The 109127-nt window shown below is 39.0% G+C and overlaps 3 protein-coding genes and 1 pseudogene across 12 annotated transcripts; 3 read left to right on the top strand and 1 right to left on the bottom strand.

Annotated features, from left to right (window-relative positions):
• Positions 1 to 15800: 15800 nt before the first annotated feature.
• Positions 15801 to 17676, bottom strand: LOC120792145 (annotated as a pseudogene).
• Positions 17677 to 26847: 9171 nt separating this feature from the next.
• On the top strand, positions 26848 to 38482 carry usf1 (upstream transcription factor 1). Of its 5 annotated transcripts, none has more exons than XM_040130185.1 (11): positions 26848 to 26866; positions 27989 to 28050; positions 28195 to 28244; positions 28718 to 28830; positions 29697 to 29810; positions 33379 to 33532; positions 33917 to 34004; positions 34137 to 34195; positions 34309 to 34403; positions 34604 to 34732; positions 37681 to 38482. In XM_040130185.1, the coding sequence occupies exons 2-11, from the start codon at positions 28043 to 28045 to the stop codon at positions 37768 to 37770; spliced, it is 900 nt and encodes a 299-aa protein (XP_039986119.1). In that variant the 5' UTR covers positions 26848 to 26866; positions 27989 to 28042; the 3' UTR covers positions 37771 to 38482. The 5 variants fall into 5 exon arrangements, with proteins under 5 accessions (XP_039986119.1, XP_039986117.1, XP_039986118.1 ...); XM_040130183.1 differs by lacking the exon at positions 26848 to 26866 and adding an exon at positions 27253 to 27318; XM_040130184.1 differs by lacking the exon at positions 26848 to 26866 and adding an exon at positions 27335 to 27451.
• Positions 38483 to 38588: 106 nt separating this feature from the next.
• LOC120791653 (glucuronokinase with putative uridyl pyrophosphorylase) lies at positions 38589 to 49809 on the top strand. Of its 5 annotated transcripts, XM_040130180.1 has the most exons (24): positions 38899 to 39253; positions 39345 to 39451; positions 40062 to 40168; positions 40253 to 40297; positions 40435 to 40588; positions 40721 to 40792; positions 41041 to 41129; positions 41280 to 41436; positions 42004 to 42081; positions 42902 to 42993; positions 43181 to 43286; positions 43415 to 43494; positions 43586 to 43654; positions 44631 to 44691; positions 44842 to 44858; positions 45257 to 45314; positions 45922 to 46014; positions 46138 to 46198; positions 46284 to 46397; positions 47687 to 47744; positions 48102 to 48170; positions 48247 to 48310; positions 48465 to 48536; positions 49245 to 49809. In XM_040130180.1, the coding sequence occupies exons 2-24, from the start codon at positions 39449 to 39451 to the stop codon at positions 49338 to 49340; spliced, it is 1815 nt and encodes a 604-aa protein (XP_039986114.1). In that variant the 5' UTR covers positions 38899 to 39253; positions 39345 to 39448; the 3' UTR covers positions 49341 to 49809. The 5 variants fall into 5 exon arrangements, 3 of the variants coding, with proteins under 3 accessions (XP_039986113.1, XP_039986115.1, XP_039986114.1); XR_005707712.1 differs by lacking the exons at positions 38899 to 39253; positions 39345 to 39451 and adding an exon at positions 38589 to 38868 and having other exon boundaries at positions 48445 to 48536; positions 49202 to 49348; XR_005707711.1 differs by lacking the exons at positions 38899 to 39253; positions 39345 to 39451 and adding an exon at positions 38589 to 38868 and having other exon boundaries at positions 48445 to 48536; positions 49245 to 49345.
• Positions 49810 to 50070: 261 nt separating this feature from the next.
• Positions 50071 to 100038, top strand: LOC120791652 (ubiquitin-associated and SH3 domain-containing protein B-like). 2 transcript variants are annotated; one of them, XM_040130178.1, is made up of 14 exons: positions 50071 to 50326; positions 86216 to 86269; positions 87848 to 88034; positions 89016 to 89214; positions 91946 to 92115; positions 92259 to 92467; positions 93138 to 93282; positions 93429 to 93552; positions 93797 to 93916; positions 94035 to 94127; positions 94314 to 94458; positions 95701 to 95807; positions 95952 to 96061; positions 98276 to 100038. In XM_040130178.1, exons 1-14 carry the CDS (start codon positions 50199 to 50201, stop codon positions 98411 to 98413), a joined length of 1929 nt encoding a protein of 642 aa, XP_039986112.1. In that variant the 5' UTR covers positions 50071 to 50198; the 3' UTR covers positions 98414 to 100038. The 2 variants fall into 2 exon arrangements, with proteins under 2 accessions (XP_039986112.1, XP_039986111.1); XM_040130177.1 differs by having other exon boundaries at positions 50073 to 50326; positions 93426 to 93552.
• Positions 100039 to 109127: the final 9089 nt, after the last annotated feature.

Below are 109127 nucleotides of genomic sequence, written 5' to 3'. Positions count from 1 at the left end.
AGGAAAACAACTGTGAATGTAATATTGCCAGTAGACACTCCTAAAATCTTAATTTTTTTTGTTTGTTATGAGATCAATTCTAAGGAGGCCGTCTTTAGAGGCATATTCGTTTTCCTATGTATATAACCCTGAAAGATTTTTTTCAAATAAAAATTCTGTTCTACTGTTTTTGTTCAGAGTGTTTAGATGACTAATTATGATAGATGAAAGTGAAGGGGAGACTTCTCCAGCAGCTACTATTACTGACCTGCTTAAACCACGGAGCCATCTAAACGGTTTGCTCTGCTGTGGTGAACTCACTCTAATGACTCAGTAACAGAGGGAAGGAGCTTTAGGAGGCTAACCCTCCCCAACACGTTACTCTTTGGAAGTGTTCCATCCAAATATAGGCTTCCTGTTGTTGATTCACTAGTTGACCAAACTAACATTGGCCTGTAGTTTCTGATAATTAGTTTTAAATTCTCATCATTTTATATACTGAGATGTAGCAAATACATTAGGCATTGTTGATGATGACATTAGAAGAAAGACATAAATGATCATTTGAAAAGGATTTGTATGGAACATTTCTGCAGACCATCTTAAAACTGCTTTCCTTCTTTTAATGTCTTTAATAAAATACTTTTAAAATTAGTTTTATTTTTAAGAAAGCACACAGGGAAAAAGTGTTGGAATGCTTACCATTACTTATGTGCGTTTTTCAATATTCTTTTATTTTCGTTTTAAATGAACTTTTTATATGAAATGTAGAAAGAAATGAAAGAGCTGGAAGAGCCATCATTTCTTATGTATATTCTAATGCTTTTGTAGATAGGTTATCATTATTCAGTGAATAACAGAAGCAAAGAGCCCTAGGAGGGTCCAACCCTCCCTAACTCTAACCATTTCACAATGTTGCATCCATACCTGGTTCTTATTGATCAGACAACATTTTATTAAGCCAACTTCTAACTTCTAAGTCCTGAACTAGCCATTGCTTTTCTGGCAACAAGTTTAAACTGCCCTCAACTATCATTAATAAAGACACTGATAGAAAGACATGAATATTAATGAAAAAGGATTTGAACATTGCCAAAAGACCCTCTTGAAGCCCGTTCCTTCTGTTACACTCTTTGTTTTATATTTTAAAGGATGAGGCCTGTGATATTATATATTTTTATTGTTTCAACAAATTTCATGACAATAACAAAACTAAAAATGCATTACCATGGAATTGGTTGATATTAATAAAATTGTATAAAATCACCAGACATGTCCTTTGTCAGTTTTTTGAAAGAAAGTAGAAAGTAGTGGAAGCAATTGTGATTTAGAGGACTACTTATGGACAGTGTATCTATCCCGAGATTTTTGTAGAATTTGAAATATTTTTTTCATATTAACTTTTAAGAGAAAAGGAAAGCGCTTAAGGAGGGTCTAACCCTGTCTAACCCTAACCCACTGGAAATGTTCCATCCAAATATAAGAAACCAATAATAATTATATAAAACTAGTTTATAAATTCTTACTATTATTATCAACTTCTCATCAGTTCATGAAAAATGAGACGTAACCAAATAGACACTATAAATAATGTTTATGGAACTGGACTTTTTGTCCAGTAATTAAAAAGCAGCAATAAAGCCCCTGTTTCTACATCTAAATCAGCTGCATATGTGTTTTTATCCTTGTACAACTTTAAAAACACTTCAAACTACATTAGAAATGTGGCTGCTGTAAAACAGACACTCCACTCCACTATACCTTTTCATCAATCAATCAAATTCAAATTTAAAAACTTTTAAAAACAAACCCAGTCTTGTCTCAAAATGATGAACCGCAAAACTAACTGTGATGGAAGCAGAGAAAGGTGATGGGGACGTGTCTGCTGACTGACAGTCAAGTCGGCTCAAATACTTCTGAACCAGACGCTGATACAAGCTCCTCTACCTCCATCCAGTGTGGCCAATTGTTCGGCTAACAGCGCTGTTAGCGGCCGCCGTACGCTAGGATTTTAGGAAAATAAATATTCAGTCACTTATTTTACACCGTTATTTTCGTCTTAATAAAAATTCATTTTATTGTCATTTACGCTAAAGTTGTAGTTACTCACAATAAATGTGTGAATTAAAGCTTTTTAGCTTCAAAAGAATAACAAGGCCTTAATAAGACTTTCGAATTATTTGAAATGATTACTTTTGTCTTTGGATTGTAAAATTAATTATTTACTAAAACCGATAAATATTTACACTAAATTCATGAACTGCAACTTTCCACTCTCAGCCTTAAACTAAGGCTAAGCTAGTTAACAAGCTATTTAAGCTAGCTAAAAAGCTAATTAAGTTAGCTAACAAGCTAATAACCCAAACAGCAGAGGAGGCAACATTTTAAAAAAGTTAAAAAGAAATTAAAATGATTTTAAAAGATTAATATTCTCACCTTATCCATCTTAAGGCGTAACAACTAAACTGAGGTCTGTTGCTGGCCCGGTGTTCCTCTTCCATCTGTGGTTTATCAATGAAGGGTTGGGGATGGGGTATGGGCCAAGGAAGAACCCCTTCAATATTGGGGCAGATCCGGATCATTTACTATGAATTAGAATTTTTTTCTCTGAAGTCTGGTGTATGGCGTTTGGCATTGGCCTTGGTGGAGGTATGCACCCTTCTAAATGCCATTCTAGTTACCTCTACCAAGAATTATATTTTCACCCGTGTCTGCGTGTTCGTTTTTTTGTTTGTTTATCAGAAGTATTACCCACAAAATACTGAACCCATTTGCACCAAAACTTGTTGGAGAGACATTTTGGTGTGGATCCGGTCAAAGGAATTACATTTTTTAAAATCATTTATCAGCAAACATTTCCACGGAAAAAAGTGGAAACAATGTCTAAACCTAGACATCGCCAGGGGGTTGAAATATATAGCCAAAATGGAAATTGAAACGAAATCAGGTCGCAATGTTGACATCATCTCAAAATGCAGTCTTCATTGTCTCCACAATGTCAGGTCACAACATTGTCTCAACGTGCAGATATCAACTTTTAATAATCATTAGATTGCTGTATCCTGACATGTTTTGTGAAAAACTTACTAGCAAGAATTTTTACCAATGTTTATGTTCACATCAGGGCTAAGCCCAATAACTCAATATTCAAGAATTCCTGTGCACAACATCTGTTCAGATTCATTTTTTAATGAATTATTTAATTACTCCTGCTTTGGTTGTTGTCCTGGACTAAGTCCAAGAATAAGCTGAAAAAAATATGAAATTAAATCAATAAAGTCAATTAAAAAAAAAAAAAAAGGTTCAAGTGCAAAACAATTATTAAGGGGCAGTTTATACATAAACCATTCATTAACTGTCATAATGCGTTACATTGTATTTGTAACCACCGAAGGTGTCAATAATAGTTGGAAATATCTTACTGGAATAACCTTACATTTTATACAGATGAGCGAACATGGAAGTATAACTTAAATGCATTTTTTGAACACATCACAGTAGCTTGAAATGAATACTTCCTGGATTTGGATTAGGATTTTGTATGGACTATCATTCTATAACGTTTAATATAGAAAGACAACTTCCAGGTTGCATTAATTATAAAAGTAAATATAATCCAAACGCTCCATTGAAGGAATTCAGGAGTTAGAAACCTGTTTGTTAGAAAAGACTGAGCAAAGTTGGAAAATGCAAGACATGTCCAGTAGATTGAAATCCGCACTTCAGAGAGACAATCAATCTATGTAACTTTATATCACTCATAATGTAAACATAACTTTCAGGATTCCTATGAAAGTACTCTATAACACTGTTAAGGTATGAATTTATACTTATATTTCCATTTTTTGTAGGTCTGGTTGTTTCGTGGTTTAGCACGTCGAAAACCCATTTCACGCGAGAGGTTGTGCCATAGGCCTGCCGTCGACTCCCGGGTCATTCAGTGGCTTATTTTAATTTTACAGTGCAGGTTCAGCAACAATTTAATGGTCTCTGTCAGCCAGTTTAGTCACATAGGTTGTCTCTTTTAACCTGGAGTTCAGCATGTAAACACAATTCCAGTCAACACAGATACTTTATCTGTAATAATAAGGATATATCATACAAAAACAGAAAGCCCTTTTGAAATTTTCTTCTTTCATCAACCGCTAAACAAAAATGTTGTGTTATTGTCATATTCAGAATTCTTTCAGAAATGCGGTGTTACATTTCCCACAGCAAAATTCTCTTGCTCTTCTTCTCTGGGGGATATGTAGTAAAAAAAGCTAGCTGGATCCAACATACAGTAAATACTCCATTGGTAATAAAGACTAAATAAATATCCTTCAAGGTCGGACTTCACATTTACCAAGTAAAAGAAGTGCTGGAAAAAACTTTGGATAAATATAGATTATCTTATGATTTTTGAAAATCACGTAGAGAAATGCTTTTTCATTAGTTTTTTAACCGTTTGTCAAATCACAAGTTTAAATACCCAGCCTTACCTGAAAGCACCACACCTGACTCTGCACTGCATAGCTTTTCACCCTGCTAGCTACACCCAGGAAGTTATAAAACCCCTTTTTTTTGGCCTGCGAAGGCCTTTTTTCCCTTCAAACCACTGTGACCAGACTAAGTTAAAGAATGGACTTTCTGACCTCATCTGTTATTGTTATTTGGTTAACATTTCATGGATATTATTGTTCCATGGCTTTTTTGAATGTTTATTACTAGTATGACATTAACATTACATTAGATTCCAATGTTTAATGCCCTGAAGACAATGGAAATGCCAAGACAGATGCATAAATGGAGTAAGCGGAAGTAATGTCAGCCAAATTTACTTTATTTATCAACCTTTTGTTAGTGCTGACATTTAAATTTGATATGTAAATGTATTTTTTTTTCTCTATTTTGCTATCTCCATGGATGTATTTATCTCCATGTTCCATGTATAGACAAAATCACCCATCCATCCATTCATCCATCTACCTAACCGTCTTCAGGTGTAACAAAATGTTGGAACGGCTTTCTAGATCCTGTGTTTAAATGTGCACTTCACATCAGATGTTCAGTGAGCCCCAACCCCAACACCTTCGCTGTAGTTTTTTCACGGTCCTTCGAGCCGGAGTGATCATGTACGGTGGAAAATGGATTCACAAGCCCCTCCCCCAGCAGATGATGGGCATCAGATGGAAAAGGCCTCAGCGAGAGAGGATACCTCTCGCATGTTAATGCCAGGTATGAGCAGGGCCTAAGGCTGCGTTCAGACCGACTTTAGCTCTGTGGGAAAAAACACAGCCCTCTCATTCCTTTGAATGGAGCCAGTCTGGCAACACAGCAGGGGTGCGCTGGCCAATCAAAAGTGTGCATCGCTGGAGGATGATTTAGTAACATGAACGGCCTATTTTTTTTTTTACCTCTCGCTGAAAGATAAAATGATTGCCTTTGTGATAACTTTACAGGGTAGTAAAATCGAGTCCCATGGTATTATACACCACAGTGCTTTGGCGTCTGATAGGGCTCCAAATGAATGGATGTGTGATTTCAACTGGACTTCTAGATTGTATTTCATGTCTTACCAGTAACTGAAGGAACATGCTCGCACCAACACAGCCTCATGTTCTTTTATTGCAGGTCCACTTTCAGTCTGAATGCCCACCAAAGCTCACTAATTAACGTGTTATATCTCATTTGTTTATCTGTAAAAATAAAAATAAAAACAATAGAATAGAAATTCACCATTTTAGAGGAAGTTAAATGTTGGACTATTTCTTGGCTGGAAGCAGTAACTTCCTGGAGTCCTCCTGGAGAATGCAGGCAAGTGCATTTTCTGAAATGTCGACCGATTCCTTTGAGAAACATAGTATATGGGGCCTTGAAAAAAAAAATGCTTATGTTCTTGTCTTCAGTAGCAACTAACAGATAAAAAGATTTTAAAAAACATGGGATGTAATGTCAGTTATCACAAAAGCAGGTTAACCCCGACTTTTAAGTAACACTCAAAAAAGAAAGAAAAAGAACCCGCACACCAACCAATGAGTGGCTGTAAGATCTACCTATCCATGAAAACACACAATACAGAACGAAATAAAGCACTGTTACAGGAATATTTTTGCATAGGTCTGATACATGACTGTCATAAATATCTCCAGATATCTGTGTTTTTGGCCACCACTCTGGTATTTTAGTTTTTGTTTGTTTGTTTTTGGTATCAACTGTGTTAGCAGGTACATAGTCTGATAATTTAATGAAATGATGTCTTGCAGTTATTTCAGAGAAGCGTCTCCTTACAATCTAGCATCCCTTTCCACTTTTCAAGGCGTGGCTGTTTTTTAATTTGTCTCTGGGGGGGGATCCAGGAAATGAAAACATAATCTATCCCATATCCATTAGTCCTAATGCACTAATGACTAGAAAACACACTTAATTTCCGTTTCCAAGGTTGAGAAAAACACGCTGTTGCACTAGCAAAGGACAGGTTGGTACGATGGCTGCTATATAGATGTTGTTAAATCAGATTTACTATTAAAAGGCTCAGTTTTAAGATGCATACTGAATAAAAATAAAGAAAATAATAAAATGAGTAAGTAGATTGTTCGATCTAGTAGACTGGTTCTTACACAGTAGCAAAATCAGCAGAGGGAATCAAGTATTGTGCTGCTAAAAAGCAGATTTGAAGCATTCTGCAGAGTAAATGTTTTTAACTCGCACATCTCACAGGCTTATCAGCATAATCATCTACTAACCCAACTTCCCCTGTTGGCTGTGTAGCTGTTAGAGCAGTAGCGGAATAGATATTCACATGAGAGATGAGTAATTGACTGTGTGGGTATAAGAAAAGAGGTGGTCTTATATTTGCATGTGACACGTCAGGAGAACGAGGCACTAGAAACAGTGTCACACTGAACCTTCAACCGGAGCAGTTACAGGAAAAGGGCAGGCCCTCCTGGACCCAGGCCCTTCACTGTTGTTTTGTTGTGTTAGTATCCGCTCTGCATTATTTGCATTTGTTTATCTGAAACGACAGTAGCATGCACTGGTTCACATATAGAAGCTGTCTACTTACACTGCACACTGACGGCTGCAGAAACTTCCTTCTTTTGTGTTATAACTTATTTGACTTAAATATCTGAAAAAGTGAAGTGAAATGTTTATTCGTTTTTAAGATAAGAGAGAAAACATCAAGCAACATTGTAAATAAATAATGAGGCACAGTGTTTGACAACCAAGTAAAGTGGGGTGCCAAGTGTGGCTAGAGTATACCTACTTTGTCGGTTCAGTTACTAACACAGGACGCGCTTCAGACATGTTGTCCAGTCAACTGTTTCACGTGTGTGTTTAAATGAATACGTTTCAAATCAGCCGCTTATGCTTTATGAAAGGTTTCTCCCTCAGTACATCAGCCATCTGAAGGCACCAGGACAGATTCGTTGATAAATCTGAAGTCTCTGACTTGACATTGTTCCTCATGGGATTTGAGCCTCAGGCTGCATGTAGCCATCACCTATAGTATTGTGGATGGAAAATACATTGCAGTTTTGTCATAACTGTATGATTGATGTAACCTGAGACTAATGGGAAAAAAAACTGATAATATCAACATCACTGTGCACTAATTATGTTGCAGCAGAGTCCTGCACATATCTTTCCAGCCCACACTTTATGTTTTTATCTCCCCTGGGGAACAACACTGTGTTTTTCAGTCTATTGTGGGTTATGACAAACAGAAAATAACGGGGCCAACTCCTGGCAGTCTGGAACAGCAGGAAGGGTGCAGGCAGTGGCCCCAGGGTAGACACGGAGGAAGAAATAATTGCTGCTTTATTTCAAGAGGGAAGTTTGTGGCCACTAACACAGCATTAAACAGACCTGTCAGTCCACACAGGTGTGTTAAAATTGGCCGTCTGTTAAAGTTGAAGTTAGGTGGAGCTATGCTGAGAATTTGCTGAAGCCTTTTTCACAGCTGATATTTTGTCGTATAAGAAAATAAAATTCACAGTTGTTACTAATAGCATCCACAATGGCTCCTTTCTATTCAAGAGTTCCAGTTAGCCATGAAAGTGTACATTGCCGGGACCCTGAAACTGAAGCAGCTAAATGGAATTCAGCCATTGCTAATTTTTAATATTTCCACCTGTGCTTTTCCTACTATGACATGTCGGAAGTCTTCCATGAAAAAGGCCTATAGCCCCGTGTTTATTATGTAGGGAAACGTGAACGAGTAAATGATGAGTGATTTTCAAACGCAGCTCCATACAGTCCTGAACAGAAGTCTAATTAGTTACACCAACCAAAAACACCTGCTCATTTATGCGGTGGATCTGCAGGGGCATGAGGCATATGCACAGAAAGGCTCAGCCTAACGTGTGAAAGTGAACTAGCGTGAATTATTAGTTCTATTATTATTCACTCTGTTGCTACTATGTGCCTTCGATTATTTTGCTCATATGCCTGTGGGATTCATGTAGCTGAAGAATGCGAAGACGTCATGTTAAATGTAACCAGAAGCTCCGTGTTTTCATAACAAGAAGGTGTCCGGTGCAGGCGTTTAGTTTATGTTAGCGCGTGAACAGCTCATGGCTTCTGGTCATCTGGATGCTTGGGTGTTGAGATTGGATTCTTGTTGGGTGGCGATCCAATCACATTTTACTTCTTTGTTCTTAGAAACACTATAAAAGTGACTTTTATTTTTCCTTCGAGGAGACTTTTCCTTCGGATTTTTGGTGATAAGGTTTGTCTCCCACTGTATATTGTATACGATATATTCTAATCTTCAACCTGACAGTGTTTTGTGGGTTTATTTTATGTGTTCTGAGTGTTATGCAGGCAATTTCCACCACACATGACGCACACAACTTTCCATAAGCATAGTTAATCATAGGTAATAAATGGGATTTTCAAATCTAACATAAACAGAACACCAATAAAATTAGTACATCTGGTAATGTGAGGTTCAGACTACACGATATCAACCCAGAACGAAAATGGGTATTGGGTGCAACAACTGATCGTTTTATCCCGTATAGTGTATCATAGTGGAAGTCGTGAGACAAAATATCTCGGGTGCCTCATGACGTCCCGTCAAAAAGACTAGCGTGTCAAAATTTTTTGGCCTTTTTTGACCTTCTTCATGACGCATTCCGTGAGATTGACCAATAAGAGCAACCGATTGGTCTTCCGCACAGATACCAACGTGTAGTCTGTCACATCTCATGGAGGAGTCACGACAAGAATTTATGACTCTATAATCGCCTAAACTGACACAATAGGTACTTTAACATGGTGCCTAATAATCCGATTATAATTGGTCCAATGAGACAGCAACTGGCAACACAGAAAAGTACATTTACTGTCTGTGAACAGTAGGGTTCGACAGAAGTGCTTGTCAGATGATTGAACAGTGTCTGAAATCCATCCCGCCAAACCGACATTTTTCTGCAACCACCAATCCTACAAAGTACACCCACTTTACACAGCAACTTTTGGCCAGCAAGGACAGAATCATGGGGAATGAAATGAGAACCACACCTGCTCAGCTGTCAAAAAAAGAAAGAGCTCGCAGTTTCTGTGTTTGGCACGCGAAGAGTCAAGACTGAAGAGGGCCATGTCTAGGAGTTCAGTTTTTGACTGCTCACGTCCCTTTGATTTAGCAAATGCTGGCCATCCCAATTTGGATGTAACGTTAGATGTTAACGTTATACCCGTGGAGTCTAACGTTAGCTAGCGTAATTGTTACCAAATGGCCAATTTAACGTTAACGATAGCCCCTGATGGTTCCATTTTCTTTATGCTAAGATGATATTAGCTTTGGATTTGTTTTGTGTCATCGGACTATTTCCTGGGACAACGGTGTAGACATTTAGCTAAAATGGACCCACATTGCTTATGATGTAGTTAAAGGGAACACTTGTTACAGTAGCCAAATTATGTCGCTTGAGAAGGGGACAATTGCCAAGCTCACTGAAAACATCAGAAGTTGAATTGAAATCACCTTGTTATGGTTTTTCTTTTAGTTATAGTGGTTCTTTTAAGTGACTAAACAGCAGTTGCCATAACTGTGAAGAGCAAAAATCACATACATTTTTAGTAGCTAATCCCCGCACTAAACTATGCACATACTAAACTGTATGCTAAAAACACTGAACAAAATTTGAGCGAAATTTATAACTTAAAGCTTGCAAGTAACAGCTCAAAAATAAGACGTTTTTTCACTGTCTGCATCAGCTGTCACCCAAATGAACTGGGACAATATGTACTGTAAAGTACAGCAGCACTTTAAGGCGGTCTTCCACCCAACCCTCCCACCCAGCTCCTCTCCAGCTGCTTCCCTCATAATGCCCTGCCCAGCCCATTACACCGAATCTATGATTTCTGTCCTCAGCCGTGGACACGGAAGAGAAAAGAACTAAAGCAGCTCAACGGTAAGACATTGAAATACATTTAAATTTCACACTCTTTTTAACATACAGTACAGTATATTCACTTGAAACAGTAAAGGAGACCTGTTGGAGCACAACAAAGCTATATGCACGTTACATGTAGCATGACATTAGGGTTAGAAATAGGTTACTGATCCCATAAAAGTGAAATATAAGTCTAATGTTTGTTGTCATTTAATGGTTTAATGGTTTTTACAACCTAATGAAACTGTTCTTTTTGCACTGCTGCTAGACAGAGGATCAATTAGGATATTAAACATGGCATTTGTATTAACATAGATTCACCTGACCTCATGTGCACTTTATTCTTTATATACAAGCATTCAGTCCCACAGTTCAACATCCAGAGCTGATGAAGACAGCCCATAAATGTGTTACTTCTGTCGTGATTGAAAGACATGCAACATTTGGCTCAAGTTTTTCCCTCAGTGAACATACCATGTTTTGTTTTCTGTCAAATGTCTCAGTTGGATCAGGAAAATGTACATCTCTTTGTCTCTTCTCCTCTTCTTCATGGGTAAGCTCACTTCAAATAATAGAGAGGGGATTTTATTTTACACGAATATCACAGTTAAGAATTTTAATAATCTATTTAGATGTAACATCGTATAAAATGTATGACAGGGATGGATATGCGCAGCAGTGGGTGGTTGTGTATCTAGCTTAAGGAAGAGGCTAACAGCATCTTATTGGTTACTGCTGGTTCTGTTACAAGCTCATCAATCAACAGAACCTACCTTAATCAGATTTGAGAGATTGGATTATATCACTGCTACCCCATGGCCCTCTTTCACTCTCTGTCCTTACACTATTGAGTTGTTTTTGTTCTTTTTTCTTTGCTCTTTGTTTTTTCTTGCTGTTGTTGCTTTGTGATTGATTGAAGTGAATTTGGTCAAAATTGTAATTGGATTCTTCTGAACATGATGCCATCCAGCTCTGCAACACTGGCCCCCTAGAAATAATGTTTCCATACATCTAAGCTGCAACAGCAAAAATGTTTAGTAGGAAACATAATTGCTGCCTGGACAAAGTTCAGAGGCAAAGTATTTTTTGAACGAATGAATTACTACATTTGTTAACAGCAGTGGCCTCGTCAGGAGGGGGCTGGGCTGGACTGCGGGCGTACGCATGACTGTCACACCAGAGACCAGGGTTTGCAGAGTCCTGTCTGTGGTTAGGTTTAGGCAACATATGCTATTTGGTTGGAGAAAGATGGCGGGTTTTGTTGAATGTAAATAAACACACTGTGTCTGAAGTCACTGTGAACTTTTTTCTGTAATTAACCAGACCACAATCTTTCCCTGACCTTAACCAAATGCTGTGAGAGACTAAACAGAACCATGAAAAAGTTTAATAATGCTGTAGTCACTACAAGTGGATATTGTCTGTGAACATTTTACTGCTATGTTCAGTATCAACATGTTTGTGATTTGCCAAATACATAAATTACCAGCATAATTTCATCACATTAATAAAAAAAGTAGTCCAGTCACAGTTACATTTCCTACGAAACGTATTTGCTGTTGCAGTTTAGTTGCATAGAAACTTAATTTCTAGGAGACAGGATTGACCTCTGACATAATTAAGGTTCTTCATGGAGTTGAGTCTCATTTGTTTAATCGGTACAAAACAGAAATCTTAACACTCAAATTTTGAGGTTTAGGAGTTAGAGTAGTTATGTGTTCTAACTATACAGTTTATCCATCCATTCAGTATTTCTGTGCAGCACCTCCACAGACTGCCTTACAACCTTACTGTGACGACAAGCCTCTAGGAAGTCGCTGCCCCAGGGTGTCGTTCTCTAAAAAATCGTTAAAGCGTGTAACTTACCCTAAAACCATAAACAGTCATTTTTACATATCCGTTTGTTTTCATTTGTGAGCTTTAAAGCTGTTAGTAGGTGTATTTTTTTTAACAATAGAGTTAATCAGGCATGCTGTTTTTTCCCTGCTACCAGTCTTTATGCTAGGTGGCGCTAATCTTGGTTCCTCTTGGTTCTAGCTCCATACTTGGTGTGCAGGTATGAGAGTGGAATAAACCGTCTCATCTAACTCTTGGAAAAAAAGCGAATAATTTCCTAAAATTCAGAACTACCGTTTAGTGACTGTTGTTAATTATACAATAATTTATGACTTTAACAAGAATCAAAGTAGAGATTGCAATTAATTGAATGTACCACAGGTGGACTCCAATCAAGGTGTAGAAACATTTCAAAGATGATCAAGAGAAATGGGAGGCACCTGAGCTGTCATAGCAAAAGTTCTGAATAATAACATCAATGTCATATTTCAGTTTTTCCTTCTTTATAAATGTGCAAACATTTTCTAAAATTCTGTCTTCACTTTGTAATTATGGGGTATTGAGTGTAGATTGATAAGACAAAATTTTTTAGAATAAGGCTGTATGACTGTATACAGTATGACATGGTTTATAAAAACAACATGCCATCTGATTGCAGGTTCAACTGCCAAAAAGCAAGGGGATTTCGGCATTTTTACTGCTTGCATCACCAAGAATGCTAGGCTCAGGTTCAGTCATCCAGTCTACTCATTAATGACACACAGACTTCTCATACTTGTCATATTCATTGCACTCATTTGGAATACATTTGTTGTAGGTTTTGGCATTAAATGATGAAGTGCATCACCAAAAAATTAACCATAACTTTCTGATCCATTGAAGGCTGGACTGCAATTATGCAAGCTGTCCAAAATCTCCATCTTTCAACTGTAAATTTATGACATCGAACGGGGTCGTGATGGCTCAGGCGTCTGACGAGCTGTGCAAGTTTATTCTCCCAGACCAGGGTCAGCTGTACTCCAACAAAACCACGAACTACACCTGCATCCTGACGCGAAAGAACAGGAAGGAAGAGAAGCAAATCACCATAGACCACAGTAGACGTAAAGGAAAAAGTTAGTATTATTTTCCATTCTTAAATAAAAATTGAAGGTATTAAATGTGTTGCTGAGTGTTCACGCTGTCATTATCACTGAGAGCCCAGCAGCCTATTTTTGCCCCTGGGCTCCCAAGCGGGTTAATCCAGTTCTGATATGGACACTGAGCATTGGCCAGTTTATCGACAGAAGGTCATGGGACAAAGTTTTCAGCGTCTGAAAATGTCCGAAAATGTCTGCACTATTTTATGTTGAAGTGGTAGAGATCTGGAAAAAGTAAAATGCCAGTATTAAACTTCCTTTTCATCTTGCGCTCGTTGCAATCCTGTTTGTCCCGTTTAAAGAGAAACAAGGAAGTGATGAAATCTAGGGCTGGTTTGAAAGTTAACAACTCAATTGAGCATTTACCTCAGCTCTTTGGTCTCTCATCTCTAGAGTAAATTAATGAACCTCTGATGACATCACATATATGTTGCTTGCAGTGTGAACGCACAGTCAGAATCTTATGAGTCATTGATTTAGGATCAACGATCAACTCTCTTCTTGCATTATTGCAGCAGTTTTCTTGAAGTCAGAAGCACTTGTTGACACATTTCTACCAGGTGAGAATACTATAGGTCAAACTGAGGGGGACATTAAACAACTGCACTACCAAGAGAAAATGTGGAGAACATAATCCAAGGAAACGACTGCAAATGCACGATGAGAGAACTGATCCCAGCAAAGAGCAGAAAACTATGATGGTACATTAGGGCCATGGAACAACTTCACCTGGTAAGTGTCAGTTGGAGTAGGGGCGGGTGTTGAATAATACTCCATCACATCAGCTCCTTTCATTCCCTTAAGAAAACAGCAAGCCGTCTCCCAACGGGCTGGAGAAAACGTTTCTACTTTAAAAGAGGGAGAGTCTCAAAGCACAAATATACTGTAAAGCAACCTTAATATTCCCGTCCTAACTTAATTATGTACACAATGTAATTTTAGGAGACAATGATATCTCTGCAGTTAGACCACAACTAATAATTGTGGCACTACAGTAAAATGTGTTTACACTTTCTGATCACTTTTTCTGGTCTGTTGCCCATATTTTTTTTAATTAAATATTTTTAAAAGTTTGCATTTAATTATACATACTGCTTCTTGTAATGTTTATATGTTCACAATATTGCCACTTGTGTAATTGCTGTTAAAAAAGCAATAGTCTGGCCATTTAAATGAATGCAAGAACTCAGATTTCCACATGGTATTTTTCATAAGGAAAGGGTGAAGATTTGGCAGAAGTGATTTTTAAGAAAACAAACTGTCGGTGTGATCACTGCTAAGAGTCCATATAATCCTATATTGGTTTTACATAATTTAATAACTTTCAATTTACTGTACATTTCCCTCAGAATAAATGTTTTGAAGGTGGTACCACTTAAAACTGTAAATATCCCTGCTGCTTTAAAAATGTGAAATAGCTGAACTAAAGTTGAATAGTTAGTTCAAAGCCATCTCATGGGTTATGAAAATGTAAAACTAACATGGGTAAGTTCACTGAACATGAGTGAACACGTTCAATAAACTTGAGGGATTTAGTTGAATCAACCATGTTTCTCTTCTCTGTCTCTCTCCCCAGAGCCTATCAAGTCTTGTCCTGACACCACAGGCTTACGTCTGCATCGACCTCCAGCCTTACTGTGGCCCGTGGTGATTCTGTCTCTGTGGAGGGTCCTTGTTACAGACAGCCAGACAACATGAGGGACTGGCTGTCTCCATACACAAGCGTTTTGCATTTGCACTTTTTTAAACAAGTTGCCTTCAGTATTCAGATAAATGTGTGATTTTTTAATTTTGCGTACAAAAAAACATACAGATTTCAGCAGATCCCTTATGACAAGTGAAACGACAAGTGTCTGGGATTTCAATGTGGTACATGTGATGTCACTATATAATACAGTCCACAATTTACAGTGTAATTTTGTTGTACAGTATGAATCAGGTACCAATAAAATACTCACTGGTTCCTGCTGGTACTTAAATAAAGATGCAGTGGAAGAAATAATAGAAATAATAGGTATATATATATGATAATACAATTACTAGGTGCCTACAGGGTGCCGTACTGGGAAAGAAAAGTGAAGTTTGGGAAAAATGGTGTCAACAATCCTGCTTATATTGTGTACGCAGCAGATGGAATGAATTACAGAGGATTTTAAAACCTGAATGTGATGTCTGTGATTGTCCCTGAGCTGAATGTGCTTTTGTTATCTCTGGCTATGTTCTTTATGTACAGTATTTAAGCATTGTTGTGCCTGGTTACGTTTGTTTTTCTTTCTAGAAAAAAAGAAAGATAGCAATCTACAAAACATGACCCATTCCCACTAATTGTAGACTAGGAACTTAGAAGACAGAACACTGGAGTCGGAGCGATGCTTTATTGCTGAAACATATGAGGTCATTAATTGATTTTTTCAGTGGTTAGCTGCTGGTTAGGGGTTGTGGCTGATTTCCCAGGCCCGAATAGTTACTGACCCACCCCAAGGAGTGATGGGAGGTGTCTGGGGATGGGTGTGGTGTGTGGGGGATGGATAGTGAACCTTATGAAGCAGGGGTGCAGCTGCATCTGTCCCAGTGTGGCGCTTTCCTTAGGGTTTGGAGCCAAACACATCTTCAACAAATCCTGGCAGTCTGAGAAGAGAGAGGATAGAGAACAAAGAAAGGATTAGGCTGGAAGCTGCAGTGATCTATTAAAACATGGAAGGAACACTTTTACTGCACACTGCATACTTATTAGCACCAACACTCAGATGCTGCATTTACACCAGCATTGTCTTAACCTTGGGACAGCTCACTGTTGATTGTTATACTCTTGCAGAGGAACTTGCAGGTGCTAAACTGTCGATTACTGGACCCAACTGCCAGACTGTGGTGGGGCTGGCTTCGTATGTCCCCCTCATGTAAAACTCTGGAGGAGCATAGGAGAAGGTTCCTACAATACGCAAGATAGATGGAGAGAGAAAGAAACAGAGGATAGGGAGGAGGCTAAAATTTAAAGGAAAGTCATCACTCTAGAGATCAACAGATGAATGAAAAGCAGGAGTAGAAGCGAAGTGTCAAACCAAAGAAGGAGTGGTAAGGTCCCTTCTTCAAAATGCAGCCACATCCAAAGTCTATGATCTGCACTTGAGGGCCATCAGAGCTGGTTTTGATAAGAATGTTTTCTGATTTTATGTCACGTTGGAAGACTCCATCTGAGTGTAATTTTATGGTTGCCTCCACCAGTTGCTTCATGATGTTCTGAAACAGTGACAAAGAGACACAGATGAGTTAGAGTGGTGAAGAACAGACCCTTAGGTGGTACTGATTTTTATAATTGTAGCAGCTTTCCAACAAACAAGGTTTAAGAAGTCGCCCTTCTGGAGCTTTCGATCACAGCCCAGAACAGCTACTAAATGGACTTAGTGTTGAAATTGTTTTCTAAACTTCTCAACCAATAATAAAACCATTAGTTACAACTTAAAAACCCTTTACAGAGAGAAGATTACTAGAAACTGGTGCCCAGATAAGTAACAAATACAAATTCTTAGGTTTGGTTGGAATCAAATGAAATGTAGGTGTGACAGCAGCCTAAAACTCACCACTGAAACTGAAAAAATTCAAAATGATTACATTTTCAAAAGTAGTCTGGGGCAACTTGAATACTCCAACTCCACCTGGAAAACCGTTTACACACAGAAACATGCTCCACCAGTTTCATTACCTTAGCCATCTCCTCCTCCAGGGGACCAGAGTTGTCACATACGTACATCAACAGGTCCACGGAGGGGACTGGTGTCTCCATGACCAGAAGAACCTCCCTGTCCAGAAAAATACCAGTCTAAAAATGACACAGCCGCAGATTTGTCCACTGACTCTGGTCCACCTGCCGCTTTCAGCATGAGGAGCGCCTCCGTGGGGATCAAGCATCTCCTCCCATTTAAGACCTAAAGGGAAAAAAAAATGCAATACAAAGTTGGTGTTTTATTATATGTGGTTGCGTTTGTTTGTTTTCCTCATCAACAACAAACTAACAAGTAAAACAGAAAATTTCAGCAATGATTTCAATAGTTGGTGCCGAGACATCAGATCAAATCACTCACCATTGGTCGACACGTCACATCTGCTTTAGCAATGTGTTTGATCGCCACCCACAGGTCACAATCAGGAGTACTTGGGTTAGTGAAGGGAATGGTTGTGTATGTGTGATGTGAGAGTACGTACATTATACTTACTGGTAAATGATCAGATTTTCTTTTGCCAGCATAAACAGATCTGAAGCTTCCTCCGCGAAGATGGTCAAGCTGCAGGTACTTGGCCTTGAAGTCGGCTACACAGACAAACACAAACGTAGATATGGGCATTACTTTAGTTGTCAAAAGCATCTGCCGATCACATCACTGCCTCTAACTGTAACCCCTGTTTAAACTAAGGTGGGGCGCTATGGTTCAGGATATTATTATTATATATATATTTATATATGATGCAAGGTCCATTTATTAGTATTTTTTAAAGATTTCAATCACCACCCCAAGGTATGGAGTCTGCTCAGAGGCCATGGAAATAGCTCAGTTGTGAAAAACTGTCAGATAGTTCCATGACACCTAAGCAAAATCCACCCAATGGGGAGCACTATGTCATGCAGCTAAAAGTTCTGAAAAAGCTAAGTGGACCCTTGAGTTATTTTTGTTATTTTTATTTATCTAAATATTTGTTTTATTTGATGTGTTTTTATGGGGGGGGGGGGCAATAAATAGTCTGGCACACAACTCCCCATAAAACCAACACCTCTTTTTTCACACTTCAGTTTTAGCGTTGGTATCAATAGTTTCATCTAATTTTCAGCAGGAGAATGAATAATCATATTTCCCAAAATGTTGAATTATTCCTTTAATTTGGTTAAGACAATTTCTTAAAACAATATGATTGAATCATCACAATAAGAATTCACTGAAAGTTGATATACAGGAATATTGAAATATCGCCCATAGTCTACACTAATTCTAATTTTAACCTTAATACCGAATTCAAAGTCTAACCATAAAGGAATTTTTTAATAGTGGGGTCTGCCACTGATGTTATTGCATACAGAATGTATTGGGTTCCACCAAAGACATGAAATTCCTTTTCAGTCAAACAATGTAAATCCTTCACTACACAGTAACCCTAGAAGAACTGACCATGTGAAATATGGTATATAATCTCTGTGTATACTTAAAGGAACATGTTAAAGCTGCATTAATTGATCTTTTTGGAGTCCACTAAGTCCACTATGCTCCACTATGTTCACCATCTAGTCGCTGCTTGGTGCTGTGTAGAGCGGGTTTATCGGAGCCTTTTTTTTCACCCCAAGTTATGATAATGTTCATAGTTGAGATGAGTTTCTGATGCTGAAAAGTAGTGTTTTCTTTTTGCCAAATGTAATGTTTTTTTTTTCACTGAAAACAGCTGTCTCCTGCAGCCGAAAACAGGATTGGGCAAAGTTTGCAGAACTTTAAACCAAAACAATGAGCTACAAGAGGCAAAAAACTCAGTAGAGCGGAAGGGAAATGCTGTCAAAACACACATAGTAATTTTATCCATTGTTAATAATACCAAGTTGATCAAACCCGCATTCATTTATTGGCCACTTGGGAACAGCTCAAAAAGCCGTAAACACAGCATAAACATAACATCTTAAGTTCATATGGTAATGTGTTAACAAACATTGGTTTATTTCCACATCCAGCAGTTACAAACCAGAACATTTATTTGGAGTTGTGTTTCTGTCCACCTGATAAATGTCCAAAAGTCACTCTTTTTTCGCTCTGTTTTGGCCTTGACCAAATCCTGTCTCTTTAGCTGCTAAATGTTCCACTATGTTCATCAGTTAGTTACTGTCTGTCTGCTGTTTGGTGCTGGGCCGGTAGAGTGGTGCTAGAAAGTTTGTGAACCTTTTAAAGGGTTTTAGATTTCTGACCTAAAATGTGACCAGATCCTCAAGTCCTAAAACTAGATAAAGCGAAACCAATTAAACAAATAATGCAAAAAACATAATACTTTTTCATTTAATTATTGAGCAGAATGTTCAAACATTAAATATTTTTATTGGAAAAAGTATGCAAACCTTTGCTTTCAGCAAACGGTGTGACCCCCCCCTCAACCAAACATTTCTGGTATCTGTTGATCAGTCTTGTACTTGGAGTTGGAGGAATTTTTGCCCATTCCTCCTTAAAAAACAGTTTCAACTCTGATTTTGTTGGCTTCCTCAAATGAACTGCTCACTTCAAGTCCTTCCACAGCATGTCTGTTGGGTTAAGGTCTGGACTTTGACTCAGCCATTCCAAAACGTGAATTTTGTTCAGATTGACCATTCTTTGGTAGACCGGCTTGTGTGTTTAGGGTCGTTGTCTTGCTGCAAAAACCAATTTCTGTTGAGCTACTTTTCACGGACGTAAACCCTGACATTTTCCTGTAGCATTTGGTGGTACAATGTCAAATTCATCATTTCATTAACGAAGGCATGCCGTCATGGTTCACAGGCAGCAAAGCAGCAATGTTCCTCGTGGAGAGGGCTTCCTCCTTGCTATCCTGCCATATACACCATATTCTGTTTGTCTGATGGTGGACTCATGAACAGGATCATTTTGCTCAAGAAATAAATGAAAAAGGATTATGTTTTTTGTGTAATTTGGTCTTGCTGACATATTGCAGTACCAAGTAGGCCTAGAGAGTATCAACCACAAAACTATTACTGTAACAGGGCAGGAAATATTATTAGATGACGACCAGTGAGAGACAATCACCAGGGAGAGAATCAAACTGGGGTCTTTAAGCCAAAGAACTGATTGTGATGCATCTGAACTGGTTCTTGTCGTTTTACTTTTCTTGCATCCATGCATTTTATTACCAAAGTAAAGCATTAATGTACAGGAAAATGAAGGGGTCAAAGATGCTCATTGATAATGATCCCCACAAACTTCTTTTTACACCCTGATTTGTCTCATCTTTTTCCCTTTCCTGAATGATATCCAAAAACTATTTTTTTTTTTTTTATTTATCAATAATACCATTCTGATCCCTGAGATCCTCTCTCTTCAACTTGGCAGATACTGTAAATAGGCTAATGAACCAAGGAGCGCTTCTTTCAACATGACTGTGAATTTCATTTTAACACCTCTTAATTCAGATAATACCAGCTAATATTCATATTTGGGCTACTTGATAAATGACTCGTAGTCGGTTGATTGATTTTGAAATGAATGATTGATTCATTTTCTGTTGATCTGCTAGTAATGAACTGATTAACTGTTTCAGCACTACCACAGGGTCTTAAGCAAATTTACAAAAAACACCCCACTGGAAACTTTTACTATGGACTTTTGTAATCACATGTTTCACTTGCCCCTTGAATGACATCAACAACCAATTAGCATCCGTTACACTTTCCTGAATCCTTCCCACTCTCAAATTCAGCAAAGGTTGAATTTAGGGAGGACAAAAAATAACATAATCATCAATAAATAGAGACATAAATTCTAGAATAAATATTCAAATAAATAAATAAAGCATTTAATAAACAAATTTTAAATAGTACAGAAATGCTTACAAAAGAATAAACAATTAAATGTTTTTTTAACAAATACAGGGTAATTAATTGAGACATAAATAAATACAAGTCTTCCATTCATTTCTATAAATTTCTGCTTTTATTTATATCTGTATTTCTGTGTCTGATAATGACGTAGGTGGTGCAACCTCACTCTAAAGCACATACATGAACAAGTGGTGGTAATTAAGTACCTTGCAGATTCAGATTAATAATACAAAATAAAATCAACAAATAAATCATGATATATTTTTATAGATTAAGATAAGTCCTTATTGATTCTGCGGGACAATTCACAGGCTATGCCGCTTATATAAAGTTATTATAATTGGCCCCACCTTTATCAGCAGCAACATTAAAGTGATGATTACACTGATACACAAATATTATTCTGAAATACTTTTGTTCTTTTACTGAAGTAAAATTTTGAATGCAGGACTTTTACTTTTAACCGAGTATTTCAACACTGAGGCAATGCTTCTATTACTTGAGTAAAAGGTCTGACTACTTTTTTCCACCACAGTAGACACACACCTACAATTATGTGGATTTGTTGAAATGTCGGAATACATTAAGTGTGTTTATTTACCATGCATTTAATCACTCATTAATATATTAGATTCCGTTTTTATTTCTGAATTCTTTTATTTATTTTTGGTTCTATTTCAGCATTTACATATTTATTTTTCCATCCGTACATTTATTTTTCCATCAGTATGTAATTTTTCCTCTCTTTATATTTTTTAAAACCTTGACCTTCACCGGCTGCAACATTAAAGTGATGTCCATGGATTATAATGTATCATTATAATCCAATAATATAATGTACATTATTCTGGGCCATTCTGCATAGTAACTACTTTACTTTTAGTACTTTACGAATGTTTTGATGCCAAATGCTTTTGTGTTTTTACTTAAGTAAAGTTCTGAATACACTTTTGTTTTTTTTAACCTGTAACGGAGTATTTAGCCATTCTGGTATTGCTACTTTGCCTTAAGTAAAAGAACTGATTACTTCTTCCACCACTGTTGATAAAACATCAGCCCAAGCACAAATCATTATTTTAAAGTGGCTTCAACAGGAAATGTAGCTATCTGGTTAATCAATTTCAGATTGAAGAATTCAGAATAAATTAACCACTGAATCCCTTGGTTAATTTATTCTGTTTCCTTAAAAGAATGTAACATTCCAGTACCACCAAGGAAATGCAGTGCGTTTTCTGATGCAGTCCCATCTGGTGTTATACTGTATGATCCTTCTTAGGAACACAGCAGATATTCATACATCCTTGTTATCACTACAACTTATCGTTACTTATGTTAGTCAACTCTGTTACTCTTCACAGGAATCCATACCATTCATCACATGTGAGATAAGTCTGGCTATTTGAATTGATCTCTACAGGAACTAAGGTGTAAGGGGTTTTCCAATTCTGGGGACTGTTTGCAATTGAAGACTAGGTGAAAATTTTTGAAAATACCCATCAGTGTCACAATACACCTACACATCCAGACACTGTTGAAATCCTATCTGGTTTAGGTCTTAGAATCCTTGGGGGTTAAATACTTGATAAATTCATACATGTGATCAAATGTCACCACATCACCCTAACATGTCACCTCCACAAAAATCATCAGCATTAAATCTCTAATAAAGATCCTTCAAAGAAACTGACTGATGCTGAGTTCAGGTGACAGGAACACAGTATTAGCAAAAAACGTCATTTAAAATCATGGGCGTAGATTTGGGTGTGGACAGTGGGGACATGTCCCCATCAATGTATTTACCCATCTCTAGCGATCTCCCCTCTGAGATACCGGTAAGATATATGCAGCAACTATGAGTTGCCAGATTAGTTTTTTTTTCTTTTGCAAAATGATGGTTATTATGGAGTAAGTGAAAGACCATTCAGACAGAAGGAAAGTCAATGTCGTTTTCAGAGTTATAGAAATACACTGAAAATAAGACATTAAGAAGACATTAAAATTGTAATTTATTTGAAAGCAGCAGCAAACAATAACATTTTGAGCCCTGATTGAAATGAACTTTCATTTTCAGCAGATCTCAGATATTCAGGAAGCTTGTTCCACAGGCGGGGAGCATAGAAACTAAAAGCTGCTTCACCTTGTTTGGTTTTGATTCTGGGAACACTGAGTAAACCTGTCTCAGATGACCTGAGGGGTCTGGATGCTTTGTAACATACAAGTTAATCAGAGATGTACAGTCCTTGTTGAAATTATTCGCACCCCTGAATTTTAAGTACTGAATTTAGAATAACTTCAAGAATAAAAGCAAATTAACCAATATGGTATAATTAGAATATTTAATAAAAGGTCCAAGGTTACTGAACAAAAGAAAATAAAAAAAACAAAACTGGCATTATAGTGAAATAATACAAACACAAAATGTACCTCAGACACAATTATTGATACCCTTCACTTATATTTACTTGCAGAACCACTGGCAACAATGAAAACCTCTAAACATTTCTTGTAGCCATCTAGAAGCTTCTTGCACCTGTCTGCTGGTGGTTTCTGCCACTCTTCCATTGCTCTGCGTCAGGACTCATAGCTGGCCATTTTAACACAGTTCATATTTTCCTTTTCAACCATTCTTTTGTGCTGCTGGGTGTGTGCTGGATGTCTAAAATGCCTTGGCAATCTTCTGATTTCATCATTCCCACGATACATTCAATGCCACCAGTACCAGAGACAGTAAAAGCAGCCCCACAGCATGATAGAACCTCCACCATGTTTTACTCTTTTCCTTATGGGCTTCATTAGTCGCCTATAAACAAACTGATGCACTGCATTCCAACAGAGCTCTACTTTGGTTTCGTCTGTCCATAGAACATTATCCCAGAAGGACTGCAACTTATCTATGAAAGTTTTTGCAAACATAAGTCTTGCCTTTTTCTGCCTTCCTTTCAATTGTGGCATCCTCCTTGGCCTTCACCCATGGAGCCCTACATGGTTCAGTGTGTGGTGGTTTTTTTCACAATCCGCATCGACCTTCACAGACTTCTCTCAGTGAGTTTCTTCTGAGCCCCACGTCCTGGAAGCATGTTAACAGTTTTCTGACTGTGAAACTTCTTGATAACATTACCAACTGTTGAAATTGGGATGTCAGGATCTTTGGTGATTCCCTTGTAGCCTTTGGAGCATTTCTGATGTTCTCAGACAGCTTCCTTGTCTTCACCATTGTGTAAAAGAAACGGGAAAACAATCAGCTTCTTTTTATGCAGTAAAACTACCATTCATTGGTTAATTCAGGTCATGTGAACGCTGAAAATTAAGCAGAGGTCTTACATGTTTTTTATTTGGTTTGAGGAAGTAATTTTAAATTCATCAAAGGGATGCCAATAATTGTGTCAAGCGTACATTTTATGTCTGTATTTATTATTTCACTACATGAAAGCATTTTTTTTGTTCAATAACCTTGGACATTTTAATAAATATTCTGATTATACAAAACTGGTTAATTTGCATTAATTTCTGAAGATTTTCTAAATTCTGTACCTAAAATTCAGGGGTGCCAATAATTTCGACCAGGACTATATTTAGGCCTGAGACCATTTAGTGTTTTATAGACAATTAATAGGATTTTAAAATCTATCCTTTACACAAAGGGAGCCTGTGGAGTGATTTAAGGACTGTTGTAACGTGCTCCACTTTCTTGGTGTTAGTCACGACTCTGGCAGCAGCATTCTGGATGAGCTGCAGCTGTTTGGTTGATTTTTATGCCTCCATGCAGGCAGCATCCATGGCCGTAGGCATCATGTTTTCAGGTTGTCCGGCCGTCCATCCATCAGTTTGTCTGTCCGCCCCACTCTTTTGAACGTGATATCTCAGGAACACCTTCAGGGAAGCTAATTATGATAAAAAAATACTTCATACCTTGTATTGAATTCCGTCAAAGTCTTCACTACATGTATTGTATGAGTCTGGACCGACGTGGATATAAACAGAAACTTGACTGGCCAGAGGAGGCATAAAACCGCGAGGCAGTAATTCTAGTTCGATAGAACTTGGGTTGTAACCCCAAAGGCCTAGAACCCTATTATATTTGTGTTGGTTTATCATTATTTAATTATTTATTTATGTATTTTGTCAAATCGGCTAAATTTCAGCTGGAATGAGCTAGGAACATGAAACTTGGCTAAATAACTGGAAATGATGTGCAAGTGCTTCCCATGAAACATGAGCCCCATCAGCCAGATGGTGGTGCTGTTATTAAGGCCCAAAAATGTAATATATATATAATTATATATAATATTTTTATAATTATATATAATATTTTAATATATTATTATAATAATATATATAATTATAATTATAATTATATATTATAATAATATATAATATTATAATATTATAGTATGATATATAAAATAAATATATAATATTTATTAAAGTATTATATATTATTTTTATAATATTTTAAAGATGAGATTGAGCATTGCTGTGACTCTAAGAAGGACAGAACTAGAGAATCGTGGGTGAGATTTGAAAATGGCTCACAGCAGATAGTTGGTTCAAATAGAGTAGCACACAACCTACAGGGTTTTATACATTTATTTTCTTGTAACATTTTCTTGAAAATCTATCACGTCAAGCTTTCTATTAATTTAATTTTTTTTAAATAATATCTGTTTAAAATAAGAGGAAAAATCACGATACAAGTCCAGTTTCAGGCAAGTTACAGCAAACACATAGTCAGTTCAGGTAAATTTCTGCAGAGTCAGGCTCTGTAAAATACATGATTAAGGTAACAGTTACATAATGGACAGAGAAGACATTTGATTTGAATGAGCGAAATGTCAACTGTCTTTGAACAGATAAAAGGGTGAGGGCATTTGTCTGCCACTGACACTCCTATCTTGATACCCCTGAATCCCCATGCATTTTCATACCAATTCACACTGAAATTCATTTGAATCTGGCAACTGTCAAGTGACCTTTTGGCGTCACATTTGTCATCAGCGACCCTAACGTGTCATCGGGCTGAATGACCCAAAGAGGGTTAAATGTCTGGGACTCCCTACCAGCCTCATGTATATGATATTATATCCTGACCCAGGATCTTCCTAAATACAATCCCACGTAAAGTAGACTCTAGATGTGTGCGAAGGTTCTCAGTCATCCAGGTCATGGTATTCTGTAAGACCTGCCTGACGTTGTTGAAGACGTTTCGGCTTCTTCGGGTCTGACTAGTGGGGAGTTCCAGGTAAATATCCTCCGGTGAGATCAGCAACAAAAGTGACTCTTCGAGGTCACACGAGTCGTTAACCCTCTCTATAGACTCTATACTTGCACGGATGGCTCCATTAATAAAGTTATTAAATCTACTTACTGCTGACAGAGGAGGAACTGGCTGGATTATCACGAACGCAAATCCCTCTCTGTACTGTAGATAGTATACACCACGGAGCAGACTCCGCAACGCTCACAGGCTCGTCTTTATAAAGCCAGATTCCGGCGTCGCTCCTCGCACTGGTATAGCTCAGTGGTTACTTCGAACAATTCTATCCTGAATTTCGCTCTCTATCCCGCCCTGGGATCGAACCACGGGCGCTGTCCAGTGTGTTTTCTTTCCCTCTGCCCTGACCTGCTGTCTTCCATTCTGTCAAATACTTTCATATGCATCACATTTAATAGTCACACTGAGCAAAGCTGTCCCAGTTTGGCGAATTAAAGTGTAAACGCTCGTTTCCGCGAATCAGTGGAACAGAACTCGGAAAATACTAAGGGTCGTGCTGATTTTGTTGCCGTTAATGTTGTTGAATTCCCTCTGGTGTTTTATGGTAACAGTTACCTAAATGCCAAAGCTAATAAATGAAATTTGTAAGAAATAATGCCGTCACACTCCCAGCTAATACCCGCCTCAATAGTGAACCCCCTCGGCTACGGTGGTGTGCATGTCTGTAATTTTACCTGCGTCAAGGTAGCAAGACCTACGTCTTCAGGTTGTAACTCATGTAAAAAAACAAAAAAACAAAAACGTATTTCTGACATTTTAATATGACAGGAAATACTGCATATACAGTATTTTGTGCAATACATCTAAGAGGCAATATGTCACGAAATTGTAACATACTTTCTGTGCAACGTGTAACGATATCGTCAGGCTTTAAACCTTTCCCGAAATTAGCCGTCGCCCAACACAACTTAGGTTGTCACCCCGCCGTAACCCAGTATTTCAGAGACCTAATAGTTCCTAAATGGCTCTCTGTCCACTGAGAGTGGGGCAGTATCACAAACAACCCACGCATTATATATTAATATTGCTTTGTTTTGTAAAATTCATATTTAAGGGTTATCCACCGAATCTAGGTGACTTAATTTCCTGTGGCGCATGCGTACAGCCAACACCGAGGCAGGTCTGTTGACAAAATATCGGGGGAGGGTCCACTGCGGCGTAAGTAGATCTTTGTTCAGACTGGAATATATTGAACATAATCGAGCGTTGTGTGCACAATGTAGCCCACTGGATGTAATTTTACATCGTCATTAGCTACTGCGGGCACTGCTTCCGGGAAGCTGGCACGAAGGAAAGTGTTATATTAAACATCTGTAAAAACCGCTGGGGCCGAGTGGTAATGTAGCAGAGCGGTAGGATCCCTGTCGAGTTAGCCACAATGAAACACTGGGTTTCCGGTGAAATTCAAAAATCGGAATATCTGTTTACACGCATATTGAAAGTCCACTGTGTAATGAGGCATAAAATTTAAGATACGGACCACTAGTTGACAGTATTTTTTTAAGTAAGCGAAAACGCGCTTCTAATATACCGGTGTTCATCGCACACGTGAAAGGCCACGCATTTTTTGCTTGGTGAGCTCTTAAGTTTACGCTTTAATTGTGAAAGCAAAAACGGCCAGTTTCCGTTCTCAACCATAGTAACACTCGCCCTGACTCAGCTCGCACAGCCTGAAGCTAGCTACTACCAACCCTCTCCTAACATCCTTTCGGGTTTAAACTTGTGCTTTAGGGTCATTGTCGTTAAAAGTCATCCTAATAGTCAATATACTGTAGTTTGGAGCAAGTTTCTTCCGCCTTTTTGTCAAACTTATGAACTTGTTTTATAGCCTGGCTGTGGGAACGAGTGAAGGCGGTCTCCTCGTTCAAAACTGTCGGCAGAAATGAAGAGGTGAGTGGGACGGTAACAAGCGCCATTGTCAACTATTAAGAGCAACCAATATATCGATACGATAGGCTAGTGTGTTCATTAAGGATTTATTCAGCTAATTTAACCACAACATGACCTTTCTGCTGTATTTGTATATGTTTGCAGCCAACAGAAAAGCCCTGAACCTGATGGGAGTGTTACCATCAACGAAGAAGGTAAAAGGAATATAAAATATGACCATTGCTAATTAAATGTATGTCACTGTTTTTATTGTGTTGTGAAAAGGTATTTAAAGTTATTAAATATGTACCGAGAGAATGTTGTATTAGTATGTGCTTTCATGAGCCGGACACCCCAAGTTTAGTCACACTTGATAGGTGAGGGTTAATACTTTCTGCCGATATCATATGTTGTATATGTATCTTAAGTTTCTTAGTCCAATCCAGTGAAACCCTTTAAAGCCACTATGAGTGCCTATACATAAACATTTTAAGCGTAAAAACAGACTGTGTTTCCGTCCAGCGTATATCATTTCCTTACCCTACCTTGTAAGAGCACACAGGGTTGTGTGAGGATACCTGTAGAACTAGTAATATGGTGTTAAGTTGTCTTAAGACTGTTCTTTCCCAGACCTATTTCTTACAACAATAAAGCCGACTTAATTTTATGTGGCTTTGTGCTCCTACAGGGTCCGTAGCCACTGCAGAGGATCCAGCAGCTATTGCCACCATTCAATCTGCAGCCACCTTTACTGACCAACCCATCAAATATCTCTTCAAGACAGAAGGAGCAGGCGGGCAGGTAGGAGGGGGTGTTGACAGAAACATCTGGGAAGCAAAACCTGACCTCTAACCTGTGAGGTTGTATCTCACATCTGGAAAGGCATTCTGTGACTTTTAATTTCCACCAAAAGGCACTTAAGCCGACATATTCACTGTGATATATTACATATAACTGCAAATACACACATGTACTATAAGTTGGCAGGGGGGAAATGGAAATCATTGGAAATCTTTCTGGAGATGTTACATACAGACAGGAGTCAGACAGACCTCAGCATGACAACAAAATGAAAATAGATTTTTGATTAATATTGTTGATACAGAACTAAAATGTAAGGACAACACAGAAAAAAAGTGTGATTTAGATTGTCTCTACAGTCGGGTTGAAACTAACTACAGCAGCTTCAGAGAGTATTTAGACCCCTTCACTTTTTGCAGACTTTATTGTGTTGTGGATTTAATTTAAATTTGGTTTTTAATAAACTTGCAAAAATTTCTAAAATCATGTTCTCACTTTGTCCTTATTGGTTACTGATAGATTGCTGGGCAAAAATGGAAGTTTTATCCATTTAAAATTAAATCTATAACTCAATAGTGTGCCCAAAAGTGATGGGGTCTGAATACTGTCTGAAGCGACTGTAAGTAGTTTCCTAAATGTCGCTACGGACATCCACGGCTTAATCCACTCTTCTCTGTGACTTCACCTTTCTTGATAATTGTGCTGGTCATAATCCTGGTCTCCGTACCTGTGACCTACTTGACTTAATGGAGATCTAAAAGTCAAAGTTAGATCTAGATTCTGTATCTGTATGCATTACAGTAGTGTATGTTTCACCTCAGTTGGAATGAGATATTCACCACTCAGTGTAATGGGTTGTGTTACAGGTGACATACAGAGTGATCCAGGTGTCAGATGGCCAGTTGGAGGCTCAGACAGATGGAGCTGCGGCAGTCAGCCTGGTCGCCGGTTTCCCTGCAACTAGTCAGACCGTCACACAGGTGAGAACCACACTGGCTAACTATAGGAGCATGAATTTCCAAACTTTTATTTTTATTTTTATCTTTACCAAAATACAGTGGAAAGGAAAATTAAGTGGACCTTTTGGAATTACATGTATTTATGTACAAATTTATCTTAAAATATGGTCGGATCCTCTTCGAAAGTTGCAATTACGAGCAAACACATTCCATTTTAAGTAATTACACACAAATCAATTTCTTGTTATTTTTCATTTTAATTCCTCATTCAAACATTGACAGTGTTGGTTGTATGTGAACCCCTCTGCTGGTGACATCAACAAAATCTAATTGGAGTCAAGAATTAGCAAACCAGGAGTTGAGTCAATGAAACAAGATTGGAGGTGTGTGTTAGAGCTACTTACAACGCAGAAGTCTGACGATGAAGAATTTTTGATTTGCACAAAGCTGGAAAGTGTTACATAGTAATGTCAGAGAGTTTACATAATGATCAGTCCACAGACAAACTGTCTATAAATTGAGATGTATTAGTTCTGTGGCCACTCTCACTAGGAGTGGGTGCCGAGCAGAGGACTCCAAAGGCACAACACAGAATGCTCAATGAAGTAACAAAGTACAGCAAAGTACCCCAGAGTGACAGCTAAAGGCTTTAGAAAAAAACATCACTGGCCACCTGCAGTTTGCCAAAAAGCACCACGACACCAGGGGTGGGAATCGAGAACTGGTTCCAGTTGAGAACTGGTTCCAAATTGTCCTAAACATCGGAATCGTATGCCTCTGAGCTTATCAATTCCTTTTATCGATGCCAGCATGTTTTTCTGACAGTTGTGCATTGCAAAACAATAACATCAAACTCATATTCACTTTTGATATATTACACATAACAATATACAACAAATACACACGTACTATAAGTCGGCAGGCGGAGAAATGTCATTCAAAGGAAAACTTTCTGGAGATGTTACATACAGACAGCAGTCAGACAGACCTCAGAATGACAGCAAATTGAATATAGGTTTTGGATTAATATTGTAGATGCAGCACTGAAATGCGTCTACACTGCTAGAAACATGCAACAAGAACGAGTCAACAGTCCAAAGCATGGTTTCATTTCATGAAGAAAGATAACGCAAGTGCTAGTTGTAATGCAGCATTTCCCATACATAGGATCTACTTGGATTGCCTGCCCAGGTAGATAAAACCAGTCAGTTTTAACCTAACACCTTATTTCACTCTTTTCAAACTAATTAATTTTTGGCAATCTGAGTTGCATGTGCTGCAGTAACTAAGTGGCGACCAGAGGATTTTCTATGCACAGCCACCTAGCTAGCGTTCACGGATAATCTGCATGTGAGGCGTTTAGGGAACGTTGGTAAATTGTAGCATTTAAGCAGCTCGTCCATTACTGAGGGTAAATATCTTATGTTATAATATCATTAGTGCCATGCAGGCAGGCTTAGCATATTTTTCTTTGACAAAGAAGCACAGATGGAAACAAATACCGCACAAGTACTGTGTCGTTTCATCCATGTTGGATTAGTGTTGCACAGTATACTGATACTAGAACGGTATTGCAATACCCTGCCGTTAAAAACAGTACTATACCCCATTTTTTTAGTACTGATACTTTAAGAATGACAGTGTTTTAAGAGCTGTATTTCCTGATTTCTGTTGATGTGTGGCAACGGAGCAGTGTGTGTATGTGAAGTGCTCTGCTTCCACTCACCATGAAATCAACAAAACAAGAGGCATGGCTGCAAATACAAGTTCTCCTGCTGACTGTCCATAGCTTGTTGACAAAACTGATACACAAAGCGAAATATGTCATTATTTTGCAGACATAGCAGACAGTCCGAGCAAGCCCACGGACACAACAAAGCCAGTCTATAAATTTTTTTTTAAATCTACGCAGACCAAGGGAGCCAGCACGTCCAACGTGGCAGAGCACAGACATGCTGACCTGTTCAAAGAATCCACAGAGCTCCAGTTTACCGAATGTGATAGATAACATAATTATATTATGCCCATGCCCTCAAATATAAGTCCACTGAGTGTGATTTATTGTGTGACAAACTTTTTTCACCATTGGATTTTGACAAGGCAATGAAGGACAATGACAACTGTTTAATTTGGCTTTATAATTTTACCTAATTTACCGATGTGGCAAACATGTCTATATGCAAACGCAACCTTCACACTGGTAACTTTAACTGTACCATAACTTGCAAGCCGCTGAAAATCAGGCATTCACAAGTATGCAGATCAACAACACCAGTTATAAATTATCAATTTATTCTCTGTTAGTACTGGTAATGGTAATCATGGCATGTGCATTTTTGTCAGTAATTATTTCTGTTACTAGAAATTGTGCTCAGCATAGCGCAGACCTCTGCCGAGGAGGTGTGTTGAGTTTTATTGAACGCTGTTTAATAAGTGATATCTGGTTGCATAATAAAGTTAAGTATCAAAGTAATCACATAAACTCAAGTGTAGGGGACATCAGCTTACTGCATACCGTGTAGAAACTTTAAGAACACTATGACCTTGATCTCATTATTTACAGTAATCCAATTATTGATGTCATAGATGTAGTAATTCATTGTCAAAACCACACCACAATGTATGAAAAAAGAAAAAAGAAAACACTTAACAGCAAATAAACTACAAAAATTTGAGCATGAAAATTATACACATAAATGAGAGTAACTGCAAATCTGGTACTTGATAGTGATGAAGCTCAAACCCAGGATTATTAGCCTGCACACCGACTCAAATGACTCAATACACCTCCTTTGTGGAGATCTGTGCTCCACTGAGCACATTTTCTAGTTTTTTATTTAGTCAAATTACATTTAAAAATGACAATTAATGAGAACAGGCTTGTTTTATTGTTTCAGTATTGGTAACGAGATATTTAGGCAGGTATCGTATCAAAGTCATAGGGTTGTCATGATACAAAAATTATTTTAGAAGAGGACAGACGGACTGTTACTACGACTAGCTGAAAACCTACATAGGCCTATTTTTTTGCCACACAGAAAATTGAACAGGAATCAATAAGGTAATCGATTACAGAATGGGAGTGATAAGCAGAATCGATAATGACATTGGTATCAATTCCCATCCCTACCGATGAAACTAAGGTTGAATTGATTATGAAGAACAAGCAGCACAGTGTATGGTATAAAAAGTGCACCGCATACCGACGTGAAAACATCATCCCAGAGATGAAGTGCAGTAGAGGGAGCATCATGATTTGGGGCTGCTTTACTGCTTTTGGATCTGAACAGCTCGCCCTCATCCAGGGGAAAATAAATGAAAAAGTTTATCAAGGTGTCTTAAAGGATAATGTCAGTGCGACTGTCTGCCACCTGAAGCTCAGTAGAAGCTTCAAAGTTCAAGTTACAAATTTGCAGGTGGTAATATTTAATGGTGGTTACTTTCTTTTTCTGTCTATCCACACCAGTAACAGCCTCGACAGAAGTGTGCAGATTTACATTCCTGATAGATTTGATCTCTCATTTCTTTATTAGCAGCTAAACAATGTAACGCAAGGCTAACAATGGAGTTAATGTCTCTTTTACTTCAGGCTGTGTTCTCCCAGTCAGAGGGTTTGGAGGGAGACGGCAGCACTGAGACACAGTACACGTACTACCCCGCCACCATCGCAGACGCCACAACTGGCACCATGGTGACCACAGTGCAGGCCTCTGACACACTGCTGGGCCAGACCACACCCACAGGTAATTACCGCACATACTCTATACAAGTCCTGGCACATATCTATGACAAAGCATTTATATGCTAAAGCTTATATTGTTATCTTCTTGCTCAAAAAATACAGTACAACACCTTGTTCATTTGACACTGACTTTGTAAAATCTAAATAGCAATAGTGATAATGAACTTAAAATAAAATATATAATAATTAAGTTAAATGACTGAAAGGCAACTTTTTAAACCGTTAACCAAAAGCAACTTTTACAACTATTTTAGTAGGAGAATTTTTTTTTTTTTTTTTTTTTACAGCTTTATGGTGCACGACATTGTAAAGATTTTCACTATAAGGAGCTCTTTGTCTACTTATACTGATTCTTTTCAGCTGAAAGCAATGTTCTATTTTACAGGGCAGCTCTATGTGATGATGTCACCCCAGGAAGTTTTGACAGGATCCAATCAAAGGACAATCGCACCTCGTACTCAGCCATACATAGCGTAATTACATCATAATTTAACAGAATTACAGCACTGTTGCGTCTGATTAAAAATAATCCATTTCCACTAAACGTAGAAAATCCTCTACATCCAGTAAGTCGAGCCAATTTAATATCTTTGTTCTAATTCTAGAAAGCAAGAGGCTCCTCGGGCTTCCAGAGATGAGAAACGGCGAGCCCAGCACAACGAAGGTTAGAGCTCACATCTAATGTGAGAAGTTGAAGATAAAATGGTATTTTGCTGCAAATACCTGAGCAGATATGAATGATAAAAGTATAAATCTTCAATTTAAATGTTCTAACAGTTGAGCGCCGGCGGAGGGACAAAATCAACAACTGGATTGTGCAGCTGTCGAAGGCCATCCCAGACTGTAATGTTGACTATACCAAGACAGGACAGGTGAGTTCAGCTTTCAGGGGACTGACGACTCAGACTCGGCTCTGTATTTCATAGTGTCAATAAAGATGAACCCAGTGAGTTGATGAGCAGTTTGTACCCAAAAGGACAAACTTCATCCTTCAGAAGATGTCTAAGCATTGTTACATTAGAGTACTGAAACGAAACTAAGGGCAATTTTTTTTTTTTCTCTTTTGTTTCAGAGTAAAGGGGGAATCTTGTCCAAAGCCTGTGAGTACATCAAGGAACTCAGGCAGAGCAACCTGAAGCTGGGTGAAGACATCAGCACTCTTGATCGTCTCAGGATTGACAACCAGCTACTCAGACAGGAGGTATGTCAGCATGTGTTTTATGGTACATACCAGCAAACTGACTGAGGTATTTTTGGGACTAAAGCTGTGAAGTGTTATTACTTTTTGCCACATTACAAAATTTGTAATGTTGACCAATTACATCATTCTCAGTCGCGTAGAAAGAATTTCTGTGCGAATGTGGATGTTAATTCATCCCAAAACCACGAGTTTGAAATGGGTTAAGACACGGGTCTTGGGAGATGGGGAATAAAGTTTTTGTCCGACCTCCACAGTATTGGTGACAAACTGCTTTTTTATTGGGATTACTTCCTAGTTTATGATTAGAAATCATCAAACATTAAATCTATGATCTCTGCATTGTAGTGAGACAAAATACATTACTGATAAAAATCTGAAACACATGAAATTTTAAAAGTGGATATTAAGCCAAGAAACATACACAGTGAGTACCCAATCCAGATATCAAGAGATCAGTGTCACCACTGGCAGACAACAGCCTTTGGTGGTGCCTAAAGTGGTCTGAGGATTGAAGGGGGGTGAATTAAAATGTAATTGATTGTTTTCATCATCGGTTACCCTTCTTGATAAATCTATTAATTGTTTTGTCTATAAAATGTCAGAAAACTGAAAAAATGTCAATAAAGATATTTAGTTTGCTATAGTGTACGAGAAGGAAAAGCAGCAAATACCTCAAATATGAGAAGTTAGAGCCCTCAGATGTTTGAACTTTTTGGTTGAAAATTGACTTAAACAATCAATCATTAAAATAGTTGCAAATCAGTTTTCTTTTGATCAACTGATTAATTGATTGATTGTTGCAGTTGTAATGTAATTGATTTCATGGAGAAAAGCCGTGTAGATCTTGGTTTCTGTTTATTTTTTTGTTTGTTTGGTTTTTTTTTGCCGAAGTTGAACTTAATTGTCTGAGCAGTTGATACGATGATTTGCAGGTGAAAAAAGTTTAGCCGTCTGTTACAAATTGTAGTTTATAGATCATAAACTTTATTTCAGTGACGTTGGTTGTATATGTTCTAAACATGTAGTATTTTAAAGTAGATACATTTCTTGTCAAAATTTGTTAAAGGGTAACATTGTTTTACATACAGTTAGGAGTACAGCAACAAAATTATCGCAATTTTGCCTTTGTACACAACCACAGTGTACTTGAAACGAAGCCATCAAGATGTGAGTGTAGACTTTCAGCTTTAATTCAAGGGGCTTGACAAAAATATCGCATTAACCGTTTAGGATTTACAGCCATTTTTATACATAGTCCATCATTTTCAGAGGCTCAAATTAATTGGACAAACCAACATGATTATAAATATAATGAATTTTTTTAATACTTGAATGAAAATCCTTTTGCAGCCAATGGCTGCCTGAAGTCTGGAACCCATGGACATTACCAAATGCTGAGTTTCCTCCCTTGAGATGCTTTGCCATGTCTTTACTGCAAGTGAAAAGCTCAGTTGGGTTAGGGTCAGGGGCCTGACTTGGCCATTGTTGAATATTCCATTTCACTGCCTTGAGAAGCTCTTGGGTTGCTTTCATAGTTTGTTTTGGGTCATTATCAATATTTATTGTGAAGCACCATCCTATCAGTTTTGCAGCATTTGCCTGAATCTGAACAGATAGTATAACCCAGAATTCATCCTGCTACTTCCAATAGCAGTCACATCATCAATAAACACCAGTGACCCAGTTCCACTGGCAGCCATACATGTCCATGCCACAACACTACCTCCACCATGTTTGACAGATGATATGGTTTGCTTTGGATGAAGAGCTGTTCCTTTCCTTCTCAATACTCTTCTCTTCCCATCATTCTGGTACAAGTTAATCTTGGTTTCATCTGTCCAAAGAATCTTGTTCCAGCACTGGGCAGGCTTTTTTAGATGTTTTCTGGCAAAGTCTAATCTGGCCTTTCTGTTCTTGAGTGCTACCAGTGGGTTGCACCTTATGGTAAACGCTCTGTATTTACATTCATCACGGCGTCTCCTGATTGTGGCTTCTGACAATGATAGGCCTACCTCCTTGAGAATGTTCTTGACCTGGCTAGATGTATTGAAAGGTTTTTTCTTCACCAAGTAAAGAGTTCTGTGATCATCCACTTTATTTGTCTTCCATGGTCTTCCATGGTCTTCCATGGTCTTTTGATGTGGCTGAGCTCGCCAGTGCATTTCTTCTTTTTAAGAATCAACCAACTTATTGCTTTGGCCGATCCTAAAGTTTCTACCATCTGACTGCTAGGTTTGTTTTGTTTTTTCAGCCTATTGATAGCCTCCTTCATTTGCAGCTACACCTCTCTGGACCACATATTGAGAGTTCCGATGAACAGCCACCAAACACTCGCGATCAACTCCAGACCTTTTATCTGCTTAATTTGTCATGAAATAACAGACGACACCTGGCCATGAAACTGATGGTCAGTCAACTATCTAATTACTTTTGAGCCTCTCAAAATGAGGGACTATGTATAAAAATGGCTGTAAATCCTAAACGGTAAATGCGATATTTTTGTTAAACCCCTTGGATTAAAGCTGAAAGTCTAAACTTCAATCACATTTTGATGGCTTTGTTTGAGATCCATTGTGGTCGTGTACAGAGGCAAAATTACGAAAATTGTGTCACTGTCCAAATACTTATGGACCTGACTGTAGATTACGGTGTTATTGCACTGGTTTACCCGCAACATGCTACTTCAATAATGGCGACTTGTTTACTTTTGCCTTCAACTTGGTTTGTGCTATTGAAAGCCAGGAAACTACTTATCAAGCATGTAGCTGATGACTGCATTTTAATAATAGACTTATCAGTCCAGTGTAGTAATAAAAACCTATTTCCACAGTTAAACATGACTTAGTTAGTCATATTCATTGAATCTCTGATAGATAGAAAGTCATAAGTTAGCTGATGAGTCAGTGTTACTACATTAGTACTGTATTATATGTGTTGCTGTTGCTCAGGTGGAAGACTGGAAGTCCAAGAATCAGATCCTGAGGAACCTGCTGCGACAGCATGGTATTGTGGGATCATCCAGCACAGACCCCCAGTGAGAAGCCTGTTGCCAACGGGTGTTTGAAGACAACCACATATGGGCCAAAAGAGTACTTGAAACACTTGGAGATACTTAATTTGTGATTGTGTGTGCATGTAATAGGGGAAAATGATTGAATATTGTCATTAATATTCAAATCCAGCTTCTTTGCAAAATGACAACCTTAAATATTATCTTTGAAGCTTTTTACAAAATTGAAATCCTTTGCCTGGTGAATTCAACCCAATTGTAAAAACACAGTGTATCTGAAAAGAGAGGAAAAAAAATCAACATCGCCTTCAGTTTGAGAATATCAGTTTAGCAAAGCCCTCATTGGATGCCTTCCTCTACAAACATTGATTGTTCGTTAACCTCCAGTACAGTAAGCTCTAAAACATGACCAACTTCTAATGTTGTTTTCTTTTTCTTAATCTCTGCAGTACTGCACTTCTCTGTATCAAATGCACTCATGTTAATTTCTCCGAAAAACATTGTATTCATGCTTTGACTTGTGTTCTTCTTTTATCAATATCACTCTGACCAGTTGATACCAAGTTTTCATTTTCAGTTTATAGTTAAGTTCTTTTTGCTCTGTATTTTTGTATGTTGTTTCATGAAACCTCACTGGGGACAATAATTACATTGCAACAATGTAACTAAGTAAATAAACAGGGGTTGTAAGCATTGGTAGGTTATGTATGTCTTTCTAATAAAAAAAAAATCAAATAATATACTGTATGTCATAAACCACTTCCAGTTGTCTTTATTAAAGCTGGTAAATTAGTTAAAAAGATGTAGTACTGATTTTTCTATGTTGCATCTGAGTTATGGGTATAGACTGTGTGTACATACACTATTTATCTTGACGTCTGTAGCTTGAAGTTGAACCTTTTTACGTCATCGCGAGTAAATGTCTTATTTTGAAGGTTCTTTCCGGAAGTAAATCTCTTCACTGACGCTGGGAGAATTTAGCTCTCGCAGAATCTGTAGATATTTCTCAACCCTTGCACTCTGTTTTTGTTGATTCAAAGGAAGATCGAGACTAACTAAAGTTTCACAAATGATCTGTATACTGCTGGTAGCCGGTCACGGCACCGTTTTAGAGACGCAAATTAAGGTAAGTAGTTTGAATGTTGTGGCAGTATGGGTGCAAAGTTCGCTTTAGTCGCAGAATGTTCATACTGCACCTGAGTGTACGCCGAACTGCCTCAAAGAATCAGCCACTTTCCTACTGTTGTTACTTGTCGGCTAACTTGTGTACTCAGACGTGTCACTCGGGCCATTTACGGAATTGTAAAGATGCATTGTTGCATCCGGTTTATAAGTGACCTAACGATAATCCGCCAATCTTCGAAAAATAACATTTTTATCAGTGGTCTTCATCACCCCCTACCGAGCGCTGAGGTGGAATAAGATTGTGTTGAAAACATTGAATTTGGAGGGGAACATTTCTTGAAAGATGAGGTTTTGTGGAAACTAATGTTAGCTACGAATTATCGACGGTAATATAATATTTAATGTTACGCATTATTGATAAGTGTGCGTCTTTACCAAGAAAGAAACAACATAACTGAGCTAGCTTCTGTCATTAAGTGTGGCATTACGTTGTCCACTCCACAATACAACGGGACATGGAGAACACCTGAGAGTCCTCATACACCGATCAGCCACGACAGTCAAACCAGTTATGGATTTTAATGGTATGAATGGTATATATCTGGTATAATAGGGTGTGCTTGTATGTTTATGAATGTATTTCTGTGTATATGTATATATATATGTATATATAAATATATAAATATATATATATATATAAATATATATATATATATATATATATATATATATATATATATATATATATATATATAGTAGTCTTCACAGTCCCCAGATCTCAACCCAACTGAACCCTTATGGGAGATTTTGGACTGACGTGTTAGACAGTGCTCTCCACCACCATCAAACACCAAATGAGGGAATATCTTTTAGAAGAATGGTGACCATCCCTTCGGTAGAGTCTTAGAGACTTGTAGAATCAATGCCAAGGTACGGTGAAGTTGTTCTGGAGTCTCGTGGTGGCCCAACACACCACACTGAGACATTTTATGCTTGTTTTTCCTTTAATTTGTCGCCTGTCTGTACATTGTTGGCGTGTAGCAAAAAAACCTGTTAGATCTAAAGCCAAAATCCTGCTCTAGAGCAGCACGTTTAATCGTGTTGCCTGTACTGACATGGTTGTAGTTCGTTAGAATGGTGATGTGCAACCTGTATAGCTGGATTTTTTTTCCCACCTCTCCTCTTTTCTCCCAGAACGATGACACAGGCTTATACAGCTACCTGGCTGGGGTACCGAAGGCCTTGCTCCCTGGCATTGGAGGAAAGAAGATCCTTGACTTCTGGTGGGAGACTGTCAACATGTGCGTAACAGCGAAAAGTGACCCTTTACCATCCAAAGTCCACAAAGGTGGACTACTGCTAATCACATCTCTGATTTTCTGCAGGCGGCAGTTATTCACAGAAGTGTATCTGGTCACGAATGCAGACAAGTGAGTCCAGAAAGAGCGTAAACCAGTTTATTTTAAAGTCTTGTCTCTTTCAAGACCCCACTTAATATAATTTGACCATTACTTTTGTTGCTAAAGCGCTTGTATTTCGCTCTGCTCTGTTATGTTACACCGACCAGGTATAAGCATTATGAGCGCTGGGCCACAGCTAATGACTTCCCGGTGGAAAACGTGGTAAATGATGGCAGCACTACGTTGGAGGACCGCCTCGGGGCCGTGGCCGACCTGGAGCTGGCCATACGCGGTCGCAAGCTGAAGGACGACATCATGGTGGTATGATAAATGCTGGAGAACATCCATTCACTAACCTGTTCGGCTGCATTTCATTGTGTCGAGCGGGTGTATTCCACTGGAACTGTAACCAGTGTCTGTCATACAATGAGGATTTCCTTTCTGTGTGAGCAGATTGCAGGTGACATGCTGTGTGCAGACCAGAACTTTGATATCGCTCAAGTTATCCGCTTCTTCAGATCAAAGGTGAGGTTCGCTACAAGTGTGCACCAACACATAGCGCTTATTGTATAATCACATACACAGAATCATTTTAGTGGCCACAAAGCCACACAGTCTAATGTGTGCACAGGATATGTAGCAAAAAATGTCCTCCACCACCTGCGGTAACAGCAAGCAGACGGCAGAGCTTAGCTTAGCTCTGAAACAGCGAGCTGTAGGGAGGTCATGGGCAACTTGCAGTAGCCCTTAGACTGTTTGTGTCTGCGCCGCAGCCTGGAGAGCTAATCATTTACTACGAGCTGGAAGAAAGTGAGAAAAGCAGCTCCAGGGGCATCGTGGAGGTCTGCCCTGACACCCATAGGTGAGAACAAAAAAGTTGTTTCCGTTGGTTCCTAATGCAACACTAAGGTATTTTTCTTTGTGTTGTGTTCCTGGCATTCATTGACATTAGTTTGATGCTCGGCAGCATTTGGCAGATTTGATTTTAATCTATCGTGGTTTGATGAATCAGGGTGACTCGCTTCTTGGAGAAGCCTCATGATGGGCTGACAGCATCCCGGCTGGCCAGCGTGGTGTTTTACTGCATTCAGAGAGACACACTGTCCTACCTGTCTGACTTCCTCAACCTGCAGCCTCAGGCCACAGACCGGAGCTTCGGACGATTCTGGGTTCGTAAGTGACAGTAAAGCATCCCCTCTTTTTCAGCTCATACAGGCAAAGTCGTACAGGAAGGCTTTTTGATTTATAGTTAACTCAATAAGCGTTATTTCAGCAACAATGATTACCTTTTGGTCTTGTTATATCATGCAAGACTGAATTACACCAGTATTACTTTACTCCTCAATTTCACTGAGCCGTAAGTTTTTAGTGAGGTTCCAGTGTGTTACATGTGTCATCCTTCTTTCATAATTAAACTCAACTTTCTTGTACAAACTAAATCAACTATTGATTTGCTTTATAACGTCTTAGACAATTGTTAGATAGACTATTGTGAGGATTGAATCTTATCACTGCCCTCGTGTGATTTCTTTTTCATCTGTATGTGATTTACAAATAACTCTGTGGTTATTTATGCTTTGTCTTTTCTTTTCATTATGGTGATAAAACCCTAAGATCAAAATTTGACTCACTTACATTATACTTAGTCCTACTTCACTAAACCCAAATGACATCGATGCATTATCATGAATTAATAAACTAATACCCAGCCACTTTACTGGCTCCTCTGTCTTCAGGAGTGGATCATCAATGAGAAGCAACTCGAGGTGTTTGGGATGAAGCTTCCTACTGGCTTCCAGCTTATTGGACAAGTGGTCTGTATCCCCACCGTAGTCCATCAGTCATGTCTTATGTTCTTGTTTTTAACACAACATTGCCTTCTGCAAATTCATAGATAATAAGCGAAAAAGTCGGAGGTGAAGGCCCGAAAATCACAGTTATCATTTTTACTTTACTTTGCCAAGTTTACTATTTTTATCTTCTTTCACATTTTTTACCGTCATACTTTGGCCTTAACTTGCAAAGCAGCGCGTATTGCAGTGTGTTAAAGCTGCACTAGGCAATTTTTCAAGTGGCAGGAAGAGAAAATGCTCCAGTGTTTTAAAGTTTGAAAGCTGCCATTACCCTGAAATCATGCAATGTGACATCTGCAGCAAACTGGCCACTTAGTGGTTAATGTCTTCTACGTCTACTCAAAATGTCTGCTGTCTATTCAGAGAACCGTCCGGCAGATTAGAAGCATTTACTGGGAGAGTAAGTTTCCCATTAAACCCAAAGAATACAGTTTTTTTTTTTTTTTTTAGATAGACTTAATGTCCCTGAAACTGTGTAAAGCAGCTTCAGTACATGTGTTGTTACTGCCTGCTGGGGTGGATATGATGAAGATCTTCCTTTTTACTTTTGAATATTGCACCAACATAAAAACCACAGCTACTACTTGGGGCCTAGAGGGTGATCTAAACAGTCTTCAAATAGGAGTAAGATGTTGTTCCCTATTACAGCTGATAAACAAACACAGTACATACAGTATGTAAAACTAGGTTCACAGCAGACTTTAGTGATTCTTTTTTTTTGGGGGGGGGCATTTTTTTAGTTAAACTTCTTCATACAACTTGCTTCGTCTCGACATCTCAGGGCCTGTCTGACTACACCAAGTGGCTCACCCACTACTCAACCAAGCAACAAGACAATCCTGCTAAACCAATCGCATGCAGGTCGTACGCCAGGTAAGAAAACACCAACGCAAATTACTCACTCTGCTGGCTTGCATTTAGTTCAGATCAGTCTTGTCTTTCCGGGGTTCGTAGAAAGAAGTCTCCTTCTCCGTCCCAGTTCACAGCAAAAGCTCTTTAATTTTAAAACGCAACCTGACAGACACTGCGAGGATTGATCCAAATATATGATCACCGGCAGGGTTGGATTAATGGGGAATCCCTCAGACGGCTTCAATGGGAAAACCATCGCCATGACCATCTCTAACTTCTGGGCCGAGGTCATTCTAGTGGAGAGCCAAGCTTTGGTAACGCACACACACACACACACACACACACACACACACACACACACACACAGCTCCATGCACGTATAAGACAGCTTCATCAGGAATATGTTGTTTAAATGTCATGTGCATTTTCTGGGACTTTGCAGGTTTTAGTCCCTCATCCACTCAATGATCCCACAGAGTTTGGAAGCTTGCAAGATCTGTTCTGTATCAGCAGGAAGGAAGGGTGTGTACACAGCCAGCTTAATGAGCTGAAGTCCATCACAGTACTGGTCCTGTTCAGGCTCTCAAATCTTTGTGTTCATCATTCACCCTAGGTATCTGGGAGGTCTCCGGCTGCTGCAGGCCACCTGTAAGAAGTTCTACCAGTTCTGCTCCAAACAAGGGTGAGATTAGTGCCTGAGATAACACGAAGCGAAGATATTAATCATTGACACAAGTGACAAAAGATTGTGTGCATTTTGAATCAGAAGTAGATATCTCTCTGTAGCGCTGTGCAGAATCAAATAGAATCTGGGGGAAAAACTTAACTACATTCAAACAGAGCAAATCTGGGTGTTAGCATGTCCTCTCTACCTCCAACTGTGCAGTGCTGACACACTTTTTTTCATCGAAGGCCTTTATCATATTCATCCCGAGGGATACTGCTATAACTCCTCCCCCATCATCCCAGTGCATCTTTTCCAGTTGAAGATAGTCGATAGAATTTTCTGTTTAAACCAATGGAATTTTTTTGTACATGGGTGCCACGCTCATATCTGCAGGGCAAACATGAAGCTAGAGCCAGGAGACAGCCAGGTGAGCTTATCATTAAGGCTGGAAGGAGGGTAAAGTCATTGCGTCTGGCCAATAAATAGTCCGGCACATAACCACTTTCATAATGACCACTGGGAAACATAGTAGCCCAGTAATAAGCTGCGATCATATTTTGCAGCCGCGACGGCGCCAGCGCACGACGCGGTTGCTTGCTGTGGACAGTGCCGGTTAGATGTGCTAGTAGGTGGATTTTGTTGCCTTGGACAGAGCCAGGCTAGTTGTTTCCCCTTGTTTCCAGTCTTTATGCTAAGCTGCACTAACTGGTTGCTGGCTGTAGTGTCATACTTAATGCGCAGACATGAGAGCGGTATCAAGGTTCTCATCTAACTCTCTAACTCTCGGAGAGAAAGTGAATAAGAGTATTTCCCATACTGTGAAACTATTGCTTTAAAGCAGACACCGACAATCGAGCACAGAAGTTGAGTAAATGTACTTAGTTACTTTTTCATTTAGTTTTTTACTTGTATAAGGACACTCGCTGTTATAAGGACAGTCTCTTTCACTGCTCATGTTCATTTAGCGTCTGCTGTTTATTCTTTACTGTAGTATTGCTCTGACAAAGCAGAACTTCACACTGAAGTACGACACCAACATTCCTCGGCAGGTGGTAAGCATTCATGCAATACACATGTTTTCTAAGCACCCCAAGTCACAGCATGCGTGTGGAGTGTTTCAGTGTAAAAGCATATAATGTGTGAGCATAATCACCCTTCACATGAAACGCTCGACTGATGAGATTCTTTGTCTTTGTTTTAAGGGCCTTGCTGGAAGCAGGTAAATAGTTCTGTTGGTGGGCCTCTTAGCTCTGTCTTCCAATGCATTTACCAATTTTCTTAGTGATAGAAATTTTATTGACATTCAGACATAATTTACAAAAAAAAAAATTGACACAAATTCATCTGTTCATATATACACTTAGATATAGGTGTGTCTGGGAGAATACTGTATAGTGTGCTTACTCACACAGGTAAACCTAGGCCACTAGCTCCATTTCAGAGTTAGAAGTATGTAGCTTAAACATCACAGTGTTGCATCTCAGCCACCAGATGTAACAGTATAAAAAACCATGAGAAAATCAGGAAACCAATCAATTCCAATCATGCAATTCAAATGTATTATTACCCACTTTTCATTACATAATTTTCTTGTTTACAATCTTCATTTTTGTGCAGTGCCATTGTCTCAGCTACCCTGAAGTGTCTTATGAAATTCTACAACATCACAGACAATGTAAGGATGTTAGTTATGTACCACGTACGATGATGTTTCTAACTCTTAGAAGTGATTTCTCCATCTGTCTGTAACTCCTTCTCTAACCTGCTATTATTAAAATCTCTTCAAAAATGATTCTGTCATGGACAAACACCTGGCCTGTATCAGAAATCAATTAGATTTCCGTCTAAATCCACTGAGGTCACACACACACACACACACACACACACACACACACACACAGTAAAAACACCAGTGTTGAGGCTGCAGGAAACTGACGGTCTTATCACTGACAATCTTGTTTGCATTCAACCGCTATACTCATGTCTCAGTATCCACATATTGATTTTGGTATGATACACGCAGCAGATGTAAACAAAGATATGTGTGTTATTAAAAGCTTTAACATAATGTTTGTAGCTTTCTACTGAAGAACACATTAAACCATGCGACTAAATTTGAAAGCCTTTTTAAAAACTGACAGCGGAAAGGGAGGGAACATTCACAAGGCAAAAGAGGCCCAAAGTAATAAATATAAAAGTCCTGCCTCAAGAAAAACAAGACATTAAAAATGACACACACAAAATCAACAACTGTGAATTAACATTTGCGTTTTACACTCCAGGATCTCCCAAAACCAGTCCGAGCCAACTTCATCCTCAACGTGGAGACTGATGAACTTTTCATTACTGCTGGCTTGCAGGACAGAGTTGTTCAGGTCAGTGACATAATCAGCGCTACACACTGTACAGACTGTTCGCTCCGTCACCACCACACAACAGTTTCTTCTTACACCGTCAGCAGTGGTACATTGTAACTGCTTGTCCCTTTGCCTTGGCAGGTCTATGAAGGTTTAGTCTACATGGATTTCAGCAAGAAGCTCATGGAGGAGCAGGGCTATGGTACTGATGTCGCTGTCAGTAGATACTATGTCGATGATACAAATGCATTCTTTTTTTTTAAAGGGTGTCTGCTTTCCATTCTCAGGGGATTATGTTTCCATGGAGATGAGTAACCTTCCACTGTTCTGGCTGGCCTACCTGAGTGACCCCAGCGACTCTGGACGCATCCACAGCAACGTCCGACAGCGCTGGCTCAGCGGTACCCCTTCATATGAAGCATTACAGTGGCGGTTTTTGAAAGGAGATGATGATATTAGTCATATTTTTGATGGCCTAGTTGGCCTGTGGGGCCACCACTTTGGTCCAGAGTGAAATATGTCAGCTAATGTATGGATTGCCTCGAAATCATTCATGGGTCCCAGAGGGTGAGTCCGGCTGACTTTAGTGGTCTCCCGACTTTTGTCATGAAATTCATTTCACCTGGATAATCTACTCAGTATCAGTACTGCTTTCCAGGGAGTCTTGGGTACATTCATGAATGACATTCATGTTCCCCACCGGATGAACTGTAACAGTTTTGGCGATCTGTTGACTTTTGTTCCACCGCCATCATCTGGTCAGATTTCATCTTCAATTTGTCCAATAGTCAAGCCAAGTCAATTCAAGTCAACTTTATTTATACAGCCAAACATCACAAACTTGTGTTGTGGGGCTTTACTGTCTTTACAGCAAACGACACCCTCTGTCCCTAGATCCTCGATTCCGAAAAGGGAAAGAAGAAACTCCAAAAAACAACATTAATGAGAAAAAATGGAAGAAAACCTCAGCAAGAGAAACAGAAGAAGGATCCCTTTGTCAGGATGGACAGACATGCAATAGAGTCTACAGAATAGACCAAATTAGCAAAATTACAATAAGGAAAATCAGGATAACAAAATAATAGATAGATTGTAAGCATAAATGAAGAAATATAGATCCAGGAGGACGTCAAGTAACTTCCAGATGATTCCAAACAGGACCTGAGCCACTTGACCTTCTCTCCACCAGAGGCCAATACTACTGTTGCTTTATTCCACATACCCACAAAACTAATGACATTCCCATCAGTCTCGGCTGTACTTTGTGTGTAGTGCTATTTAGCATGTGTTAGCATGGTAACGCGCTAAACTGAAACGGTGAACGTGGTAAAAATACCTGCTAAACATCAGCATCTTAACATTGCCATTATGAGTATGTTAGCATGTTAATGTTGGCATTTAGCACAGTTGTCTCCAAGTACAGCCTCACGGAGCCGCTACTGCGGCTTCAGTGTCATTTTTTAGGCCACAAAGTATTGCTGGGCAGAGAAGCTGCTAATATGGAGAGCAACAAATTTTGTTCCTTTAAAGAGATTAAAAAAAAGTCATTCAGTCCTTTTTTAAAACAATATGTTAGCTGATATGTGTATGTCCATCTTTCTGTTCCTTTAAAATATAAAAAAAAAAAAAAAAATGGAAACACATTGGTTGGTTTGTTGATCTACCATCTGGTTTCTCTGTCTTTCCACAGGGGAGCCTCTGGTCGTTGAGGCCATGAAGACTTTCGCCGAGCTAACTGATCAAGCGAGGTCAGTTTGTTAGGAGTAGATTGTTGATCAAGAATCTATATAATAAATGGCAGTGGAGGTTTTGTCAAATAAGGGCAAAGGCTGGATGCAATTAATCATCCGATTGATTGTGTCTAGCCTTTGCACAACAGTCTCAAAGTGGCTTTGAGCTTTCTGAATTGTTGTGTAAAATGTCGATGCACAGTGAGTTCCAGATACCGCATGCAAAGTGTTTATTTACTGCAACTCCGCCAACAAAACTGTAGTTGCTGTTTGTCTGGAGTCCACTGTTTGTCTTAGTCTGCTGTTTCACAGGTTCAGAACCTTAGAGGTGGGACTTTCTCATCTAAGCACTGATTGAAAATGTTTTCCCTTCAGGACAGCTCTACGGGACAGAGACTGGAGCCATCTGGCACAACTGATGGACCAAAACTTTGAGCTGAGGAGGTGCACTGTATATTTTGAGTCGAGGCATTCATATTAAGGTTACATTCACAGTTTTAAGTAACAGCATATCCCACAGGTCTGTCTACACTGATGACTGTCTGGGTCCTGGGAATCTCAAGATGGTTGAGCTGGCGAGGCAGGTAGGTGCTGCAAGTTTCCATTACCCGCTAAGAGCAGTTTTATTGAACAGTGTGGACTTTTTTCTCCATCTCTGTCTGTGTTTGCGTGCCGGAGTTTTTTTTTTTTTTTTTTTTCCTCTTTATTCATTCATAAGGTTTCTGCTGTTTACTGCAGTTTGGCTCAGCAGTGAAGTTACCAGGCAGTGGGGGAGCTGTGGTGGGTCTCTGTCTGAACCAGGAGAGGCTGGTAAGACGGCTTTACGTGGAAGATGTCATCTTTGACTGACATTCCCTATCTATGCCCGATGTGAGGCCATGGGTTTGGAGCTGATCATTCATTTCCCTTTTTTTCTCTCCTAATGGAGAGCCTACAGACATGAGTGATCTGTGGGATTTTAAAATCTACTTCAAGTAAAATTTAAAAACATTAAATCCACAGAAATACATTAGATTTTTGTAGTAAACAGCAGACATGTTCTACGATGTGATGAATTAGAAAGTGAGGTGTAGTCAGAGCACATTTCTACTCTTCTGAAACCGTGAGTCTAGTTGATTGTGTAATCAGGGGAAACCATGTCCAGTTTCTCTGCTCAATCATCGACTGACTTTGTCATTTGGACTTTTGTTTCCTTGCAGGGATAACCGATGTTGGCTTTATTACCCCCAAAATGTAATTAATGGTCTCTTTCAAAGATATTCCACCTGATACTTTGGATAAATGTTTCCATCCCCAAAACCTGACCCTCACAAATTAGTTCTCTTTCCAAACAAATGAGCATTTCCTTGTCATTTTTTACTGATCTACTTTTTCTTGATCTACGTCTTAAGGTCTTCGCTATATTAATAACTCGCCTGTTCTGAGTTGTTAATTCTGTGGTAGTATACAGTGTATCGTATTTGTGCACCTGACAGGACCGGCCCGCCGACTGATGCAAGCCTGTGTTTGGCCCACTAGGTGGAGATGAGGCAAGCCTTCCAGGAGGCGGGCTGTGTCTTCTGTGTCATCGCACCATACGACCCATCTGCCAGCACCGTGGGTGGCCAGCACTAACCGCGTATCTATCTACCCGCGAACCCGGTCAGGCCACTCCAGGCCAACTCGCTGCCATCGGCTGGATGCGGCACAGTGCGGCCCTCAGTGGCCCCCAACGGCGTCCCACTGTCATTTTCGTCATGGAAATTGCCAGATGCCACATGAAAATCTTCTGAAGGCCGTTTAAAAAAAAAAGAAAAGGAAAAAAAGTCAGGGTTACTGTCAGGATCTCCAGCCTTTGCTGATAGTTTGGGCATGAATCTACCCAACTGATCAAATATCTTTTTCAAAGTTTTGTCGCAACTTACTGTTTGGTGTGGTGACTTCCCTCCTGTCAAATCTGTTATCCACCACAATGTAAAAAAATGTTGTCATTATTATTTTTCTACGGGCGATACAATTGTACAGACTTCATCCCATGATCATCGTATATTGACTGTAATTTGTGTCCACAGATTAAAAGCAACTTTTAGACCACTCGGTGTTTTGTAGTGTATCTATCGTGGCCTTTGTGGAACAGTCACGTATCGCTATTAAAAGGCATAATCCATCGGTATCACACACGCGTTACGGCATAGTTGCGGGGTCAACCTGCCAACACGTAAATCCGACTGAATCAGCCTTTTCCTCCGTATTCCATACGTTGTGATCCGTTCTATTCTGGTATCTGCCCAGTGAGCAGATCTCATTTGCTGTTCCTTCCAGTGGGCGGAGTAGCAGGGCTCTGGCTGGCCGCAGCGCGCTGCGCTCTGCCCCGCTCAGTGTTGATGCCGCTACCTCGCCGCTCGTGCGGGCTCCGCTGAATCTGATGGACTAGCCGGAGGTCTGCCGGTGGACTGTATCGGGCTTGTAGCGGACTGGGTGACCCGCCGGACCATGGCTGCCAAAGAGGAACTCTACAGCAAAATCCTCCCTCGGAGGCTCCGGCAGAACCGGCCGGGCTCGGTGAAATGTGGCTCCAACCTTGATGTGCTGTTATCCATGGGCTTCCCCAGACCAAGGGCGTAAGTACCCCGACCTAAACACCGTGTGTTTGTGTTTGTGTGTGTGTGTGTGTGTGTGTGTGGGCTGGAAGATAACACGCCTGTCATAGGTCGTACGGAGACCCGAAGGAGACACGGCCGGCGTCTGAGCAGAGAGTAACGGGTTTGTTACGGGAGTGACGTTCGCGGACCGTCCAACGCAGCATCACTCCACACGCGCCGTTTCCCCGTAACGGTCCGCACGGTGCGCAGCTAGCTGGCATCGCCCGTCCCCGGCCGTATGCGACGGAAGAGCGGGACCGTGGAGTGGGACAGAGCGGAATTGGACACACTGAAGCGGCAGAATAAAGTCGGCTTTGACCGAGTGGAGCCCGCAAGCGAAGAGACGAGAGGAGCTAAACGCAATTAGCAAGATTGGAACAATAAAAGTTAACAGAAGCTTAACAACTGCATCCAGTAGAAGAGAATTTCATTATATTTGACTTTTTCACTCTTTACCTTTGTTTAAGTTGTAGCTCTCACAAAAAAACTTTATTAGAAAATGCTATTTATTCAGAAAAATGTTTTATTTGCTTGCTCGTGTTACTCAAATCTAGCAGAAGTAGGAAACTTATGTCATATTTCTGCCATGTTCGTGAGGAGCTATCATACGTGAACCGTTCAGAAAACCGGAGTCAGGAGTGTGTGTGCGTGTGTGTGTGTGTGTGTGTGTGTGTGTGTGCTGGGGGTGGGGGGGGGGTGTCAGCCTGTGTCCTCTGCTGTTGCTGAATGGAGGGACTGTCTTTGACTTGGTCAGATCAGTGAGTTCATATCTGTCCTGTCGGCTACAGGCCCTCACTGTAAAACACAACACCACTGTTCACTGTATATCACCCGGCCAGAAAAGCAGCACTTCACACTCAATTCCTAGGCAGTACCACAGTCCAACTGGCAGGGCTGGTCATCTTTATGGCAGGCTTTTCTTTGGTGATGTGTTCACAGATTGTCCTTGCTGTGGCTTATCAATCAGAGGAGGGAGGGAGAATATTGGTGAAATCACATCTGTTAACAGAGCACCGGCTACGCAGACCCGTCTGTCAGTATCCACAGTGAAAGGGACCCCTGGCACTGATTATAGGTTACTGAATGAACAGACACCGAGTCAGTGAAGCAAGACATGATTCTGGGGAAGCACATGATAATTATAGTAAAACAGCAGCAACACTGGATAATTTCTGTAACGTACTGAGATGCAGTGCTTGTAATTTTGTGTTTAAAGCGCATCGGTTGTCAGCTAACTACTCATGTTTACTACCTAGCTGGCACTGAGGCTGTTTTAAAGCTGAAGTGACCAAGTTTTTTTGGGATCAGCAGAACAAGTTGAAAACACAACACTGACAATGTTATGTCCTCATACGGTTGATACTGCAAAACGTGTAAGGAAACAATTGCACATCCAGCAAATACAGAGCAACAATAACATTTATTCAGAGTGATGACGTGTAAGATTCTTTTTGCTCTTTTTGTCCTGAGGGGAATATCTGGCTCTTTAGCTGCTAACAGCTCCACTGTGTTCACTGGCTAACCGCTAACTTGGTCTGCCGTTTGATGCAGGGCAGGTACTGTACAAAGAGTTTATTGGAGGTTTTAGCTGTATACAGGCACCTAATGTGTCCAGAAAAGGTGAGAGCAGAGTATGTGGGCTAAAAAAACCAATACAATGATCTGAAATAGACTCAAACCTTGTGGAGCTGAGCTGAACTGCAGAGTTGGGTTATGATTCTCTGTGTAATCGTAACTTTGAGCGACCCCTTTCACATTATACGTATTTACTCAATGGATTTGTTATTTTGTCTACAAAACGTCAGAAATTAGTGAAAAGTCCCACAACCCAAGGTGATGTCTCCAACCAACCAACCAACAGTCCAAAACCAAAAAGACATTCTGTTTACTATCATGGATGATAAAGAAAAGTATCACATCTTGACTATTCGAAAACTGGAACCAGTGGCTTTTTTGCTTAAGAAATTACTAAAATGATTATTCAGTTTTTAAAAATAGTTGCGATTCATTTTCTGGCGAGCAACTAATCGATTATTCGACTAATTGCTGTAGCTTTGATAATGACGTACAGATGACAAGGGCCATTCTGCCTGAAAGACTTGTACTTTTACTTTTGATTTTTTAACTACATTATTCTGACTATGTTTTTTCATAAAGATCCCTTACTTTTGGTTGTTAAAGAAATGTGATCAACATACAGTGTGCACTGGGCGGTACATTTTACAATTGAAGACCTTAAGCTTTTAAGTCCTCTGTGACGGTCAAACTATGTATTTAATGGTGAGCTGTGTCTAAATTACCACAGATATATCTTTGGCTTTTTTGTACTGCAATTTCTTCTCGCAGATTGCCTGAGATGTACATCAATATTGATATTTCTACAATAAGCTAATATTAGCAAGCCCATTTATCGGTCGGACTTTAATAAGTATTCTGTCCATGTGTTTTGCAGTGCAGTTTTCAGTAGAGCCTGACCAATACTGGATTTTTGGGGCCGGTGCCAATTTTAGGGAGTAAAAAAAATCCGATATTGATATATCAGCCAATATTATATCTACCTATCTATACACACATACATACATATAAGACATGGGTAGGTTGGTGATCCATTTGTAGTGGAGATGAAAGGTTTTGCTTTGCCTTTTTTACTGTTCACCTGCGCAGGGACTACAAATGGAAGTTAGGTAGTCGCTAAATTTGGTACAAAGCATCTTTTCTGTTGGTTTGAGATTAACCTATTTATGTGTTTTCACAATTTCTGTATCACCACATGCATCTCTTTTCTGCATTATGTTCTGTAAAAAAAAGTTTTCATATGACTGCATATTGGACAACACGTATGCCATTAACTATATATCTGTTAGAGGCCAATATCGGCTGACCAATATATCGGTCGTGCTCTGATTCTCAGAGATCATTTGTTTGTAAAGTACTGTGGCCACTATTTTCCAGGTATGATGGCAGTCACTAATCACCCAGATCCTCTACTTTTTTCTTTTTCTTATTGTTATGTTTTTACCTCTTCTTCTTATTGTAAACAAACCTTACATGTAAAAAACACCACTTCCTGTGTACCAGAGGATTTTCCAAGGAATGACCTCTCTGACTCGAGCTGGTCAAAACAGCAGATGGAAAAGCTTTCATAACCCGTCTACGGTAGAATCAGTATTGTTTCATATTAATTAGCAAAACTATCCAAACCTATTTTTGTCCATATTATTTGAAGTCAGGGGGAATTCTCGCAGGACTTCTCTTTTTCTCAGTTCATAAAGTCAGCATTGGGAGTCTTTCCACCCCTTTCACCCAGACAGATGTCACACATCAAGAGTGTTTGTGTAAGTGTTTGCGAGTGTGTATGTCCAAGGAAGTGTGCTGAGGCTTGCTGAACGGACACAGCAGATGATGACAGGCCCCCAGGCAGGCCATTGCTGGCCTGGAACACACTCCCTCAGGGAAGCCACAACTTCTATTATATCAGCCCACAACTGCTTGGCCTGGACACGGCCACTTATTAATTCCCTCTCTCTGAATGTCTTTCTCTCTCCCTGTTTTTTTTGTATATAGGTTGACCCACTAAATTTCCTGACCAGTTTCAGGTGTCCTGGTTCTGTTGTAAAAGGATTATTTATGTGTAGAAAGATTAAATGAAATCTGTTGCTGTTAGTCAGGCCATTGTTTTGGTTTGGTGGCATCCCCCACATGGCTACCAGCGTTCACACAATAGAGGGGAGATACCCACTGGCTTTATATAATAGAGTTTGGTGATAGCAGTACAGGATGATACGATTAACACTGCAATTGTGGCAGAAATACAAACAGCTGTTTGTACTTTGGCAAATTTAGAGCTTGGGGTGTTAGGAAAATATTGATACGACTAGGACTGGGTATTCAAGCTGAATACTTGGATTGACCAAAATGTTTGTGTAGTATAACTGTTGAAATTGGCATTGAATGCTTGGGTGTTTTTTTTTAACTTATTTTTGATCTGATGTTTCCTGATCAAAGTGAGGGAACTTTTCTAACTATATTTTATCAAGGCAAAGTTCTTAACACTCATGCTTCTTAATATTAACATTTTCTCCAAGTGGAAGAGCAAGCATCATGTTTTGCCAATTCTGCACAAGGCGTGTGTGATGAATACACATGTAATTCAGAAGACAGTACAGTACAGAGGCTATCATACACAGTAGGACTGTCGTGTTTTAAAAAATCAAGTTCAAACAAATTTGAACTAACTTGTACTTAGTTCACAATAATTATAAAACAAACCGTGTAGCCTAATCCTAAACAACTCAGTAGAGTTGACTTTCCATTCATTCATGGTGCTTTCGCTGCTACACTTCATGATTCAAGATTCAATTTAATTATCATTAAGCAGCACAAGATTGAAAAACAAAATTACAGATGTAGTCTGTTTATGCTACTCACAAAAAACAAAAGTTATATAAATGAAGGAATAAAAGATGAAGTCACACAAATAGAACCCTTTTCGTGGTGCAGTACGGAGGGTGAATTCAGTGGTCTCACAGCCTGAGAAAAGACACTGCTCTGAAGTCTGGTGGTACGGCAGCGGATACTTCTGTTATGGCTTGCCAGACGGCAGCAGGGTGAACAGGCTGCGGCCTGGCTGAGTAATGTCTTTTAATATCCTTTGGGCTCTGCACAGGCACCCGACCTCACCGATATCACCTTTGCTCAGTAGATGGGTACCAATGACGATCTGAGTGTCAAGCCAATGTTAAGGCAGTTGCATTTTTACAAAGTCACCAAACAGCCTCGTCTTTAGTTACAATTTTTCCATCTATGTTGTAGAATCCAAAATGTCACCATGATGGTTTGATGTCATGATTATCTGTCTAGCATGGCCTGCTAGTTTCCTCCAGTTAGCCCAGTTAGGTAGCAAAGAGAACTAAAGTTAATATACCATTTCTTCCTAAAAATACACTTAAATAAGGTAGCACATAGAGAAAAATTACAAAAATGCATTCCAAAAATCCAACATAAATTTCAAATTGAAATAAACAAGGCTACCTTGTAAAAAAAAAAAAAGATTTTAACAACATAACAAATTGACAACTTAACATTGAAGATACAGACCAATAAATATTTATATAATTTTGATGACTCTCAAAAGCAGCATTGCTACGTGTTAATATTCCCATATCTAAGAACTCTAAAAAGTATTGTTTTTGTGTTGAAACGAAAACCAATTGCAATGCTGATATGATACATATTGGCACCTATGTCAAAAATTTTAAAATGACACCAAGCTCTAGATTGGACCAATATATCAAACTATCACTGGCCAGGTATTAGGGAAGTTCTAAACTAAAAAGATTTAAATTGAACATCGTGTTTGGTGCCCGCAAAGTGCAGGGGTTAAGCTCCTCACCATGATGATTTTTTTAATCCTTCTTAGTGACAAGGAATTCTGTTGTGCCATTTAAGAAGACTGTCCGTTCAGACAAGAATAGATCAATTCTAAAGAAGACTGAACAAATGTATCTGTCTTCAATGGAAATTTAAATTTTGTTTCACTTGAAATGTCTCTTAATTAGTTAAATGTAAAATTCACAAAAGAATCTTATCAAATCCACAATCTTATGTCAAAGGAACAGTCTCCAGTCAGTTATTGTCGATAATACAGATTTAAAAAATCCATCTCGCCATTATTAACAGTTGACATTTTCCATCATCTTGGAACCAGGAAATGACTTTAGGTCCACTGTATATTAACTCCAGGTTAAATCATTCTGAAACCAAATTCGATTGCAAACGTTATTCTTCTGTCCCGAGAGAAAAAGCTTCCAGCAAGTCACAAGATGCATCTCTCTGACTTTGTAAATGACAGCATTGTGCATGTCAGCTAACTCTTAATGTAATGATGAATTATACATGAAGCAAAACACAGTCATGCTTGTTTTTACAAGAGTAGCCTGACCAGGCTGCTCAAACACCTCTGCGTGTTGGCACAGAATGATGAGAGAGAGTCTATCATTGGACCTAAAACGATACAGTGGCTCAGTTAGTATCAGATCCAAGATCAAGAGTTGTTTGCTCAGGAAGACATGAGCATGAGCAATCAGAACTTGCTCAAACATATTCTCGCTCCATGCATAAAAGTCCTGGCTAAAGGATGTCAACGCTCTCCCTTTTTGTGTTCATAAACTCTCGTGTGTTTTGGCAAGTTGATTTGGTTTAAGCTTTCACTCTTAAAGACGATGAAAAAATGCTTTCTCAGTCAGCCTCTTACCATGAGGGTTGGGATCCTCCATGAGCACGCTGTTTTCTTCCAAAATAAGAACAGTTTTGCTAGTTTCACCTGAGAAGTCCAAGATGTACTTCCATTGTGGTCTTTGTCGAAGAGAAGAGACATGTACTTGTAGATGACCATAATGTTATGAAGATAGAAACATAGTGACTGTGAACTTCTCACACTAGTGTAAGCAGCACATTAGCAGCGCAGCACCAGCAGCTCTGATGCTCCATCTGCATCTACACAAGAGGTGTTCAGGTACAGTATTGAGGTGTATGTAACCTGCGTTACGGAGGCACTCAGAGCCCAATACAAAGTCTCTGTAGGTACATATGTAAAACACAGGAAAACAGCTGTGGAGTGTAAAGATACGCTTCAGATCAGGTTTATGGGAATAAATTGCAAGTAAAATGCGAGCCGTTACAGAGCCTGTTCAGACAAGTGGACTGATAAAAATAGGAGCAGGAGGATAGTACTTGTTCCGTCACGTGCGTGAGGCGGACGACTGAAAAACGTGGCTGAAACACTTTCTGTTTAGACACGCCGCACGTTTCGTTAGTGTTAAGAGTTTATAAAGTGATCCAAGAGCAGTATGCAGTAGAGAATATGGATGTTTAGCATTACATGCACTTGCTGGTGTAGCTTTTATGATAAAAGTTAGGTTCAGCTACGTAGCTAGCTGAAGAGGCCCGAGCTCCATGTCTTTAGCCGCCAGTGTTTTCAGGTAAGCTAGCTATCCACACAACTGTCTAGTTGCTTCGCTAATGTTGATCATTTAATGTTTTCCAAGAGTTAAAAAAATAAAAAAGGAAAACTAAGTAAGTAATGAGCTGAAAAATAAAATGAATTATTGAAAGATAAGTGAAAGAGTAAACGAAATTAAAATGAAAATAAATTGTCAACCGCTTGGAGGTTAAAGGAAACCTATCAAGCTTTATATTTTTTTCCTTTCCATTTGACGTATTGAACTGACAGAATAATTTATTGATGGATTCAGTTATCTTTCTGATAAACTTGTAATACATTTTGTCAGTTTTAGCGCTTTCTGGGTTCCAATGGCAGAATTACACGCACTGAAAAGAAATAGACAAATAAGAAGTAATGGCTTTTTATTGTCTTCCCACACTGTCTCCACTCTGCACTCATTGTACCCATAGCTTTCTTATTAGTATGATTGGATCAGTATTTTGAGATATAAAGTTTTATTTTAATAATTAATCAATCATTCGTTAGTTCTCTGTTTGAGAACTAACGAATGAGTCCACTGTGTCATATATAGATATAGTGCAATATTTATATTAATTTAATGTTGTGGCTGATCAGCCTATGTGAAAATGTTTATGTAGTCAATAAAGAAGTAAGATTTAATTTCTTAAGTTTCCTTTAGTTGGACACCCACTCACTTCCTGTGTAGATAATGAGATAATGTGTTTTTTCACGATTGCCATACTGGTCATAACATTGTATACTGTCACACTGAGAGCTGCAATGGACAACTTATGGATCTTCTGGGCCTCGGAGGTGCATTCGAAGACAGTGTTACAGAAGAACACCCAACCTATTTGTATTTACTGTGGCGTATTTGCACTACGCCTTCTCAGTCCTGATTTGATGTATTTTCTACCATTTCACAACCACTGTCAACATCGGAAATGTATTTTCTGTATAGCTCAGCTCAAGGTTTGCACATTTGCTGATTTGAAGGAGGAAGGGAGAATGTCTACGTAGAGTTTGAGGGTTCAAGTCTGCTACATCTTTGAGAGCTGAATAAAGTATATCCCAGCTATGGGAACTCTAAAGTGCTGTGGAGTTGGTAACTCTCATGAATTATTGAGTCACTGCCTCGCTTTTTTATCTTAGTATCTTTGAAATGCAGATTAATATGATCTTATTCTGAAGATTTCCATTCTGCCTCACAAATTGGTTTCAGCTGTTTTGGACTATTTGAAGAGGATTGTAAAATCAAAACGGTATACATATTACTACATTTGATTTGTCATCATTATATGTCTGCCTCAGTGGGGAGCCTCTAAGAAGGTCATATAAATGTCATTAGTCTCCTTCCTGAAATAGGAGATGTGCATCAGTGTCTGGATATATCTGCTGTCGTATACTAGTGCACTTCCACTTCAGCTCGGTGATCATATCAAGGTTCAGCTGAAGCCCTGTCCGGAAGCGGGGAAACAGACAGCGCTATCAGATTATGGGGCCATTGTCTCTACTTAAATATCTCATCGTGGTGGTACGAAATTCAAGGTAGTGCAACTGCAGGGGCTCAGGCAGGTTTGCGTTACAAATTACCCACAAACAAATATCATTCCTAAAAAAAAAAGAGAAGAGCCTCCACTAATTACATCTTTTTTTACAGCTTCTTCTACAGCCTATTAGTTTATTGGCAGGTTCTTGTTTGTGGTATTTTGTGCATGATTTCTGTCAGTCTTAGAGGTTTTTAGTGATCCACAGCATTCATCTTGCTCTTGTTCTCAGATAATTTCATTCTGAATTTGACTCCTGAAACCAGAGGCTCTGTGTCAATATCAACTTGTAGCCGAAGGCTCTGAGTGATAGTACATGAGTAGCAAAGTAGCAAGTATCCTAGTCAGTTAGCATCAAGGTTTGAGCAATATACTGTAGATTTTTGAAGGTTGATATTAATAAGGTCAGTAGGTTGCTAATATAATTTGTTTTGAAGCTAATGATTTCCAGTATTTTTCTGCCGGTGTTTAGTATCTTGACATCTTGCAATTTAATGACCTAATTACCTAATATAAAAGTCATTAGTAATTTTTGTATCTCTGTATTTATAAATAATTATATATGAAACCGCTTTTAATAATTTTATGCATGTAAGGGTAGCAAGCCTTCTGAAACAGCATTTTAACAATACTGGTATAGTTAAATGCTTCATATTAATGTTTTTTTTTAGCTTCTCAGGGCAGTGTGAGGTAGCTACTAATATTGAAACTGTTATTTAGAGTTAAAAGTCAGATGAACTTCATGTAAAAATTTGTCAAAACTGATTAGAATGGTTATTAACCCAGCCTTCTTTTGATCAACACGTACGCCTTTTGTCCAAATGTAGTCCCAGTGTTTTACCCACTTTTCAGAAAATCGGCAGATGAAAATGCAAATTACTGTGCAATTCCACCGACTAAGGTTATATAAATACTTGGAGTTGGATGCATCAAGATAAAGTGTTGGTGGTGTTAACTCTCTAGTTGGGTGCTATTAAACTGCAGAAGACGATGTAATTAAAAGAGGGTTCAGTCAAACCTCAGTTGATTGAAAACAATGTGGAAAAATATGATGGAAATCTGATATTTCTGTTCATTTCATGTATTAATGTGAAGAAGGTCTCCTCATCAATCTAAGAAGATTGAATGATTTTGTCTGCCACTATTTTCTGTCTCTTCAGTGAAGTGGAGGCTTCACTAGACGCTTAAGTCATAAGCTTGTACGCCACGATTAATTCACTAAGTCCATTGCACTTTGTTGCACTTTGATTTTATCAATACAGCAACCTTTCCACCTCAGCCAAGCACAAAAACCTTTTTGTAGTATTTCGACATCTTTGGAATTTCTGGGTTTTCATTGAAAATGCTGATTAAAACAGGTGGATGTAAACAGACTAGAGAAATTACATATATGATACATAGCATTACGGAAGGTTTTTATTCCAGTGCCCTGTATAGTGCCCCCAGTTCTGAAACAGAAAATGGTACCAATGCAGTTTGAGTTTTCGGGCAAAATCCATATTAACTCCACTTGCAGTGGTTATGCTAGTGGGGTTGACTCATGCTGGCTGGTTGCGGTCAGATTTTTTGGCTGGAACGGCCATGGTCCAGCGCTACATACCCGAATGTCCGTGACTGAGTGAGTGAGTGAGTGAGTGACTGATACAGTTGAGTTTGTGATGAAGTTACACCATTGGTCGGCCGGCCGAGTGTTAGAGTTTCAGATTGGCTGTTACTCTGTCAAAATGAATTGGCGCAAACAGTTTCTGTTACGTCATGAGGGGGGCGTTTACAGGCCATTTTGCCAACTTTTCGCATGCCTGTAGCGGTAGTTTTTCAAAAAATCACCTAGCGACAAATCTAGCGACTTTTTGGACAAAACTTAGCTACTTTCCGTAGAAGAGAGTTGCCAGTATTGCCCCACGAGTGAGAGGGTGGGCTTTCCCTCCACGGGCACACATCTCCATGCCTCTCATTTAATTGGCCGCATGACAGTTGACATAGACTTGAATGAGCTTTTAACTTTCTCTCTAGTGATCATTTTACGTGTAAATATAGCCGAAATCACAGGCAGAATGCAAATATAATACGATGACATCATAAGGTAATTAGCATAAACATGATGTCATCGAGCAACATTTAGCAACCTTTCCAGCAGGCTGTAGCTATATTCCATCGAAAGCAGTTGTTTACAGCGGTTCCACAACAGCTTTCAACTACGTCTTCAATCTGCACATTGACCGTACACAGTCCAGCCACAGACTAGGTTTTGACCTAGGCTTGTTAATAAAGGGTCAATGTCAGTCCCATGTATCTGTCTGACCTCAGTGAGCAACTCCCAGGACAGCTGCCTGCCTACAGTTGCTGAGCCGGCAGCAGGTTTCATTTAGGCCTGGAGGCTGCTGGGATTGACAGCTGTCCTCCGCGTCCCTCTGTAAAAACCCCCTAGCCACAACACACCCAACACCAGCGTCACACTGCTTCTTTCTGCTCATTTCAGTACTTTGATGACATGTCAGAAACAATATTACCAAAGCTTAATACTAGCAACAAGTAATCATCAAAAGGTACCAAAGCCCACAAGGATATCTTAAAATTGCTGAACTCTGACAGGCAGGCAACTACTGTTTTTTAAGTTATATGAATGTAGAAAACTAAGAAAATGTTTGCAATCAAACAAGCTTTTCATTTAGTGTATGAAGCTTTCAACATTAACAGTTTTAGCAATACAATTCATACACTCAAACTATATCACAGTGAAATGCTAAATAATTTGGTGGGACACATTAGACATTTGATTTTATAGTTGATATTGAATTTTGTAATTATCAACATGATATTATAATAATGTAAAAGTTTGCAAGTTCAGATCATGTAGATATAAACAGCCGTTATTCAAAAGCAGGTCAGACATTGTGTTAATGTGTATCTACTCACAAAAACACCCAAAGTGTTTGAATGAGAATGATTGTTGTACAGATGGGATCCTCTGAGTTTGGGAGTTCTTGGCAAAGCCTTTGAAAGGGAGTGAAGGGTGCATAGTGTAAATTTCCTGTCCACCAACGCTAAGATTTGATTCTCAATAGACTCAAATGGACGTGTTTGTGGGTGGGTAGCCAGAGAGGTTTCTTGTCCTTCTCACTTGCTGGTACTTCTACAGTGCATGGTCTAGATTTAAGAAATCCTTGTAAGACCAATATGCAGAGAAATAAATAGGTATTTGTTAGTTATAGGCTCTTAAATCCAAATTAATTGTTGCCGTCAGGCTGCAGTGTAAAATTTTCAGATGAGCATTACAAATAACATCGAAGACAAGTTATAACACAGTCAGCATTTACAACTGAACTTTTTACCCACATAAGATCAGCCAGAAGTACTACTTCAGAGTGACTCTGACAGTTTTAGGAGCTAAATATTGTGAGGCACCTGAGTTAGCTAAGCTGTGGCTGTTTAGGACAGGCAAGCACAACTACCGCTGTGAGAAAGAAAATCTGGTCCATTTCTTTGTATGACCGTGAGAAAAAAAAGATTCTCTCTAAACATGCAGATAAACTCCAGTATGCAGATATCTCTCTGACACACTGACCTGCTTAACTGGTGCCTATTAGATGTTACCTACTTAATGTTGTGTTACTAGTTATCTGGCCAGATATGGCTATGAGACCTATCCTGTAATCATTCAAATTAGGCGAGACAAACACACATTTTATAAACACAGCTATAGTTGTTCATAACTGTATCTTATTAAAGGTTGATACTTTAATTGTATAATCAGAGCTTTTTTGTCATTATGACATACCAAGTCATTTCTTCTTGACAAGAAACATTTGTTTTTATAGCAAGATAAGTAGGTATTCATTTAAAGAAATTCTCGTATGTTGCTATAACATGAAAAAGATCCTGTCAAAGCAAACATTGTAGCACTTATTCAAATCAGTAATCAGTTGAATAAAGGGAATTCTGTATTTGTCTTTATGCTTATATTTTAGTGTTCTCCATCTGTCCCATTGTCGTGATCTCAGGAAAAACCTTGAGGGAATTTCTTCAAATTTGACAAAAATGTTCCCTTGGCCTCAAGGTTGAACTGATTAGATTTCGGTGGAATTTATACACTAACTGTGATAAAATACACTTTTTACTAAATTCCTTAAAGTCTTCACTACATACGAGTCTGGACAGACATGGATGTAAACTGCGATTTGGCTGGTTGGTAGGGGCATACAATGACGAGATGGTAATTGTAGTTCTGTCTAATTCTAACGCTACCCAGGTTATTGACTATCTCAGTGTTGGCATGACCTTGACCTTAAATTCAGTTCAGGTTTCCAGTGCCAAGTTAAACCTGCTGCAATACCTTCTGATAGAGTGCTTTACTCTAGGACTAAGGCTTGTATTCATGCAGCCTTGGGTTTCCCTTCTGCTGATTGATGACAAATAACACCACCTCTAAAATTTTTTCTTACATTTCAATTGTCTTAAGACAATACAGTCTAATGTGGGCAGTAATATCAGAATCTCACTTTGTCTCACATCAAGCATGAAGTAAAACCTCATGCCACCCCTTTGTCTAAATGAGTCATCGACAATTTGTCTGATACAAGTTACAATGTTTTCACTATAGCCATTGTCAGCAATGCACCACTTCATTGTCTCATTTAACTGTAGTTAAATGAGACAGTGAATGCAAAAGTTAAACTAATCACACTTTCTATCAAGCCAACCGTATCAGTTGTTCTTTTGGTCACAACCTTTTTAGCAGCTACTGTTCAATTTTGTGCTCTTCTTTTAAAGCCCATAGTTTTATTATTTATTTGTATATGTGAATTATTGCAATAGTAATGCAAGTGGATGGTATGGTCTTTTTTCTGTTTGGCTGCATGGGCCTCAACGGACTTTTTTGTATCTGTTCCCTCATGTGATTGAGCTGTTTTAGATTTTTCAAGAAAAACTTAAGAACAGAATGAAGGATCATGTCACCATCTTATTATAATGTGATGATACAGAGATATATTATATGAAAGATGCTATTTTCTCTCTGGTCAAGAATAGAATTTCATATTTTGAACATGTTATTTATGTCTTTACCGGAACATACTTTTTTCAGAAAACGGAAACATTTGGAAAGCTTTCAGCCAACTATTCAATTCAACAAATGTTGAGTTCATAATATGAAAGGGAAAAGAGACTTCACACATCTTTTAATAGCAATGGAGGCTTTCCCTAGTGTCTCTGTCCTGGTGTTGTGGCCATCTTATCAGCGCACATCAAGGTTACGCACAGAACTTTGACATTTACCAACTTCAGGTAAACAAATAACCAGTTCCAAACATTAGCTTTTTTGGTCTTGTAGCTTTTTTAACATGGGCATTTTTAATCTAACTTGTCTTTTCTCATAAGTGTTTTGACTCAGACTTGCCTCGTCTTGCGGATGTTTGACGCAGTTTTGTCTTGTAGGTGTTTTGACTCGGACTTGTCTTGTCTCATGGGTGTTTTGACATTGACTCATCTTGTGGGTGTTATGACATTGACTTTTGTTGTAATGCCAATTTTAGCAAATAGTGCACACTTTAAGCAGATAAATGTTGTTTCCTGTCCCTAACATATTTCAAATTTTATTGAAGCCCTGTACTCAGTGACGGTTGACTGTCACTATGAACAACACTAACACAATAGTATGAAGAATAGTCTCAGCCTTGACTTGCTCTTGAGCCAACTTTATGATGCAGTTAATGTAGTATTTACTGTAGAAGGGTTGTACTATGGTTTCTTCTATAGGAAGAATGTTCAACAGGTTTCTCCTGCCTAGCTTGAAAATGTCAACATAAAACAGCAACTCTCTGCAGCTGCAGTCCAGCCCTCTCTAAAATTATAAGTATCAGCCTTCAAACCCTCGTTATTCAAATCCTACTGTGTTGCCCCTGCTCATGAACCAACTCCATCCTCCCCTGCACATTTTAAAAATTCATTTTCTATTTCATTGTTTCACTGTGTATTTCATAAACCATGCAGCTGCCCAGTGGAAGAGAGCAGACTCTGCATCTGCTCTCATAGTGCCAAATAAGATTGAATCCAGACTGTTTTATGTTTTCTTTTACAGCCCTGCTAAGCCTGGGTAGCCACCTTCTAGAAAACTGGAATTTGTCCTTGTCCCGTGCTCCTGCTGTCACTGTAGAGGACCTCTCTCTCTCCCTCTCTCTCTCTCTCTCTCGTACACAAACACACACAGACACACAGACACACACACAGGCACACAAAACTAATCTGTGAAACAGTTGCTGTTTTATTTTGGTTTTGTAAAGGAGGGCACTACAGGGTTGAAAGGATCAGGAACTAAAGTAGATTTGATGTGGCATTTAATCCCATGCCCCGTTTAATGTGAGTGTGTGTATTCATTCACATATATTAGTCCAGGGGGGCAGCGCTAATGTGCTTGTTTGCTGTTGTGTGCATTTGTGTGTGCTCATGTGTCATCTTCTGTCAGGGGCTTTTACGTGTGTGTCTGTGTGTGTGCGTGCGTGCGCGTGTGTGTCAGTGTGTGTATTCAGTGATGACTGAGCCATCTGTGCCTGTAGTACCTTTGCCAATACAGCGACTGGAGCCGCTCCAGCAGCCAGCTTCCTCCAGCTCCTGCCGTCTGCCCTCACATTCACTTCACTGAGACACGACAGGAAGCTCCTCCATCTTGGACCGGCTTCCTGCTCCGGTCTCCCTCCCACTGCGCTCCAGCAATACTGCTGGATGACTGGATTGAAATGATTGTGGAGGAAAATAGATCTGAAGAGACATTTAATTACAGGCCTGATGGGATGTGGATATTGCAGTTGTTAATGAAGGCTTCCTTTAACCAGACAGCAAATGCTGGTTTTTACTCCTCAATATTATGATTATGAATTTTCTCATTTCAGTTAGTCTTTATTTTTCCTACCTGAACCTGTTTTCAACTATTTTCCGTACTATTTTCAAACACATCACATAAAGCATCAGAGTGTGAAAAAAACAGACATAGGTATCTGCTGTTTGCTGCAACTGAGGATGACCGAGCTGATATGGAGATAAGACAAAGATCCCGCATGCATGCGCTTCAGTTCTAATGTTACATGATATGTAGCACATGTAGAGTCGAGTGCCGTATCTTGATAGGAAAAGCAGCTCAGCCTTTCACGGAGAGGTAGTCATGCATTGTGTATCAAAAGCCAAAGGCTTTTTATGGTGAGCAAGTAAGACCATTAGACATAGCATTAATACTGAGAAAGTGCGTCTTTGCAAGAGACCCCTTCCAATTAGTTATCCAATAGTGTACAGAAGGTATTGATAATTTTAAATTCAACATGTCCTTCAGGAATCAATGCTTTGGGCTTAAGAGAAAGGCAACAAGACAGCTTTAGAAACAGAACTGACTTCACCTCTAGTAAAGTTGCCTCTCAGTTGTACAGAAGCAGTGGAATAGACTGAGCCTAATGAAAGACGTATGCATGAATATGTATTTAATAATAGTAATCATGGCTATTATCAACCTAGGTAGATAACAGAGTCGCCTAGTATGGTCTTGTTGCTAATTATTAAGAGCATTTAATATTGACATGAATATAATTTTCACATTCTCTTTTGGCATTAAAATAGCCAGACAAAAAGATATTGAGTGACTGGCTGGAAGCATCACATATTGACAGCTTCAGTCCAAACATACCAGCATTCAAAAACCATCATTATTTGGAAGCTTCAATGTTTTTCTGTCTACAAAGGCAAAAACGTAGTCGGAAAAATATGGCCTGCTAAATGGACCATCAGTATCTGTGCTTAAACTTATTTTCTATATTCATTTTGGATTTTAAAGAATTTTTCCATGTAAGTGTATCTCATTCCAGGCAGCAAGGGCATCTACTTCATCAAATGATTGAAAAAGCCAAAATTGGGAACCTATTGTTTATTTTTAAAACATTATAAAATATGTTCCAATGATGAATATGCTGAGTATAAGTTGCCTCAGTGCACAGATAAGACGTGGTATATTGCCACTATAAATTGATACCAGCAGACATTCTGGGGTGGAAAAAGATGAGCAGATCTGTGAATGTTAAAGAAATGGAATACTAAATTCATTTTAATCTCTATTGTTATAATTTGCAACTAAGTTCAAATTCCTGATTCAGATTTGATTATTATTGAGAATGGACCTTTAATTGAATAGTTTTGAAAATGTTTTAGCATTCTCACAAATCTTTCAAAAGCTTGGAATTGGATGAGAAAAAGAACTTCTATAGATAGATAAAGTCGATTTCTGATTGTTTCATATTCATGTATTAACTGAATCAGGGTTATAGTGTGTGACTGACACATTACATTGGTGAGGTCAGTCTATTTTGCCGTTAGAGGCTGGTGGGTTTGAATATCAGAATTTTTGTTTTGTTGTTGAATAATGTGTCTCAGTAACCCCTAGACGGATGGGTCAAGTAAAGGATCAGGCAATAATGAGGCAAAAAATAAATAATTCATTCATTCATTTTGAGGCTGATGCACAACATTATATTCTTTGTAAGTAGCACACGGAGCATGTTATAGTCTGTGCATGTGCTTCCGTACACTGCATGTTTAGCGCTCCCATTCACAGGAATATGGTTTACTCTTGCACAGTGAGATGTTAGTTAAAGACTTAATAATGGTTTTCACTGTGGAATATAAATTAATGAACACAGCAGATATTGTAACTGTGCATGCAACTGATTGTATGTTTGCAGACAAGTCCATCTTTTACCAAAAGAGGCTTAAGAAGATAGAACTGAAGAATACATTTGTTCCTAAAATGTGACAACCTGCCCTGGTCTGCCCTACACAGAGTTACTGCACTGCATTTTAAGTTGGCAAAGTTTATGCTCTGCAACTTCAAGTGTATACTGTATTAACACAGTATTAATGCGTGATAAAGGGCCAGCATTTAACTGGTTCATTGGTATATTCTGCAGTCTCCACTGTTGTCCATGATTATCTTAGATGCGTGAGCTTGTCTTGAAGTGTGTACAGCCTTCATACAAGCAGCACCTTCAGTCTCTTCATTCTCCATTTTCTTCAGGAGCTTTACGTGATCTCTTGAGTGCTGGAACCTAGTTTTTAAGCTGTACCGGTGTTCTCTCACGCAACCGAAACCTGTTCAATTGGTTATTGTTCAGGGTGTGAATCACTGATCTTATTAACACATATGAACCTAGTATATTATTTAACCCATGGGCGGATTAACTGAGGTAATAACTTTAGAGAATCTAAAGCTGCATTAATCACTTTTTCTTATTTTATGTGAACACTGAATAGAATACCATGTCAGTGTGACAGGGGTCACTCACAACGATGAGCCCCAAGAGAATAATCACCCAACTCTGAAATTCCACAGAGCTTTTCAGCTCCTTTTAGCCATCATTTAATCTCACCACTGCTGGACACCATTTCCACCAAAAAAGAGTTTAGATTAACCCACTGCATTCCACCAGCCCCACACCAGATGGTAAAGTTAACAACTAGCTACTGAAGAAATTGGTTCATTTAGCAACCGAGCTGGTTAAAATAGAGCTAATAAGAAAGTGAATATTGAACTTACATCAGCTGGACACAAACATGACTGCTTTTGTTGCTCCATGTCTGCAGGAGACCTCACAGTGATGACGGAAGTGGAACTGTGTTGATTAGGGCCAGGGAGAAAAATGGCTGTTAGGTCAATATCAAGCTTTTAACAGTGGAATATGAATGAGATTCTCATGCTCGCCATTAGTGTCGGTGTCCGTGTGTGTGTGTGTGTGTGTGTGTGTGTGTGTGTGTGTGTGTGTGTGTGTGTGTGTGTGTGTGTGTGTGTGTGTGTGTGTGTGTGTGTGTGATAACTAGTGTACACTTATGTTTGCGTAGCTTGAGTCAAATCAGTGAGTGAATAAGTTGTTCTGAACGGTCGCTGTGGGTTTGGGTGGCTGGAACGTCTGTAGTCTTTCTCCAGCAAGGACCAATTAGGATTAATGAGTTGGGAGGACAAACAACACAGAAATGAGTTGTGGCGAAAGATGCTTATTGTTTCCCTGGAGACATCGACAAAAGGCTTTAAACCCAGAGTTCATTTTCACCAACTGGCTGAATCTCCTCTTATTACCGAACAGATTAGAGTTTTAGCTCTACAAATATTTCCTGGAGGCAGAGCTGGCTCAGAAGCAGCAGTCATTTCACACCAGAGCCAAAGCTTAACTTTGTTCAAGCTTTCTCCATCACGAAGCTTAAAATGCCTGTAATGTTCTGTTTTTGTTATGAATTTGTCAGGTTTCAACTCAAGACTCAGAATCTTGCTACCAATTTTGTTTGGAGCCCGACAGTGGTTAATATTAAACATGTCAATAAATAAACCAGTAATTGTTGAATAAATCATCAAATTAACACATTTTTTAAGAAGTGAAGAGCCAATGTTAGCTGTGTTAGCAAGCTACCTGTTGGTTTGAGTGACGACATAGAAAGACTGTCTGTCTTTTTGATCTTCAAAGAGTTTTGTATCTTTCTGTTAGGAACATCTTGAGATTCAAAACGCTGCACAGGTAACTGAATAGACCAGCTAGCTGCTGCTGCCGGCTCTTCACTTTGATACTGACTAATAATGCACACGCACAACCCAGAATAGCTAGGCAGCCAGCAATGAAGAAACACAGGCAACATTTTTTATTTCAAGGCAACATATTTAATTTTCTGCCGCTTGGGGTCTTTCAATCAAAACAGTAACAATAGAGTTGACATCATCAAGTAACGTGGGATCATGGGAGTTGTTGCCTTCGCCACCTCTGCCGCCATTGTAGTCAGATTTTCCCGGTTGGGATTCCTTCACTGTTAATCGTTCAGGATGTTTTTATCGGGAGCTGAATTATGCACAGAGGTCTCCTCTTCTCCAAAACAAACGGACCAGGGGATTAAATCCGGTAAAAACACTGAATAAAGTTAATCACATTAAAAATCAGTGTTTGCTCAGCAGACACAAGATATCTTGGAGGAGCTGCGAGCCGAGCTGCCGCTAATGTTTACTCAGCTTGTTTCTCTGATAATTCAGATCTAGACGTCCGGGGACTAAAATCCTTAACCCAGTTAAAATATATAGTTAAAGCTTTAAACTGGATAAAAAGTCAATTTTGACCGCTTCTGGCAGATAAACACAACGCTGACGCATGCGCAAAGGGGATATGACGCCATTGACAGTCGACCAAATGAAACGAACCGTTACCTTGATTAAAATTACATATTTTTCTCGGTTTGAAAATTGCCGGAAACATTTGGGATAATGTCAGTACACAACTCCATATTTAACAAAATATATTACATAGGTCTAGTCGTTTTTTGACATTTTAATGCAGAAAAGTTACATATTATACCTTTAAAGCTACAGTATGTGACTTTTCTAATATTTTTTAGTTGATACATGCTCCAAAACATGTGTTAATGTGGAGAGGTGCTGTCAAATGCTTCTGTGAGCCAGACTCACTGAACAGCCTGGCAGCAGTGAAGAGGTATTCCCATCTTAAGTTTCTGAGGCTTCAAGCCTACTATTAGCTTGCTGGAAGACGCGGCTATCGCTGACTCACGGGCTAGCAAGCTCCTGACTCCTGCATTAGCTGAGACAGCGTAGACAATGATAAGTCCATTGAAATCCAATAAATGAAGGTCATGTTAAAATTATAAATAAAATAAACTTGAAACACAGATTCGAAGTTCAACTGTGACATTGATTCTTGCATATACTGTATGGTTTATAAGCAAATGTCCCATTATGTAAAGTGTGAAACATCTACATCCCTGCACACTAAACTCAATCATCCATGCAGAAATTTGCACGCATCCATGATTTCATTTATTCATAATGCTTTATGATTTTAGTGTGCCTGCTAACATCCCATTCAGAGAGTGTGTTCCATGTAACTTTAATGAATGCTGTCAAGGAGGCAAAGAACTACATTGTGGAGAAGACGCTTCATATTTAAAATTTTCACGACTTGGCACAAAATATAAGCTATCAGCAGATTGAATCCAAAAATATCTTTATAGGGATTTGTGCTGATCTTAAGGAACCAGTTTGAGCTAAAGTGTAGTGTACATGTGTGCGCTTTTGTCTAGCTGGAGACTCCCTGGAACAATGTACAGTAAAACAGGAAAAAGATTATCAGTTCTATTATTGTGAGGACGGAAGTTTGTATCCCCATCCACCACACACAGCACAATGCTGGCTCACTACAGAAACAAAGTCTCTGATAACAAACACACACTTCTGCCAATACAACCAGAGCTACAAAAGCAGCTTAGGAGCAACCTTGAAAAACCACCCATTCACCACAATATCGAGCAAGGAACACACTGCAGAGCGTGCTTTCAAGAACCTCTTTTCTGCTATTTTAAGCAGCATGTTGTGCTGAAAGCAGGGATGTAGTGTAGCGAGTGGTAAACATATTTCAACTTATTATTATTATTATTGTTATTCTTTTTATTTGTAGAGTAGAGGCTAGTAAACCTTTTTGCCTGACACATATCTTTCTAATAAAATACACATTATATAAAACACAGTCTAACCGCTATAAGTTTTGCAACATTTAAAAATACAAATTTGTACATTACTGCAAATTTGTATATGATGAAAAACTGGGCCTGAACTTTTCATATAATTAGCACAGAATTGTCAGCAGACCTATTTCTTTTTCATTTTTAGCTCAGTTTTTGGGTTGAGGTTAGGTTAAATTACATTAATAGATTTAGGTCACAATAGGTTATTTTGGTGAAATACACTCCCTGGTTTTATTAAAGTCTGCTCATAAAGTAGCTCACCATTGGTGTTATGAAATTCACATGTGACCTGCAATGATTTCTAAAGCAGTACGCTGGGAGGACAAAATACAAATTCCCTGTGATATCAGGCTGAAAAAAACTTACTACAGTCCACAGGAACTCAATGGAAAGTGGGGCGAAATAGCTCATATTTATGAATCCATATTTTCTTGTACCATAACAACACTAGATATTCAGTTTGGCAATATTTAAAAAGGAACAATTAATGGGGCCGGGATTCTTTTCTGTTGTAACGAGGTTGGATAACAAGTGCATTTTAAGATTTTTTTCTGTTGTAGTTATGAAGTCGTTTGGGTATTACTTTCTAATTAAGGCACCATTTATGAAGGGGTTTATAAATGATAACAAATGGCGTCATTAACCATTAAAGAATATTTTACTGATGTTTTATAGATCATTTAGTAAGCGCAACTTTTAGGTTACGAAAAAGGCTATTCATTAAGAAGTCGTTTATGGGTTGTGGGTTTCTCATTTTTAGTACAGCATCAATTATAAATGCTATCATTAGATTATAACTGTAAGTCATTAATAATGGGTTCTCATAATAGTTTTTTTCCTGTGAAATACTGGACATGTACACTATACCTCCTCAGGCCTCTAAAAATGAATGAAATGAAAGACTCTAGACGGCCAAAGGCTCCCTTTCATTAAACTGCTTACAGCTCATACAAATATGCAGCCATGTTCTGTATTAAGGGCAAAAACTTTGGGAACCACTGTATTAGATCATTGTGTGCCTCCTTCTCTGTGTCAGTACAAAGCACAATGAGGCACAGAGGAACAGAATCCTGTGGTTTTACCTCTGTGGACACATGAATCGGTTTCTGTTCACATGTACATGTTTATGTTGATATCTGTGTGTGTCCGTGTGTGTGTGTGTGTGTGTGTGTGTGTGTGTGTGTGTGTGTCTGTGTGTGTCTGTGTGTGTCTGTGTGTGCGTGTGTGTGTGTGTGTGTGTGTGTGTGTGTGTGTGTGTGTGTGTGTGGTCGTTTGCATGTGTGCCTCTTTGCAAACGTGTGTGTGTTGTAAGATTTGTAAACAGGAAGTGTGAGGATGCATGCAGTCAGAGGACAAAGAGCCATGGGATTTCCCACAGTGACAGAACTGCTCGGCTGAACGAGGCTTCCCGTGAGTGGGTGGTGTGTGCTTTTGTGTGTGTGTTTCCTTTAACATGGGTGGGCCCATTTATGGTGTGTGTAAGTTCTGGACAGCTGCTAAACAGCATGAGACCAACGGAGAGTTCAGTTATCACAGTGAAATATATTCGTCTGTATGTTTAATCTGACCAAATGTTGCAGAACATAGAGTTTGGCTTAAAGGACCCTGGTAGATGGTGTAATATCATACATTTTTCTACAAAAATGTAATCAATCACACTGCATCATATCCATCAGTGCACCAAACTGACTGGCTCTCAATTTTAATAAAAGGCCAGCATTAGCCCAGAGTGTCAGCTTATCTGGTGTCAGTGCAGTTGGTGTTATCAGGGTCTGTTTCCACATGTGTTACATTAGTCTGTGGGAGCATGTGAAAAAAAAATGAATGTTGAGCAGTTGTCAGAATATGTAGGAAGGAGCTCAGAGCATCCAAAATTAGCTGCCATCCTCACTGTCAAGACAACTGGTTCTGGCAGCTGGTTACAAGTTTGTTTTTTTTGTTTTTTTTTAACAAACCAGTTCAGCTCTTCTTCCTCCTCTTCTTCCAAGTGAAAAAAAATGTTCCACACATCTAAACTTTATGCCAAAATGCTTTTACACTGACTGTGACAATGGTAATGTACTCATGTACTCATGTGGCTGTGAACTGTTGCCTCTGACAAGTGTGGCTGGCTCAAGCTACACTGAGGCCCAAAGCAGAATTTAATTTCACCCTGTCAGCCTGCTGCGTTGTATGACCACGCCACTGCCTGACATGGCCGTACACAGGGTTTTAGAAATACAGAGCTCCAAATGCTAGCCCTATCCTGGGCACTGTGGGCTGTACCTTCTTTTCTCTCTCATCTCCATCAGCTTCTCTCTTTCTTTTTCTCTCAGTCTCACTGATTAATGCAATCTTTTCATTTTCGTTCCGCTAGATGGCTACTTAATTCACTCAAGTGAAACTACTAGTCGGCATCATGGTGGACAGCCACTGTTTAACGTAGCGCGACCCCAGAGGAGCTATTCTTTAGATGATGTCCAGGGATGAATGGCATTGAATCCAAAGCACTCAGTGGATTCAGCTGTCTGTTTGGTATGTTGACAAAATCAAAGAACCGCCCTGTTGAGCAAGATTTTGTAGTTACGACAAGATCATTCCCTCCACAAGCAATGACACCGGTGATCAGATGAGAAAGTCAGTTATCTTGGCGTCATACAATATCTTTGCAGCAACAGCATTATTATTTTTGGGCAATTATTTCACGTCTTTTATTGTATTCACCTCAGAAAGAATACTGAGGTCCAGACCTCAGTGACCTCAGTATGTGTACTTTATTAGTGATGTCATTCAGAGCAGATTCTAGAAACATGCGTCTATAGCAAAATAGGGAGACATTAACCTCTGTCCTCTAACAACAAAAAACAAACAAGTTTTTTCAACAATGAGTTGTTATAGTGCTATGTCTGACGATCCTCCCTGACCAAAACTAGTACATGTCAGCATATCCGTATGATTGCAATTTGGTGACATTTTGGTCAGATTACACACTTGTAGGTATGAATATGTTCAAATGTTTTTCTGTTTTTCCAGCGTGGTATTGGAATATTTTACTCAACACCATCAGATGTGTCAGTTTGATAAATCCTGCAATGTCATGGCTTTTTTGGAGAGTTTTAGTGTACGAGGTGATCTTTTATGGTTTTCTGTTTTGACAAGAGATAATTATGTTTGTTCTTATAACACTGTCTCCTTATTATCGTTTTTAAAAATGTTATAAAAGTCAGCAATTAGCAGCTTCAAACCAAAAATTGAAGGAAAGTATCTTTGTGAAGCTGTTTGAGAGTCAGGCTAGTAAATTACAGTAGCTCTAAATTTGCAGTAGGGATTAGAAAAATACAGTACTTTTATTCCTAAAGCCTTTATGACACATCTCTGATTCACAAAATGACACTGAATGTCAGTCAGTTTATTTCTTAAGGTTGATTTGGAACAATCTGTGGGTTGTGTAGTGTGGAAGATAAATAACTAAAGATGTGGGCACACAAAGAAAGTAAAGCAACCCCAGGTTTTCTTGCACTGATTAGAGGGGATTTATTCTCTCATTGAACAGTGAGTCATGTTACTCCATGATGCCAACAAAGCCCCACTGCATAATAGACGCAGGATATCTGATGTATGATTGAATAGTCAATGGAAATAACATTTCATACAGCTGTGGATTAATCATTTAAGATACTAAAATGTTAAAAAAAATGCCCATCACAAGTTACCAGTGCTCAAAGTGATGTCTTCAATATATGAAATAAAGAAAAGCAAACTGACAGCGAGAAGCTTTGCTGCAGCAACAAATACCAGCAAATGTTTGATATTTTTATTTAATAAATTATTCAAATTAGTAATTAATTATCCAATCAATGATTCATTCTCAATTGCTATCAACTATTAATTATCTTTTTTAATCTTATTTATTATATGCTAGTGGCTGAATCACTAGTTTAAACAACACAATGGAAAATGTGCCCCCTCAGCTGAAAGCCTTACAGTACTGTTGTAAAACTCAAATGATAAAGTAGCTGTTGTATTGGCATACATACAGGAACAAGGGGATGGTTTTGACACACAATACTAGCTAAAAGGTTAGCAAGCTACAGCTAGGCTAACCCAACCTATCATTTGCAGAAGTTTCCTTTTGTCTGAAAAAGCATAGTCCTGTGATAGACTGGCAACCTGTTCAGGGCGTACCCCGACTCTCACCGAATGTGTCAGCTGGGATTGGCTCCAGCCCCCCTGTGACCCTCAAAGGATGAGCGGTATAGCTAATGGATGGATGGATGGTTGTGTGCCTCCGCCAGCCAGTCTAATTGCACCTCCCTCACCCAAGTTGTTGGATCAGTGGGAGGAGGATGTGGCTGAAATTAATAAATTAGATCTCAACCACATTCTTTGGAAATCTAAACAAAGTTTTTGCCAACTGAAATCCAAATACACACTTGTGATACTGCTCTGCTAGCTACCCACTAGCTAACATAGGAGAACTTGGAAGATGGATTTTCCATTTCACTCTCTTTAATATAGAAGGAATTTTGTTTTTGAAGGATTGTGAATTAAATGTGTAGTCTTTAATGGATGCTAAGAATATTTTGTTACCTCCAACTTTGCCTATATAGCCCATACAACACTCAACCCATTTGTTCATCCATCCATCAAAATTAGGATTTTGTATCTGACATGTTGCATTACCCTCTGATAATTATTATGTTGCATTGTTTTGTATACAGCTTAACACGGCGGTCAGCTAACTATGCAACTCAGTATTTTCTTCTACAATATAGAGTATCTATAAGGAGTTAAGCAGTAGGCTCTATATACAGGAGAGCTACTATGGGCTACAAACGTTTGCACACACACACACACACACACACGCACACACACACACACACACACTTCTGTTAATAATCCTGCATAGCAAACATGCATCACCTTTAACTATATATAGCTGAAAACTGTTGGGAGTCTATTATTGACCAAGGTAAGATTTCACATTGATAACATTCAGAGCAGGGTCTTTTTTTCTTATAACCACATAGACTTTCTAACCTCTGTCCCTGCTTCCTTAGGCTCTCAGTCTAAAGTTCAAACCTTTGTTCATAATAATGTCATTTGTACTTCTTTATATATTTTGTTTATTATGATTGCCTATTGTGTTGTAGGCCATGCTATAATATACTTAGTTTGAGTTTAAAAGTTAAACATTATGTGCTGCATGATTTATTGGTCTGAGCAGTGTTGTGTTGCGTGGGTGTGTTGCTCGTTGCCTTGTCTGTTTCTCTTCCTGTCTCTCTGTGAGTTGAGCTGTTAACAGAGGATCTCTCTATGGTTGGAAAAATTGCTTTCACATCTCTGTGGGTGAGAACAAGCGAGTGGTTTTACTCACAATAAATGTCTTTAAGATGAGAGATTGACTCTGTATGTGTTAAATTGGTGGCAAACATTTTCAGAGCTATTGCATGTCACAGTATCCATCTTTACAAATTGTTGCTTAAGCTGAAGCAGAGGCATGATTTCAGTCTGAAAATGATTGTAATGTGTGCATGCAATGTAATGTTTCCACAAGATGAGTTAGATGAATGAAAGGCTACAGCAGCTTTAGGGGGAAACAACCTCCGCAGTTTTTTTTATTTTAAATTTGAAACAAACCACTGTGGCTCTCACAGCCTGTATTTAGTTATATTATTTTCTCATCTTTTTTCATGAGTGATGAGGAAATCATCATCGAGGGACATTTTCCCACAAAGACCTTTTATCCAGTCAGTTCTCAACCCACACTGTTCTGCATACTCACAGGTGGAGAGAGTTTTTCTGGGACTGTCAGGCAGTGAAACAGCTGTGGAGCAGTCATTTTATCATAGGGACGCAGGGAGTGGTAACCAACAGAGTTCAACAAATACATGTGGTGGATATTGTTCTTATAATACAATTCTGATATTTAAGGCTGCAATGAATTATTTTCATCATTGATTAATCTACCAATTATTTGGTGGTTAATCGATTAATCTTAAAATGTCTGCCAGTTGTGAAAAATGCCGATCACATTTGGCACTTCTGAATCTGAACTAATCAATTATCAAAATTGTTGATGATAAATTGTCAACTATCAGTCACTATCATCACTGATTAATTGATGCAGCTGTACTGATATTGGCCCAAGATTATGGATGTGATTCAATTTAATTATATTACATTTTTCGGGAGTATTGTGGCTTAATAGCAAGATACAAGCAGGTATGTAGCTACTATTAATGTCATTTAATGAGTTTTAGAGACCTGGAGAGAGTTTACAGGATATTCTACAATTTAGGAGTTAAATACGGAGGATATTTAAATTGGGTGTTCAAATAGTTAATTTAAATATTCCACTTTATATTGGACTAAATATAACCAATACATAAGAAGTTTTATAAATATACACAAAATAAGAAATAACAAATTATTCCTCTTATAGAACTGTGTTCCTGGCATTGGGGCAAGACTTTAAAATAGCATTTAGATGTTCATGTTAGACAATAAAACTGACTGATTATGTAGGTCAACAGTTAACTGAAAGAATAAAATATTGCTATATATAAATGAAATAAAATAATTTCTTTATGGTGTCTGGATGAGGAGACTTAGACTCAGGACCTTAGTATTTGTTGAAAAAACAGCTACTGAATAACTGTTGGTTGAAAGTCGTGTTTCTTCAATTCTGGAAGAGCTGTGCTTGCAGTTTCCCCCTTCTTTCATTCTTTGAGCTGAGCTCGCTCGTCCAACACTGAACACTCACATAAAGTTGTTATCAAACTTGTCATCTAACTGTGGGTCAGATGGAAAATTAGCATAAACCCTAAAATGACTCAGGCTTTAAATGCTGTTCAAGAGCCTTTGTCATGCTAACAGAGACTGCAAATTCACGAGTGTAGTGGAAATGATGAAAATAACAAAATACACGTAGATACAACTAGAAACATCCGAGTGATCAACTCTAAATAAAATATTTTGCATGTTTGCCCCAAATTATTGGCTAGCCACAGTTTCAGTCCAGTATTGGTAAAAGTATTAGCCCACCTTGCTGAAACCCTAGTGATATTTTCTTGCCAAGCAGACTATACTGCTTTTTCTTAAAGTAACCAGTTGAAGTTAGCATCAAAGCTAACTTCATTTACTTTGATGGTTCATATGTTTTCGTCACTATAGTTGGTCTGTCATTTTCTAGTCCATAATTTGTGGCTATACTGTAGAACTAGCGGACCAGGGTAGATCAGATAAAGATTTCATGGTCCTGCGGAAATTTCAGTTGACAGTTTGATTTTATGCTCTGACGGCGCCTGCTTGAAGCCACTTCATCAGCATTAAACTGAGCAGAGTGTCGAGGTTTGAATGCGTGTGTGCAGAGTTGCACTGTCATCATGAAGACTGAGGGAGTGGTGAGTAGCCGGGCTTTGGGGCTGCAGTGAGGCAATTCTCTGTTCCAATGATCACTCCTTACTTTGATCAACAAACCTCAGGCCAAGCTGCTCTACCATCAGCTTTCTGAACAGATTAGGTTTGATTTCTTCCATGATTCAAACTGAAATTAGTTTGCCCAAAAAAAACCTTTTTGCTATCTTTACATGGGATCCTCCTTGAGTCCCCACTAGCCTCTAATTGACATTTTTGACTCAGCTTAGGGGTTTGCCTTATGAAACAACAATGCAAAGCTATGGAAACCCTGAGAGGCAGCTAAAGCTGTATGACAAAGAGGTTGTCAAGGGGAAACCAAATAGATACGTTTCAGGGTTTTTTTTTTTTTCAAGTCATTATTCAAGAATGGGTACAAGTATGTAAATGAAAAAAGGGGGGGGTAGTCATTCAAGTTTAAATTAGGTACTGTGTCTCTGCAATTATACTTATTGTAATATATATAAAGAATCCCTTATACAAAACCGCAGGTAGGTACTAAAATTAGTTCAGTAAAACATGTGGAGCAAAGGTCATTCAGTCAATTCTGTTTAAAAAGCGGGGAACTACGCGGTAATTTCTTGATGGAGAAAGTCGAAATAAACTAATTCATTTATTAACCAGATAGTGTTGAACAGATTCCGAGAGCCACATCTCCACTTTTTCAATCTGAAAGCAATGAAACCCAAGACTTTAATCTGATTCTGTATTTTTACATCACTTCTACCCGAAAATTCAGCAAAGCTGGAATGAGATCATTTCTCATAAAAAGAGACCAAGTGTGAAGAGCAATTGAAACTACAAGCTACAAAATATGTTATAGTTATTGCACCCTTGATTCTTAGATGATTTAGTTACTGAGGCAAGTTCTCCAATACGACACATCCTTGTGTGCTAAGGCAATGCCTCATCTAAGATTCAGTAACTGGTTACACCACATTTACCAGCAGTAAGTGCCACTGAACATTGGCTACGCACTTGTTCAGTCTCTCACAGTGTTGTAGGAATTTTGACTCATTCCTCGATATAAACCCATCTCAGCTCGGTGACACGTGTTTGCATTGAAGCAGGAGTCGCTTGAACAAGGTCTGGATTCTGGACTCTGCTGTTCTAGAACTGTAGATTTAGATCATGAGGTGAGTGAAAGTTATACAGGTCGTGATGCAGCACGCATCTGCAAAATGAAACGCTGCTGCCACCACCTGCAAGGGTCTTACTGTGGAATGCAGTGTTTGCTTTTCACCAGACATAACAGGGGCAGTGCTGTCGGCCACAAATATCCAGTTGGTCCTCATCTTTTCAATGAGCATCGTTCCAAAAGTCTTGAGAATTGTTCAAGTGTTTTTTACAAATTTGAAACGGTGCTTTCTGCCCTGATGTCATTGTCATATTTCTGAACACAGTGTCATAAAGCTGGAGGGGTCAGCAAAAAAGTCTTGATGTAGGTTTTTCTGTGACTTCTTGGTGATTGTACGCCTTGTCTTAGAAACATGTTGTGAATACAGCCTGTTGTGCAAAGATATATGCACTAATTTGGAGCCGTGGATTGACAGGTGTCAGCATATTTGTTCTTCAGAGCCGCAACTCTAAAGATTGCATGCTAACAACCTCAACCACATTCATGACTCCTCAATGTTGGTGTTGAGGGATTGTCATACTTCGTATCATTATGAGATTATATACTTACAATGATGATTATTCTAATGACCTCATGTCTTAAGTGCTTAATTATTTATGTCCATGTTGCAGTTGCTCATTGCTGTGTTTATATTCTGTCTCCATCAATCTAACCAGAGTAGAAAAAGTATGACTTTCTGTGTGCTAGAGGCGTTTTCTCAAGAACTGTACTTCATGAAATGTTACAGCTGCCTAAAGACTGAGTCACTGCTGACCATTCGTTAAGCCCCGACCCCTTAGTTACTGTTGCTATGCCTGTCAAGATTTCCAGTCTCACACAGCACATATGCAGTCTACAATGATAATGGTGGCAGAACATAATTTGAGGACAACATATGTGATATCTTGCCAAAAGTCTCAAGTTAAGAGTTCCCAGGTAAAGGTCAGCATCCTCACCAGTTAATCAATGTATATTTAGAAGACATGGCCAAGCGTAACAGGCCTGTCTTGGACAGTCGTGTTGCAATCATTGTTCGATGGAGATGTTTTAGTGAATGGTTGGGTTGCTGAGTTGTAAGCTCGTTAGCAGGACATGCTAACGTTTGCAGCTTACTGTATGTAATGTGCCTGGTTTACCCTTGTAAATTTGATCAAATTCATATCTGAAAGTTACATCTGACAAAGCAACTTTTCCCATCTCGAGATCTACATTTGTCATGAAACAAGGAACCAGAAAAATTTGTCTCGTGTGCTTCCAGTTTTGACTGACTAATAAAGACTGAACTGCGGTTTTGATGGCACACTTCAGAGGTCAAATTAATTCATGTTTCTCTGGTGATATGCAGCATTTACATAATGAATAATATTTGTTTGTAAGGAAGCCACCTTTAAGCTGTATGGACTATATGTGTGGTTGTCTGTATTTCAAATTTACTGTATACAGAAAGTAGAACTACATGTGAGTGAGTATCTTAGTGGCGCTCTGCCTGCCTTACACACTGACTAAGATGGTGACAAATTGAATGACCTATGCATCACAGCACCTACTTCTCCTTTCCACTTCTCACATGGTCGTGAAAACCCTATGTGCTTCGGACAGATATCCGATCATCATTAACGCTAAAAGTAACTAAGGTTTAGTTAGTATGTGGCGAACCTTTCCTTTATGCTCTCCATCTCTGCCTTGATTTACTCTTTGTTGGTGTGTCTGTTGAAGTGCTGTAAGGCCTTTCCTTAAACAGCTTCTTTCAGCTGCCACTTCTCGCTCTCTCTTCCGTCTTGCTGATTCTCTCACTCACATATGCTGGGGTATGTAGGTGTACACCTGCAGGACACAGCAGTGTCATAAAACCCAAGCAGCGGCTAGCACACTAGTAAGCTGACTCTGATGTCTCTGCTGTGGTCAGACCTGCTGCTTACTGAGCTCACTGTGGTGAAGTTGTATGAACTCTGAAGTCTCGGTACTTTTTTTCTCGATAGATATGTTTTGTTTTTGTACATACAGATAAGTCTCCATCTCTGGCTTAAAAAAACAAAGGCTCAGAGATTCTGTACACACTTTTAAATCTCCTTTAGCCTATTCCTGTGAGCATATTGTCTTTTAATTTAAAAATTTATCGATTATTTATATGTGCTTTTGTTCTGTGTATTGTTTTTAAAGGTGCAGGCAATGTTAAGCACCTTGTAAACAATGTTTTTAAAAAATGCTGTACATGTATGGTTGCTGATGTGTGTACATATAGTCATTCAACAGATTCACTGGAGTCAGGTCTGTAAAAACCCACCTTTTCTTGCCTGCTATGTAATCCACTCTAAAAGGATTTTAGTGAGGAGTCCCATGAAGGTCTTAATTGTGTTTCACAGCCTGAATCAACTCTGAATCGAAAAGATATTCAACACTAGCAGCTTAAATCCAAACATATCAAAACTTCTATTAAAGCCCCATATTTAACTCTTATCAACATTTGTAAGTCTTCTTTGGACAATGCACATGCTAAAATGTATTCCTTTTTTTTTTACCATTAATAAAATACTGTTTAGGAGCTTTTTGTAAGTTTTGCTATCGCTACATAGCCAACATTAGCATTAACAGCCAAGAGCTGTCTCCAGCGGTGGAAAGCAACGCCAATGTTAACTCTTGTTTTGCTTCTATTTCTAACACTTCTTTTCTTCTACTGAAGTGGGCACGCTAGCCAGCTAGCCCCGGCCCGGCCAGCCCGTCTCGTCACTTTCTGATAGCAGGTCACTGTAGTGTCCAGGCCCTGAAGAAGTAGCGCTGTTATAACCTCTTGCACTGTAAACAATGGCTGAAGCTCTTTGTAAGTGGCCATAACCACCACGTTCAGTAGCAGAGAAAACTTAAATAGGGCCCCCTTTAAAAGCAAAGTCTCTTTCTCTGTCTTCTATTTGTACTGGGTAGTTAGCATACAGAGTTAGCTGAAAACAACTGCCTGCTGAAAACAGGATTGTTGTGAGCAGTGAGACTCAATTATCAGTCAAATATCACCCAGAGTTAGGTGATTGTATACTGTGGACTGCTAGCAGCCAGTTTCACATTACACTTAGTTCATTGTATTTTTTTAAATATTAGTTGAGCTTTAAAAGTAACATTAACCATTGGCACAAAGTTTTAAATAGCAGCACTTACAGTGGTGTGATAGTGAAAGTTTGGAGTGGTAGTTGTTTTTTTTTTTCACAAAATCTGGTGAAAACACTGCATGCTTGGGGCTTTTTTTCCCCAATTTTATTTAAAATAGTAAATACAAAATTATAAATACAGACTATTGACACACAACAATAAGCAAGTCATTGGTTTTCTATCCAAACATCAGCAGGAGCCTTCAAAAACATGTAATGATCCTACCTAATACATACAGTCAGCATGTGCTAATTAATTCACATATGTATGCATAGAAACACACACACACCACTCTGGTGCGCCTCCACATGTCCCATTCCACAGGAACAACATCTCATGCCGTGCTGAGGAAGCTGCTTGGTCCCCAGAAATGAAACCACATTAACATGTACAAGTTCTTATCTTATCTGAGTGATGGCTAATTAGATTCTGTGGCTCTAATATGAATAATCCGATGTGCCATTCCTTCTCCTCCTTATCAGCCAAGCCTCCAGGTTTTGCTGAGGTAAGGATGGAGATGTGAATAGATAAATCTCCGTTCTCTGTGCTTCTTTCTTTTAAACCGGTCTTTGATCTCTGTTAATGCACTACACAATCCCGTGAATGAAAACTTAATGTAATGCGAAAAAGAAAATTGAGACCTCAGATTTTCATCAGCATGAGATGCAACCGCGTTTATTTTGTGAAATCAGGGCTTAAATATCTTAATTCAAATCAGAAAGCTGTTTGAATAAGCCATTTATTTCAGCATTCACTCCAAACTCTTTTGGGGGATTGTGTAAAAAAATACTGTATTTGGCTTTTTGTTACTGACTGATATAATTCTTCAGTTATTCAGCCAGAAAATCCAATTGTTATAATAATTATAGCAGAAAATCTTAATATGCACTGACAACATACCCTATTTCATATAGATGAATCACTATTTCAAGTGGGACTCATAGTTATGGTTAAGAGGAGTCACCCCTCGTGGTTTGTTCACACTTGGTGATAAATCTTCCTATGAAAGGAATCAACGTTAATGCCTTCCTACACATGCTATGTTATCTTTCATGTTGCTTTGCAGGAGCTTATGAGGACCTGTCACCTCCTCTGACTTGTAATCCATATTGTTCTGCCCCCAGACTTTGCTAGCCAGTCATCTCTGTTTTACTCATATTTTGTCTTTCTCAGTTCCTGGTGTAAAATACAATTACAATTACTCAGTGATACATGCTGACCTTTTGAATCAAACAGTGGAAGTGGAAAGAGTTGTAAAAAAAATACTGTGCTTTAATGACAGTGTTTTTACCTTGAAATTTGGTACATTTTATCGGAAAAGAAAACTAAATTTCATAGATTTTTACCATTAGTGGGAAAAACCAAATGTACAGTTGGCCAGAGGAAAGGCTGTAGTTGTTGTTGCATAAAACAGTGATTTCTCTGCTAGAGCTACCAGACTTTAAACATGTACCAAATGTTGTGGCAGTGCACCAGATAGTTGATTGAGTTGAGTGAGTTCACTCTGGGCCAAAATCTTTGTGTGTTTAGTAAATGTGTCGACCAACAGACTGACATCATCATGTCTACAGCCGTGGCACTTTTGTGCATGGTTAAAAATAAAATACATCTACTCAAGTATGAGCACAGTCATGTCAGAATGTTGTCACTATACAAGTGCCTTGTGTAAAAACTGTGTAAATGTTAAATTATAGAATTCCCATTCCCATTCCCATTATTCAATACCATTAAAATAGGCTGGTAAAATACAGGTGTAACTGACAATATTAGGGATTGTCCACTTAGATGTACAGTTTGACGACCTGGTTTACTGGGATATCTAAATGCTGAGGAGCCAATCATAATCAAGCTAGTATCCAAGGTAACAACAAAATTACTAAATTGTTCAAAAAAAATATTACATTCAAGCTGCCGATTCATATTTTATATTAATTAATTAAATGAGTATGTGTATTGTGAAAAGTGTCGCTCATAGTGACAAACCCACTCAGAATTATCACCTGTAAACTACAGGCCCAGCTGTTATGCAGATAGACACAGTTAGCGACTAGCTGGTGACAAAGTGGAGCATTCAGCAGCTAAAGAGTAAATATTGGACTTATATTCATCAGGTGGACACAAATGCAACCCCAAATGAATGCTAATGTTGCTCTGTTTCTGCTGATGTATAAATAGGCAATTGTCTGCTAACACATTCACCGCAAATAGTTTCACAAGGTGATAATATGTAATTGTAGGATTTTCAGCTTGATCCACTGCTTTTTCAAAATCAGCTATTGCAGCTTTAAAAATTAATTTTGCATACATTTCCTCAACCTGTTTCCAAAGGTAATACAAATGTAATTGTCTATTGATGTGCCTGATGCCTGATGTGTTGTTTGTACTGGATGCAAGTGCTAAACTTAAAATGAAGTGAAGTAAAATAAATTTGTCTAAACTTGAAGTAAAAAAAATCATGGCTTTAGCAAATGTTTAGATATACAAGTGCATACAAAAGTTTTTTCTTGTAATTTTAGCGATGACAGAAAGTGTAGGTAGTTACTTACGCCACTCTCAGTAAAAAGCATTTTTCTCTACACTCTAACTACATGATGAGAGAAAAAAATGCATTTCAATTTGACATTGTAATGTTTTTCTCTCTGAGATGACGGTTGCTGAATTTCCGTGTAGAAATTAGTTTCAGCCAGTCAAATCAGAAAAGACCCGATTAATGCGCCAGTTTTCTTTTTCCAGTGGCATTGTACCCAACTCCTATTGCATTTCTGTTCAGTCAACAACTTTGAGCCTTTTTTATATTTTCTTTTCCTCCTTTAAAGCCCTTACTTGCATCCCTAACTGTTTTTATAGTCAAAGTTTCCACATAGGTGTGGAACCAGAACAGTTCTTCCTTTATTTGCCATCTGCTGCCTGAAAAGTCCTGAGGATAAAAACTACTGTACAGAGAACAGAATCAGTGTGTACCTCTGCTGCTTAACTCATTCACACAGAGAAGTGTAAACAAGTAACTTCTCTGGGTTTCTCATTGCCACATTGCACTCATTAGTCATAAACTTTTACTGTGCACATTTCAGAATATACAATATGTGAGTAATTTGTAGGTGAACAGTCTTGGTGTTGTTTAGGTCTTAACTTTTTTTTCTCTTCTTCTCGTTTGTGCTCTTCTATAGGCTGAAAGCTCTGGTATCAACAGGAGGTCGGAGTGTGCAAGCAGCATGTGACTGGTAAGTTTAAACAACAAATGTGTATACAGCACATTCACATATACACGCCACAAGCCAAGGGGGAAAAAATGTGTGTTATACTGCCCTCTGCTGTAGAAGGGTCTCAATGGTAATACCTTAAATAATGTTTTTTTTTTTTTTTTTTTTTTAAAGGTAAAGATGTTAAAAAAGTAAAGGCCCAGATACTCTAAATATTTATTCATTTTTTTCATATTTTTAAATTGTACATTTAATGATTTCAGTCCCATTGATATTGGAAACCTCTTTTGCAAGGGAGACCTGGCCAAGACGCCAGTATAAAAAGTTACAGACACTACAGAAACAGATAAAACAACACTAAAAACGAATTACAATACTAAACTAAGGTTAAAAGTGGGCTTAGAATAGACACAATTAAGGATGGATTCATTTACCAATGAGCTTACAGTAGTCTTGAATTCTGCAATAGATGTCAGATTCAGAGGGCTTTCTTTTCTATTTCTGTCTGCACGTTAGGGGAAAACAGCATATATACTGTATATGTTTTGATCTTTGATCTCCCCTGAAACCCTCAAGGATAAGTGGGTATAGCTAATGGATGGATGATGAATGTTTGCCCAGAATGGCTTTTTAATAAAAATATACCAATGACTTATTGATGTTTGTAAAGCGATGGCCAGCCATCTCTTGAATGCAAAGCATAATTATGTGTAAGTAGTTTTAATTTGCAATATCCATGTCATATGATAAACAGAGTCTAACATGTGGAGACACTCTGCTGATGTATTCATATACAAAATTGCCATAATCAAGAAACAGTAAAAACAAAAGGTGGTGACCAGCCCTCTCCTACTGTCAAAAGAGAAACAGGACTTGTGTCTAAACCAACCTTTAGTGTCAGTTTCATCACAGTATTCCTCAGAGAATTTCAACATTTGCTTGAATCACATTTTATCAAGCCAAATGCTTAGATATTTATAACAGATACAAACTATTTCGTCTTGTCATGAGTTGTAACAATATCCACAATATCTAAAGGCCTCCTCCTAGCAGAAAATCAAATCAATCAATCAAAATCAATTTGGTTGTATCTATATTCACTAGAAGCTTGAGTTGACTGAGCTGACACTGCAAAAATATTTAAGGCGGACTGTAGTTTATGAAGTCCATCTGAGAGAGATGATCCAGTGCTATACAAAACTGTATCATCTGCATAACAGTGAGCACTAGTTCCATGCAAATTAATACCTAAATTATTTTATGTAAAGCCAAATTAAAAATGGGCTAAACACAGAGCCTTGAGGCACTCCCTTAAGTACGGTGAGCAAGGTTGTACTGTATTTGGCCAAATAAGAAAGTAAGTGCAATTCAGACTTGTCTATATAATAGCACACATTGTCAAAACAGAAAATGTTCTAATAATGAACTGGTTGTACGGCTAAAAAAGTTTGCATTCAGGACTGTGTACTCCCCAAGTTCTTCTTTTAAGGTTTTAGTTGTGCCACAAGTGAATTGCACTACGTCCTGCCCTGTCCTCACAGCACAATATGTAGACCTGATAGTTTTCCTTTATTTCATTCCCCTCCTTCTCTACTGTAGGCTGTTTTCCCATGTGGACGACCCGTTCCTGGACGACCCTCTGCCCAGGGAGTTTGTCCTCTACTTGCGACCCAGTGGACCACTACAGAACCAGCTCTCCCACTTCTGGCAGCAGAGCCGGGTCACTTGTGGCAAAAACAAAGCCCACAACATTTTCCCCCATATCACTCTCTGCCAGTTCTTCATGGTGAGTTGAATGGAACTTCAACTGAACTTTTATGAAGGCTGACGCCGGAAACGGAGTAAATAACAGCTCAATTATGTTTGCAGGATTGCCTTCTTCCTTCTTGTGTGTAATGTCTCTTTCAGACATGCACCTCATTACGCTAATGTGAGGGCAATTTGACAGTGCTATAGTCACTTATACATAAAGGTCACGATAGCATTCTCACTAGGTGGGACCTAGTAACAGTTTTGTAACTGTTCTAACATGGCTCCAGTCTGAATTAAATGCGGTCAGAATAACATGAAGACCACAGCAGCACTTGGTAAAACATGCACAGGGAGAAATTAAATGCCCATTTATCACTCATATGTCATCTCCTTCATGCAAAGAAAATAAATCACACTATCAAAAGGATTTTTCCCTTCACCATGCAGGGCAAAAGCTGTGAAAAAAAATGCTGTATAACCACATTAGTAATCTCCTCCTTATATTTTAAATTTTCATTCATACCAGTTTCATGGAAGAAATGATATCCTGCAAAACACTTTACATAAAGCATGTGAGCAAATAGGAATAAATATTAAGTGCCAACTTAGAGGGACCCTTCAGACTTTTCTTATAAGCAAACAAAAAACATTGTGCATATCTTTCCCTGAACTACGGTTTCAACAGCTGAAGGATTTTTAAAGTTCACCACTGAAGCAGCCTTTCAGGGGACTTAGACCACTTCTCTTCCTTCATAAGATATCTTCCCTTCTCACCCCTGTTCTGGACCAGTGATACCGCTCCCTTTGCACACGAGCTGCCAAATATTACACAAGCCTTGTAGCTCTTTCCATAAATGCCCCTTCATGTAGAAATAAAGCTATATTGAGCTTTTACATAATGCAAACATTTACACAATAAATACCTGTCTGAATGTCAATTTAACAGATAGAAGTAGACAGCAATGGTGCATATTCCATGACTTAAAATAGCTTATGTCTTTTTCCTTCTATGCAGTGTGCAGACCACAAAGTAGAAGCTCTATGTGAGGCCCTCCAGGCCACCGTACAGCAGTGGCGGGGTCGATTTCCCAGCCCGCTGCCCCTAGAGCTCTACACATCATCCAACTTCATTGGTCTTTTTGTGGAGGAGCAGGTGGCCGACATCCTCAAGCAGTTTGCAGCCGACTTTGCCACAGAGGCTGCTAGGAAGGCCGGTAGGAACCACAAGCATTAGGGATAAGGGGCACACACCATATACCCACAATGCCCTGGGTTTGGAACACATATGGGATCTTAGCTGCACGTCTTCCCTTCTATCTGTCCCAGCTTTGCCATCTTTCTTCATCACTGTATGTTGCGAAGTGTTTAGAGTATGTCAGCATTAGTTCATCATATTCGCTATGTAATGTGTGGAGACCAGCTTTCCTGGTGTGGATGGTAGTCATGCCGGGTTACTAAAGCACTCACTCCGTCTGTCACCAACTGTTTGTTAAACACAGGCGAAAATGAGACTGACTGCCAAATGGAATTTCAGGCAGCTAAGTGCCAAATCAGATTAAGGGCTGTGCTGTTAGTGCTAATGCTCTGTCATATTTCTGCTTCATGGTAAAGTGACAGATTAGAGTTTGTCATCGAAATCAGATATGGAAATGTTGAAGGTTGTTGGTTTTACTCAGCAGCTCTCATCGCTGATGATAGGATGTGCAGTGTAACCCTACTGCTGAAATTTCTTAGGAGGTGCATATTCTATACCTTCTCACATTGTATTGTTGGTGTGGTTCTGTACTATCCAAAAAAAAACCCTCTTTATTAGTGAATACAGTGGAATCTCAACTGTCTGGTTCCCCAACTTCAGCTGCCTTCATCTCCTCCGTGAAGAATAAAAGAAACAGAAGTGTTTTTTTAGAATGTGAGTTATACCATGTTTGATGGCATGCAGAACTCCAGGTTTCAGCCTTTTGACTTTCCTTTACTCAAAGATGTCCCCCCAAGGAGGTATATGGACAAAAGCTTTTGTAGAGTTGCGAAGTGGGAGGGGCTGCTGGTTCCGGAAGTGTTTTTCCCCATTCCTCATTACAGTTGAGAACAAAACAGTGCCAGAGTTGCTGAATTTTGACTTTTTATAAATGAATGGGACTTTCACTTCCAGTGCCAGGGGCTCCCAAAATAGCTCCTCCCACTTTGCGACTCTCCTGGCAAGGCCTTCTACAAAGGTATAGAAGGCCCACTAATCATGTTTTTATCTGGTAACTAACCAAGCAAGATCCCTGATTGGGCAGGACATAGGGGCATTTCTGTTCTTATGGCTGCTTGGTTTTTACAATACAATTCCAGTGAAATTGGGAAGGTTAATTTTGACTTTATAATATTAAGATTTTATTGTAAATAATTTCAGTTGACTATAAATAAATAAAAAATTACAAGAAGTAATACTTTTCCCAAGGAGATTATGTGCAATTCTATCTATTGTATATCTCCCCAGCAATATTTATTTACTTGCATTTTGACAAAAACTTGCTATGGCAAACAATCTAGTCAAATGAAGTCAAGTTAGTTTTATTAATATAGAGCTAAATCATAACAGAAGTTATCTCAGGGCGCTTTTCATATAGAGCAGGTCTAGGCCGTACTCTTTACAGTATTTGCGGAGACCCAACATACCCCCATGAGCAAGCACTTGGCAACAGTGGCAAGGAAAAACTCCCTTCTAACAGGTAGAAACCTTGAACAGAGCCCTGCTCATGGTGGGCGGGCGTCTGCCCATAGCATAATGCACGCTTCACATAGAGATGTATAATAATAATAATAATAATAATAATAATAATAATATTTGAAGCAGTGGGTGTTGAGCAGGATCATGGGGACAGTAAGTGATTTGCAGTCACAGATCCAGACTATGCAGCTCCAGAGGCAGAAATACCTGCAGAAAGCGACAGGAAGAGAGAGGAGAGAGAGGAGGAAGCAGAAAATTACGGGAGAGAAGAAGTCAAGCATTGATGCCATATGAATGCGTGTAGATGGAAAGGAAGAGGAGGAGAGAGGAGCTCGGTGCATCATGGGAAGTCACCCGGCTGTCTAGGCCAATAGCAGCATAACTAGGGGGTGGTTCAAGCCAAGCCTGAGCCAGGCCTAACTGTAAGCTTTATCAAAAGGGAAGGGTTTAAGCCTCCCCTTAAATGTGGAGAGGATGTCTGCCTCCTGGACCCAAACTGGAAGATGGTTCCCTAGTAGAGGAGCCTGATAGCTGAAGGCTCTGCCTCCCATTCTACTCTTGTAGACTCTAGGAACCACAAGTAAGCCTGAGTGCAGCGTTCTATCAAGATAATGAAGTACTCTGAGGTTTTTAAGATATGATGGTGCCTGACCATTAAGGGCTTTGTGGGTGAGGAAGAGGAATTTAAATTCTATTCTGGATTTTACAGGGAGCCAATGCAGCGAAGCTAACACAGGAGAAATATGATCTCTTTTCCTAGTTTCTGTCAGTATTCGCCCTGGAGCACTCTGGATCAGCTGGGGAGTATTTAAAGATTTGTTGGGGCAGCCTGATAATAAGGAGTTGCAATAATCCAGCCTAGAGGTAACAAAAGCATGGACTAGATTTTCTGAGTCTTTTTCAGACAGGATGTGCCTGATTTTTACAATGTTTATTAATTTTAATAATGTTGCCTAATAGAAGCAGATATAAGGTGAATACAGCTGGTCCAAGCACAGAACCTTGTGGAACTCCGTGACTAACTTTTGCGTACATGGAGGATTTATCGTTAAAGCGTAGAAACTCAAATCGATCTGATAAAGAGGACCTAAACCAGTTTAGAGCAGTTCTTTAATGCCATTAAATGTTCCAGTCTTTGTAATAGTAATGGTGGAAAACCATTGGTGGAAAATGGGTTTAAACAGCAGAATCTGATTTTCTCTCCTCCTTTATCCATCTCCTGTCTCATCCAGAAGTCCATGTGGAGCCTCACAAGAAGCAGCTCCATGTAACTCTGGCCTACAACTTCCCCACTGATCATCTCCCATCATTGGAGAAACTGGCCAAGGGCATCGAAGTCAAGTTGGGCTGTGATTGGCTGGCTGTCTTGTTCTCTCGGGACATTCGTTTTGCTAACCATGAGGTAGCTAGTATACAAACCATAACAATGAATAACAATGGATGCTTTGAGATCACAAATATCTACAGTAATAAGCAACTGCATCAAAACATATTGATGCATGTCAGTGTTATAAATGTCAGCAACTCTACATGTCACATGTGCAGACTCTGCGGGTGATGTACCCCTACATGCCTCAGAATGAGGATGAGCTAGAGCTGGTTCCTGGGGATTTTGTCTTCATGTCTCCAGTGGACCAGAGTAGTACCAGTGAGGGCTGGGTGTACGGGACCTCACTGGCCACCGGGCTGTCTGGCCTGCTGCCTGAGAACTACGTCAGCCTGGCCGATGAGTCTGACACCTGGGTCTTCCATGGGTGAGCAGAGCACTTCCCACTCGTACAAGAGGTGGCCTTAATTACCCAGCTAAACAGATTAAAAAAAACAAAAGCATTAACATTGTGTTACAAATACACATAAAACAACTATTTTACACTGAAAGACCATAAAGTAAAATTAGGTCATTAATAATATCTTAAACTCTATTGCCTAATATTTCCCCAGCTAAGGATGTCAGTGTCCAACACCTTGGTTTAGAGTTGGACAAATGCTGGCCAGATTACATACAATGAATAAGAGTTATTTGAGTCTCATTAAATTTAAAACAAATACCAGAAATACTGTCATTATACTGTATTATACTTAGTTTAATAGGTATTACATAAGTCCCTAACACCCACTTGTACTTTAGCTATATGTTAGTGTTCTGAGATTTTTTTTTTTAACCATATATATTAGAGTTTCAAAAGTTATAAATTAATATTAAACCTCTACATCGTTAAATGTTTGGTGATGACTTTTTTCAGGAGAAACTTTAAATTATATAGCTCCCAGGAAATGTTTTATTTTGGACCAGGTGCGGTCATCCAAAAAGGTATTGGGTTAATGCCAAAATACTCCATGGATCAACTTTTCTTAATTGCCGGGAGAAAGAAATGATCTAATTGGTACTTTCTTCCTGATGCCTGTTCTCCTTGTCCACCACAGCTCCCATTCATTCTTCAGCTGCGGGCCCAGTGACAAGACCATTAAGGAGAGAGGGATGTTCGATGGACTGCTGGACAGCCGACGCCCTGATAACACGAGTCCTGGAGACACACCCACCCTTAGTCTCATTTGTCATCCAATGCAGGTAGTTTTGTGTTCATAAATAATAATTGTTTTCAAAATTCACATATTACCCATGTTGTTTTTAAATGAAAATTAAACATGTAAGGGGTTGCGCATACAATTTTACACAAATTCCGGTAATTTATTGAAGTCTTTTATTTCCAGCAGGTCCTGCGGATCAGTGGTAGTCACTCTCGGCAGTCAAAGCGCACGCTTTTTGTCTGCCGGCACGGTGAGAGGATGGATGTGGTCTTTGGCAAACACTGGCTCTCCCTCTGCTCAGATAGTAAAGGTGAGCACATCCCCTCTCAAGACCTTAGCTCATGTGAACTAAGCCAGTCACATCTTCACTCCGCAGAAGTTGCAGACAAAGTATTGTTGTTTTGCAGGGCTAGACTTAGGCTTTTCAAGTCCGACACGCTCACCAATATTTTTTAACCAACCTCCTCACTCATTTCATTATAATAAAGTAAATTATAGGAATAATTTAAGAAGAATCCTTATGTTTGAGAATGGGTTTTTTTGTTGTTCGGCAGGTAGATATGTACGTTCCAATCTGAACATGCCTCCCAGTTTGCCACTGTGGGGGGGGCAGAGAGACTATGACATGGACACTCCTCTCACTGTGTTTGGATCCACACAGGCTCGACTAGTGGGTACGTCACCTATACACTGTAGATCTAAGTGATGTACTATGCCTGGTTTTAGAGAACTAAAGAGCCGTCTGGCATTTTGTTTATGAAATTAATGTGTGCTAAATATGTGCTTTTCCAGGTGAGGCCCTCTTAGAGAGTAACACAGTGATAGACTTTGTCTACTGTTCTCCATCTCTGCGATGTGTTCAGACTGCACAGAACATCCTGAAAGGTAAGAAGAGACTCCCTGAGCAAATATGATAAGACCGGGATTCTCCAACATGCACTCGCTGATCCCTGAACAGTCACACAGAAACATTTGTTAAACGAAAATTGTATCTCAGGGGAATTAAGAAAGATGGTCACGTTGAATTTTCGCTCTACTCAGCTCTGATCAGTTGTGTGTGTGTGTAAACAGGTCTGCAGCAGGATGGTAAACTGAAGGTGAGAGTGGAACCTGGGCTTTTCGAATGGACCAAGTGGGTTTCTGGGAACTCCTTGCCGGCGTGGATACCCCCAACTGACCTGGCGGCAGCCCACTTCAGTGTGGACACAATGTACAGGTGAAACAGACAAATCAGGGCAAAACACTCATTGTTCAATTCATTATATGCTATGTACACATGTAATATAATTAGTAATGTAAAAGCGTTTGTCACCTGAAAAACATCTCATCTACTTGTACAGATGTTTGCATGCAACAACAAAATGACATATTTGAGACTTTTGATGTTAAATTTGTCAAGGCTCAAAATGGTGTGTAGTAATGAAAGAAGAGCCAGCATTGTATTATTACAGAACCGTGTCTTAAATGAAAAAACAATCAAAGTAAGGCTCTTTGTGCTGCCAAAGCAAAGAGGTATAGTACAGATAGTCAAAGAGGGCCTGAAAAAAGAAATGAATGACTGATAAGTTCTATTGTATCTGACTGAAAAGTTGCATTTATAAATTACAGAGCAAATCGAAAGTGTGGTGATTAATGTGCAGCAAAATTCCATTCATAAGGCTGTTAGAGCGCTGAAATATTTCCGTCTGTTAGAAGTCAGGGTGGACACAATAGTGCAAAAAAACATAAATAACACGGAGGGAAAAGTGATTCTGCTGCTCTTTATTACTTGTCACTTTACTGTAAACTCCAGTACTTATATCCATGTCATGATCCCATAGTAGTGATGCTGCATTTTTTTTGCCAGTGATCTGATCAGTCAGTAGTCAGACTGTTGGAGGATTTTGATCTGATCTTCTGAAGTTGAATTTGCTCTGGAGCAGGTTAGCCGTGCAGCATAGGTTACCATGGTGATCTGTTCTGGTTAGAAGTGAGCCAGCCCCATGATGCCAGAAAACCTGAGTTAAGCCTAAAGATAGCTGGATAACCAACTCTACCCGCTCAATGATAAAGGCCCCTGGTCCTTGACTGTGGCTATTTTCATTATAATTTCTTTGCCTTTTGCATTTCTCTGTTGCCTCTCTGATACATAGAATCAAAACAGTGGAGCGGTGCAGCATCATACAGCATGTATACATACTGTGTATAAACTGTTCTATTTGTACAGTCCATATGCACTTCCTGCAGCTGCAGCTGTGTTGTTTACCCACTCTGCCTGCCCTGCAGAGATCTTTGATAGCTCTGTAGTACTGTATCTGTAGCTTGTTTAACTTGTACATCGGATGAATGATGTCAGTCGTCATCTTTTTTCGCTGAAAACTACAACCCCAGAAGTAACAGAAGTAAACTTCTTTGCTATGTTTGCAGTTTTTTATACGTGCCTTTGGTTTTCTAATAATTGGTATTTGTCTCCATATAGACCTCTGATCCCAGTTAGCAAGCTGACTGTGTCTGAATCCTATGAGAGCTACATGAGTCGGAGCTACCAAGTGACCAAAGATATCCTGTCAGACTGCAAAAACACTGGTAAGAGAAACACCGCAGAGCTCCTGGAGCTTTTGGGAGAGGTTGTTGGGTTTGTGTAGGTGAACTTTTACTTTATTGTTTTACATTCTCATGTGTTTGTCCTCTGCTGATGTTGCATCCTGCCTGGGTTTCCACTCTCCATAGGAAACAACGTGCTGATTGTAGCCCACGCTTCTTCCTTAGAGGCCTGCACACGCCAGCTGCAGGGCCGCAGCCCACAGAGCGCCAAGGACTTCATCCAAGTAGTCCGAAAGGTCTGTTCACCGCATGTCTTTTTTGATCTGGTCTGCCTTTTTTTCTTCTATACGTCCCACTCCTCTGTCCACCCAACATTACTTCCATCTGGTTCCCTCAGTTCCTCTCCCCATTCCCATTGTGGCTGGATGTGCAAACACATGGGTGTGTACACTTAAAACACCAGAGATGTAAGGCACCCACATGAATAAATGAAAGAAAAAAACAGTTTGTTCAAATGTTCAAGAAGTTTTTTCTTTTTATTCCACTGACCAGCAGACGGATATCTTCAGATGATCAAATGAAAGGGGCTGTTTACTGAATCTTTAGTAGAGAATAAAACAACTTTTAACTCCATGTTCGGACACCTGAATATTTCCTTTTATTTGTCAGCTAAAGGAAAAAAAAGATAATTTTGCACAACCACCTTAGCCTGCTCTTCTGGTTTGAATTAATGTGCTCAAACAAACAAGTTTTACTACTTGCCAGGGTTTATATCACAAAAAATCAGCTCTATTTTAGGATTTCTGATTGTAAGCACATATTACATTTAGTCTTAAACTCCAACTCGTCCAGTTTGACCCCTCTGACACTTGACTTAGTGAAGAAGGAGGCGGCTGGGGACTTGCTTACATGCGCACAACTAGTGACATAATGTTTGCGCTGCTTGTGGATTCCTACCAGACTAAACTTCCTCTTCAGATAATGGTTCTTTGTTGGGCTGCTCATTAGTGGGAAAATGGGGTTGCAAGCTTTTGTAACTCAGGTCAGTGAGGCTCGAGTGCCTGTCTTCATGTTCTTTAACAAAAACAACTTGTTTTTTTTTTTTCTCTTTATTTTGAAACAACGAAACAGAACATGTCAAAAAAGAAAGTATGGACAATTTGAAATGCGTAAATAAAAATAAATCAAACAAAGAAATAAAGATATAAAATTGTGCCAAACTGTTTTTTATTTTGGCACCGATTATTTTACCTACTTAAAAAGGAAAAGCTCCCTCTCACCTCCTCAAGAAAACTAAGGACAGTGCTCTATATATATTATTGGCAGATCTATTTTTGCTCTCTGCTGGATAACACTGAAATGCAATATACTCTACCTGCTCACATGGAAAATCCCTGAACGTGGAAAGTCACAATAAAAAATTGTATTCTGTTATTGAAGACACAAAGCAAATTGTTCAGTTACACAGTAAATACATACTACACAAATAGAAATAGAAATACTTATTACAATGTGTATTGCATCTCACTTGATTTCTTTGTTTGAGCTGTTATAATGTAGGCGACTTAAATCTTCCACAGTAAATCAATGTACACATACTGTATAATTCAATTAAATGAACAAATTCCTGAACTGCTATCCCTGTATGTACATACAGTACATAAATGATACAAACAAAAGCTAATTTCAATTCAATTAAATTCAATTTTATTTAAATAGCGCCAAATCATAACAGGGGGGTATCTCAGGGCACTTTTCATATAGAGCAGGTCTAGACCAGGACTCTTTATAGTTATATTTACAGAGACCCAACATTCCCCCATGAGCAAGCACTTGGCAACAGTGGCAAGTAAAAACTTCCTTTTAACAGGTAGAAACCTTGAACAGAACCCGGCTCATGGTGGGCGGCCGTCTGCCCCGATCGGCTGGGTTGAGAGAGAGAGAGAGAGAGAAAAGAGAGAAGGAGGGGGCATAGCCATTGTCCCAACCAACATCACAAAACAAAGAGGAGCATAAAAAACTATTACATATTTGTAGTAGTAGTAGTACTTGCTGTACTCAGCAGGGGACCATGATCTAAAATTTGAGAGGATCTGAAAGAAATACATTACAATGGCCAAAATTTAGTAGAATTTAACATGAACACCGAATAAAAAATTCAGTTCACTAAAACAAGTCCACCTAGAATCAAATGATTTAACAGTTTTAGAGTTCATGCCACCAGATGACTGCACAGAGCACAGTGTCCAATGAGCCACGCAGTGCAACCTCATGCAAATACAGACAGAAAGGTCTAGATACAGTAAAACAGTCGACTTCACCTGTACAAAAAAAAGATTGCAATTAGGACCATGTTGTTACTGTGTGAGGTAAAACTACTCTGCCGTTTATACTGTCCAAGCCTTTTAAGTACTTCAACTTGAACCAACTCGCTCAACCAAAAAGCATCTGTCATTTCTTTCAATCTCTTTTCCTGAAACTAACCATTAATTCCTCCGCTTGGTCCTCAGATCCCCTACCTGGGCTTCTGCTCCTGTGAGGAGCAGGGAGACACGGGGGTGTGGCAGTTAGTGGACCCTCCGATCCTCCCCCTCACACATGGACCAAACCACACCTTTGACTGGAGGGAAACACTGCTGCAAGAATGATGTCTGCTTTAACCGAACTCCCCCCAACCTGATCATACTGTACTCCCACAGACTGCAGAAACAAGTTTCAGACCAGTGCCCCCAGAATACTGGAACTTTTTCTCTTCTTAGCTTCTTGACACAGCTAGCGGTGTCTTAGCACTGAGAGTTGACGGAGCTTCCATCCCTGAAGATGAGGAGCCACGTCCCAGTCGGTGAACTGGCTGGTTCCAGCAGTGATATAGCAAAGGTCCATGCCCAAAATTCATCGGATAATTACTTTTTTGCCAGAACGAAGCATGGCCGGGTCTTAGATGAGCTGTGTCGGAGAGCGCTCACCTGATATTCAGCCAGATGATTCTTAGATGTTGTCAGCCCAGTCTCAGGACGTTTTGTGAAATTAGCCTTAGCTCTGCCTCTGTGCATGATTAGCAAGAAACATACTTTTCCCAACGTGAGTATTTTAGATAAAGTAAGCAGGACTAAAACAGAAAAGTGACACTGAAGTAAAGCCATCGGAAGCGAGGGTGTGGAAGTTGGAGAGTTTAGCCAGCTGTTAGCTCGGAAGACTCAGGTTCTGTTTCTATTTACTTAAGTTGGTGTTAACATGCACAACTGTAGTTTTGGTTTCTATCAAATCTGCTGCAATGCATTGTGGATTTATTAGCTACAAGAAGTGTTCATGCTATGTACATTAGTTTTTTTCACTCCATGGTTTGAATTTTTGAGGACACCGTATAGTACACGATGTGTACAATTCAGACAAGTGAACCAGATAGTAAATAGTGATTTTGGACACAGCCTTCGAGCGTGACAAATATTTGAAAACTGCCTAACTCTTCGTACTCTGAGCTTAATTCCTGCATATCTCAGCCTTCAACATTTAAGCCTGATAACAACATGGCAGTTTTTGCTCCACTAATGTCAAAGATCTAATAACAAAGTTGTTTCACCTTCAATCATTCATCCAGGAGCTTTATTTTCTGGTGTGAGTGGCCCCGGACTTGGTAGTTGCAGGTTGGTATTTGTTGGCATACTGGGGGGACAGTAGCTAAATGTTTGCATAATTTATGTCCACAAAATCTGATTTGCATTTGAGTTTGTGCTTATTTCATAAAACCTAAGGAGACTATTGAATATTAAGAATTTGTAATGAGAGTATATAACAGTTCCTGCACAGATCCCGGTAGCATGTCCACTTCGTCCTACGTGTGAATAAGGACACATGGGCTGTTGACTCCGCTCAGCTTGAACCACAGAGCTCCTGACCAGAGTGAAGACAGACCTTACAAATTGTTTGAAAAGAAATGCCATCTTTGTTCCTGCTTGCCCCGCTTCAGTAGCTGAGGGAAGGCGTAACGGCGCCGGCTTCAAGTCTTTATCAGGGACTTTCCTGATGCTACCCACATAATGTGGCCCCTCATGTTGGCGCCACATGTAGCACATACAGTACAGCTGTGTCCTCTACCAGTCATGTAGTGAATGCAAAAAAATCAAACACCCACAACTATAACAGCACAACCTGCACTATTGACAATCATACAGTAGCTTCTGATTCTGGTCCAGCAACATTTTGAGTCTGTGTTTGTTGTATGTTGTTCAGGGGTTCAGAGTAGCTGTAAATAATCATATTTTGAAAAAAAAAAAAAAAAGTCTTCCAATTTTATTTCTATTTATTTATAAACATTTCTTTCAGATGTTACAAGCAAAAATATTTAAAAAAAAAAAAAAAAAAAAAAAAGAGGACCATCACTTTTAACAGCATGCAAAAATTTATCTCAGGTGTTGACAGCATTTAAGACGTATGTATATGCAGCTTTGAAAAGTGTTCCATCGATTGAGTGACTGTGTTGTTGTGAGTGCCTCTATTAAAGTAATGTCTCCTGATGTACTGACTGCACACTCATACTACAGAAGCTGGGAACTCCCTCCGTTGTAAACAGAAATGTTTTGCTGGTCTGATACTTGATGCACATCACACATGTAGCTTATTAAAACATCATAAAAGTTACATGTTCTTCTCTAATTCTTATTAGACAGTTCTTTATTAATTCTTCTCTATTCAGGGTAAAATTTTGGAACCTATCAGAGACATTTTACCTCTTGGAGAATTGACAATTACCTTTCGCCTCTGACGTCAGGTGCTTTCATTCAGAGTGCTTCGGTACAATTCCCTCATAGCATTCGAGTCTCAAAAGCGTTGGGCGAGATTTCCACCTAAAAGTACACCTATCTTGTCAACTTACATCAAAAAGTGTGGCTGTAGCAGAGAACACCCATCACCAAGAAAATCAGACCATGTAGTTCTTCCACAAAAAGAATTCTGGAGCTTTTTTTGCTCACTTCACCGACAGCAGCAACAAATCAAAGATTTGTGAAATTGTGAAACACGAGCTGTGTCCCTCCTATTCGTTCCTATCTGTGTAGGTCAAGGCTTTGGAACTGCATCCAGGTGCTTATTTTAGGAACTGACAATTACAGAAAATATAATAACAAACAATTATCCTAATGAATAAAATATTAAAAATCCAAATAATTGGCCCTGATTTGGCCCAGTAGTCTTTGAGAAATATGCAACTTTCCTTGTAGGCTGCAGCCTCTGAAAAAATTATATCCCCTTCAAATGGAACACAACTACAGTCTTTTTCCCAAATTTCAGTGACTGAATACTTCTGAATGACCTCTCACTAGTAGTGCCGCCTTAAAATAGAATGATGAGCGTACAGACGCTTGAGGAAAAACACCCCTCATGATGCATTTTATCTCTGTAAACAATGACGGAAACACAAAGAGGTTCTCAAACTGTAACGCAACAACGTAGACCAAAGTAATGATGCTCATATCTGTAATACCTGACATACACTTCTATATTGTACGAGGTTCCGTTGCGATTGAAGGACCCTTCACTGTGTTAACGCATACTGAGCCATATGGTAGCACAGTACTGCTCTGTGTTCAAACTTTTACGTATGTTCCACTTCTTCCTACAAAAAGCCAAGCAGTTTTACGCTACGGCTGCGTTCACACGTATTCTGCCGGGGGGAGAGAATTATATTTATCTTCAACACAAGTGTACCACATAGAGATTGAGATAACAGGGACTTCCCGTAGCGCTTCTTCGGAAAAGTTTCATCTTACTCAACGTTCAGGTCTGCCGAAATCACCAGTGGGGGCTGAGCGATGTTGATAAAACGGTTTGTCACATTTGTGAAATATGCTATTTCACTTTGTGGCTGGGAGTTATGTCTGTCCGCTGGGTCTGATGCCAGAGCTGGCAGGCGAATGGCTTAGCTTGGATAGCCAGTCCGAACTTCAAAAATGTGCCTACCAACTCCTCAAAACCGTAATAATTCACATTCTATTTTGTTTGTTTAATCTGTGTGTCAACTCACAACTTGTTTTTACATTTCTGTTTTTGTACGGATTAAAGAAATAAGATGCAGTGTGTCAATGGGTGAGTTTTAGAGCCGATGGTCGGCAGATTTTTGAGGTTTTGAGTTAGCCAGGCTAGCCGTTTCCCCCTGCTTCCACGTTTTATGCTAAACTAAGCTAATCCACTTCCGGCTCTAGTTTCAGATTTAAAGGTTCCCTGTGGAGTTTTTGACCTCTAGTAGTGCTATGGAGCTCGTCCATAACGTCGTGTATAACTAGGTCCTGGTTTTGCTGGATGCACTTCAGATTTCAAGGATATACACAGTGCATTTTGTTTTGAGACTTTTATTTGTTTACAAGAAAACTCCACAGTTTAATACATAAACATGAGATTGACATCAATCTTATAATCTAACTGTCTGCAATAATATACATATAATAATAATATGCATGTTTCCAAAACATTTCAAACTATAAATTTAAAGAGCATTCTGAACACTTCACACTTCCCTTCATAGTTTTTTTTTTTTTTTTAAATGAGTCACAATTAGGAAAAACAAAGCTATGTGAACACAATTTTACTCTAATAACTGCAACACAACTTGATCTGGTCCTAACTGGCTCTGCTCACTGAAGCATTTTTGAAATCTGGCCATCTTCCCCGGGAAACATCTGCCTTTTAGGATCCTCATCTTCAAATTCATTTGGGAAGAAGAAACGCAACATCTACTTGGAAAACATCATGATAAACATAATTACGTTCCTGGGATATCAAAAAATTTATGTAATGCTTAAGTTGATGTCCTTAATGTGAAAACAGAGAGCTCAGAACGTCTTTATTAAATAAACATGTTAAATTAAATATCTGTTTGCTGTGCAGCTGTTGTGGAGGCTTCGTTGACACAGGGAGGCATTGATACAGGCATTGAGAAGAAATTCACTGCTACCACAGAAATGTGAAAGTTCTTCTCTCTCTAATGAAATGTAACTTTCATCACACAGCATACTGGAGCAATGCATAGAAACAGTGTTTCTAGAGAATGATACATTCATTTGAAGCGTGAAGAGAGCCATGTGAAAGAAACAGAGGAAGAAGCCATGTTGATCCTGAATTCTTATTTTATTGTCTAAGTATATCACAAATGTTCAGAAATCAATTTAAAGGACCAGTGTGCAGGATTTAGTGACATCTAGCTGTGAGGTTGTAGATTGCAACCAACTGAGTACCTCTCCCCTCAGTCCTCCCTTTCCAAGCATATGGGAGAACCTACGGTGGCCTTCAGGTAACACAAAAACATGACAGGCCCTCTCTAGAGACAGTGTTTGGTTTGTCCCTTCTGGGCTACTGTAGGAACATGGCAGTACAACATGGCGGGCTCCGTTGAAGAGGACCCGCTCCCCGTGTAGATATGAGGGCGCATTCTAAGGTAACGAAAACGCAACGATTCTTAGTTTCAGGGAATTATACATGAATGAAAACATAATTCAGAATATTATATTCCATTTCTGCCAATAGATCCCCCTAAATCCGACACGCTGGTCCTTTAAAGTTACTTCTTTTGAAATCAAAATATATTTGTTGGGTTGTCATTTCAGATGAGGTGTGTCTAGAGGCTTAATGTAAAATTTATGTTAGTTGTAAATCGATCTTCTGTTCTTGTGTTTGTGAACCACTAGGTTATAAAGAAGAAAAGTGGTCCTTTTTAAACAGCTGTAATATTTTCATATTTTGAGGGCTGTTTGGGCTCGGGAGACAAAGTAGGTAACGTGTCATTGTATGATTTGTGTTTATTTGCAGTTTGGTTTTGTTCTGACATAACGTGAAATAAAAGCATACATTTTCCTTTATACCAATAACATTACAAAACATCAGTTTCATAATGTTGTTATTTATCTGTTTGTTTTGCCTCGCTGCAAACACTGTAAAGGATTACGAATTAAATAAAATTCTACGTCCTTCTTTTTATCTGGTTTTGTGAGCGTATCCAGAATGATGCTTTCATTCAGAATTAATCCTGTAGTAACCAGTGAAACCTTTTCATGAAAGTTTTTTGGGGTTTTTTTTTGGTTGAAAGATTGGAAAATACCAGAAAAGTATTGTCACTGGGTAAAAACAAGAACATTTTCCTCCTCATTTTTGAGATACAATGTTTCCAACAAACAACAGCAAATGCGATCCGTGATACCGTTCCACTAATGGTGTCACACTATTCCACTATTCCACTGATCTAAAGGTGGTTTTAATGTACCAAAATATGGTACTGGACAATGCACTGCAAGCCATGCAACACAACGCAGGTTTCAAACTTTAAGTGAAATTGGCTTTGCAAATGTTTTTTGAGGAAAGAAATGCATTCACCACATTTGTTACGGCTCAAGGACAAACATAATGCATTTTGTGTGTCGACAATCAAGACCTTTGTTTGTTTACACGAAAACTGTACAGGGCACCTTTAACTTCCATCAGTTTGGTACTGCTGCATTTTCTTGCATCGTTTGTAGAGACGCAGTAGACCAAGCTAAATTTCATGTTACCCACATTTTAGGATGAAAGACATTAGGACGGCTTAAATCAATTGTATATCTAATAGTAAGCAGTCAGCGGGCCACATAGTGCTACAGTAATAATGTTTGCTATAGCTTTATTTTTTATTAACTGACCCCAACTGCTTCATGCTTCGCCATGTACACCCTGTAGTTAGCAGGTCACTAACTTGTGAACGAGTGAGTGTGCTCCTTTCAGTTCAAAACAGAGCTAAAAGCAGAGGGAATATTAGGTTCACATTTGTAAGGTGGCCAGAAACTCGACAGAAAATGATCAGTAATGTTGCTCTGTTTTTACTGGATGTGTAGATCGGGGGGTGGGGGGGGGGGGGGATCTTTGTTTTTATGCCTCTGTGCTGGTGACAGCTGTGGTCAGAGGTATTATATTTTCGGGTCGTCTGTCCATCTGTTGTCTGTCCCATTTTTCGTGAACGCAATAGCTCAGGAACAATTTGATGAAATGTCTTCAAATTTGGCAATAAAATGTTCACTTTGGCTCAAGGATGATCTGATTAGAATTTGGTCAAAGGTCAAAGGTCAAGGTCGCTGTGACCTAATAAAGCACATTTTTGGCCATAACTCAAGAATTAATTTGCTAATTATGACAAAATTTCACACAAATGTCTGTTAGGATGAAATGATGAGGTGATGACACTTTATATCCAAAAGGTAAAAGTTCCTCTTCATTGAGACATCATAAACAAAAAAACTTTTCTGGCCATAATTCAATGCCATAACTCAGGAACAGAAGGTGAGATTGTGACATTTGGTTGGATACTGAATTTTTGACACTAATGTTGGATGCCCACCCTGTAATGGTGGTGATTATATAGCTCTTCTGTGCTGCCAGGCTGAAGATGTGTGTGAAGTATCCACGTTTTACAATTTGTAGCTTCTTTGCAGCAACATCCATATTTGAAGTATCGTCTACTGTCATGGCTACAACTTTGTGTTCTATCAGAATCAGTTTGATTGGCCAAGCATGTGAACACATGCAAGGAATTTGACTCAGTTTTTTGTTTCTCTCCATGAACCTACACACTAATACAGTAGACATACAGCAGAACTGGAACAAAAAAGCTTAAGAAAGCTTTAAACTAGCTTAAATTCCTTCAAATCTTCACTGCATATATTGTTTGAGTCTGGACAGACGTTGATGTAATCTGTAACTTGAGTGGTTGATGGAGGCATACAACCGCGAGGCGGTAATTCTAGTTTTTATTTAAAGTGGTGCAGTCTAGATGAGAGATGCAGAAATGACAAACTAACCATCTATGAGAATTAGCAGCTGTCAGTGACAGTCCTGTCCTATGTCTAATTCATCATTTTTAATAAGGTCTGAATCTAGAATTCAAGTCTTGTGTATATATCTTAAATGTAAACTAACAACATAATTGTGTATTATCCCAAACATGCTGTCAGTGACAGATTAGGTTATTTTTAGCTGAATTTAGACTTCTGGAAACACTGAAACACTTCTGTTCGGGACCATTAACTGTGCAACGAGACAACAACTACGGTAACTTCTGTTTTTTTTCAACTTGCTAACATGCTCACCACTTTTAAAAGGTTTTACTGTAACATGTCAGTGTTAATAAAACACAAAACAAAACAAAGCAGCTTTACCTCAGGTTATACGTCATACTCCAGCACTTATCTAGGACATATTCCAGTGAAGTTAGTCTTCAGTGAATCATCATCTGATTAGTATGGAAACGTTTTTGGCTACTTGTTGTAACCACAGGATGGCTATGTTTACCTTGGTATTGATGTTAGTAGACAGCTGTTATGGAGAACAGCTGGTTTCATTGGCCTGGACTGATAAAAGTCTACATGTCAAATGCACATCAAGCAAAAGCGTTATCCTTCAATGAACACATTACGTTTGCTCTTTCTTTAATTTCAGTCCTTGCTGCATTTAAGCTATATTGGCCATTATTACATTGTGCCAGCATACATTAAAAAAAAGGTCATTCTTCTACAATACACAATGGACATTTTGTGTTATTTATCAATGAGTGAAGGTTTGATTGTTTTTTAAATGATGCAGCAACATTCCCCAGGCACTTAAATCTGAATCTGAATATCGGAATAATCCCAGAGGAGTGAGGAACCTCTTCCTGTTGGATGACTAAACCATCGTGTGGCCGCCACCCTCCTGTTTCTTCGCTTAGTAGCAGAGTATGAAACACTTTGTTTCCTTCGGCTCCAACACAGATTAAACTATAACTCACCTATTTTGGTACCTTCAGTCAAATTGGTAAGATCTTGATAACTTTTTAAACAAAAACTGGTATCATATTGAATACATCATTCAAACATCGACAGTGTTGGTTGTATGTGAACCCCTCTGCTAATGACATCAACAAAATCTAATTGGAGTCAAGAGTTAGCAAACCAGGAGTTGAGTCAATGAAACAAGATTGGAGGTGTGTGTTAGAGCTACTTACAACGCAGAAGTCTGACGATGAAGAATTTTTGATTTGCACAAAGCTGGAAAGTGTTACATAGTAATGTCAGAGAGTTTAGATAATGATCAGTCCACAGACAAACTGTCTATAAATTGAGATGTATTAGTTCTGTGGCTACTCTCACTAGGAGTGGTCGAACTGGTCAAACCAAAGGAGGTTCGACCAGTTATTAAATCCAAAGGTTCACTGCATTTTCTATCAGCACTGTGAAGGTTTAATGGGTGGGTTCAATACAGACCTGAAAGATTATAAGTGTTTGTGTGTTATTAGCTTAAGCACATTGTGTTTGTCTACACTTGTGACTTAGATGAGTCAAATAACACTTTATGACCAATTTATGCAGAAAACTGTTCTCCAAGCACACAAATCCTCATTACAGTCTAGAGAAAGGTAACCTGTTGTGAGTTCCATTTTGTGAATTGGGTGTTTAAATTCAAATTTAAATGTTTAGATTTAAAATAAAAATGGATCACAGCAGAACTAAGGGAGGCCTCTCCTGAAAAGCAAGGCTGACAGCAAGTTATAGCAACCTGCAGGAAGTACTTGCTAAGAAAAGGAAGGCCCATAACGCACACAAGGTCATCCTGGTGAGTCAGAAATAAATGCAAATGTTCAATATATTTATAGCAACGAAATGTTTATCTCTAAACAGGTGACAGGTAAATAGGTGACAGGTAGAGTGCTGATTCTTTATTTTTAGTTTTTTAATTTTGTCTTTGCATTAACGTCAAACTTAGGTGCGGTTACAGCTGCACGCTGGATAAAACTGGTGCGAGCGTCTGGAGCCCAAGCTGATGGAAAGGACCAAATATCACATCATGTCTCAAACTGTTGATGTGAACACAGAGCCTCTGAAATGGCCCATAGCTCCAGATGGGTACATCCCCAACTCTGTGATCCGGAGCTGGGGGAGGAAGGGAAAGGGACTTACCCAAACAAACTGTTGGGATGACATCATCTTTTATAGTCTTCATCAGGAATGCACAACAGATGATCATGAGGATTTGAGCACAAGAATTATGTTGTTCAACCAAGATGAGGAGGAAGAGGAAGAAAGGCCAGATGATGTGAAAAGGAGGATGAAAGAAAAGGAAGACGAGAAAAACGAAAAAGAGGAGGATAAAACAGTTTTGAAGGCAAAGGAGGTTAAGAAGAAAGAGGAGGAAATTGAGAAAAATGAGAGAGAATATAAGAAGAGAACAGAGGTGGAGAGAAAGGAAATGGCAGATGAGAAGAAAATGAAGGAAGAAGACAAGATGGATAGATCTGGCCTCATGAGGCAGTCCCATGACATCCAGACAAAGACTGATCTGCCGAACCATCTGAAAACATCTGACGTCAGAAAAATGAAGCCTAAGAGGCAAGAAGTCGGTTCAACCTACAAGACTATGAACTTCTCGTAAGTATTAAAACTGAATCATTTTATGCAGGGTAGACAAATCCTCATAAATAACTGTGAATTTATGTCAACTTTTTAAACATTTTTTTCTAGCCCAACCTCCTCTCATGAAAATGGACCTCAACTGTTGAGAGAGGTGAGGGAAGATAGGAAGCCTCATGAAACCATCACACCTCCCCTACAATATGTCTCAGTGCCAAATAAACAGAGGACATCCAGTATCATTCCTACAGGTACTACCAAATGATGCTGAAATGGCATTTGAGATGATTATTTTGGCCTGGACAACTACAAAAGTATTTTTCCCTTTTACATTTTGGAACGTTTTTTCCATTTCTATAGAGTGGCCAGTACTTCCAGTGGAAAGTCCTGTGGTGTCTGAAGATACTTTCATCCCAAAGCAAGGTTACTGTCATCATAACTACATTCTGTACTGTATATATTCATTCAGTGCAGGAATATATTGGTTCCTTATCCAAGATCCACTCATATGAACACAATTGTTCTGAAGTAGCAAATCTTGTGATTGTAGTGATTTATTTTCTCATAATTTGAAGATTTGTACAAACAAAATTCACAAGGGTCCAGACCTTCTGTATGAGCCATGAACTCTCGTTTGACTTAACTGTTACAATGCCTTGATCTGAATGAATATTTCACCAAAATCAAATAATAAGAAACTCTGAAGCTAATCAAATTAAACGTAACGTAAAATTAGTATTCTGTACACTACATCACTATATCGCTTTATGGCGCTGTATCAAAATATATCAATGTGATCTTGAAGTTTAACAATATTTTTTTATTTTATTTTATTTTAGTGGTATGAGTATTTTGGCATGACAACTCTTTACTAGTTTATGGATATCGTCATTCTCTAAAAGTTGCCTCAGGGTCTTTCTGCAGGTTTTTTCAATTTTTTGTTGAGATTTAGATGAGAAGATCGATA

This window comes from Xiphias gladius, chromosome 7 (genome assembly GCF_016859285.1).
Source record: "Xiphias gladius isolate SHS-SW01 ecotype Sanya breed wild chromosome 7, ASM1685928v1, whole genome shotgun sequence".
In the NCBI taxonomy this organism is placed as follows: Eukaryota; Metazoa; Chordata; class Actinopteri; order Istiophoriformes; family Xiphiidae; genus Xiphias; species Xiphias gladius.
Note: the sequence above shows the minus strand (reverse complement) of the source record. Positions and strands in the feature narration are given on the sequence as shown.

Excerpts from the sequence above, each read along its gene's own strand:
- usf1 (XM_040130185.1), top strand. Across the intron at positions 28,245-28,717 it reads TGTTACCATCAACGAAGAAG|GGTCCGTAGCCACTGCAGAG; the intron begins GTAAAAGGAATA and ends GTGCTCCTACAG. Across the intron at positions 33,533-33,916 it reads GGGCCAGACCACACCCACAG|GGCAGCTCTATGTGATGATG; the intron begins GTAATTACCGCA and ends TCTATTTTACAG.
- LOC120791653 (XM_040130179.1), top strand. The coding sequence starts at position 38,812 with ATGATCTGTATACTGCTGGTAGCCGGTCACGGCACCGTTTTAGAGACG. Across the intron at positions 41,130-41,279 it reads GTCTGCCCTGACACCCATAG|GGTGACTCGCTTCTTGGAGA; the intron begins GTGAGAACAAAA and ends TTGATGAATCAG. Across the intron at positions 43,655-44,630 it reads CAGTTCTGCTCCAAACAAGG|TATTGCTCTGACAAAGCAGA; the intron begins GTGAGATTAGTG and ends TCTTTACTGTAG.
- LOC120791652 (XM_040130177.1), top strand. The coding sequence starts at position 50,199 with ATGGCTGCCAAAGAGGAACTCTACAGCAAAATCCTCCCTCGGAGGCTC. Across the intron at positions 86,270-87,847 it reads GTGCAAGCAGCATGTGACTG|GCTGTTTTCCCATGTGGACG; the intron begins GTAAGTTTAAAC and ends TCTCTACTGTAG. Across the intron at positions 94,459-95,700 it reads AGTGTGGACACAATGTACAG|ACCTCTGATCCCAGTTAGCA; the intron begins GTGAAACAGACA and ends GTCTCCATATAG.